General features: G+C 39.2%; 5 protein-coding genes and 2 pseudogenes across 6 annotated transcripts; 6 read left to right on the top strand and 1 right to left on the bottom strand.

The window, feature by feature from the left end:
* Window positions 1–1,684: 1,684 nt before the first annotated feature.
* On the bottom strand, window positions 1,685–14,206 carry LOC139958912 (uronyl 2-sulfotransferase-like). Its single transcript, XM_071956353.1, has 8 exons — window positions 13,826–14,206; window positions 8,987–9,090; window positions 7,886–7,996; window positions 6,491–6,591; window positions 5,779–5,905; window positions 5,444–5,550; window positions 4,139–4,302; window positions 1,685–3,450 (listed from the first exon to the last, which is right to left on the bottom strand). Exons 1-8 carry the CDS (start codon window positions 13,962–13,964, stop codon window positions 3,293–3,295), a joined length of 1,011 nt encoding a protein of 336 aa, XP_071812454.1. The 5' UTR covers window positions 13,965–14,206; the 3' UTR covers window positions 1,685–3,292.
* Window positions 14,207–22,911: 8,705 nt separating this feature from the next.
* Window positions 22,912–33,807, top strand: LOC139958904 (protein SPMIP7-like). The gene is made up of 8 exons (XM_071956339.1): window positions 22,912–24,011; window positions 24,265–24,359; window positions 25,184–25,254; window positions 27,742–27,883; window positions 28,403–28,470; window positions 29,283–29,426; window positions 31,556–31,663; window positions 32,309–33,807. The coding sequence occupies exons 1-8, from the start codon at window positions 23,432–23,434 to the stop codon at window positions 32,442–32,444; spliced, it is 1,344 nt and encodes a 447-aa protein (XP_071812440.1). The 5' UTR covers window positions 22,912–23,431; the 3' UTR covers window positions 32,445–33,807.
* An 8,975-nt stretch (window positions 33,808–42,782) lies between these two features.
* LOC139958841 (microfibril-associated glycoprotein 4-like) lies at window positions 42,783–50,660 on the top strand. Its single transcript, XM_071956220.1, has 4 exons — window positions 42,783–42,997; window positions 46,776–47,090; window positions 49,560–49,824; window positions 50,207–50,660. The coding sequence occupies exons 1-4, from the start codon at window positions 42,929–42,931 to the stop codon at window positions 50,479–50,481; spliced, it is 924 nt and encodes a 307-aa protein (XP_071812321.1). The 5' UTR covers window positions 42,783–42,928; the 3' UTR covers window positions 50,482–50,660.
* A 12,111-nt stretch (window positions 50,661–62,771) lies between these two features.
* LOC139958909 (uncharacterized) lies at window positions 62,772–112,068 on the top strand. 2 transcript variants are annotated; one of them, XM_071956344.1, is made up of 7 exons: window positions 62,791–62,938; window positions 73,519–73,713; window positions 75,150–75,397; window positions 76,436–76,682; window positions 78,064–78,298; window positions 111,222–111,315; window positions 111,773–112,068. In XM_071956344.1, the coding sequence occupies exons 1-6, from the start codon at window positions 62,867–62,869 to the stop codon at window positions 111,275–111,277; spliced, it is 1,053 nt and encodes a 350-aa protein (XP_071812445.1). In that variant the 5' UTR covers window positions 62,791–62,866; the 3' UTR covers window positions 111,278–111,315; window positions 111,773–112,068. The 2 variants fall into 2 exon arrangements, with proteins under 2 accessions (XP_071812446.1, XP_071812445.1); XM_071956345.1 differs by lacking the exons at window positions 111,222–111,315; window positions 111,773–112,068 and adding an exon at window positions 80,048–81,194 and having other exon boundaries at window positions 62,772–62,938.
* On the top strand, window positions 65,804–67,633 carry LOC139959130 (uncharacterized; annotated as a pseudogene).
* LOC139958908 (uncharacterized) lies at window positions 67,540–72,368 on the top strand (annotated as a pseudogene).
* Window positions 97,559–109,450, top strand: LOC139958913 (uncharacterized). The gene is made up of 5 exons (XM_071956354.1): window positions 97,559–97,673; window positions 104,398–104,577; window positions 104,801–105,048; window positions 105,949–106,195; window positions 109,226–109,450. Exons 2-5 carry the CDS (start codon window positions 104,404–104,406, stop codon window positions 109,433–109,435), a joined length of 879 nt encoding a protein of 292 aa, XP_071812455.1. The 5' UTR covers window positions 97,559–97,673; window positions 104,398–104,403; the 3' UTR covers window positions 109,436–109,450.
* Window positions 112,069–122,556: the final 10,488 nt, after the last annotated feature.

The following is a 122,556-nucleotide window of genomic DNA, read 5'->3' as shown; positions in this document are numbered from 1 at the left end:
TACGGTTATAATTAGGCCCAGATAGGCCCCTCCAATGGATAAGTGATGATGGTATTTGACAGTGGCGGATGTGGAGAAATTAAATATGTTAGGGGAATTCTATGTAGGCATATATATTGCCTGCCTAACCATACAACAAGTTTGCCATAAGTTGGGACTTTGATTTGAAGAAAAAAACTTTTTACGGGAGGGGTGTGGGGGGATCGAAGGGACACTGATATGCACCTCAAAGTATGTGGCATGATGTATGGAACATATACAAAATTTCGTGTAAACTGTTGCAGCCTGTAAGGCATACTTTCAAGTGTACTTTCTTAATAACAGAGGAGATCGAGGGGCCATTCACCTCGATGCCTCCATTCCCAGCACAAATGCTCTCCGACGAGAATGCATACTACAACGTCTACAATTAACTAAATGTCTTTGTTATGTACCATAAGGTAATATTATCTACGGGGCATTATACAGATCAAGTTATAATGGGACGTGCAATCAGTATACCGGCGGTACGTGCGTTTCAGCTGCAGTTCGATTGTTTGAAAGCAAATACTCAAAATGGCAATTTTGGAATTGAAAGTGATTGCGGTAAACATTGGGGAAATGTACCATTTAGCTAGATTCCATTATTCACATATCTTCACAAGGAATATGGTAGCTATGAGATCAGTACATAGGCCTAATTGTTGTAGAATACACATTCAAGGTTGTTGAGTGCTGCAAGGGGGCACATCAGTTGACCTTCCACAATTGGTAGGCCTAGTTTTTTTTGCGCGTCTCTTATTTGACATTGTCGGTCCAGATTTATGCATACGCCGATCCAGTATACCTGTGAAGGTTGCATGTCAATTCAGTATCTCCCCTTAAAGTGATAGCCCCCCCCCCCCTCAAAAAAAAATCACCCGTGACCCTGAATTTGTCGTTCTGCCGAGTTCTCATGATGCGGTACCTTTCTACGAATCATTTGAGGAAACTTGACATTGTTGTTTAGGATTTATTGACACAAATTGCACTAAAATAAACATTTGACCTTTGAACCCGTTACCTCAGTTACCATGGTAACCACATATTTTTTTTTATAGACGTTAACATTCTCATTATACCTGTGAAGGTTCCATGTCAATTCAATATTACCCTTGGAGTTATAGCGGAAAACCCACATGTTACAAGGGTCTGCGAGACGCAACATCCCTAGGGCACCTTCCTATACCAATTAAGTTTAAGGGAAATCGTCCCAGTCATTATTTTGAAGGAGTATTTGACACGAAATTACCGATGTAACAGACACACACGCACGCGCACACGGACGGACAGCTTTGAATCCCTCCCAAGGAAATGTTACTCTACAATGGATGACCCCCAGCCCCCTCCCCGAGACCTGCTACTACGGAACAATATTATACCATAACAACCGTTGCGATGGCAACTGAGCCACAATATGCATGCTCAACTGTCCAACGAAATACAATTAATATCTTCTCCTCCTTGTGGGAGCGATGACAACATAATAATCCATAATCTTAATGCGTTGTCCATTAGAGTTTGTCATCCCGTGCTTTCATATTAATCACAGTGCGACAAGAAATTAACGCTAAACTTGCTGTGCAGCACTCGATTTTACTCGAAATTACCATGCTTAAATTTTAAACTTCTGCATACAGAGATAGAGAGATTGAATCTGACCCACTTTCTGTCTGGAAAATGTGTTATATTTGTAATGCTATGTTGGCAAAAACATGTAGTATTAATGTTAGCAACTTGAGAACATGTATTATAAATTGACAATGACGGTATTCACCACAAACTATTTTGAAGCTGGCGGATTTTCGTTGGTCGACAAACTTAACCAGCCTGCACCAAACATTGCCCAAAACTTAGATATGAATTGATTAGTTTGGAAAACCCCGTAACTATGGAAGTTAGGGAATGAGAAAAGAGACAACTCAAAACAAGAAAGAAGAAAGAGCAAATATATAAAATAGAAAAGAAACATAAAATTGTCTTTTAATTCATTGCTTAAAATCAAAATTGACTAATCAAGCTAACTATACACCGTCATGTGACTAAACTGACGGGCAGTATCAACATAAACTCAGTAGAGAGTAAACCAGCTTTTTGTGAATTAATCCCCGTATAGCTGGAACCACGTCCCATCGTCCGCGTACAATTATACCTTCGTGTCATTAAAGCAGCTGGTTGGAAACTACAATCTTTCTATTAAATACACTTAACTTCAGCTATATATGTGCAGCTGGAACGGGTTTTATTATCCCATTATACCTATGTAAGATGTTGTCAAAAGTTGACCTTAAAGTATAGTAACCAGCTATACAATGGTATCTTGTGTGCAGGCAAGAAGAAAAGCTGAAAGGTTGTTCAATAGAATAATTTAGTGACTTAGTAATCTAGTGTCATAGCTACGAAATGTCATAGCAATCTAGTGCTATAGAAATCTAGTGTCATAGTAATCTACTGCCATATTAATCTAGTGCCATAGCAATATAGTGTCATAATAATCTAGTGTCATAGCTTCGAAATGCCACAGTAATCTAGTGTTATAGCAATTTAGTGCTATAACAATCTAGTGCTAAAACAATCTGGTGCTATAACAATGTCATAGCATTCTATAGTGTCATAGTCATCTAGTGTCATAGTAATCTACTGCCATATTAATCTAGTGCCATAGCAATATAGTGTCATAATAATCTAGTGTCATAGCTTCGAAATGCCACAGCAATCTAGTGTTATAGCAATTTAGTGCTATAACAATCTAGTGCTAAAACAATCTGGTGCTATAACAATGTCATAGCATTCTATAGTGTCATAGTCATCTAGTGTCATAGTAATCTACTGCCATATTAATCTAGTGTCATAGTAATCTACCCTCATATTAACTTATAGTGTAATGGTGGTAATCTATAGTGTCATAGCAAGCTAGTGTAATAGCAATCTATAGTGTCAAGCAATTTATAGTGTCGTAGTAATGTAGTGTCATAGTTATCAACTGAGGTAACAATCTAGTGCTATAGCAATCTATAGTGTCATAGTTATCTAGTGTCGTAGTCATCTACTGCCATATTAATCTAGTGTAATGGTAATCTATAGTGTCATATGATACTATATAGTAAGCTAGTGTGATAGTAATGTAGTGCCATCATAACAGTAAAGTATATGTAGTGTCATATTAGTCTAGTATATCATAGCAATCTAGTGTCATGGTAATCCATGTCATAGCAATGTAGTGGGGACTGAACATGATTATGATATTGTACTCGTTACATGCGCACGTTCCTTCTCATGTTTTTGGTAAGCCAAACATCTTTTTTAAGTCTAGAAACTTTGATTTCACGTGATAGTAAAACTTGTATTCCCAGTACATCATACGTAGCAATTTATCTCGTATCCTAGGACTGGGCTGTTCTTTTGTATGCGTGACGTAAGCCTGTCTGTTAACTGGGGAGAAAGGAGAGAAAAAACGAGAAATCAATGGTTGATCATAACACAACTTACACTGAGTGATGGTCATGTTAGAAGATTAAATATTAAGAGTACTTGTAAAACAAAATGTGCAGAAAACTAACTGAGAGGAAATGATACATCGAGTGCTTACCCCCCCTCCTCCATCCCCACCCCATGAAGCTAATGAGGCATTGTCCTCATGCAACTAGTTGAATATCGATAATATGGATGGTGTGGTTATAATGTACTAATAAAGCTGTGGATTTCAGTGCATGATAACAGCGGTCGACTGTGAAGGCAATTCCTGAACATCCTAGAGATAAACTCATTGTCCGAAACTTACCAAACTGCCCCCACCCCACCCTTCCCCATTCTCCACAACTCGTTTCCTTCTGAAATATCTTTCATGTTTGGCTGAACCATATGAGTTTTGGTTTGTAACACATGCCAAATATTCTACTGGGCAGATGCATCGTTGTAAATCGACTCGTACTATTCGATGGTCACCGACCGACAACTGGAAAACTCTTTGCCAGTCGTAGTGGAAACAAGACGTAGCCTAAGCACCAGCTAACCCCACACAATTATCCCCTTAACACAAACAGGTCTATATGATTCTGGGTCACATTCAATCGTGGCCCGCTTAAGAAACGATTTTAAATGCTGTCTAAACTGCTGATACCTGTTTGTTTCTGGTTGTAGATCTTCTCAACTCCGTTAGCCATATTTGGTAAGAGTCTCTCCAATAGTTTTATTGTATTATCTAACTCTTCAGTCACTCCCACCATAAGAAACTTTTCCTCGACATTCCTCGTTGCTTGTCGATAAGTCCATTCGTTGGCTACTCTGCCAAAAACAATAATGATAGCAGTTGACTTTACATCTCAACAAAGAACAAGAAAGAATGAAATAGGACAGCAGATGAAAGTAAGCTTATACCTAAACTTCTGGAAGGGCGTAATTGGTAGAATCCCTGCATTATTGAGAGCAAATGTCATCCCGATACAGTAGCAAAACTAAAAGGTACCACTTGTTCTTATCGAAATTTTAGCAAGGAGATTAACTGGTACAAGAGATCACAACATCCCAGAAATGCTAAATTGGCACACAATGCTTACATACTCCCTACCAAAATGGTTTTTCTTCTAGAAATTAGTTTCTGCCTGCCCCCCCCCCTGCTACCGCCCCCTGATACCGCCCACCCCAGAAAAGTATTAGACTTCCAGGAAGTCCAATTAGTGAACTGTTTGAGCGTTTTTAGTGGCTTTCGGAACACGTGTTTCAATTATTTAAACTTATATACTTCTACTTATCAACTTCAAGCAACTTTGTTTACCCTTGGTTCGGCATCTTTATGAAACCCGTACAAAGCATTGTATTAAATAAGATGGCAATTGTTAACAAAGACAACCGCGTCAATTCGCTCATCAAAATAATTGTTCATGAGTTAAAATTATTAATGTCTTTGCCTTCTACTCAGCTTTCCATTCACAAGATAATTATTGCCATTTACTCATGTAAAAAAACAATGGCTTGCGCAATGAGAGGGGGATTGGTGGGCGGTCATTCCCCCTATGGTAAGTCGGGGGGGGGGACCTTCAGAGAAGGGGGATTTTTTCCAAAATTCAAAGAATTTATTAGCACAACATTGCGTTTAAATCTATGTTTAAACCCAGTTTAGTCTAAATATGCTTCATAATGTTCCATTTACTGTCTAGAATTTCCCCAACACCACCCCCCCCCCCTTCTCCCACTCCTCCACATTTGAAATTCTATTCACGGCACGCAACGTGGAGTTTCAAGATTGTCGAATTTTACTTCAAAGTTTGCAATGAAACTTTACTGTCTGCTAATCAAGCTAAGTACCTAGATTATTATGTGATGTCAATGTCGCATAGCATCCACAAAAATTCTACGCCGCAAAGCTGCCAAGGTTAGAAGGTCCGAATTGAGTAACAGGGAGATATGAATTGCTTTCTCTTCTTACCTGCATCTTTTATCGAAACCACAAAAGAAGGATAGCGTGAAGCTGGATACAACCTCCCTGCTACAAAATGGACTCTTCTGTTGAACACATTCATCAAGAGTTAACAACTGCAAGCAAAAATGTAAAAGTATTTACAATGAACTTGTCCTTTTATATTGCAGTATAAGATAGAGGTTACTTTGAAGGGGATATCACAATGTTGACATTATAGATGTATAAAACCGAGACTAAATCAGTTAGATAAGATGTTTTTTTTTTTAATAATCAGTTATGCAAATTATTAACTTTAAGTAGGAATACATAACAGAGATAATACAAATATTTAAATCACTTACGAAGTCGGGTGCTGTGTGAGCAATAATTTGAGACGCATTAATTTGACCATCTCCATACTTGACAAAATTGAACTCAGAAATGAACCTCTCTAATGGGTCCCTCAACACGCTGATACCAACATAATTCCTGCAACAGAACCAAATAGAACATATCATAATGTCAAGGTAAAAATGAATGTTACACAAATTCAAATATGTACGAGACGTAATGTGGAAACCATGACTTCGGAACAAATCAAGACAGACAGCTGATATGTGGAATATAAAACTGACGGCTATATAACGACTGGTTCATAATTAAGCAGTGCGTGTATAGGGGATAGTTATAAAGTGTATATAGCCAAGTATGAGGTCTTGGTCCAGGTTTCGAGCAACTTACTTCCTCTATCCACCCTCTGCACCCCCACACCCCTCCATAGGTTCAACAGAGTGGAAACAAATGTTCTGCAACTGCATGTGGCACACTACACTGAATATTTCCCTTTCGCAGTTAAAATAGAATGGATTCACCGAATCCAGCCACCAAAGAAAATTATCACCCATGACGCATTCCACATTAACACATCATCCTCCCATTCACCTCACCCTCCACCGATCCACTCATCTCCACCCCCACCTCCACATCCACCCACCCCACTCCACCCCACCACACCCTCCCCCACCGACATCATAATCAACTGATATATCTCCATGTTTTAGATTTACAGAATACCTGGGTAATTGTACGACCGGAAAGTGACCTCGGATGAAAGCTGGCTCATGCATATTCAGGAGATATGACGTCAGTATATCATTGGTTTTTCGTTGATCCTTCTGTAACAAAAGAAGACACGCCGGATGATGCTTCGTAAAACCACAAATTTGCGTATACACTATCTATTCATTATCGCTATCTAGATACCAGGCGTACCTGCACAACGATTTAAAAGATAGATAAAACAACATAACCTTTCCGTTCGGAATGACAGGTTCCCCCTTTAATTTCATGTCTGACATGCATGTTTGTTTGGTCTTATTCCTAGAATGCTATGTTTTGTTCGACTTGGTTCTTGTCTCTATAGGTGTTTCTCGTCAATTGTTTTTAATCCGTTACTTTTCTACTTGTCCTATGCTATGTTTGGTTTCGTCTCAGTAGGGTCTTGTCTCTCTATAGGTGTTTCTCGTCACTTGTGTTTGAGTCCAATGCAATGTTTTGTTCATTATGTTTTGTTTTGTCTTCCAGACTATTTGTTGTTTCGTTTTTATTTGTTATTTACTTAATTGATTTGTTTCATCTTTGTCTTGCCCCCCCCCCCTCCAACCGAAGCCCGCTGAATTTTGATGGATACACATTGCCCGATTATCTACTGGCAGTGTAACATTTAGTAGAAAGAGGAAGATGTGGCTAGATAAATGTTTAAAGTGTAAATGTCATTCCATGTTTGTAATGCGAATTAGCTTTAAAGTTCCAAAGTGTTGATCAACGAGGTCCCATTCCGGTTAACCCCCCCCCCCATTTCCCCACCCATATGTCCCTGCAGTCTCTCCATCTCTCTCTTTCTCTATCTCTTTTTGATTATTTCTGGCCTCTGTCTTTCCCCATTTATCAAGACGAGGCAGAAGAGGATTACATATGAGGGAGGGGGGGGGGGGATACAAAAACTTTGAGCGCAGGTCATGAATAGTAAGGGACAATGGCACGGATCACTTTTATTGAGTGGTAAACCAAATACGTTGCCTCAAAACTTGCCCACAAAATGAACCCTGGCGAAAGTGTAAATTTACTCACCTGCACGAATAAATAAGAGGTTATTTTTCTAGTTTTGAAGATGATATTTTGGTGGGTGCATGTGTGGGGTGTGGGGTGTTAAATCTGCAGTTTGCCACCACCCACACCCACACCCCCACCCCACCCCCACCAAAAAAAAACATTAAAAAAAAGAGTGGTAGAAAAGAGCGAGACAGGGAGAGAGAGAAAGAACTTTTAATATTGCAAAAGTGTAGGAAGGAGAAATGTTTTCCATGTCTCTCCCCACCACGTCACTTCCGATGGCTCCGTCATCGCTCCTGATCAATAAACACCAATTTACATTTTTCGTAGAAATGCATATTTGAGTACTATACTTACTGGAACAATTGTGAAACTATAATTTAAGGTATGTGTGAATAACACATTAAATGGATTTGAGAGCGATCTACTTCCAGTCTTCGGAACAGCGAAGAAGACTATCAAAAGGTCCTGCAAAGAGAAAGTGAAATTTTATTACAAGACAGTATTATCGTAAATTGTTTCTATCAAACAGTACAATTTGCATGTCTGGCAAGGAAAGAGCTGATTGGACATGTATGTATGTATATTAGATCCTCCTGCAAGCAGGAACTTGCGAACAAGCCATCATTGGCTTATCAAATCCGCAAGCTGACCGAAGTCAGTCTCTTACATTCATATTTTAACGTCCATGATTATGAATTGTCAATTGTCGACAACTTTGTAAGATCAAACAGATGTCAAGCAAGGAAAGAGCTGATTGGACATGAAACACCAAACACACGATATCACACACACAAACAGTAAAATGTTTCTATCATACATTTGCATGTCAAGCAAGGAAAGAGCTGACTGGACATGAAACACCAAACACAAGATATCACACACAAACAGTTTAAATGTTTCAAACACAACTAATAACAAAAGACATGACTTTGTGATATCAGAGAATTTGCCCCGCTGGAGAGCGGCTCCTGTGTGGAATTTGCAGAAGGACACAATATAAAGATGGATGTCGGTTTCTTCGTGATCGCAAAAGTTTCGTCTGAGGCGCAAACTACGCCATTTGTGTCATTGGCCCAGTACCGCCGGTTGATGCTCATACTACGCCATGTGTGTAACTGGCCCAGTACCGAGGGCGGTTGAGGCTCAAACTACGCCATTTGTGTCATTGGCCCAGTACCGCCGGCCGGTTGAGGCGCAAACTACGCCATTTGTGTAACTACCATGGCCCATGCAGTACCGAGGGCGGTTGAGGCTCAAACTACGCCATTTGTGTCATTGGCCCAATACCGCCGGTTGTATCATAGAGCCTGGGTAAAAACTATGATGCCCCAATATGCCTCTGCATGCCCCGTTTCCATGTTCCCCTTAACCAAACTGATATTCAGTTAAAAAATAACGACAAATATCCTTCCGCATAAATAAAAAAAAATAAATAAAAAAAAGAGTTGCACCTACCGTTTCATTTCGGATTTTACCAAATACGGATGAATGATTGGAGTTATGGTTAGTGAAAGTAGGTAAATAATCGTTATCTTTCTTTCGATATCTTGCCCAGTTTTCTGTAATTTAAAACAGAACCAGAAAACGAAAACGTTAAGTGCTTCCGATGCCCAAATATATGCATAGTGTGGTAAGCCATACATGGTAATAATCATGCCCTTGAGCGCACCACAATGAAGAGGGATTATGTATTGACTAATGCAGCAACAAATAAAGGAAGGTACCATCAGGTATCATGTTGACAAAGTCTACTTAGTGACCTCGTACAAAATCAGATACATGCATGAATATTAATGAGGTCAAATGTTATGACCGTACAAGCATGTACTGTATCTGTATACATTATGGGTATTGTATTATCCATAACACATTGTATTATCCAAGTACATATGTATACAGCTAATTACTACTTCAGAGATATCTGATGAAGAGTTTTATGTTCACTGATTAATATTCATGATATGCACACAACAAACAACACGGTTGGTTCTATGAATGTAATGTTACAAACTTAATATGTCAAGGATGAAAATCATGGAACAGTTGGGTCTTGTCTTGTGTTTCAAAGCCATTTCTTGCAATTTGATGATACTAATGACATATAGAAGAAAATGTTTATTTTGTCCCAACATCACCATACCAGCATGAGACAAATGTTACGTTAAGCCCTACCCATTCATCAATATTCATGTCATAGGAATCAAAAACAGCCAGATGGGACAATTTCCTAATGCTAATACCGTACCTCTCTAAACTGTACTCCAATGCTCTCAAAGCACTGGGATTGTCAGCACAAACAGTTCCTAACCTTGATCTGATAGAAACATGGTATTCATACTGCTCGTACTGACAATACGAGTGCTCTGAAGCGGGACATGACACTACAGTATAGAAAAAAATTGTCCCAATTGGGTGCCAAAACCCATCTACTCATCACAGGGTAAGCCCTTGACCACTCATTAATATTGATGAGATGGAACCAGAAACAATAGGCACATCTACCCATCGTTGGTCATCTACCTACCAAGTATGACATTGATTCAACTTGTGTTTGTGGAGATAACGTGTTTACAAGCTGTTTTGAAGATTTCCCATTAATCCCCACCCACTCCTGGATATTAATCAAGTAAACTTATTGTTGTAAAGAGCATATACTTAGTATGTAGTTACATCACCATGCCAAGGGCGGCGGAAGCACTTTTAATCTGGGGGGCACCGACATCAAAGGGCACTTTGCAGAAATTCGATTTGACTGATGTAGCCTTATATCTAGTACTCTTTATTACTCTTATTGTATTATCTTTTTTTTTGCGTATACACATCACTCCATCAACGCCCCCCCCCCCACCCCTTTCATAGAAAATATGCATACTAGCTCTGCAATATCCAAAGTTGTATGCACGACTATCTGAGCGGAGCGCCACCATCGGTTGGCGCGGAGCGTACAAGAAAATTTTTGGTTTTACAAAGCCCTCAGATGGCCAGAAACGGCCCTTCCCGAGTGTTCATTCCGGTTCCCTGGCCTCTTGCTAACTTGAGACACCTCAATTTTTATGTAGAAAAAGGGCACATTTTTAACCCTGAGGAAAAGTGGGGGGCACGTGCCCCCTGTGCCCCCCGGTTCCGCCGCCCTTGCACCATGCCAAGTATGAAGTAAATCGGACATATACGGTTGATGAGACATTGAAACTTTCGTAATATTACGTTAAGCCCCGCCTATTCATTAATATATGCAAGATATATAGGTTTTTCGTATATTTCACTCTTTTAGATTTTCCACCCTCATTTCCGTTTCATGTACTAGATCAAACTTTTTTTTTTTTTGAAAATTATTTATTTGCAAAGCGGAGGAATGTGTTGATCGATCAATCTATATATGCAGCATTGAACTATATTCACGGATAATAAAGGAAGACATAATGAACATTTATCCTCTACACAGGAAGTTATTCACATAAGATTAAGGAGTTATGTGTCCTAAAATTACCTTTATGGCAGATAAAAGCTGTCCGAAAACAGATCCGTTCCAACCAAACCAGACAACTTTAGCCCACTAACATACGTGTTTCCCTCGGTGGCTTTTGGTATCATCTCCGGAGTACACTATTCCATATCTATGGTTTCATAACGGTGTAAAAGTTAGAGGGCCTGACGTCACGCCCTCTAACTTTTACATATTAATCTACACAGTCTTTTTTTTTTGCAGCAGACAAGCAGTTTGCTAACAGTTTTTGGTTGCGGCCTTTTGGCTAGGATCATGTGTAGTATCTGTTCCCTTTCGAGGGGAATGGTGATGCACACCCGACGATGAGCACACAGTCACAGTCCCGATGTAAGGGGACTGGGGCTGAGAGCGGATCAGTCGTTTGGTAGTTTGGTTTCGTGCCCAGGTTCTTTCCTGGCGGACTTTTCCTTAAAAAAAAACAGTTTTTGGTTTCCCGAGAGGGAAAACTATGGCGAGAAAAACAACATAATTGTGCATACTACTAATAACTAACGTGGAGATCATTATACTAAGATCATGTGTAGTATCTGTTCCCTTTCGAGGGGAATGTTGATGCACATCTGACGATGATCACACAGTCACAGTCCCGATGCAAGGGGACTGGGGTTGGAAGCAGATCAGTCGTTAAGTAGTTTGGTTTTCGTGCCCAGGTTCTTTCCTGGGCGACTTTTTCTTAAAAAGTATTATACCAACATTTGAATATGATACGTTATGAACTAACAATGGACTTGAATAAAACAGAGAAGTGACGCCATGGAAGTCACTATGACAAATAAAGCAATGTCTGGAGTCTGTGGCATTACATCTGACTATTATGGGGCAAAGTAACTTCAGTTATGAATATCGCAAAAGTGGAACGTCGCAAATTTGTATTTTCTTAACTATAGATCCTGTACATAATTCCACATCATATATAAATCTAGCTATATATGAACTATTCCATTCACCGCGTTTTCCAACAGGACCCTAACTGTATCATCGAACTATACTGAAACCGGAATATTGTTGTTGTAAATGCCTTCATTTGGTAAACTGGTCGCATTCCACCGTAAAATAATACATTAAATAGTTTCAACAATATGCCATAATTTTGTCATAATTTTTTAAAATTTCATTAGTTTTTTCTTTTCGCCAGACCTTGTAAACATTTTTTTTTTGAATGAGATAGTTCTCACCCATAAAGTGTATGAATGTGCGGTATTTAACAGTTCATAAAAACCAGCAGGATATGACTTATAATAAAAATGTATCGCTTTCTGCTTAGTATATCCTTTTCATGTTTCAAAGCTTGTTGATGAACTGGTAAATCCAGACCACGTCTAGCTACCACCAATTTCCGACAAAATAACTTTCACCAAACATACATATTTTTTAAGGATTTAATCTGCATTATTGTGGCATGTGAATATAGCCTGACTCAAAGATTCAAGTAGTCATACAAATAAGCTATTTAAAATATATTTTAAAGTGAAGCAAGGAGAGGCATCGGTCTATAGTACTTAAAATTGTTTAATTTTGCAATAATGAATGCTTGTAACTAAAAAGATTGTCACATAACTCTGAAAACCATGGAAACCGATCACCCCCCCCCCAAAAAAAATGGGGTCGTGCAAAGTACTTTTTAAAAGTCGACCCCAGCCACCTTACATCGAGACTGTAACCGTGTGATCATGACCTTGTCACGCCAGAAATTATGAATAGGAGGCTATATGAGCAATTTAGCGGATCTAGGAATCACTATAAGCACTATTTAAAATGGTGGTAGTGTTTGTTATATTCATAGCCGCTTAGATATATTGTCTGATTGTACTTTTCAAACAATTTGCACAAGAATTGTTACAAATTCTTAAGAATTTCACTTTCCTGCAGCATTTAAACGTTCAAAATTATAGCCGAATATTTCAAGCTGTTTAATGAGTCGATTTCTCAAGTTATCGACACAATCTAAAATTGCTCAAAATAATATTTCAATAGACCGGATATTCGCCACTTTCCCAGAGTTTTTCTCGTCATGAATATTTATCAGTGAATTAATAATGAATCTGCTCGATTGTGAAACTTGTGTCGCCCAGACACTTTATTCTCTCACTATTAATAACATAGACCCCTTTCTATCTGTTATTTTCATTATTGCATCTGATTGGCAGATATGACATCATGTGACCATTCCTGACCATCTTCCATGTAAACTTGGGCTCGTCAGTTAGTCCCAAATTTTGGAGCCTCAACTGTTTATTTACCAATAACGGGCAGCCTAAATCCGAAAAGTTCTTCCTATATATAGTAATACTGGATTCACTCCACGCGCTATACAATACTGCGTATACTGCGTATTTGCCGGCAAAAGCAGTTCTAGTTCAAATCTTGGATTTATTACCGCTTGTCCAAACCAGGGATGTGTTATTAATAACACATCCCTGTAGCAGGGAGTGTGTTATGAATAACACAGGAAGTGTGTTATGAATAACACATCCCTGCTCAAACTAAACGATAATCAGTGTGGGCGGTAGGCCCGCTGGCGTAATTTTTTTTCCTAGGAGGGTTAGGGGTAATTATCATTATGATAATTGCCCCTAACCCTCCTAGGAAAAAAAATTACGCGGCCCGCTGCATGGTGATGCGAGAGTATATAGGCCTACATCACAGCTAAAGACAATAACGTGAGAAATGTTTTTTTTTTAAATTCGAACAACTGGGTGACAGAGAACCAAATTGCTGCTAATTGACTATATGTTCAGCTTCGATATATGCGTAGGCTACATTCAATCAAATAATGTGTCTGAACTTACCCCCTTGTCGTCTGCACTGTTGGTTTGAACATATCAAAGGTTTAGTCATCAGCCGGTTGTTCCAAGCGATCATGACTGTAAATACCAAACCGACTGCAAGGAGTAAAATCGGCGTATATCGATATTTTGGTTTGGACATTATTTGAATACATACACTGGTGAACGACTGAACATCAAATCCCGCTAGTCTAACCTAACAGATTCTTAGCTTGAGGAAGAAGTTCCTAAGGCCGCCGAGAGTGATCTCATTTATGCATGTAGTTCAGTGCTATGATTCGTCGTACAGAAAACTTCCGCTCAACGGGCATGCATAGCTGATGCATCTCATGGAACGACCCATGCCATGCTATACACCAAAGAAATTTGCGTACTGTAAGGTTAAGGTAAAGATGAATAGGCTATAGGTCAAAGAAACAGGAAGACTAATTCGTGGGTAAGTTATCCGGCAATAGCTATTGTTATTGCCCAGGCGATACCAGTTTGTCGCTGTGTATTTGCTTTTGGTTGTTGTATTAAAGCAACCTACTGTTTATATATATATATATATATATATATATATATATATATATATATAGTTATATATATATATATATATATAGTTATATATATATATATATATATTAATATATATATATATATATATATATATATATATATATATATATATATATATACATACATATATACATATATATATATACATATATATATATATATATATACAGTAGGTTGCTTTAATACAACAACCAAAAGCAAATACACAGCGACAAACTGGTATCGCCTGTGCAATAACAATATAATTTGTGAAACCTACAGCAGAATGTATATTTATAAATGCATTCAAATAGGCTTCGGAAAGTTGTTATACAATAGGCTCAGAGAATTCAAATTAACTATTATTATAATAAATATCACTACTTAATCAGTTTGTAGTAGTTGACGTGTCCCTTTAATTACACAATTATTGTTTTAAAATTCGGAAATTTATGTATCCCGTCCGCAATTGTACGAAACAGTTAGTCAGTGTTTGTGAGATAAGGATCTCTCAGACAAGAAGATTCCCTTCTGACCTACATCATTGCCTTCAACTATGACTGTATATATACGTCTGTAATTGACACCAAGATATCTTCTGACATCATTAACATAAACTCTTATATATACATATATACTTTCTTACGAGCCGACATTGAAACATGGAAAACTGCTGGTATAAGCGTTAACATCATAAGCTATTGTAAAACTATAAGCCTACAGTTCTATTAGAAAGAAAATCCTCGTGGAGATATGAGGTACTGCCAGACAATAGCAAGGCCTTTGCACTGAGCGTCTATTGCTAGGTGAAAGATAATAAGGAAGTACTTTAAAATCAAATGGTTGGGAATGACGCGGGTCAGGAGAAGATTCTCTGATATTCTACAAAAGTGTAATTGCGATACATCATGATTTGTTTGCTATAACAGTTATATAATTTTACGCATATTAGAACGTAGATGCACAGTATTCAAAACCAACAGTCTATGTTTTTGAATTGGTGACTAGTGTCGACCAATCAGGTACCACGAAGTTTGATATACGGACAAAATAATGTAGATGAATTAATTAACATGCATGAAATTTCGTTAACTCTTAGTTTACAAGCGACAACTGTACACCCCAAACCAACAACAAGGATAATTGTATGCAGCTATATATATATATTACTAGAGAGTAATTTTTCAAGACAGATTTGTAAATAATGCAGTGTCATCGCCGAGGGGAGGGGGGGGGGGGGAGATCATGCCCCAAAAAGTGTTCTGCTCGTTCCTGGTGTCCACCCAATGACATTTGCAATTGAAACTGAATATATATATATATATATATATATATATATATATATATATATATATATATAATAATAATAATAATAATAATAATAATAATAATAAATGAACTTATAAAGCGCTAAAATCTACGAAGTATTCAATAGCGCTGTACAACCTAATAGAAAGCCAACTTAAAAAAATGAGTCTTCAAGCAAGACTTGAACTGAATGAGAGTGGGAGAACTCCGCACAGATATGGGCAGACCATTCCAGAGCTTGGGCCCGGCTGATGTAAAGGCACGGTCGCCATAGGTTTTCAGTTTAGTTCTGGGAACAGTGAGAGTGAGTGTGTTGCTAGAACGCAAGGTATAACGAGTATTGACCTGGAAGGACAGATCGTCCTACAAATAGGCGGGTGCCATTCCATGAATGCACTTATACACCAGGAGCAGACACCAGGATATATATATATATATACATATATATATATATATATATATATATATATATATATATATATATATACATTTTAGGTGGGATGTACGGTAGTATCTAATATCCCCCCCCCCCCAACATTTGGTGGCATAATTTTTTGTGTGGCTATGAATAGAAAATAATGCGTGAGATTATTTATCCAAATCATATTTGGCGGTGGCTAAAACTTCATCCAACACATGCTGCATGAGGTAAATGACTCTTCGTGGTCGTTTCTGTGACCTGTGACCGTATAGCATGTTGTCACTCATGATTATTATCATATAATGTATGTACATCTCTTGTGTACGTACAATCACATATATGATCCACATTAATATGGGTTCACTGGGTTTCCATTTGGCCTTTTTCCTACAAGATTTCTAACCGCATGCGCGTAGCCAAGGTGGGGGCGGGCGAAGGGTGGAGACCGCCCCCTCCCCCTCGAGCATATTTTTTTGGTATTTTTTATGATATCGAAGTTTTATACTAGCCGTTAAAAGAGGATTTAATAGTTGTACACCAATAAATTAACTGTGTCTGAATTTTCGAAATTTCCTTGACCAACATTCTTCATCATACTTCCCTCTACTCGTGCAATTTTGACCGGTCTGTTAGGGGTTGAAGGGGTTTTTTCTATATTGGTTGTCCATAGATGAAATTTTGTGCAACATTATGGGTATGTTTTGAAGTGAATTTATTATTCAAATTCTGAACAAATAATGGGCTTAAAACCTTGACAAGTGGTGCTGACGGGTATTGTGGGGCGTTACGTAGAATTACCTACAAAAGCAATGATCCACAGGAGATGCGATGAGGTCGAACATGATGTGTGACTGGTGACAATCTTGAAAAAGGTTATGAATGAAAAAAAAAAAACAATTGGGAAAAACTTGGTTCTCAGGCAAAAGTGTACATTTGGTTGGTCATTTTCAAGCCCGAGAAGTGCCATTTCCGGTGATCTGGGGGGCTATCAAAACCAGAAATTTTCAACTAATGGTGGCGCTCCGCTTTGATAGTAATTCGCCTGCATCCAAGCAAATGTCCCTCCCCCCCCCCAATATTTGAAACAAATCGCCGCCCCTGGCCTCCAATATTATGTTGATTTGAAGCTGATATAAGTACTGGAAACGATGAAAATTACAAAGCCAAACCAGCTTGCATTACCTGCATTGTGTGCTCTCCCCCCACCCCCACCCCACCTCCACCCCCATGTTGAGCTCATTTTGCTGTCCTCTCCTGCTCGCCTCTTCCACTTCATTTCCAAATGTCTGGCCACGCCACTGATTATTTGTAGTGATTTGTCTTACAATAATACTAGAGGAAGGTTTTATACATGACATCGTTCTCTCATGAAGCAGGGAGCTACCACACGTCACAACTACGCGAGTATAGAACACTCAAGAAAACCAAACTACACGGGCAGCCTACTGTAAATTTACTTATACTTCCTTAATCGAATAGCTTGTAGTCCTTATTTTGCACTAACAAGCGAATATTCGAAGGTTTAATGCTAACAGGGTGCACTAACAATACCCTATACAACATAGTACTATTTCGACATAATTAATGGGGGGGGGGGGGGGCAAACCGAATATTCACGTCCTTGTGGCGAACATCGAAATACGAGGGCGTGCTAACATAGTAGTATTTCAACATGTGGTGGGCATAACAAATATACACGTTTTGTGGCAAATGGCTATATAGATGCACCCGATGTTCATGGGGCGCACCATAGGTTTGACCCCGAAAACTTTGATTACGTCACAGTCACAACATTCTTAAACTATAGTCTTTTATTTTCAACGCCCCCCCCCCCCAAATAAAAACATATACTTGTTTTGGATAATTGTTATGACGTCAGTCACGGACAGGCCAGTAACCAGGACTGCTAAATTTTAGGGGCACCAACATTTATAGAAGGGCCACATTACTCCCAAACGTTACGAGAGTTAGAGGGGAAGTTCAGATGCGGCACAGCCCAAACCCTGGTTCAATTTGGGGCCCGAGATGATTTGGAAGTGGTTGGAAAATATAGGATATATTAAGAGGGCTAAAAGGGGGACCGATGGCTAAGGGCCTGATAACGAAGTTGCTATAGAGCAATCTTGTGTAGGCTTCGTTAGTAACCCACACATAAAGTGGTTCATCATATTTAAATTTGTACAGTACTTCGTGATATGATGTAGTAGACCAACTACGAGAGGTATCTATAGAGTCGGATACGGGTTCCTGGGGAAAGAAGTCACGGAAATAAGATCATGGTGGACCGAGGGGAAAACATGGCAGTGGACCCTCTTCTTAATTGGAAATCTTCATTCCTCCTCGGGGTACGGTACCTAATGAAAATGAGAATAACTTATCATTTATCTCATGTCTTCCAGGCTTTCTTATTGACCCGGGTCACGGGTTTGCCTGGTCCCCTTGACCCCCTAATTGATCCCCTGCCCCCTCTTTTGTCAAGCCTGTCAACTATAGTACTGCTGGTTCATGAGATTCAAAGTTTTGGCATGCACGTAATTCAAAGGAATTAATCGAGGGATGAAATGAACAATGTCCGCAGTTTATAAAGATCGAGAAAACATCAGTAAATGGGCCAATGCGCTGATATTTAACTAGTCTTGTTAAGACCCTAGTATACTATAGGCAACTGCTTCAGTATAAGCCAGCCGAAAGCTTCTCTGTGTTAGCTCTGTGGTGTATGCTTATAGTGCGCCCGCAATTTCCTCATTTTCTAAAATACAGTGGGCAAGCACATTCGTGGTAGGCAGAAACGGACTCTGAGGCATGTACAGTTTGCAGGCGAGAAAAAGAGTATTACAAACGACTTGGCCAAGACTAATATTTAACAAACTGAGCCTGCTTAGATGTAGAATGCCATCTACTATTTCTTTTTTGGATGGAGGTGGAGTGGGCAGTAGTGGTGGTAGCGTGAAATAGCATGGAGGTAGGGTTGGGTGGACTTTTAAATAAACCAAAGTCATCCATGCAATCCACGGCACCAGTTAATTGGGGTTTGTACCTTCTCACGACCTCGAATTACTCTAAGGTTATTTAGATCTAACCTTTAATATGGTGACAAAAGTTTCGGCCAATCAGATATCGATGACTATAACGGAAATAGGTAGGGGGATGTCATTACCATGCATGAATTTATTTTGTAATTGGTGACAAATCATTTTGAAGAGCAATCTATTTCTTTCTTCTTTCAATGTCGTTTCTGGGCCACCGTATATACGCATGCCAGAGCTGCCGCTCTTGAACTCTTAAGTTTTGAGCTTTAAGATGATAATTATATAGAACCAAATAACGAGAGGAGAAAGTTAATCTCAGGAGTAAACATAGCTATTCGAAAAGGTAATATGAGTTACGACGAGAACGGCAATTTGTTGAGGCGGAACAGAAACTTAAACTATAATGCAAAGGTTTGGGCTGTATAATTAACTATACGAACTTATGTCAATTCTCGTAGGCCTTCAGTTTGAATACCGTTTCCAGCTATTGACCTGTAATTCAAACATATCTGAAAATTTCTGTGAATGAAATATGCGCTAAATTAGTGAAACACTTGCTTCCATGCACACAAAAGAATATATATAATATAACAACAAAAAAAAAGAAAGAAAAGAGGGAGAGATGCAGAAAGTCCACTGGAAATGCGCACGAAATTTATTCCCGAGCTCAATGTGATTTTGTATTTTTATCGTTTTCATATATTTGCATGTAGGAGTTTTTATCAAGTGCAATTTAGATGAAGTAAGGGTGAAAGGCCCTAGCCCTCAGTCTTGAACCGGGCCACTAAAAACCTAGCTATACACTACTGGGTCGCACTTATTGTTCTGAACGGTTAAGTCCATGACATAACTTGATTGAGTTTCCCAGCTCTTTTACTGAAACCGTTCCGTGCAGCTCCCTGTATTGTGTTACGTACCCAGCAGCCAAGGGTGACCTGTTGTTATTGAGAAGATAATAAAACGGTTAAGTTTCATTATAAGGATTGATAAAACAATTTTTAATATTTAGGTAAGGCCCGGTTAGGCTTAAATACTGGGGTATCCCAATAATTCATGTGGGTATACTTTTTAACCAGAATATATTGAACCCCGAAATCAGGTTAAAAAATATAACTAGCAATAAACTTTCCCCTGGACTTTGACGTATCAGAACATTGTGCACTAAAGGTAAACTTTACTTAGAAATTCTGAGTTTGAAGGACACAAGTAATTTAATGGCGGTGAGCCGTGATGTTTTTCGTGTAATTCGTTATTTTGTATACACATGATGGTGGCTCAGCAAAAGGGAGGGGTGGGGGTGGGGCTGCGCCACGGTCTGGCTAATAAAGTCATCCGTTATTAGTAAGTGGACCCCAGACAGATTTGTCTGCCCTAAATTCTACCCGGGTCCAATCCTTGTCTAAGGTCTAATTCTGAGTTTAAATAGAAAAAGGTAAACAGGTAGGCCTATAATTATAGGATCACGTACACTTGGATTCAGTGTGGATCCTAATTGCGCAATTAACTGAGAAGGCTAAGCCCGATTTGTATTAAATGAACCGGTATTTTAATTGTATATAAAAAGTATAGACTGACTGATTTATTTTCAGTCAGAATAAATCGTTCTTTGAAACTTATTAGCCTATAGCTACTCAAGCTCCCGATCACCGACAACTTAGTGAAGTCAAGATAAATCATCTCGCGGAACGCCTGCCTAGCCTTAATGTGCCACAGTGACGAGCTCTGATGGAACTACGATCTGGTTGGGGGCGTCGTGCGAATTTTTTTTTTGGGGGGGGGGGGGGGGGCGTGAGCAGGTGATGACAATCTAAGCGGAGCGCCACCACAGGTTGGCGCGCAGCGTACAAGGAAATTTTTCGTCTGGCAGACCCCTCAGATTGCAGGAAACGGCACTTCCCGTGCCTTATGGCAGTAAGCAACACCCCTAAAATTGATAAAAATGTCCGGCAATTTTTTATTTTGGGAAATATTTTCGAAGGAAGTGATCGCCATTTATTCCTCAGTTTACCAATTCCTCGTCTCCCAGAAGCGCCCAAAATTTAAGAAATCGAAACATTTTTGTGTTGGCTGATCCATGATCGCCGCCCATGCCCGTGCGATGTGGTGACTGGGTGAAGAAAAAGCTATGCCGTTTGAAAACATGGGCAGAAAAAGCGAAAGTAGCGAAACCTAAGGTAAAACGTGCGATAACGAAGTGATTATTTTCCAGGTTAATTGTGACTGTATTTGAAATGATTATTATTATTCATTTTTTTCGAAACTACCTATCAGATCATGAGGAAAATTTATCCTGGTGGACCTTTTAGCGAACTGATTGCATTACTTAAGAAGAAGTTCACATGGAGTCCCATAATCTCTGTTCATTACATTTATCTTAGCTTTCCGAACTGTGTTACAGGATTAGAAAACAATTAAAAAAAATTGCCATTTTTTTCATGGAAAATTGACTGACTTTGGCAAAGGTGACGGGTTGCACTTACTCTGGGACTACGTATATAATATTGTTCAACGATGGCAGCGTTGATGGCACATTTGGTTCATTTGGTTCAACCAGTAATTATTTAACTGTTTCGATTGACTGAATATCAACAATTAACCACCATTGACCAAGCAGTCAACAGAAGCCCCATTTCTCGTAGGCCCTACAAGAAATTCAGTTGCTGACACTGTTTTCATTCAACGTCGCTGAGTTAGATTCCAAAATGAGTCAATGGCAGTCTGCTTGCACGCTTCCGCGCGGTCGGGGTGCGTGGCCAGCACCATCAGGTCACTCAGGCGTGCTTGGGACATGCTCGTCCGCAACGAATTCTTCACAAACTTTAACGCCGAAAAGCTGCGCTCGCATGAGCAGGAAGTGACTGGCAGGGTGAGAATTAGCTGGTAGGCATGAGCGACGTTTGGAAAATCCGCAACGACCATCAAAGAGCAATTGACTATTTAGTCTACTTTTCGATTTTAAAAACTCTTTTTTTTTAAAAATTATGACAAAATTTTATGACACCTTTGACAAAATTGGGGGGGGGGCCTGTGCCCCCCGGGCCCCAATGGGCACGACGCCACTGGTTGAAGACCAAAACACAATCCATATAGCATCCGCTCTTGCATCTTCTGCTTTCATTGAATTTCCTCAGATAAAGAAAAATATCATTTAAATTATCTAGTCTAAAACTGAATAACGCCCTCACAAAATAAAAAGACGACAGAAAATCATGTATCAGTGTCACATTTATCAAGCCTCAGGAGAATTTGGTGGCGCCAAGTACTAAAACACCGATTTGGAAAAGAATGTGTAAAAAGAAAAGAGGGACTGACGTTTCGATCCTAGCAGGATCTTTTTTAATTTCCTTTATCAGTTTTTTTTCTCAGTTTTCCTTAAATTTTATGGAATTGAATTCTTCACTTAGTTTGCAACATAAGCTGAATTCAGAGTTTCACCAAACTTTCGAGAAAACACCCCGTATCAGAGTGTTGTTTTACCTGCTGAGTGTAGACATTTTAATGATTCATCTGAAGCGGGCCACTTAGCATATCAACAACTTAGTTAGGTCTACCAGAGTATTTCTTTTGTTTTCAATAAGCAAACTCTTCTCGTGAAGCAACTGTATGTTACTGTATGTTACAGTACTGTATGGTGTAATTATGCATAATCCATCGTGAATTTAGATCAGGTAGTTCTAAAATCAGATTAAAGTCTCCATGCTCTTATGCATTACCCCTTATATAACCAATAATGGCTTAGTTCGAATAGTATAGGTATCTTGTGGAAGTTCCGGGTTCGAGAATGAATGGTTGAGTTTATACCCGTTCGGCGTTCATTGAGATGTTTTGGTAACAGTTCCTAAGCAACAGACATCACCGGCACCAGCTGTTTGGATGTTTTGGTATGGTCGTCCTGCATGCATGAACAACTGTAGTCGGTCACTCCGCCTTCGTTACGACGATCAACCGCCTTCCTGAATAACTTTACCCTTAGTTCTAAAGTGACGTTAAGCTACGGACCGACCAAACTCAGTGGATATATCATCTGCAAGTTAATGCTAACTCTAGTCTTAGCCGAGTGCCATACCTGTTTCGTCAAACTTTCTGCACTTAGCTTCCGTAGCCATCAATGATCAAGCCTTACTTTATGTTTAACTTAGCCTAACGTTGGGCTTGTGTCGACGGAAGTTAAGCATTGGCCAGTAACCTAGCGAGTTGGTAACATATCATCGCCGTATCCACCTTGGCCATCTAACACAGCTAAATATTTTGTAGATATAGCCAATGTCCTGTTGTGCAACTGTTAGTGTTAGGCGAAATTGAATACCTTTCAAAATGACAGAAACTTCGCAGATGCGACCAAGACCCACTGGGGATCTTAGGCTTCACTTCTTACCAGATACCAACGCAGGACCAAATAAAGTTCAAGAGTTACTTACAAATTACAGGCAAAGGCAAATGAAACTACCAAAGAGCAGAGGAAGATTTGATGTCGATAGCTTTCAGGATCCTCAAAATAGAGGCTTTGTTAAGTACAATGGTGATACTTTAGCTCCAGGTAGAGACAACGTGCCCATCATTGATCCGACTTCTGGTTTGGTGTCAGTTGGTGGAGATGTAGATAGGAACACAGGGGTGAAAATGATTCCAAATCTACAGCAGGCTGATAGTACTCCAAATATTGTAACACCATACAACCCACGACCAATCACAACATTGGAACACAGAGAAAGAGGATATATAGGTCGCTTAAATGGGTCACCTCTGACACAGAATGCTAGGCCTAGACTTCTTTCTTCATCACTACCAGCTTCACTTCCAGATCCACAACTTGAAAAAACGACCATGTCCAATGAGCTAGGTACCTGGAACAGCCGTCTAATAAGTGATGCTCTACTACGAGCAAAACTTGGAGGTAGGTTAGGATTATAATTTGTAATGTGGTAGTCTTGCAAAAGAATGTTCAAGTAAAAAAACCTTAAGCAAATTATAATTGAACATGAAATTTAGCTATCAGATGTACCAAGATACATCCATCATACATTGTTTACACATTTCACTGTTTTCCCAAGTTGCTAATTCTAGGTCTCTTTTCGTAAGATAATATCTTAATCTTGAATAATGTGCATAGGCTCGCAGTGATGAATTTTTTTTTCTCTCTTTGGTAGGCTGGACAAGCCAACAAGATCCTCGAGTTGTGAAACATGAAAGAGGGAAGTTAAATCAAAGACTAGAGTCTCGACAAGTGAAAGGTACAGCTGATGTAAGTATTGTACATAGTATGATCACACCCTTTTTATACGTTTCATTCAATAAATTCACATAAGATTTAATAAATTGGAGCAAATGCTGAAATTCTTGAGGCAATATTATCTTTTCTGCATTTTTATTTCATCAAGAAAGAGTACTGTACATGTCAATGATAAATAAAGATGATAATTAAACGATAAGTACTGTAGGTTATTAAACCATCATGATGAAGTCTATGGTTCTTCTTTTCTCTGACAATCTTTACTCTAGACTACTTAAAATACTTCTACACGCCCTTTATACTTCTACTAACCCACCTTTCCTACCTATGATAATGGGCCAGTCATTTTCATTCACTTTGTTAAAAAGTTGGTCAAGTGTTTTGAAAGAATTAGAAGATTGTTGCTAATGTAGGATAAATTCTCTTGTAAAATATATCTAAATTTATTACTTTTTATTTGGAATTATATGAAGGTATAAAACTAGTAATTCAATTCCATTATAACACAATGATCACTTCTTTGAACAGAGCATTTTGAAGGGTTTAAAAATCATGTAACTTCTGACTTTATTCTATATATATACTCCACAGTACATATATGAGTTGGGGTTGGGCTTGACCTTAGAATTAAAACCTATTCAATGACAACTGATATGCTCTGCAAATTTATGCAATATTGTATTTTTTTAGACAGAGGATGTTGTTTATCATAAAAGGTATGGCTTTTCAGCAATCTTCCTTCATTATTGAAAGTGGTTAGTAATACTGTAATACAGTACTAGTTACCACTGTACATTTTCTATCTGTGATTCCAATTCTTCTGATCTATTGTACAGGCAATCGACAAGGTTCCAGACTGGAAAGAGAAAGCAGCTCTACGTTATGTTTACACGTCATCTACGCAAAGGTAGGGATCAACACTACATCACTAGGATAGCAGTTAAGGCCCGGTCACACTATACCGATTTTTAGCTCATACCAGCATGCTGGTGTGAGCTATTGTTACAGTGCGGCGTCTATCACTCTATCATTCTATCACTCTATCCGTCAACAATTGGTAAAACCGCTCCCACTCGTACAGTGTGTAATGGAATTTCATGAAACTTGGACACAAGGACCATTGGGTATAGGGCCATCAGAGATGGTCCGAAATTTGGGGTCAAAAGTCACTTGTGGGCCGTAATGGGCCATTTTGTGGAAATACGCAAAATGCTTCTTCTCCTACAGATTCCATGGTACAATGTTGAGGGTTTGTCACGATAGTACTATGGAAGTTTTACCTTCAGGGTGTTCATGAATTTGAGATCAAAGATCAGCTAGGGGTCTTTTGTGGCCCGGGCCGCGGCCCTATATTTTCAAATTGCTTCCGTTCGTACAGTGTATGGCCAGTTATAATGAAACTTGGTCACAACGTTCCTGGGGATAAGGGTTACGAGGGGTGTTCGGAAAATTGAGGTCAAATGTCATTTAGGGGGTCATCGGGGGTCATTCTTTGTAATATTTTCAAATATCTAAATCTCCTCAAGATTTTGATGGATCATATTCAAAGTTGAACTGATGATAGTTAGATTGTGTATGAATAAGGTGATGCCTAATAATTTTTGGTCAAAAGTTAATTAATTACAATTAATCCCCATTGTTTAAAAAAATCTGAGCCTTCACCTTTTTGCCAAAGCTCCTTTAATTTGTCTCCCAGTCTCTGCAGTGCTTGTTTACATTTGTGGTTAAGCTCTGCAGAGGCTGTTAGTGGAATTAAAGCAGGATTGGGAGTTGTTATTAACTGTTGAACTGTAAGCATGAGAGCCCTATAGCCAATCAGCACTTGCCGATTCTTAGAAGTCTTTGAGCCTGAGGTATGTAGGCAGCCAGCCAAAATTTTGGGAAGGTGTGCTTGTGAACAAGTTATGTCTGCTCAGGTAGAGGGGAGAAAGTTTAATAGGGTAGGTCAGTGGTATTGTTTGAGAGAGTGGGTAAAATAGGATTTGAAGGGGGAAAATAGGAATTATAGCCAGTGGTGTGGCCAGGATTCTGCTAACAGAGTAGGGGGGGGGGGGGGGTTATTGCAGTTTTGAGCTAGGGGTATAAATTTGTCTTAGAACCTAATATGTTTGGCCTCATGGGCCCAAAATTGGTGGAATCTGAAAAATGGCCTGAAATATGGTAGGGCAATAAAGTTTTGTGGACCCTACATTTTTGAGCTCAAAAAGGTATGAGCTTCTGCACCATTGGTGCTCTAGTTTATCGGAATACTATCCGATTTTCCCGGAGGAATCGAAACAGCCAGTTTTTCGTTCGGGTCTTCTAGCCACAGTGATAAAGGACCTGATTTGCTATCTGTTGAGCCATTCCGATGTGGAATAGCCCTCTCCTAACTTTTGATATTGACTCCGTTCCCTTTAATCAGATAGCTATCCGATTTCTCTTCCGATTTTTATCGTTTTTCGATGTGACGTCACTTCATAATGTAGTCCGTTCCAGAACCCCTCAGATTTGGAGTAGGTATTCGAATATTCCACTACATTCATTACATTCACTACCACAAACCTCACTCTTCAGCCTAAAATCGGAAAAATCGGACCATATTCCGATAAAATATCGCTGTAGTGTGACCGGGCCTTTACACTTCAATATGGAACATTGCTCTTTTACATAGATCTCTTGGTCTTCTAAGGGCAGCTGGTTCAAAACTATTGTTTTAAAATTAAATTGAGAACAACATGATTTGAATTTTGCATATAACTTTTAGTTTCATGCCATGTAAGTCCTTTTAGTATAAGGGTGAATGTAGGCAAACAATTAAGTTTAAAATATTGATACAAATCTTACACCATTAAGAACCATTCGTATCTTTTATTGCTATAAGCAACATCAGAGGCTCATGAATGAAAGTGGCTGAATCAAACTAGCAAACACACAATACAAAAATCAAAAGGAAGACAAAAGACCTCTTGTGAATTCATTTAAAAAAAAAAAACATGATTATTAGTGAGCTATATATCAAGGACAGATTGTGATGTATGTCCACAATGGGTGTATTGTTAGTTACTTTAATACCTAAAAAGAACATTTTTCACTGAGTTGGGAGAATTCATAAAACAATAGAAATTAACATTAACTAATTTGTCTTTAATATATTATAACGGTGTAAGAACCTTGTAAACGAAAGTAACTATAGATAGTTTACCTGCATAATTTCCCTTATGTTTTGTTTGCAAAATTCTGCCTAAATTTATGCATGTACTTTAACTGCTCCAGATTTGAATTGAAATATCTAGAGTTTTGCTTTACTATGTGTTATATTATTATATTTAATTGTATTATATCTGATCACATGCAGCTTACTATAGTTGTGTTCACCTCTTAGTTGCTATGGCTTGTTTTCCTTCTTGTTAAGGTCTTATGAAGACATTGACTGGGACATGAAATTACCGCCAAAAGTGTTACCTCCAGCAACGACACTAGAGAGGCAAGCAGATCCAGTCTCTCATCGATATACAGACAACAAACGTTACGATCCAAGAGCCCATTATTGGCAGGTGAGTGTTTGTTTACACAAGTATTGTTTATTCTTTTGACATGTAATTTGAGAAGCAGACTCTTATATGCATCCTGGTGAAGGTTTCATTCAATTCATACAAGACATCACTGAGCATGTTACTTATCAAGTGAGAACTTGAAGCAAGCAAACATGTTGTCACACACTGTAGACCGTGTTTAACCAGCCATTAGAGATAATAATAATAATAAATAAAATTTATATGTAAAGCGCAACAACTATAAAACTATTCTGTTGTGCTGATGGATGTTCTTCAAGCAGTATGAATCGAAGCAGTATACAGATCTGTGCAGGGAACCTGTCTCTTAATGTGACATGATATACTGTACATGCCTGGTGATTATCAAACAGTCTGACAACAAGAGCAATTTAGTACTTGCCAGATCTTTAATATTAAATATCCCATAACTAGTACAAGGAATCAGTCTAGATCATAGAGTAAGCCAATTAACCTATATCCATAAACTGATTTATATTGTTTGTTATTGTTTTTTTCCAGAGCCTTGGAAGGTCCTGGGATTCTTTTCAACCAAGAGATGGTTTCCATATTACAGGTCCAATAGCTTTGTAAGTTTATACAAATCAAAGTCTTTGTCAAATGATGTCAGATACATGGCTAATTTATATGTATATTTTGTTGTTTGAGCCATGACAGCAAAATAATGAAAAGTTTTTGTCTAGAAGGGGACTCATACCATGGACTTGAAGAGGTCCTGTGCACTACCAGTGGAGCTAACCAACTCTCAGTTTATATTAAATTTTCTTTACATCCTGATTTAATATACTCCTAATGTGGTAATGAGTAGATTATGTAAGTTTTCATGAAATGAATAAACTCCTCAGGATCACCTCTCCCATTCCTGAAGTACATACTTATTTGCAAAGAAATGGTTATATATGGCTCGTCACCAACCAAGATCTGGATGGCTCAGTTGGTTAAAAACAAACTTTGTAATTGTGTGGTTAATTCTCTGAATTCTGGATTATCATATATGTATTTTAGATCCTCCTGCAAGCAGGAACTCACGAAGAAGCTTCATTGGCTTATCAAAGCCGCAAGCTGACCGAAGTCAGTGTGTTACATTCATATTTAACGTCCATGATTATGAATTGTCAACAACTCTGTAACTGGACGACATACATTAATCTTGGAGTGACTCGAACTGGGGACTTTATGATTGGAAGGCACCGGCGTTAGCCACTGAGCTAACACTCCATTATATTCAAATATTTCTTGTAATCTTTTCAAATTGTTTATAAATTCACAGTTTGCGATTGTTCATTTTCTGACAGTTATGTTTGTAAGTCAAGCAAAATCGTAAAACCTTGTTTCCATCTGTGATTTCTATTATCTTTGAATATCTTTCCTTACTTTGTAGTTGTAGTGTTAACAGAAGAAATGATCAGATTCCCTGCTACGATGGATTTGTCGGTGGAATTGGCGAGCGAGATCATCCACAGAGAATATTTCTACCCTCTACTGTTCTGCGTACCAGCATCCCAAAATATACGGACACTGCACAGTGAGTGTATAAAAGAAGCTTTTACAGCAGATTGTGAAAATGTTTTTCTAAGCTGTCCGATACTAAAGACCCCATTAGGGGGGCATTTACTAGATATACTAGTCTTGTTTCATTAAAAGTAACATAATAAAATTACAAGAGTTTCTAGGGATGAAATTTGCATATTGCACACTATTAGTAATCATATATGAGACTTTGTCTGGGCAACAACGTGTTGAGAACCAAATGGATCAATTTCTTGCTCCTTCATCTTCATTGGGCGATAAATATTCAAATGGTGAAAATATATTGTTAAAAATTGCGGAATAAATTCTGAAAGATAATTTAAGTTTGCTTTATGAATTGAAGCTGAAACTATGCCTTGCATTAATGGCAACTGCATTGAATATTGAAGAGAATTTTGCATGCCACAAAAGTGTCCATTAGCTATAGGTTGCATCCCCCCCTCCCCCCAAAAAAATTCCGTTTGTGCCGAACGTCAGGTTTCTTCCAGTTGGTTAGCTGAGTGATGAGTCCCATCTTTTGGCACCTTAGTTGACCTCCCTATCCATCTATAACGCAACTCATCACACAGCTAGTAGCCAAATCACTATAAATTTTAGTGCAGTGCACATATTCGTCTGCATGCTATACGGTCACAATAATAATGTAACAAAAATATTGATAATGCGAAAGTTTTATAGACTTGTATGGTGCAAATCTATCAAACTTCCGCAATAGTTAAAAAATATGTTTGGGAAGGAGAAAAGAATTCATATCAAAAATCTTTATAAGAAATCCTAAACTTAGTCCTAAAAGAGTAAAACTTAGTCCTAAAATCCTAAAAGAGTATCTAGAACCTCCACAATCTCATCTCTTCAAAATATGTGTAACTAAAATCTGCAGCAGATTAATAGCTATAATTGAGATGATTCTATGCCCTATACATGTGTGTATGTGTAATTATACGGTAGTATCAAACAATAGCAATCTCTTACTCTTAAGTATTTCTGGCAAACTGATGGGCAGACATGGCAAGGGTGTGAACAAATCAACTCTTCCAAAGTCACTGATCCCAGTCAGTTTGCAGGAGAGATAAAGTTACAGTAAGTTGAGGTCAAGAGAGCTGAAAAATGCGATCTATGGTTTATGGGGATTGGGCTAATTCTCGTCATGGGTTCGCTTGAGGTTATTGTATTTGATTGAATACTAGTGAAACCTAAGTATACTGACTGCAAAACTGTTATGGATTTTAAGTATTAATTAAGTGGCATTCAATTAAAATGTTGTCATACTTTGATTAATACTGTAGCAATCACATTTTGAAAGATACTTAGCAAGCATTGTAATCATGGCACTGACTAGGTTTGATGGTAATTGAACCTCATTAATGACTATTGACAGTGATGATGATGGTTTCTGATCAAAATATACCTGCATATTATGCAGGTTTAGCAAGCATCAAGTGATGGGACGGATGAGGTCTGATTCAAATGGCAATTACTGATGTTATCTGCAGTTTCTGCAAGAATAGCAAGTACCAAATTATGGAACTGACTAGGTTTGATGGCAACTACAGTACTGGTCTTCATAAAACTAATACTGACCTTGATGATAATGATGGTTTCTGGTTGAAATATACCTGCATATTCTGCAGGTATAAATCAGCTTTAAATAATGCTCATGAGTGTTTGTTTGATTGCAAGTGCACTACTGATCTTCATAAATGACTGTTGACCTTGCTGGTGATGGTTTCTGGTCAAATCATCAATTTGACCAAATATTTGCAAATGTCAAGTGATGTCGCTAACCATGGACGGCAATCATGGGGGGACGGGGAGGGGGGACATGTACGTCCCCCCAATATTTGAAACAAATCGCCGCCCCTGGTGCTAACTATAGGTTCGATTGCAAGTACACTGGTCTGAGTATGTTTGCACACCTGCTTTTACATGGAACCAAAATTTTGTCATCAAATTGAAAGAGCCTGATGTTAAAGTATCATAATTTGACAGACTATTTTGTCACCTTTTTTAAGTTTGATTGGCTGACAAAAGAAGAGCTTGTGTCAAGTTGTGAGATCACATAACTTTCTTGAAAACTTGTGATGAAATATTTCTACAAGGAACCATTCCTCTTTTTTCTTTCAGTCGTCCAAACATACCTGGTTACACTGGATGCACCCAAGTCGAGAGCAACCTTCCTGCCAATGTTAATGTACCAGTACCAGCACCACAGACAACAGCCAGGACCCATAGGTGAGTGCTAACTGTGTTAGTTTGACTATGTTTGACATTATTGTTTTATGCTCTCTCACATATTAGTCATGTTTGTATGACTAATGTAGGTGATAAAGGTGATTTCAACTTTGGCTGCTTTGCATAATCAAGTAATAGTTGCAAGGTATCATCAGCTCAGTGACGATGAAATGATGAAATGAATGTGAGCAGTAGCATGAATGGTCCCAAATTTCATTCTCTTTTACGGTCATTTCAATGTCAGACAGAAAATTGCTCTGATTAGGGATGCACTGGATATCTGGTCCGACCTTCTGGCAAGGTAATGAAAATTATCCAGCTCCAGTTCCGGCCTGATCTAAAAATTATTCCAGCTGGTTGTTTTTCAATATCTGCCCAGAATTATCTCCTGAGAAGAGGTTGGTAACTTAAATTTGTGGTTATTGAGTATCTTGTAACAAGTATGAACTTGTTATAAAAAGTGTAAACATTGAATGTAAATTATCTGCATTTCATTCTTTCTACATTCTGAACATAGTTTTTACAAGTTGTGATAAAAGAGAAGTTTCTGGTAACAACAGAGAAAACAATGTCATCAGGGCATTCCAACTGAAAATGACTATGTGCATTTCTTATATATTACTTATGCCATTTCTTGTTTTTCAGGTATTTCCCACTTCTTCCAGAGGGGTCACCACATAAGAGAACCTCACAGATGTCCAAGATGATAACTCTGGTGCCTCCATGTAATCCATTCAACAAGGTGGATCCCTCCTTGAGACCGTTGGAACAGTACAGTTAAGTTTACAGTGCATGCTGAATGCTGCTGAGAGTCACACTGTGAGGAATTTTACCTGCCCCCCCAGTTTGGAAAAAATTCACATTTACCCCCTCTCCATCCGACCCCTTCCTAGCACCACTACACCTCAATCATGACATAATGAATGGTTTGTTCTTTGTCTTGTTTGAAAACACTGCTGTGCAAGTTGTGGAGGAGTGATATGATAGCAGGCTGCATGATATAATAGGTAAAATGTTGCTGTTCCCAGTTGATGAAACATTACTGTTACATTTGAAGGGATAAAGGAAGGGTTAGCAAGCTCTTTATCAGCAAAAATTTGATGAAAATTAGGACAGGGTAGCTACGGAATCCAATATGTTATCTCCCAATGATTTGTGAATTGGCATCAGCCTGTAATAATAATAATATACAGTGCTTATAAAGCGCAAAAAACATTAAAAACATCTCGATGCACTATAATGGTAGCATTCATTAGATAACCGTATCCTTACGGTTTAATGATAGTCCTCTGGTTCTGGAGATTTTTTAAACATAAGAAAAGAGGGAGGGGTGAGGGGGGGGTGGGAGTGAGGTGCATGAGTAATGTAGGAACATTCCTGGTTGTGCTAAGAGTGACTATACAACAGTGAACTTGATAATACACCTAGTAATTATGAATATTTTCGAATTAATAAATATAGATTGTCCAATAGGAGAAATAAATAGATTTCTACAAAGTTTCTGCATCGTTAAGAGGAACGCCACATCCTCGTAATATGTTTTTATAGTGGTTGCACAAGTTTTTTTCCCCCTCTCTCTAAATCTCTACAACGCACTCAGTTTTAAGTAAATATCTGACATGATGCATACAGCAAGAAGAAATGAGAAAGCAATTCTTATTTCTCAACATTACTGCTCAGTTTTGATGTTGGGTAGACTTCATACCTACTGTAGGTATATAGGATATCTGTAGGAACAATTATCTTTTATATATCTACAGCCATCACAATTACTGCTATCAGCAAAGGTTGTAATTTAATATCACTTTCATTGGTATGTATGTATGTATGTAATTTAGATCCTCCTGCAAGCAGGAACTCGCGAAGAGGCCTCATTGGCTAATCAAAGCCACAAGCTGACCGAATTCAGTCTCTTAGATTCATGTTTAACGTCCATGATTATGAATTGTCAATTGTCAACAACTCTCTAACTGGGGGACATACATTAATCTTGGAGTGACTCGAAGTGGGGACCTTATGATTAGAAGGCACCGGCATTAACCACTGAGCTAACACTCCATCACTTTCACTGGTGTTTCTTTTCGTTTTGAAATAGACCAACTAAACATTAAATGAATTGGCTGGACTACTAAGACTAATTCACAGAGCTCCTTAGAGGCTATGGAAGGGGGGGGGGGTGGGGGGAAACTTCAGTAAACTACATAAGACTTTTATATTTTGGCCTCAAAAAGAACCTGTCCTTAAAATGCATTAAAAGGAAGAATAGAGCTGATCATCTTCATTTGGTAGCCTGCTGTTTGTGTAAAGTTAAAAAAACCCAGTTTTTTGGGGGATATTTATCACTTGTAAAACAACAAGTGGACATGAGCTTTTATGTTTGGATTGAGCAGCTGATGTCATCATCAATTATAGCATATATTTTAAAGTTAAATAATGTAAAGACCTTAATGGTCAAATTTTACTATTTCGCTGAACTAGTGCATATCAAGACAAACATTCTGTGTGAAGTTATCCTTGTGATACGGTACTTCATTAACATCTGAAAAAAAAATCATGTTTTAACGACTTATATCAAACAATAGATCATAAAACGATAAAAACCCTCCTTATTTTTACTGTATTTCAAGCCAAAACTTTGCAAATCCTCCATGGATACAAGTTCTAGAGTACGCAAGCGGATATATTGCTAACTGTTGTTTAATATGTGCCTTATCTTCAGCTTGGAGCAAAAAATTTGTAATTAATATAGTTTGTTACATGGCATGATGTATCGAAACTTGGCTTTGTCCTTCAACAAAGTGTTAAATTTTCTTGTTTCTACCCAATCAGATGAACGGTTATTATTTTATTACACAATACATAGACAGATCTGACATCTGGATCTTATATTTTAATTCTCAAAGATTGCACTGATCAAAATTATTTTGGGGTAAGACCATTATAAATTCTACGCAGGCTTATTTTTGTTTGTACTATTAAATAAATGAATGACTTACAATTTTGCAAAAGGCAGTGGAAGATTTGCTGTGTGTTAATATTTATGTGAAAGTTCTCATTTATGGTTACTCTACTTTTGCTTTGATGAACTGATGGAAATAATTGATATTAATTAAACAAAAGTGCCTTAATTGCTTCCTATTGAATTAATTAAGCCTATATCTGCAATCACCAGTCTTCCATATTCATTTGATACAAATTAAATTATGCTTCAGTTTTTTTTTTCTACATGCTTGATCAAATATAGAAATTCTACAAATTTTACTAAATACCTGCCTTTTACAAATATTTAATGAAGATGTTTTTCATGTCCTCCAATTTTCATTATTACCCTTGTCTTTGTTTATTCTATGCCATTCCTTCTTTTAAGCTTTTCTGATATAAGCTGTATATTTTGTACTTCCATTATAATTACTGTATATGAATATAATTATGCTTCACTGCTTTTCATTGTAAACAAAAAGACACAATCTGCATGAATGAATTGAAATAACAATAAAATTAAGGAAATTGGATATGTTGTATTGAACATGTCTCAGTATTTATTGAATGTTTCTAATCAGTCGCGTGTTCCGAGAAGGGGGTTGGGGGTGGTTCGTTGGGTGGGTTAGGAGATTGCCAATTGGGGAAAACATTCAAACAAGTTTTTCTTACTTTCATTCATGGAAGAATTAAATGGGCCCAGAATGCTCATAGGTAAACCTCTTCCCCTTGCCCCATTTTCATCTTCACACAAAAATTGAAGTATAATTAAAACATGCCTTAGAATGTACCATTTGACATTACAGGTTTGATTTATTCTGGGGAAATATCGCCACACCCCTCTTCATGGCAGACGATCTCAATCAACCAAAATCCCTCCTTTATAAAATCCTTGATATGCCTTCTGTCCTTGTATTAATACCTATGCACTTAGAACCCCCCTCCCCCACCCACATCTAGTTTTTTTCCGATTGCATTTAAAAGATTCTCCGATTGAACGATTCTCCCGATTGGCGATGGAGATAGGGGCGTGGCCTCCACCCCTCCTCCCCTCACCCCCCTATTGCGCATCTCACTGGAATTCCAGCGCTTTGGTTAAACTGCAGAAAGGGTGCTCTAGAAAAGTTTGAGAAACTTTCAGCGGCTTTGTGTATATGTTTGTCTGCAATATATATATATGACACTTACCGTACAGAAATGTCTAATCATACTAGGGTAAGGTTACCAGACAACCCTTATTTCCGGGGACAGACCCGGGTTTCATGATCTACCTTCCCCGGGCTGACAGTGTCCCGGATTTAAGTTATTGTCCCTCTCGAGACAATCCACGAGTCCTAAAATAACAGGGCTGAAAATATAAATATTGCCTCTTTGGCCTCCCGTTCGTAAAGACATCTTTATAAACTCGATAAAGGTAACATAAAACTAAGGATAATGCATATTTCATAGCCAGCAATTCTCATGATGAATAATAAGATAAAATAATAGGACAAAATATACTTGTTTCTGGCTGCACTGTTCTCAACTTGAGATCTAGGACCACCAAAGCAACGAGAGACCCTCTTAATGTCGCCCTCCCTTCAAACGTGTAGTCAGTGTAAATAATAATCCTTGGTGTCAACAGGAGGGGGTGGGTTGGGTACAACATCAATATACATTTACCCACAGAAAGGAAGAAGAAAGAAGGAAACTTAAGTACAAAATACCCAAGTTAAGGTAATCGAGTCAATTTATATCATGTTATGATGTACTTACATACTAGGAATGTTAAAAACTGGTTAGGCTTGCAACGATATATGATTTAAAAAATATATAAAGGTGAGCAAATAAAAAGAAACACATGAATCGATCCGCCTGTCATCTGGATGTATACCTTAAATATTCCTTTTCTAGGACAGAAACTTATTCTTTTCTTTGGATAAGTCTTGGTTGCATAATCACTTCAATTTTAAAAGAAAACAGTACTCTATGCATGAAATCCATGATAGCTAGACTTCTGTTTTTTTTTGGGGGGGGGGGGGGTGGGGATTGATGGGGTACTTCAGCTGCAGCGTTTGCAGACATTTCTTGTTCCTTTGAAGCGATGTTCAGTGAATTGTATATCAATATTGGGGTCATAGAAGCGAAGCCCCGGAACCAGCATTTTGTCAGCCCAACATAACTTTAGTCACTTGAACGTCGGTCTATGTTATTCTTCAGGTGCATGTTATTACAATGGAGAGCCCCGTTTTCCATTCTCGTAATTAAAAAATGCCCATTGTAGTCTTTTGGTATACTTGTGGCCGAACACCCCCCCCCCCCCTCCTACGATTTATTTCTCTCCCACCACCCCTGCTTCTCGGTCTTACCTATATATAGACATAGCTTACAGGTTGCAACGTTTTGACCATCCACAACTAACTATAGCGGATATATTCACATTCTAGCATATAGTTCCATAAAACCACATGTATAACATCATATAATGTAATAATTTATTGCGAAACCCCTTCGAACTTTTTGAATTTCCTCCGATTCCTTAATATGACGAAAACTCTACGAAAAGTAGCTGCTGTGATTGATTAATTTTATACGTAATGAGTGAAAGATTAGCATCGGAACAGATTATTTACCTATCCATTATGGACTGTTTTTCTCAAACTTTGCAAACATTTGAGTAGTTTTTGTGAGTAGTATAAAAAAATTGAACAATAACTGATCAAGCTATCATGACGCACTACTGTCACATTATATGTTTCTACCAAATGAAGGTAATGATCGACAGTGGCGTCGCCAGACATTTCAATCCGGGGGGCACAGGGAAGACACAGCATTTAATTAGGGGGGGCACAATGTTTATTTGTGAATGCCGACTTGGGGAGGGGTATAAGGGGAGGGGGCCCCTCCTCTTTGAGCAATTTTTGATTATATAAGGGTCCTTTGCAACTTGAAGTAACTTTATGTTCAAGAATTTTCGTGCTTAGTCTGTCCGATATTTATGTTTTTAATTGAAGCGGATAATAAAGTTATACAAAACAAGGAAATTAACCCTTTTGCGTTGATAATGTTTTTAAATAAGAGTGTTGAAAATTGAAATTGAAATTAATGCAGGGTTGTAGTAACAATTCACGCCGGGGCCTCTGTGACCTTGTTAGTGAGATAACAACTGGTCATTGTGATGGTCGGTGCAAAGAAGTTTTACTGATGAACATATAATACGTTTCGTCCTTTGCAAAAAGTATTTTTGTTAACACTACAAATCGCATCTGGGGGGGGGGTCACCTGGAGGGACACGATTTTTTTGTGAGGGCACGTGGCCCCAGGCCACCCCTTGGCGACGCCAGCAAGTATTGTTTATGACTCCATCCGGTTCTCAATATTTCGTCGCCCTGAGACATCTTCTAAATTATTATTACAATCGTTATTAATAATAAATGTTAAATATACAACATGTCAATTTCAAGAGCTTTTTCTGTTCATTACAGCTGTTATAAGGAAAAAACTTAACTGTTAAGCTGGATCTTAACAATGGATCTTAGCATTGCATAGCATCGAGATTTAAAAAAAAAAAATAAAAAGCTTTTTTACTCCTGTTTGTGTCTTTCTAGTTATTTAGAAACTTTCTGAAAATTTCATTTTTCTATCCTTTTTGTTGTTATAAAAGTATTCTAATGCATAATGCGATTTCCTTGAGGTCATACATGAGACCCTGACGGCTTTACTTTCTAGCCTAGACAATCCAAGCGAAGTAAAGTTTCAATGAAGGACGAATCACCCTGTGACCTCGGCCAGAAGTTGACGTTTTCAGGCCGAAAGATAAAATATATCATGTTTGTCTCCGAATCGGGAACAAAGCTTTCAGAAACATGAGCAATTCGTTAATGTCTCCCACCTGCTACCGATATCTGACCAGGGAACCGCAGAACATAAAAAATACGAAGGCTGAGATTGTACCCTTGGTAATTTAGGGAAACCATGGAGCTATAAACAGAGGGAACAAAGGCTATAATCGTTAATGAAACCATCGAACTAGCTCATGTTTATGAACCCCAGGTGCCCGATGGCGATCTTCAAGGATGTCTGACGGATCATAGACCCATGTTGATCACATGGCTGAGGATTTGACCTTGTTTGTGTATCGAGCAAGAGTAGACCCTGCCCCCAAATTGACCTTCCCTGATACCCCTTACATTTCAACCCTCAGCGGCTCAGTCCGGAGCTACCCTCCCTTTCTTTTATGTCTCTGCCTATCCACCGTTAGCACCAAGAAGAAGAAAAAAACCCAAGAAGACGAAGGAAAAAGTAGTTAATTAAAGGATACACAAACTTAACCATCAACATTGGTTAACGTGTTAAAGATTACTGTGATTGAACTTCCCAAACAGTGTAGCAAATCTCATTCCATTTGGGAGATTGCAAACATTAAATGTTCCTGCAAACAAGCGTACAAAAAATGTGGTTGCGCTCCCCCCAACTTATAGGGCCATATAGCGCTTAATTGGTGGACCTTCCGGTCTTCTCTCCCGTTCCCTCCCCCGCCCACCCCAGTTCAAATGATGGGTATAATAAAGCACCACACTGCATCTGATCCGAAACAACATGTTATCGAAGGGGGAGAGGACACTCAAGAGCGTGAGTAGGATTTAAGAAACAATAGGATGGGTGTGGTCCAAAATCAGGGGCGGATCCAGGATTTTGAGAAATGGGGGGCCGACATCCCGATGGTAGCACTTTAGTGATCTGCGTCCTGGGGGAGGGGTCTAGGGGGAGGGGTTGTTCCCCTCCCCCTTGGAAATTTTTGGTTAATTGTGAGTGCTTAGATGCAAAATGGTGAAACATTTCGCCAAAAACTAGAAAAACCAGAAACGTTGCAGATACGCTTTTTTGTGCACATATTTTTGGGTGTGTCTAAAACGAAGACCTCTAAAACGAAGATCGAAGACAGAAGACTGGTGAAATCTCTAAAACAAAGACATCTAAAACGAAGACCGAAGATAGAAGACTGGAAAAATCGAAAACAAATAAAGATGTCTTCGTTTTTCGATCTTCGTTTTCGAGAATCGCAATATAGGCAAATCTCGAAAAGGAAGACCGAATAACGAAAACCTGCAATAATAATCATTTAAAACAGATACAATGGTCATGAAACTCTCCGAGTAGATCATACAAGGTTTAATGGCCGTGTCAGCCCTAGGGACGGGAAGTGGGGATTATGAAACTAGTAGTTCGTGGTAAGGATCATTGCATGAAAGCTTATGGGCATCCGTACAACTGTGATCTATTACGGCTTTTTCAAAATTAAGGCCACCATTGACTTTATTTGTCAGGGTTCGACGATTGTATCTGTTTTAAATGATTATTATTGCAGGTCTTCGTTATTCGGTCTTCCTTTTCGAGATTTGCCTATACTGCAAATCTCGAAAACGAAGATCGAAAAACGAAGACTTCGATATTTCAAGCTAAATTCGTTTTGTATCTGCAACTATTGGTAGAATGCTTATTGGATGTTCATTTTCCAATGAAGATGAGACAGACAATATGAAAAAAAAAGATCAGGAAACCTACCAAACCTAAACAAAAGGAACCACCAATGGTGTTCAAGCTTACCTATACACCCCATATCAAAACCACGCATTTGAAAAATGTACTTTTGAAACATTGGCACTTAATCTCGCAACACGCGGACAGGGGCGTAGCAAAGGTTTTTTTGTTGGGGGTGTGGAGGATTTGATTTGCCGACGGATCTGGAAGTGGTGACTGAAATGGGGGAGGGGTCTAAGGGGAGGGGGTGTCCCCCTCCCCTTTGGAAAATTTTTAGTTTTGAAACGTCCTTAGATGCAATCTGGTGCATATTTTAAGTCAAATTTGGCACCGTAGAATTTCCATTTCGATATTATTTTTATGGCAGTCGGCAGAAGAAGAATTAATTGGGACCAATTATCGAACTATGTTTTCTCTTTCACCGATCGTTGAAATAGTGAAACTTCGTGATGAAAATGTTCAGAAAACTTTCCGGTAATGAGAAATAACAACATTCATTGATATACAAGCGAGAAACGTTAAAAATTGTGTACAATTCGTGAGCCGTGTCCTTACACGGAGAACGAATGACATCTGCGATGACGTCATTCTGAACAGAGGATAATAACAACACGTTGTCACACGATAGCACGACTCATGGGCTGCGGCCTATACGGAAGCCTTTAATTCCATTTCTTTCACTGAGTTGCCGGCGATTCTGGCACTCGTCTAGCTGAGCCTGGCTACAGTAGCTATACTGACGGCCGTGACATTATCAGTTATTTGCCGAGAGGTTTTTAACTTGCAGGCGTCGGGTGATTGGATTGGTGAATGAGTTTATCAGATGAAGAACTGGAAAATCGAAATAACCGATAAAGAAGCTCCCGTTCTCCTTTTCTCTATTCAGCTTTCCTTCTTTCTTCCCCTTCCGCTCTCTTCACCTTTCTCCTTTTGCCGACAGACCCAAAATTTGCCGACAGCGACCAAATTATTGGGGGATGTGACACCCCCCACACCCCCCCCCCCCCCGCTCGCTACGCCCCTGCACGCGGAATTATCCAAACTGTTTCCAAAAGAACCGATTCTAGCATACAAAAGGGCCCAAAATCTCAAAGGTTTACTAGTAAACTCAAGGTTTCATACTAACGAATCAGCTGACTCTCAAGGTTCACACGAAGCTCTTTTAGATGCTCTTATAGCTGCACTATGAGTCCATAAAAACTCGTGCACAGAAAATAGATGCATTTTGAGAACTAGACGCCCAGGCCGAATATAAAATATTCAAAGGCTACTACTGATGAAGCTCCTCCTATAAAGTTTGAGAGCAGAAACCGGTCTAGTTGGTCATAAGAACCTACACTAGTCTCTCCTACTATTAACAGTACACTCAATTCACCTAATAGGTGCAATTATGTTTCACCACGAGGAGCATGCTATAAGTTCATGTTCCTCGGGCCCTCCCTTAAAAATACTTCAGGTTCTTGGCGACTACGTTGCGTTAGATAGTGTAAAACCGCCTACACCCCTTTCATTCAGATAATTATGATATACTTGCTAACTGTGCATTGATTTTCCCTGACAGTAATAGTCAGTACTATAGTAATGAGCCGTATCTAATTAATACGTGATGTCGCGTAGGCCTGATAATTGCCTTAGTTTCAAATTTGGAATAAAAACGATCGCGTTTCAGGTAAGAGCAGCTGGATATATATTAGGCTTTTCTTTCACCAAGTTATGCCTATTAGGAATTTGAAGTACTACCACATAAAAAAAAACGCAACTGATTTCCAAAAAGGGGGGGGGGGCCGGGGCCGGGTCGGCCCCCCTGGATCCGCCCCTGAAAATCACATGTACAGACATGAAATGGTGAATTCGGAGGCAAATTTAGGTTATTAATTACGTCTATAATAAGGTCTACCTGCAGTGTTATGTGCTAATAACTACTTGTAAATTTTTATATTGTGTAGTGTTGATGATCTTGCTTGAAACATTGCTATTTCACGCACGGTTTGTAGACTATTTCACTTCAAATTAAACGAACGACCAAACAAAGGGATGAACATGTGGTCTAGAACACCGCCTTACCTTTTTTCACTTCTCGTACCTTTAGCAATGAGAAGAAAAAGTCTTTTGCACCCTATTACCAGCTGACGATGAACGCTTTGCGCTAGTTTGTTGCATATAGCTTCGCACTCATCGACCCCAGGCTCTCACCCCCAGAAGTGCATGCACCCCAGCATTTCTATGATAATCGATGCCAAAAAAAATTGCATGACTGTAAGTCACGAACTTCAGGTGAGAGGGGCCGCCGAGAAGGGGGCCGGAGCGTCTGAAATATATAGCTTAGAAATGCTTTCATATTATTTGAGAGAGCCTATTACTAGACTAAGTTGTGGTGTCTGGAACATCTACTAAGGACCTAGTTCCCGAATCATTTCAATCAGAGATTTTCAGGGTCAACCAGTCTGTCTGGTGATGTTCCCCGGTCCATTCAACGCTACATACAGTACTTTGGAGAAAAGACTTGAAAACTACACCCCTGTAAGTTAAAATAGGCGATTCCAACAGGTGCATCATCACCACCACAGCCGTCCCAGTGTTGTTTCCATGAGTTTGATTCATGACACGAAAAGAAAAACAAACGCGTACCTGGGGAAACAGTATCTGTGACATGCCATATATATAGTGTGACAACGCCTTAGTGAGAACATTCCCAACGACATTTTTCTTCATTGTGATCAGCTTCTCCACACGACAGAATTTTCGATAGGATCAGCAGTGGTCATCATGGCACGATTCTTTATTTTACTAGTTGTCGCCTTCTTTGGCTGTGTTTACGCTCAACCAACCCCTCCGGTAAGTTACTTGAATTTTTTCCTCGATATTATTGTACATATATTACGATTTGTTTCAACACATCGTGAAAGTGGGAAATTATATTTCTCGTCGTATGAAATATTGGTTTTGATCTTTCATCAGCGTCACATGACCTACGTATTTGATTCCATCGGTTCATGAGATTAACTCCCTTTGACCCAAACCATGATTGTCTCTGCATTATAATTATTATTGTTACCGATAGGTATTGGCTATATGTTTATCGTTGATCTTCGAATGATTGATGAGGGTAAAGTTTAAGTTATGGTAGATTAAAACAACGATCACTTGGACGAACGTGAACAACAATACTTGTAAGATCATTCGGGTATATATCGTCATGAGATTTCTTCTATAGCGTTCTTATCCTTCTTTCGTTTATGGTCTTCTAAATTTCTCGAAATTTGGTATAGAAGTATACTACTCGAGCACGAGAGGAGAATGAAGCCCGGGTGGGGGGGGGGGGGCGTTGTGCCTATTAGTTACAATAGGAACTGGGTCGGATAGCCACATGGGAGGATTGGGGGGGGGGGGGAGTGACTTAGATACAGAAGTTCACAGAGTACCGGGTGTTTGTTGGATGATACAAAAAGACTTGGCTGTGGTATTGGCCCCAACGTTAAGTTAACCAAAGCTTGCGTTGTGTTGAATGTTAATAATTTAATTCTAAATTACCTTAGAATACTAGCATTGTTTGAAGTTTAAGCACCAACTCTCATGCGGTATGCGTGAATGTTGGCACAACGAGGTTTTCAATTTCATGTTTTATTTTCGTATGCATGGTTACTGATTCATGAGTTGGGTAGATTTCTCCAATAGGTGAAAGGGTTAATTCAGTTTTTCAACTCCGGAGGGGTCTATGTTATTTCAATTCACTGTGACCCTTCAGGGTCAACTTTTGTCAAATGTATGACGAGATTTGGTAACAATGCTGCCAATATCTCAGAAACTCTCATTTGTATTTGCAAAGTTAGATCTTAGCCTGTTTGTTTGAGCGAGAAGGAAATGATTTTTTACATGTGACTGAATGTCATCGTAGCTATGTTTCTTAAAATAAGGAAGGCCCCACTCATCCCAGAACTGTAATTCGTGTAAGGCTGACAGTACTCCGCAAGAAACTTTACTAGACATTTGAAGTCACACCATTATCATAGTTCTATCATCAACAATCAGCTATAATTTTAACCTTTAAGTATACATACAGGCAGGAAGTTTTCATTGTGGTCGAAGGTTTGGGTGGGAGGGCACCAGCAGTTAAACGGATAAGTACCATTCTAAGGAGGGATACAATCATTCTAGCCCGGCAACTTGTGAAGATTTTGCACATACATGTCAATTGCACACATGAAGGGGCAGAGAGGGGGGGGGGCATATTATTCTGAACGGAGGAGGATCGGCACCGCGAGACTAACGTCAAGGCATTTTCTTACTGAGATATTATACCCACATTTAGACACTCCTGATATTGGGGCCTCAGATCCGCTTGCAGGAATGCACTAACAAATGGTGAATCCAAAACCGTCAGCAATTTTGAAGAATAAACTAATGGTACTTTACAGTCCTCAACATTACATTCAAGTGCACTAGAAAGTTCATTAATGGTCACTCTTGCGTTATCACTCATACTGAATATTGTACTGCCAAACTCCCAAAGCAAAAAGAGTTTCAAATTTAATGTCGTCATTCATGCTTGTAATTTAAAGTTTGCATTCATGAAGTCTTCGAAACATCATTGAAGGCTAAGAGCTTTACGCGAAAGTTAATCTACTGTAGTTGTAGGATTTAAAAAAAAGAAGATAACTTGGGGTAGCCCTATGTCTGATGCGCCCATTGCGTACCTTTGTTTTCGATGGCACGAAAGCAACGTTATATTGCACCACTCTATACGATTGTAAATACGCGACAGGACTATTTTACATGCACTCACATTCAATTGTCTTTATTTGATTGTCGAGCATGCACAGTACCAGATCGGATCCATCATTTCAGAAACCGGCGGTTATAACGAATTATTAGTTCATTTTGCAAATAAGAATTATCAGTTTTGGCGCCCATATTTGAGCACGCTTAAACTGGTTAGATGGTTAGCAGTTTTCATATGTGGTTTCTTGGTGGTCAGTTATAGATGCTGCGAAGTGTTATAGGCAAATAAACATTTTCAGAGTGGAAAGATATTTTGAGGGTGCTAGGTATAGTACAATGTTAGTTTGAACATGAATGTTATTTTTAAATTTTCAATATATTTGAGAGAAATACCGATGACCTTGATATCTACTGGCAGGTCTCCAGGATATAATAAAAACAACACATTGTCTTTTTCATCATGAACACTTTGCCTTGGTTATATTTTTGTCAGACTCGTTTAGTTAAGGTTACCGTTTACGGATATGAGGGCTGACAAATCTGTTACCGATAACTATCTTCTCCCATCTTCCATCCCCTCTCCCATCCCCTCACCCATCCCCTCTCCCATCCCCTCTCCCATCCCCTCACCATCCCCTCACCCATCCCCTCTCCCATCCCCTCACCCATCCCCTCACCCATCCCCTCACCCATCCCCTCACCCATCCCCTCACCCATACCTCACCCATCCCCTCACCCATCCCCTCACCCATCCCCTCACCCATCCCCTCACCCATCCCCTCTCCCATCCCCTCACCATCCCCTCACCCATCCCCTCTCCCATCCCCTCACCCATCCCCTCACCCATACCTCACCCATCCCCTCACCCATCCCCTCACCCATCCCCTCACCCACCCCATATCGCATCCCATCTCCCATTCTGGTCAATACTGTTTTGATAACTGGCTTCAATATTTATCTTCATTGGAAATATAGATTTTTCTAGTACATTGACATAGCCCTGTACCATGATGTAGGTGACTGACTTTACTTTTTATGGGTGGCGAAGGCTGGGGTGACGGTTGACGTGGAGTTTGAGCCTCTGCAATTTTTTTTTTTTTTTAAATTATTTCAAAAGTTACCATTGAATTACTTTTTATCTTCGTTCTTAATACCAAAAGGCCATTGATTAACACGACTTGACCATTGCTCTAAGGCAGGTAGTAAATACGTGGTGGGTTTAATTGAATTGTTGCCTTTATCTGAAGTCGATGTGAGTTTTGTAACGTGTTGTATGTATCATACTGCTTAACGTTATCCATAATGATATCATTGGTTTCAGTGACAATACGGGTAACAGAATTCCTTGAAAATATGAAAGTAAAAACAGGAAGTAACCTGTTCAAATATATTCTAGTGGCTCTATGACATAGAGCTAAACCATATTAGTCCTCAGACGTGAAGATCCCAGTGGCTCTATATGACATAGAGCTAATCCAGTCATAGAGCTAAACCACGATAGACCTCAGATTTGACATTAAGATAAGATAGCTCCTCAACAGGACAACGTCTTTTCTTAGCTGCAGTTTTGAGAGTTACATACCTTTAACATTATAATTTGAAGATGAATCATGTTAGTGAACTGGGTTTGCTTCTCCCTTCAATTTCTGACACACGAATATGCCTTAAACCGATGACTTGCACTGATAGGCTATCTCTTAATGTAGTAAATGTGGTCAGAGCATGGACTGATAGGGGGCAGGAAGTAGTGAGAAATTATTATCGTGGGCAGTAATGTGTGGAAACGATATTCGAAGGATTTAAATCCAAAAGTGAGAAGTAAACATCAACTCTTCACCACCTACCAGGATCGGTAGTATTTCATCTCCTAATTGTTCTTTATTTACGCATTTAGGTTGAATGTGAGCTTCCCAACAATGTTCTTGCGGATATCAGAGAGACGAAAGCGAAAATAGCTACCCTGATCACCAAACTGAGGACATACGCCATCACAAATGGTCTGCCCCTCCCAACCGAGGCTGCTGCCGTCCCCGAAGTCACCACGATAAAAACGCCTACCCTTGCTCCAGAGCCAGTTGTGTTCAAAACCTGTAAGGACATACTGGATGCTGGATACACCACTAGTGGTACTTACGGTATCATTGTTGAACCGCTTGAAGCACCCGTACCAGTCTTCTGTGACATGACTACCGACCAGGGCGGCTGGATTGTAAGTTGTTTATTTCCCGTTGTTAGCTTAAGTCAACTACACAATATTAGATAGTGAAAATGTTGAAGGGCTTCATAATTCTATAAGGAAACCAATCACGACTTTTGCCTTTCTATGAAATGTTAGCTTTGATGTATTATGGATCAAGGGCGTAGGAACCGGGGGGGGGGGGGCTGGGGGCGCCACCCCCAGTAAAAAATATGGAGGGGCGGAAGTATCATTCCGCCCCCCCCCCCCCCCGCTTCGCAAGTCAGAAAACCCCTTTTTCATTTCCAAATGAGAAATAAATCTCATTTGGAGCACCAAATTGCATCTAAGGCAAGGTGAAAATGCAAAATTATATACAAAATGTAGTGGGTGGGTTGAAGTGTGCTATATTACACCAAATTGCATCTGAGGCCACCTGGAAATGCCAAAAAATTCCAGAGTGGGATACCCCCTCCCCTTAGACCCCTCCCCCAGGCCGGCCATCAGTCTTCAGCCCCCCACTCAAAAGTACCTTCCTACGCCACTGTTATGGATCAAATAATTTATGGTTCAAAGTAATTTTTGGTTCCTTGATGAAAGCAAAGGAACCTATGCAGTCGGGTTGACGTGCATGTGTTTGTGTGCGTCTGTGACACTGGCTTGCCATGGGTCCCCAAAACTCAACAACGGAGTGATGGATATTTGGAATACTTGCTATGTAGATGCATTATAGTGATGTGTGCCCTAATGTTTCTGGCGCAGACCTTATGACTTAAAAGAGGTTATGGGGTCAAACATAAAAATCTTTATATTTGCAATAACTCCGCAACCTGAAGTCCGATTGTAGCCAAACTTGGTATATACAGTTGTCGGTTAATAGTTGGTACATGTAGGCCTAACTTTTTTGGGACCATCTGGGGCCCAATAAATTCCGGGCGCATATTTCGGTTGGGTGGGCCCAAATTTCACGTTTCATGTTTGGACATTCTTTGGGCCCGAATTTGAGGGGCCGAATAGTTTTGGGACCATTTAGGCCCTAGTTCAAACACAGTTACACAACCTTACAATGGATTGTATCCAAACTTAGAATACAGTTGTTCGTTAATAGCTAGCACATAATGTGGCTGAATATGTTAAGGCCCATTTAGGCCTTAAATTGTGGGGGCCCATTTGGGGAAATCAACTTCTTTTGGGCCCAAATCTTTTTAGCCAACTTTTTCTGGACCCAATTTGGGATAGTGCAATATGGTTTCTTGTGTTAGCATTTACTTTACTGTTGGAATGAATGGGATGGTACCTGACCATGTGTGAAGTTGATACTATGCAAATTCATAAGAGACAGTGTCATATTGTATCAACCTAAGTTGGTAAGTTGATAATATTGGGTGATTAAATACGGTATAACACATTTATTTTTCTTAAAGCAAGGAAACCAAAGAAAAGTGCCCATTGGGCTCTTGTTCTTTATACCTATCGCGTTTTCAATAAAATTACCTTCAACACGCTAAAAATCTCTTGAAATTCTCCTTTCAAGCTAACCTGATTATGACGTCGGCCTCTCGGGGCAGTCATTAATATTAATGTAAATCAGGTTCCTATAATTAAAGAAGACTCGAAGCAAACAATATGTATTGATATGTTGTAGAGCGGCCAAAACAACCTTCCATCAGCCTATGCATGTTGTATATCTACATACCACTTCAAGAAAGTTATGAGATATGACCTTTGAAACAGCCGAGGTTCATTATGGGGTTTTCTGCTATTTGTTGTGTTAACATGGTACCATTATGAAACAAAGTGAGGGATTCATTTATTCTTCACTTATCTTTACAATTATGCCAAACTTCATATTTGTTTACTGGAACGCTCGTTACTTTTGGCAGTGGCGTAGGAAGGTACTTTTGAGTGGGGGGCTGAAGACTGATGGCCAGCCTGGGGGAGGGGTCTAAGGGGAGGGGGTGTCCCCCTCCCCTTTGGAATTTTTTGCATTTCCAGGTGGCCTCAGATGCAATTTGGTGCAATATAGCACACTTCAACACCCACTCCAGTTTGTAAACTTAATTTTGTAATTTCACCTGGCCTTAGATGCAATTTGGTGCTCCAAATGAGATTTTTTTTCTCATTTGGAAATGAAAAAGGGGTTTTCTGACTTGCGAACCGGGGGGGGCGGAATGATACTTCCGCCCCTCCACATTTTTCACTGGGGGGGCTGGCGCCCCCAGCCCCCCCGGTTCCTACGCCCTTGACTTTTGGAGTATTATTTGGAATAGTAATCAATATTTGAAGTAATTTGGTTTTCATAGTATTTTTACACCAACCGAAGTTTACACGTAAAAACCAGGGTTTGGAATCGCTTTCGATGTCTATATTTCTAAATCCTTTGCTGGTAAAATTTTGTTTTCCTGGAATATATTATCTTAAAGCTAACTATTTGTATTCGGTCGCCGTGGCAACGAGCTAACATGTAACTGCTTCATTAACCGTTGTAAATGTTCCCTGCAGGTCATTCAGCGCCGTGTAGACGGAAGTGTCGACTTCAACCGTACTTATGCCGAATATGCTGATGGCTTCGGTACGCTCAGCGGAGAGTTTTGGCTTGGCAACGACCTGATTAGCGCCCTCACTAAAGACACCACCATGGAAATGAGGATTGACATGACAGATTTTGATGACGTCACTGTATTCGCCAAGTACGGGAAATTCCTGGTCGATGGCGCCAACAAGTACTACCGTCTCAATGTTGGAGGAGAATTTCAGGGCGATGCAGGTAAGTTATTTACCCCCCACCCACCCCCGTGACGGAGAGGGATCGTTTGACCAACGACATTGCATAATGGGGCTTGAAAAATTTAATATGTTGATTCAATTGTTTCTGAATAACCTTCAACTGGCTCAATTCGATTAATCTAAAGGTGACCCTAGAAAATGGAGGATAATGAACTGTCTTTCTTATGATGACACCTGCTTGTGTAAACTTAAGGGGAGGGGGGGGGGGGCATAGTTAGCCCAAGAGCGTCACCTGGCTCATCTACCCCTCTACGCAATGAAGGAATTAACCTGGTGTGAATTGGTATTTCATTTCCCGTCCCCTTTCTACCTTATACAAATGAATCACATATTTTTTTTCCAATTTATTTCCATTTATACAGGTAACTCCCTCTCCTATCATCAGAGGAGTCCCTTTTCCACCTTCGATTCCGACAACGATGCTTCTCCAAGCCGTAACTGCGCCCTTCGTCACACTGGTGGGTGGTGGTTCAAGAACTGTATGAGGTCCAACCTCAACGGATTCTATTTTCCTGACGGACCTCATGAGTCATACGCTGACGGTATCGAGTGGTCTAGATTCAGAGGCCTCAAGTACTCATTGAAGTCCACAGAGATGAAAATTCGTCCAGTTGCCGTTACCGATAATGATATTTAGTGGTCTCCTCCAACTTTTTTTTAAGGTTAACATACGCCATGGGACCCCATCAACATTTGCCTCATTTCCCACTTTTTTGTTGCACTTCATCAAAATTCAATTCAGTTGTCTCCAGAGAGAGGAGAAAAAGTACTGGTTTCTGATTGCTAAGTAGCACGAAATAAAAATTCATAACTGCAGGTTTTCCCGTGTTTTGTATATATTTATTCGTTATGTGTCGTGTCTTCACTAAACATGAGTAACCCGCATTGCAAGATAGGATTGAGACATTCCTGTGGCGAACCAAGTAAAACTTCCACGAACTTGGGAAACATATTGTGCGTGACTTTAAAAGCGCACCTGGGTTTCTACGTCACTTATTTAATATCGCCACTGACGACAAAATATCATACACAAATTGCCTTCATTTTAGCATTTCATCACTATGTCATTTGTACAAGTTTGTAGCCTCCAGTAGATATTTCATCTGTAAAATTAATTGCACACGAAAACCTGCTCTTGCCAGCTGCTGTAACAAAATTTAATTTACCAAATCGTTAAAAGAAATTGTTTTCTCCACGTAAGGTTTTAATTTTCTTTCAGCAATGAACTTCGGCCACCGAACTATCCCGTTTAAGTTAAAGATAGTATATATAGACATTGGAAAGGGTTTACGCAATCAGATGAAAGTTGGTTTGTTACATCGCTTTAACGACAGCTTAACATACAGGAATGGCGTTAGCGTGCATAGCCTGCAATTTAGCGTCATATCCGCTACATAAACAATGAGGTTTGAGGAAAACTGGAAGTGCACAACATATCACCTGTCAATTAATTTTGTTTTGAGGAAGAATTCTAGACAGAGCATCCGTAAGAGGGCTATCTTAAGACTGAAAGATCTTCAATGCATTATCCTTGCGTAACAGTTAATTTGACTCACCTTTGACTGGACTATACAGTAGAACTTGGACCATTATTCCAGTTCACCAATCACCATATGTAACATGATGAGTTGGCCTTGGACAAGTTGTGTTGAAATGGCATCCAAATGTGTATTGTTGTTAACATGTATGTATGTATGTATATTAGATCCTCCTGCAAGCATGCAGAACTCGCGAAGAAGCCTCATTGGCTTATCAAAGCATGAATTCAATAGAACATTAAGGTTGAGCAGGGAGTTGTTATGGAAAAAAAACTCCCTGGGTTGAGCTATTAAATTTTTCAAAACACTGGATTAACATTAAGGACTTCACTGAGGATGATCAAATAAAGCCTCAAAGAATCTTTCAAGAGATTAAGCATAGTTTAGAATGGATTTTTTGTTGAAAATAGTTAATGTAGGATGGAAACAATCCTAGCACCATATTTTGCCCCCTTTTTTACTTGAACCAAAAAAATATCAAAACTAAAGCTTGCTCCAGACATCCTTCAATGGCTGTTAATATTAAATTAAAAGTCGACCGATCGCTCGCTATGATGATTTATGTTATCTGGGAGAATGGTATCATTTTAGGTCGTGAGATATTTCCCGCAATTACAGAGCCATTTATCTACATATGTCTTTGAGGCGCCTGATTTGAGTCTTGTTATGTCGTAGCTAGTTGTATGATAGGTTTAGTTGATTGCAGTGTTTTACTGGTCTCTATCTTTTTTTTCTTTAAAAGGGGTCAAAATTTAAAAAAACACAAATTTTTGAATTTAAACAAATCTTTCAAGACAAAAAAAAGAAAGAAAAAACAGTACACATGACCCTCTGAGAAAAAGGTGGTTTATTGACGCAGACTGTTTTCTGTACAGAATAAAGCTATGGGATGCTTTCTTGTGTATTCCTATCTCAAGTTATGATTTTCTTTATGATATGCTAGCTTTTCAAATATGGTCACCTTCGGTCAAAATTTTATTACAATCTTAATTGGAGGAAATTTTCCTCACTGGATCTTTCAGTCACCTTTTGTGTTCCTTAAAAATGTCTGAGAACTATTTGGAGAGTAGAAACCTCGAGGAAAGTAGTTTTTGAAAACTTACAGCAATACTGGCGTGCTATCATTTGGGGTCTATACTGACTACCTTTAAATATGTCATTGGCCGATCTTTTATCCCAAAGCAACGAAGATCCGGTCTAGTGAATCTGGTTATAGAATCCCTAATTCCCTTTACGTACAGCCTGCAGGGACTGAGTTATTACTGTTCTACTCCAACGATCCGCAAGCAGTTAGGCCCCGGGGACTTCCATGCGGACTGAGCGACGATTCATCACATTCCCATCCCTCAGAATCTATGACCAGTATATACAAGCTAGCTTGGACCAGGGATTAGCAACTCCCTGTTTGGATTAGCCACCTTATATGGAAAGCAACTTCTGTTTAGGGTAGCAACGCCACCTGTGGTCCCTTTGTCGTTGCATTCATTAAAGCATGATTTGTACATGATGCTGATAAAAACTAAGCTATTCCTATGTACAAGGCGTATTCCAGTTGCAAACAACATGAAACATATATTTAAGAGAAAAAACATCCCACACTATTCTCTAAACACTCCGTCTCAGAAGATGAAAGATCTTGATCGTGAAAACTACATGCTAATTATTTCAAGTGGATTATCATTCCGCGAAATGTGAATAAATCAGCCGCGGTGTTATAGTTTGTTTTATGAAAGAAGGAGAGTCGCTATTTTCATATTGATTAATAAACCATTTACGAAACGGAAGATCTTTGACCGTAACATGTACCTAATTATTCCATAAAAATGTCCTTTTCTTGTTTTGATAAAGTGGATTATCCAGCAATATCTTAGGCCATGGCTTAATATATTTTGTTTTGTTGATCAAGGAAATTAAACGTACATCATACATGTCATTAAATTCTTTAGGAATATTTGCACGGATTTGGTAATATGAAGTTAAGGTAAATTTCATTTATTTAGTTAATGAAGGCCCGGGAACATATCTCCGACTTACTTTTGATTGTGTAGTGAAAAGAGTAACCGCAAAAGTTTCTTTTAATATATACCTTAGGTCATACCGCTAAAAAACTAATAAGCGCACAGTGTGGTCTTGCCCGGTTTGGTTAGGCGGACGGCTCCCCATGACCGCACAGTTTCCGCCCTCTATGGTCCATCAGGGCAAGCTTCACATATTTGATTCCAAGGTTTGTTGGTTGGAAGAATTAAGAGGGGTGTCCTGGGAACATTTTTCGCGCTGTTTGATGATTGGAGAGGTGTTATTTATGAGTAAACGATAAACAAATGACGTCACTCTTATACGGTGTACTATACGACAATTAAAGCAGAGCAGTTCCTTATCACACTAAGATGATAACATAATTAAACACAGTATTTAGAACCAGGATGTGTTGGCTGAAGTAATATTTTAAGAGTTGGATTCTTAAAGCAGTGTTATTTTTCGAAGAAAACAAATGATGTTGCGATTAACATAATTTGAATAATTTTGTTTTAACACACTGTCCTCCAAACAGGGACGTAGCCAGGGGGAGCATCAGGAGCGACTATTCCCCCCCCCCCTTTCAGTGTCGAATAAATGTTAAAACCTGTTGTTTTTTGTATGGTATTTTGTCAGTGCTCTTTTCATACTCGTCAGCTCCGTTAACTCGATTATAATCGTAGTAACATTCAGGCCTATACTGATTCAGCTACTTAGTTAATTGGCAGATGCAATTAGCTAAATTTAGCCTATAGCCTAGTACAAGCCTACAGTTGGCCACTGCGTAATTATATACATATAGCCTACCTAACCGCACTCGATGGAGTGTAACGAACCGTATGCACAACGACGACGACGTGCGTTCTCATCTTTATATGATTCGTCATAAGTTGTTCATTCACACTTAGTAAAGATTCCTAAATCCTATTGGTCCATTCAGGTCAGCTGACCGTGGATAATCCTGTGAGTAACGCACAGTAAAATTAATTTAATAAATCTTTGGTTATATGTAACCAAAAATGTTTTGTTTTATGATTTTCCCCCCACACAAATGGTAGTGTGTGAATGAACGGGGTTAATCAACGGTCTAGTGTGCGTTACTCACATGATTAATGCACTCCGCGGGTGTTAATGCTATCGCTGGATGCACTCGGGCTCCACTACGCTCCGCCCTCGTGCGTCGCTTGCATTATCCCCCGATCGTGCATTAATCCTGTGAGTAACGCACGCTAGACCGTTGATTAACCCCTTATTACACCATGCAGGTCTGTTTTTACCTCCATGGTTACACGAACAGCATGTTATGAAGCTAAGCTAGCAATCGTACGTGATACGTGCTTCCTATAAATAACTATTACACTGCTAAATATGAAAGTGTATATTGTCCATCAGTTAAGTTCGTCAAATAAATTTAAGTCCAAGCCATTGGACAATAAACAAGAATCATCCTCCTGGAAAAATTGTGAAAGCGCATTATGTTTGTCTTTCTGATATATTATATGTAAAAGATCGAACATGTAAAAGAATAGTTCAAACCGGAAACAAAATCTGCTGATAATATGACATCATATGATCATGATGAAACTGAGAAATCATTGCACTAGATCGCATCTAAGGAACTTCAATTGTTCAAAAACCCCTTAAACCCCTTCCCCACATCGGCGGAGTGTATAGCCTAGTGGTTAACGCCGGCGTCTCCCAGTCATGAGATCCCCGGTTCGATTCCCCGCCGACAGCAATGTGTGTCGTCTGGCAAGGGTGTTGTTCAATAACAACTTCCTGACATGGACGTTAAATGAATGTGTGCCGAGAGATTGGCTTCGGTCAGCTTGCGAGTCTATAAGCCTCCATGGCTTCTTTCGCGAGTTCCTGCTTGCGGGAAGATCACATATACATACATACATACATCAATCACAAAATGTGCTCCCCCTTGCAAATTCCTGGCTACGTCGCTGCCCCTAAGCCACTTGATTAGGAAGAAGTAGTCTTCCTCTATGATGTGTTAACAGAATGTCTTGAGCAATAGCATTTACAGAAACATTTAACCCCTTTGGTACATTCACTTTAGAATAACCATCGATGTTTGGATCAATAGGTGTAGGCGAAATTACCCATGCTAGGAAATTATAAAGCACTGGAGAAATGAGAGTGCTCAAACATTCATCACATAGCTTGCTGAGCAGCATAATAAGGCTCGCGTGGTACATTAACATGTGGTCAGGGGGTAGGAAGCAAAACATCAGAGGGGCACTTTCTCATTCCACAACCACCACTAGTATAAACCGATACACACCGGCCATTTATCACTTAAATATATATGATGTTCAGTGTTAGCATGCTATCAATACTATTATGGTGTGCTGCAACATTGATTTTTTTATTTATTGAGATTGTTTATTGTTAACCGTGTTGCGAAAAGGTATGGGATGCCCATTTAAGAATAGCATGTACAGACTAAAATATATAATTCAAGTTAAATAAAATATTAAAATGAACAAAGGCTCAAGATATCCAAAAGACAGTTCTTCATCAAAGGGGCATATTTTATTTGCCAGTATGGCACATTTGCTATTTTGGAAAAAAAGTGCGGGGGGGGGGCGTGACTCAGCGCCCCCGGCTCCTCCCCCCTGCATGTGGTATATTTCCGACAACAGGTTCTCTCTCATCCATTTCACTCTCAGCTGATGTCTCATCTTGGGAAGTGTTTGACTCAACAGATGTTTCAAGAGAGGAACATTTTGGGGTGTAATCACGGAAGCAGGACACTTCGCCCAACAACCATTTCGCCCAACTGCCATTTCGCCCATCCTTACCATTTCGCCCAACCAGCCTGGTCATTTCGCCCAACCAGCCTGGTCATTTCGCCCAACCAGTCTGGTCATTTTGCCCAACCTTGATTAAATATGATATTTCAAAAGGAAACGTTCGGGAATTGTTAACGTTACAGGATACGAACCGAATATTAAGGAAACTTGAGGATTGATCAGTGTGTTAGGGGTTAGGTTTGATAGTAAACGTTCCAATATTAAGGAATATTAAGGAAACTTGAAGTCCTTTACTTTGTATAACGGTAAGGAAACGTTCGGGAATTTTTAACGTTACAGGATACGAACCGAATATTAAGGAATCTTGAGGATGGATCAGTGTTTTAGGGGTTAGGTTTGATAGGTTTGATATAGTAAACGTTCGGGAATTGTTAACGTTACGGGATACGAACCGAGTATTAAGGAAACTTGAAGTCGTGGTTAAATTGATTACATATGTGATTACATATGTGGTTACATTGATAAAGTGGTTACATTGATTAAATATAGTAATTCAATATTACGGACGGGTTTTATATATTTTTTTTTTCAATTTAATAAGGAAACGTTCGGGAATTGTTAGTCAGTAGGATCAAGGGCGGCGGAAGCACTTTCATTCTGGGGGGGGGGGGGGGGCACCAACGTCGAAGGGCACTTTGCAGAAATTCGATTGAACACATGCAGCCTGATATTTAGTACCCTTTATAACTCTTATTGTATTATCTTATTTGCGTATACACATCACTCCATCAACGCCCCCCCCCCCTCCCCTTCAAGGAAACAATGCATAGTAGCAATGCAATATCCAATGTGCAAATTGGGAAACAAGGAACAAGTTTTCTTTCGAAACAAAATGAGGTGGAATCATTATAAATCCAAGTCCCTGCACACGTACGCGATCGATACACGCATGAAAGCAAATGAAATATGTCAAAATACGAAAGGATGGGGTAGGTTATGGGATATTAAAACTATACTCATTATTCATAGTAGGCTATAAAGGGCTTCAGCTTATTACAAAGTCACAATGTAATATAGCAATGCATTCGGGCACCTACTGAAAGAAAAAATAATTTGCTGTGTGTTTTTCAATGGTTAAACTGATATTATTATGATCATTATTATTGTAACGACTTTCCCAATAATTCTAACCAATATGGAAGGGTAATAACACGGCAAATGATTGTATGTTATTGGCATGCGATGTATTAACCGACGCATGCCCATATGATATGCACCTTAACATGTAGAAAGCTCGCGGAGCGCGCGAAAAATTTTTGTAATATTTTTCGGGCAAGTCGTTACAGCCCCCCAAATCAAATTGGGCTCCTACGCCTATGGTAGTAAACATTTAAAACTTCCCGCAATATTTCATTCGACATGGGTTTCGCTGTGTAAACTCTTTTTTATTTAGAAATTTTTATGTAGAAAAAGGGCACATTTTTAACCTGAGGAAAAGTGGGGGGCACGTGCCCCCTGTGCCCCCCGGTTCCGCCGCCCTTGAGTAGGATGGATCAGTGTTTTAGGGGTTAGGTTTGATAGGTTTTTATGAAGACCGATTCCCCTGTGTTTCTATAATAGTATAACTTCCATTGTATGCGTAACTTGACGCCTAAAGTAGTGTAATCCTCCCATTATACCCGAAATAACTGCTCAGACTCCGATCGATATCGAGCGGACCTCACTTTTTTTATTTACCTATTACGAAGTAACCTAACCCAAAATAAATCAAATTGAACTAGTGGAATAGAAAAAGTAATATTATTCTGACTGAATATTAATAAATATAAGGTTGCGCGAAATTACCAACACGGTTGGGCGAAATGACCATGCTGGTTGGTCGAAATGCCTATGATGGTTGGGCGAAATGACCATGCTGGCTGGGCGAAATGACCAGGCTGGTTGGGCGAAATGACCAGGCTGGTTGGGCTAAATGGCAGTTGGGCGAAATGGTTGTTGGGCGAAAGCGTAATCACTGTACACACGTTTCGTGGGGCACGAAAATGATAATTTTTCTCCTAAGTGAGACATTTTCTTCTTCAGCATCTCTGTTCTAAAAAGTCATTGTGTGATGCCTTTGCCTGCTACCAGATTCATGAACATCTGCTTTAATTTTGACATTTCCAAACTTCACCCTGCATAATCACTGAAGACTCACCCTTCTTGATAATTTCATGAAAGGAACTGTGGGATGGCCCTGCTATCAATATAAGAGGCAAGTATTGCTTAGCTATAATTTCTGTATCGATTTCTATAGCGATAAGATCCTTACCGCAAATTAAGCTGATCTGCAGTAAAAGCCTTCAAGTTCATCACATTCCTGTTCAGCAGCTTTCTTTGAGCCGTTTGTCAGTGAAACAGCTGTTCTGTCGGACGGCTTATATTTATGCAGGGTAGTGGTGAAGTTTGTTCTTGTGGTCCACGCCGGGGCCTCTGTGACCTTGTTAGTGAGAAACAACTGGTTATTGTGATGATCGGTGGAAGAAGTTTTACTGATGAACATAATACACTTCGTCCTTAGTAAAAAAAAACTGTTTGTTTGAGTTTTTTTTTTTAATATTACAAATCGCAACTAGGGGGCAGTTTTTTTTTGGGGAGGACATGTGCCCCACCACACCCCCCCCAGGCCACCCCTTGGCGACGCCACTGATAACAATTCCCTGGTATATAGTCAAGTAGGTACCTACAAAGTAAGTGCGCTTGTGGGCGCCGTGACTGACTCAGAATAAGTTGCCTACGCAGCTATAGTCTCTCAGGGGCGTATCCAGGATTTTCCACTAGGGGGGCGTCAGGCATGAATGATCGCCGTCCTGGTGGATGGGTCTAAGGGGAGGGGTGGACAATTTTTGCTTTCGAAGAAGGGCTGAAATGCAAAATGGTGCCATATGTGATCCATTTTTCGACCTTAATAATAAGCAACATTTCCAGTAAATATGGACACAAAATGCACAATTTAGTATGGCTGGCATGTCACTTAGTGTTTATAGTGATAATACAAACACAATTACCATCTATGTTTCTAAAACTATTATGCCGCCGAACTTCGCCAGAACCTTTATTTGGCAAACAAAAAATAAAGCATACGGGAGGGGGGGGGGGTTGAGCGATCACCGACATCTCACATAAAGGTCGTCATCAATTTTCTTTTTTTTTTTGCTAAACTTTTTTGTTGTTGGTGACGGCCAATAGGGGGGGGGGGCGCGCGCCTGTAGCGCCCCCCTGGATACGCCCCTGGTCTCTTCTGCAACTGCAAATGTACAACTATATGAAACGTCCAGTCAAGTAGGTTAAGTTTACTTGACCACTAATATACCATATGGAACGCCAAAACCGACCAAATGCAGAAACAAATTATGTAAACCTAAGTCATTGTGAATACAAAGTTATCGACACATAATGACCAAGAACAATTGACCAACGAACTGCGTTAGTCTTATGTGGCGATATGAGAGAATCCACACACAGACTAACGAATATTGTCGGTTTTGGCGCGTAAAAATAAATTAGTTGATCATTTCTCATGCGGTGGGGCTATTCAAGAAAACGTGTTGGTTTGGGCGCGTAGCTATACAAAAGTTGTATACGCTACATTGGCGCGGCGCTGTATATTTCGGCCTAGCGCAACACATGCAAAACGAACTCATCAACAGGCTAGTAGTAGTAAGTTGAGTCTCGTCTATCCGACATGCTCAGTGATTAAACTCCGCCATGTATCACGATCTTGCGCAAGGTTTATTGCTTCCCCGAAATTGTTAATGTTAACGTCCTTAAATTGCGACTTTATTTTTCCAAGCAAGGTAGTCACGGGCCTTCCTACTGGTTTAGCAGTATGTCTCAATGCTTCTCTTAAAGCAACCTTTGCTGGAGCGTCCTCCTGGAGTCTTGCTACATGACCGAAAATCTCAATTTTCTATGTGCGACTATGGATGACCAAGGTGTTTGGTTGGTTTCATTGTAGAGCTCATCGTTTGATAACCAATTGTTATTGGTCCATCTAATGTTGAGAATATTACGAAGTACGGTTGTTTCCTTTGAAAAGTGTCAATTTTGCGATCAAGATCCTTCGTTGTGCCCCACAGTTCGCAATTGTACAAAAAAATACTCTTTAATAAAGCCTCGAAAATCCTAAGCTTAATGATTTGGCTTATGTTTTTGCTTTTGAATATACTTGACAGTGTGTTGAAAGCACCATTGGTTATACCAATTCTTCGGTTAATATCTTCTTCGGTCCCCAGCAAGCTTCCAACATGTTTCTTCAACATGTACATATTTACACTTCTTCCATTTTCATTTCCTTTTCTTGTGATTGAAAATTTCTCAGTTTTTGTGCAATTGATTTTCAGATTCCTTCCTGTCAGTTTCTCAAAAACTTGTTTTTCGATAACTTGCAGTATATGCTGACCAGTTGATGCCCAAGAGATATCATCAGCGTATTGTTGGTCCAGTGTGAAAAAGTTGTTGGTGCTTGTGGTGTAATCATGATCAGAAGAAACAATATAATTGAGACTAAGGGTCACATCACTTGCACAACCTCTAATGTCATCTATCTGATCTGTTGTAGTAGAGTTTGCGGCATCCAGTATATGTTGCTGAAACCAAAACCACCTTTAAGAAGCGGTGCTATGGTCACAGATCCACAATCAACACCATGAAGCCTGAGACCCCGGTTGGAGAACACTTTAACCTTCCCAACCCTACTATTAATAACATGTCTCTAACATGTCTCTCATTGAATCCTTAGGTAGCCGTCCTGACCTAGTACGAATCAGCAGAGAAAGACTGTGGATGCAACGCCTTCGCAACATTCAACCTCACGGCCTTTTTTGCACACTACTAATTCTCTTACATCTCTTTTGTGTTCACCCTGCTCAATAACATGCCTGTATACTATGCTTGTACCAGGCCCACTAACTTTTATACATATTATAATTAGGTAAAGAAAATAAGTCGAACAACTTGAAGGAGCAGGAACAAAAAATATGTCGAATGAATTATGCTTAATTTATAACTACTGTGACACTAACAGGGCGCATAGGCTGTAAATCAACATTACCTGTATAAACACTTGAAACGCCGTTTGCTGGAGCTGTATAGCTTATGATAATTTCTTAACATTCTCCGTAATTACATTTAACATATGCATTGCTAGCCTGGTATTTAGTAAAATTGACCCAAAAAATGAAATCAAGGGCAAAAACTTTGAAATATTAAAACACCATAATGAGTATACTAAGTACTAACTATTGCCAAGGCCTAAGTTCAAGGGCGGCGGAAGCATTTTTAATCTGGGGGGGGGGGGCACCGACATCAAAGGGCACTTTGCAGAAATTCGATTGGACTGATGCAGCCTTATATTTAGTACCCTTTATAACTCTCATTGTATCTTATTTGCGTATACACATCACTCCATCAACGCCCCCCCCCCCCCCTTCAAGGAAAATATGCATACTAACACTGCAATATCCAATGTGCAAATTGGGAAACAAGCAACAAGTTTTCTTTTGAGACAAAATGAGGTGAAATCATGCTAGTTGCTAATGTAGGAATCTTCCGAATTAGAGTTTATTTCTTGTTAATATCTTAACAAATTTTTTCCATTCGAAATAGCTTTGAGTTTGACCCACAGAAGTTCATTAAAAGTCAGGGGCGTAGCAAAGATCTGCAAAGTTGTATGCACGACTATCTGAGCGGAGCGCCACCATCAGTTGGCGCGGAGCGTACAAGAAAATTTTTGGTTTTACAAACCCCTCAGATGGCCGGAAACGGCCCTTCCCGAGTGTTCATTCTGGTTCCCTGGCTTCTTGCTAACTTGAGACACCTCAATTTTTATGTAAAAAAAGGGCACATTTTTAACCTGAGGAAAAGTGGGGGGGGGGGGGGGGCACGTGCCCCCCGGTTCCGCCGCCCTTGCCTAAGTTGCTTCTTGAGTTCGATTAGTTGATCTGTTCGTACGCTGTGTGCTAGGCGTAGCTACAGCGTCGCGCTAGTAGCTGTACACTAATTACTGTATTACATTCCCTATATTAGAGCGTATACAACGTTTGTAAAGCTACACGCCCAAACCAACACGTTTTCTTGAAAAGCCCCACCGTATGAGAAATGATCAACTAATTTATTTCTACGCGCCAAAACCGACAATATTTGTTAGTCCGTATGTGGATACTCTCATATCGCCATATAAGGACTAACGCAGTTCGTTGGTCATTATTGGATACTCGAATCGTCACATAAGGACTAACGAACTGCTGAGTCCTTATGTGGATACTCGAATCGCCACTTAAGGACTAACGATCTGCGTTAGTCCTTATGTGGCGACATGCGAGATCCCCACATAAGGACTTGTGAATATTGTCGGTATTGGCGATCATTTTGTGGCAGTGTTAGGATTGCATGATATGTTAAATGTTCTTGGTCATGATGTGGAGGTGCTATTAGTGCCACTTTAGGACTTAAACTGTTCTTGGTCATTATGTGGCGATAACTTTGTGTTCACATAATGACTTAGGTTTACATAATTTGTTTCTGCATTTTAGTCGGTTTTGGCGTTCCATAGTAGAACTGCATGTTCAATCTTTGTCTAATAAGATCCGGCCTGCAGCTCTAGCTCATACGTAATAAAAACCAAAATAATTTTTGATAATTCCAAAGATATTTTGATAATACTATGAACCATATAACTGCGCAATTGTGCCGCCGAAGCCCATTCCTGATTCATAATAAAGACAACCTTACTGAGGTATGTAGCTCGTAATATTCTCCTAAAATTTGGATTAAGAAACATCATTATACTCTCTTATTGATCAAATTGCCAAGGCTAGCCTACAACTTGTACAAGTACAACTATTAGTTGTACAACTACTAACTAGTAGTACAGGTACAACAGTATATTTCCTTGTAGTTGTACTTGTACTGTAGCTCATCAGATTTCACACATACAGGAACTAACGTTAGGCTAAAGTTAGGCTAACTTAAACTAGCCTAGGCCTATATTAAGAACTGTTAACAAACTGCTAAATACTTGCCTAGGCGTTTCTACTGCAGAAAGCCTGTTACGGGCAATATATACAAGTTTATTATTTTCTGTCCTTGCAGGTTTACTCCAAGGCAAACTTTAAATTACAAAGAATGGTGCAATGTAATTGCACTTTGGAAATTTGTAGAATGTAAAATGAAATTTAAACTTTTTCCACCAAAAGTAAGTGATGAACAAAGTGAAATATGTTGCAGAATCATTAATAAGCAGCTAGGCCTACTGTAGTGTCTCAGACAATTCCAAAGAACATCTTCTGTAACATTTTGTGGGAATCTAATATCTCTGAACCTGAAAAGGATATTTCATCTTAGTACAGTATGTTTCTTCACTCTGCATTGAGAGTTGCTAATGTAAAATGTGCATTCATACCACAGTAGTTTCTGTTGCAAATTTTTGCGGTTCAATTGACTACATGCTTCAGTAAATTTAATTTTGATGCAACGTTTGTGTATAAAGTACTGTACATCGTGAAAAGTTTAGAACATTGGATATGGAGTTTGAAGCAGTTCGTTGGTCCTTATGTGGCTACTCTCATATCTAGGGCTGTGAGTTTTTGTTTAAAGACCTAAACGTTTAAACGGCCGATTTTTCGTTCGTTTAAACGCCGAGCACGCTTAGTGGCCAGCATAAAGGCGTGGGGTCCAGGGGACCGCCCTAGGGCCCTGGTGGGGCGAAGACCCCGGAAAAGGAAAAGGATTTTATTGCGTGTCTGGCGATTAAAAAGTTCGCAGTTGAGGATGCAAAATACTGACAACTTTTTGAATTTAAATTGTCACGAAGCTGATGAAAAATTTTATATGACAAGTTAGAGTACAGTAGCTATATTATGTTTAAAGATTTAATCTGTCTACCAATCTTTATAAAGTTTAACTTACAGAACCTCCGATATTATGAAACAAAAAACATTCGGCAAAGCCCCGTTTCTAGACTGCCTAACAATGAATAGCGCGCACTAAACATGTACATCAGTTTACAACTGCAGTACGGTTTAACCCAACTTAAATACTACGGTAGGATCCTGTACATGTGCTCAGAATTTTCCCAGGTACCTTGCCAAACAACTGCGCGCTCATCCCCTGTCTAACACCTGTTTGTTAACATTTTTGGCACGTTTCCAAGAAACGTTTCATGGAGTATTCCCCATGATACACGAGGCACAGTTCATACACGCAGCACAAGATATCAAGCTATGGTCATCTTTATGAAAGTAAACCTTGTAATAAAATATGTTTTAGGCCACACGGCATGATTAACTAATGCTTAACATTATTTCCATGTTCTTGTAGAAAACGTCAAGTTCGCAAATACAATTAGGCCTAGTTGTGTTTTTGTAGTTACGTGAGATCCGTGACAGTCGAGGTGGTTAGGCTATTTGCTATACACTTAACTATGGTAGGACATTATTTTTGCGTATTTTTGGAAATTCTAGAAATTTCTAGAAATACACAATTGGTAATTTCTCTACTGATTTTCAGAGTTTTTTTACGATCTCCAATCGATACATTTCCTTTGATCATGTATTTGAACAACTATTACCAAGTCGAGTATTCGACCCGGTATTGTCTGGTCAGAGAGTTCAACGTGATGGACAGGGATTGTAATCATTTCGATCGAACATGCATTGACTGGATTATCTGCGCCGCCGCTGTCGGCTCGATATAAAGTACACTTGTGCCGCGAATCACGAAGTTTTCACAAAAGGATAACAGCGTTCAAGTTTAAGCCATTCATATCGCCGGATACATCGGGGGGGGGGGGACAAAAGTAGGATTAAGTTCGCTGTTTATGATTCGACTGATCGTAAGTTGTGTTGTTATTTCGTGTAGTAGACAAAATAAACACAGGAATTGATACGCGATTTTTGCCAATAATTTAATTTTCAGTTGATATCATAGTTTCGTTTAAACGTTCATAAGGTTTTATTAAACGTTTAAACGATGTTTCGTTCGTTTACACGTTTAACCGTGTAAACGGCACAGCACTACTCATATCGCCACATAAAGACTAACGCAGTTTGTTGGTCCTTATCTGGATACTCAAATCGTCACATAAGGACTAACGAAATGCTGAGTCCTTATGTGGAAACTTAAATCGCGACATAAGGACTAACGATCTGCGTTAGTCCTTATGTGGCGACATGCGAGATCCCCACATAAGGACTTGTGAATATTGTCGGTATTGGCGATCATTATGTGGCAGTGTTAGGATTGCATGATAAGTAAATGTTCTTGGTCATTATGTGGAGGTGCTAGTAGTATTATATTTTAATTATATTATAATTCCCAAAGATATCCTATCTATCCTTGTACAGTCTTTGTTATTATCAAGAACAACAAAAAACCCCAGACAGCAAACATTTTCAGCATGCACATGTATGCTTTACAATACAAATCATAGTCACATCACACTGTGCAATGTGACAGTGTAGACCTACTGTAGCATGGACAGTACATCATACCAATACATTAGTGTTGGTGATTTTGGTGTTGATATCGATGTTTTGTCAAGCTGCCTCATCGTCAAGAAGTAACTAGTCTAGGCTAGGGCGTCGCAGGTCTAGATATAAAAATGTCTTCAAGAGGGAAGGCAATGATTAAGAAAGGTGACAGTGTAACCAAAATTGACTTTGGATTAAAAAATCCATGGAAGTGGCAGTGGTTGGAGAAAAAAATCGGAGATACTACCATAGGAGATTGTATTGAGAAAGTTGACTTGCCTGGAAAGGCACACTGCAATGTGTGCGGAAAGGAGATTGCCTACAGTAGCAAGGGGTGTACAGCGATTATATATACAGCATATGCGTGGGACACATCACATCGAGGCAATGAGAACCAGGAAAGAAAACTATTCACTCCCAGGTAAATATACATTTTATTTCCTAAACGATAGGCCTACTGTAGCCTTTGTAGGGCCTTATGTTAGGCCTATTATTATTAACGTTAATGACAATAGCCTAGGCTAGCCTAACATTATGTTAATGATATAGGCTAGCCTAGGACTAGATTATGCTAGGCTTAGGCTAGCCCAAGTTGATACTGCCATAGGGCCTAAGCTAACCTAATGTTAATGATATAGTAACTAGTGATAGGCTAGCCTAACAAACATTAATGTTTTAGGCTAGGCCTAGCCTAACAAACGTTAATCAGTTAATCTAGGCCTAGCCTATATCCTACTCTTACTACTAGGCTAGGCCATTATGCTAGGCCTATACCGAGTTCAGATACTATAAAACCTGCCCCATTTTATTAAAATATGGTACATAGAGGCCTGAGGCTCTCACAATTTTTTTTTTGGCCCTCTGGCCTAGGCTGAAATAATAAAAAGTACTGATTTTATGTTTAATGCTAATTTTGAGGTTGTAAAGTACTGAAAAGTGTTTTTCAAAGTTGGCATCTCTGGCCTACAGCTTCACATTCAACCAAATACTATTTATAACTTGATTCTAGTGTGTGCTACAGCACTGAATACCTTTTTTTCCCTTTACCTTTCAGGAATGCAGAAATTTTACAGCGTATTAAACAAGCCACCAGCAGATCGCTCGTCAAGTTCGTCACAGAATATTAATCCACCTCCAGCAACATTTACACCTGTATCTGACAGAGTATGCAATGCTGAAGCCAGGTTACTCTCATTTATGGCAGAACACTCCCTCCCATTCTCGATATGGCACCACATTTAATAACTCTAACACGAGGTTTAAGTCATGACAAAAAAGCGTTTGACAAACTTTCCATGGACCGTACCACTGCCTCCTATAAACTCACTCATGGGTTTTCAAAGACATTCAAAGATCAGCTATTGCAAAACCTTAGGGAATGCTTCTTTTCTATGAACATTGATGAGGCAACAAGCAAAACCAAATCGTAGGTGCTTTCTGTAATTGTTTGTTATTTTTCATCAGAATTGCAGAAAGTTGTGGTACATCACTTAGAATCAGTTACTGTAATAAAAGTAAATAGTATGAGCTTGTTTAATGTATTGGACAAACTTTTCACTGATAATAACATCCCTTGGCAAAACTTAGTGTCAATTTTGATGGATTCATGTAATGTAACGAGAGGGTCAAAAGCCGGACTTGAACAACTGATCAAGACTAAGAGAGCTACACATTTGGTTGGTAGATATAGATTGTGATAGTTGTCATCATGCTCATGATGCAGCAAAAGCATTTTGCAAGAGTTTTGATTTGCATGAGGAGTCGCTTCTATCAGATTTTGTATGGTCTCCAGACTACAGAGAAGTGTTGCAAACTATTTGTTCTGTTCTTGGCATCAAATACACCAATCCGGAGCGTTATGTCTCTCACAGGTAGCTCTCGGTTTACGATGTTACTATTGACACTTAACGTTTGTTAGACGCACACATCATCTTTTATGAAGGCTTTCTGACAGAATCTGACAGTTCCTTGTATAAGAATGTTTGTGATGAAATTCTTAATGAAACACAAGATTTCTAAAGAAAATCAAGCAGCTCTAAGGAAACTCAAGACGGAAGCAAATAAGAAGAAGTTGACAGATGCAGGCAAAAACAGAAAGCAAACAATTGCGGCAAAGCTATTTCATCAAAAGAAGAAAACAGATTTCATTATGGGGGTATACTCTTCAGTTCTGCCTATGTTGAAGAAATATGTTATTGTTTTCCAAGCTAAAGAACCACGATTGGACAGTCTACACGATGAACAGCTAAAGCTGTTACTTGATTTCCTTCGCTGTTTTGTAAGACCAGAAAAGCTAAGCGGATGCACCAGTAAGAGTATTACCAATATTGATCTGTCCTGTGCAGATAATCACTTGCCCCAAAAGGATATCTTTCTAGGCAGAAAGGCACAACAAATGTTGGAAAAGCATCCCCGTATTAAAAACCTAGCCGAAACAGTTCTCATTGTGAAGAAGGCCTACATCATGTGTGCACAATCACTGCAAAGAAAAATACCACTGAATGATACCTTTCTGCAGTGTGTGTCTGCCCTTAATCCTGTGGTAAGGCAACATACTCCAACCCTACAGTGCCTTTAATAAGCTACCAGGATTGATGACTAATGTCATACAAGAGGATGAAGTTGAAGCCTTTGACCTATAGTCTCGATTGTATTGCACTGATAGCACCCTCCCACCTCCAGGTACATCAGAGATGGCATTAGATAAGTGGTGGAGCTTTATTCAACAGACCTGCAAGTTTGACACGCTACTGAATTGTTTGACCGCTGCATTGAGTTGTTTTCATAGACCATCAGTTGAAAGTACATTCAGTGTAATGAGTACAATCTTGGATAGTCACTCACCTACCACTCTTATATCTTCATACATTGCTATTATACAGACAGTAAAACATCAGCTGATGGTAGATGCCAAGACCTCAATACAAACATATTTTCATGAAGACTCGCTTAAAGCTAAAGTCAGTGGTGTACTCTGCAAGAATATGTCGTTAGTGTATCAAGAATATACAGTACTAAATTCAAAGCACAGGGAAAAGATGAGGAAGCCAAAACATTGGTTGCTCAGGGTATAACTCCCACACAAAAGACAGTGATGGGTAAGAGGAAGTCACTTCATCTTTTGTTCCAAAAGGCAGAGGGAGCACGTGGCAGCCATCATTCTAAAATTAAAAAGAAATCCCTATAATTGAAAACCAGTGAGTACAGTATTGATCAAGTTTTAGGCATATCTTGCCTTTTTTATCAGCAAATATAGCCTTTGATAATCTCAATATTTTACATACTAAATGCCACCAAATGGCTTCTAAGCACCTCTTAAATGGAGGGACACCCCCTCCCCTTATACCCCCTCAACCAGGACTGCGATCGATAACATTTTCCTACTTTTATTAAAACACCCACTCACACCCCTGGTATATGCTGTAGTACAGTGAACTGTGTGGAATTTAGAAAGCGATCTATGCACCCTTAAAGAGTATGAAGACTCGCGCAAAAAGAAACGTCTAATGCCGGTAATTTGACCTAGTTTCGAATGAGTTGTAACAGAAGTGTTAAACACCACAATCGATCCCAGAAGATACACACACAGCTTGCTATCGTCGGTAATTAGACACTAGTGTATACAGTCAGTACATACAGCTGCCGTCAATACCCACAGCACAGTATACAAACGATACAGCGATGGACATCTCAGGTCCAGCTTAACATAACAATTAAGGTATCACAAACAAAATGTCACTTGCAAGCAACAGAAAGTTAACTTTTTCAGATGGCCGCACGCTGTTTGGGGCGAGTCTTCAATGCCTTGAAGGTAAAGGGATTTTTGAAGTGTTGGTTGTTGGAATCACCGCAAGGTCAAAGCATGGAGCTACTACGGAGATGGCGAATAGGGGAGTATAAGGGCAGATGAAACATCAGGGTGGGCGAAATGAGGGGCGGGCCGGGCCGCACCTTTCAAACAGCAAAGGCACTGAGCCATCCGCCCTATATATTGTGTATAACATTCACGAAGTATAGGCAGTAATACGATCGCATCTTTACAACTACACTAGTAAAAGTAATACAATAAAAGCAATTGGTGTTCGATCGGGACGCAGCTTTTTGTTAACTGGACACAAACTTTTTGGGGGAGCTTTTGGGGGGCTTTTCTCTAGTTACATTTCTGGTTCAAATCTGGGAGAAAGTAGACCCCTAAATGATGCCCCTCAGTTGTTTAACTAGAAATATAGCTCACACTGAAAATTTGCCAAAAGTTTCAATGTCTTTGCCAATATGGAACTATATGCATGTAACAACCTGATCAGATGACAACTGCAGTATAGGCTGTGAAGCGTAACTATCTTTAGCCAGTGTAATTATGTAGAAATGATGCCACAACATCATGAATCATAAAAACAAAACATAAGAAAAGAATAATTGTGAATTTGTCAACACAAACTGCTTCAGAAAGGTAGGTAACACATGCTATAAGATTGGTACATGTCTTTGTCTCAGAGATAAGGATCATTAAAAAATACTATTGGAATCATTTTAAACTGAGAAGTTTGAACATTTTTTGGGTCCCTCGCATTTACAGACCTCCTGTGGCTGTATTAGCCGCATATTTACAATATATATGTTATGTTCTAAATCAAGTGATATCAGTCCTAGTAGACTGCAGATACCAGACAGAACTATAGCCCTAGTTGGAGCATCGAATGGCTACAGCATACATAAAACAAAAAAATTACCAGTCTCCATTGGGGTGCAGCTCCTGGAGTGCATTGCTGCGATCAGCCTTTTGTTGAAGAACTGGTGTTTTCATTTCTGGTAGATCACTTTGCATACCAACCTCTCGACTTTCATAATTGGGCCCACACCTTCAACCGAAAAAGACAAATAATACCGGGATGTGCAAAGTTGATAATATATCAGAATGCAAACTGTATACATCGATAGTGAATTGTATAATTTCCTAGTCAAATTACTGAATATTACATTATGCACTTTACTTTAGTCAACAATTTACATCAAGTTTGCACTGTATACAGTTATTACACTACTAGCAGCATAAATACATCACAGCTGCTTTTTGATACATGTATGTATAGTGTCAACTCTTCAAGGATTCAAGAAAAGTTCGGTTATTAATCTAGTGCAAATCTAAACTAGTGATGTGCAGCAATTTCTATTGTGTGTTAGAAGTATACCTCTACAGTATTATAACTTATCTACTAATACCTTACAGACACTAAATGTCATAATGTTTGATGTTATCATTAGTGTCTGAACGACTATGCTACAAAAGAAAATACCCATAACCAATGATTCTTTTTCATAATTGGGCTGTTTCCGATTATTTGATAGTGAGAAAATATCCTGTTCATACGAAAAAGGCAATAAAGTATGTAATCTTAACAATTGATGTTCTTTTCTTCAGTTTCCTATGTATATAATCTCTTGCATATATCATTCAGTGTTCAATTAAGGATTAAATTATTAACATGAAATGTCGCAATTTGCAAAACGTGAGTGAGTTGCTTTGACAATTACCATGTATGGTAACAAAAAATCATGGTGTATCCTTTAAGTAAAATGTGATAAAATGTTGTTGAACATTTAACAGTGGCATGCACAATTATTGAGACATTGATTTGTTTATGTTGTCCTTGATTTTCTGATTAAACAACCATGATAACAAACTATCATGTGATAAATGCCTCAATTTGTGAACAGAAGTCTTCACTTATTCAACGATGGAGCCTGTAGAGCTAGTGTAGCTTCTTTCTGAGAAGGCTTTTGAGTTTTGACTTCCACTTGGAAAACTTCCTCAGTCAGTTCAAGTCTTGTTTGAAGACTCATTTTTTCAAGTTGGCGTTCTATTAGGGTTGTACAGCGCTATTGAATACTCTGTAGGTTTTAGCGCTTTTATAAGTTTATTTATTATTATTAAATGTGAACCTAAGGTAAGGGAAACGGGAAGGTATTGGTAAAATGCTCTCTGTTATACTTGTATGCATTGCATTTCAGGATATTTGCACACTATTTCCCCATGTAGAGCACACATTTCAAGTATGTTACATGTCATTTCAAGTAGTGTTTGACTGTTTGGCCTAACTTTACAAAGTTAAGAAGTCCTTTATCAGACACATCACCTTTATTTTCCCAGTAGCTTTCAGATTTACATTCAAATACAAGGAAAGCGATTGAACCAGAATATGGAGAGGAAGTAGTATTAATTATCAAGCAGTGGAGGGTTTGTTTGAAAATGTTTGCATAATTATGTGTATTGGCTAATAACCTAAAAGTTTGTTGAGCAATTGTTCTAACTGGTCTTCAAGAGAGAGTCTTTAGGTAACATGGTGCAGTTTTTGATTCCTTGCCAAAGGCCAAAGGAATCTATGCGATGGTGATGGCGTGTGTGTGTGCGTGCATGCGTGCGTGTGTGTAATAGTATGTGACACTTTGGCTCGTAAACACGATATCTCAAGAAGTTTCAAAGTTGGATGAACTTTAAACTTGGTGTGTAGGTAGCCCTTAGTGAGTAGATGATCCCTATTGTTTTTTCATGGAGTTCAAAGGTCATTTGAGGTCAACAGAGCCTACAGAGGTCAAAGCCTGAAAACCTTTTAAGCACAATATCTCAAGAAGTAAGCGATACTTGCACTTTAAACTTAGACTGTTGATTAACCTAGGATAGCTGATGATCTGTATTGTTTTTCATGGAGGTGAAAGGTCATTTGGGGTCAACAGAGGTCAAAGTCTGAAAACCATGTAAACACGATATCTCAAGAAGTAAAAGTTGCGTGAACTTTGAACTTGGTGTGTTGATAGCCCTTGGTGAGCAGCTGACACCTACTGTTTTTCATGGAGGTCAAAGATCATTTGAGGTCACCAGAGGTCAGAGACTGAAAACATTGTAAACACGATATCTCAAGAAGTAAAGATGCTTGAACTGTAAACGTGGTGTGCTGATAGCCCTTGGTAAGCAGGTGATACCTACTGTTTTTCATGGAAGTCAACAGGCATTTGAGGTCACCAGAGGTCAAAGGCTGAAAACATTGTAAACACGGTATCTCAAGAAGTAAAATGTGCTTGAACTTTAAACTTGGGCTGTGGATTACCCTAGAATAGCAGATGACCCCTATTGTTTTTCATGGAGGTCAAAGGTCATTTGGGGTCACCAGAGGTCAAAGTCTGAAAACCATGTAAAGGCTGAAAACCTTGTAAACATGATATCTCAAAAACTGAAGTTGCTAGAAATTTAAGCTTTGTATGTTGGTAGCACTTGGTAAGCAGATGATCCTTATTGTTTTTCTTAGAGGTCATCGGTCATTTGAGGTCGACAGAGATCAAAGTCTGAAAACCTTGTAAGCACGATATCTCAAGAAGTGAAAGTTGCTAGAACTTTAAACTTTATTTGTTGGTAGTACTTGGTAAGCAGATGATCCCATTCATTTTTCATGGAGGTCAAAGGTCATTGAATGTCAATTGTTGGTTACAGTCAGAATAAGTCTAATTATGCAGAAGTGAAGTTTGTTTGACCTTGGACCTGTTTGTTTGACCTTTGACCTTCGACCCTCTTTGCATACTCAATTTCTGCAAGACTTGCCATTTTCTGCTCAGCAATTCAGCTCGTTAGAAAATCTTGTATCTAATGTTTCTTCTCATTTTGGCAAGTAATCACTAAGTCAGGTGACATTCAGGTTGATATATCTATTGAATAAATTATTCAAAGGTTTCTAACCCCCCCCCCCAGTCACGCAGGGCAGACTGAAGTGGTCCCCAACCTCTTTTTGAACTGCCACAATGTCTCTAAAAACTTCACAACATTTTATTCTGTTACTTTTGTGTTTTGTTGTTATAGGACATCATGGAATTGAAGAGCGTTACATTTACATCAACTCATGATGAGAATTCTGTTGTGTATGCACTCAACGCTGACCCTCACAACCCATGTGTGTATGACTTTTACATGTTGGATATGGTGACAGTTATGGATCATTTGGCTCCCTACTTAACACTGTTAAATGACCTGATGACAAATGTGATTCCTGGCACAGTAAGTATCATACAGTATACTGTACATATTGTTTCTGTTTTGTAGCCGTCTAAGAATTGCACAAGTCAATTTGAGGTTTCATTGTAAGTTAAATAGGAAGTATGTGCATTTACAGAAAGGCAAACTGTCACCTCATCCTCACATTTTTAGCTCATACCAGCATGCTGGTGTGAGCTATTGTTACAGTGCGGCGTCTATCACTCTATCACTCTATCATTCTATCACTCTATCACTCTATCCGTCAACAATTGGTAAAACCGCTCCCACTCGCACAATGTTTGATGGAATTTCATGAAACTTGGACACAAGGACTATTGGGTATAGGGCCATCAGAGATGGTCCGAAATATGGGGTCAAAGGTCACCTGTGGGCCGTAATGGGCCATTTTGTGGAAATACGCAAAATGCTTCTTCTCCTACAGATTCCATGGTACAATGTTGAGGGTTTGTCACGATAGTACTATGGAAGTTTTACCTTCAGGGTGTTCATGAATTTCAGATCAAAGATCAACTAGGGGTCTTTTGTGGCCCGGGCTGCAGCCCAATATTTTCAAATTGCTCCTGTTCGTACAGTGTATGGCCAGTGATAATGAAACTTGGTCACAACGTTCCTCGGAATAGGAGTTACGAGGGGTGTTCGGAAAATTGAGGTCAAATGTCATTTAGGGGGTCATCGGGGGTCATTCTTTGTAATATTTTCAAATATCTCAATCTCCTCAAGATTTTGATGGATCATATTCAAAGTTGAACTGATGATTGTTGGATTGTGTATGAATAAGGTGATGCCTAATAATTTTTGGTCAAAAGTTAATTAATTACAATTAATCCCCATTGTTTAAAAAAATCTGAGCCTTCACCTTTTGCCAAAGCTCCTTTAATTTGTCTCCCAGTCTCTGCAGTGTTTGTTTACATTTGTGGTTAAGCTCTGCAGAGGCTGTTAGTGGAATTAAAGCAGGACTGGGAGTTTTTATTAACTGTTGAACTGTAAGCTATAGCCAATCAGCACTTGCCGATTCTTAGAAGTCTTTGAGCCTGACGTATGTAGGCAGCCAGCCAAAATTTTGGCAAGGAGTGCTTCAGGTCTGCTCAGGTAGAGGGGAGAAAGTTTAATAGGGTAGGTCAGTGGTATTGTTTGAGAGAGTGGGTAAAATAGGATTTAAAGGGGGAAAATAGGAATTATAGCCAGTGGTGTGGCCAGGATTCTGCTAACGGAGGGAGGGGAGGTGGGGGGTTATCCCTCATGGGCCCAAAATTGGTGGAATCTGAAAAATGGCCTGAAATTTGGTGGGCCATAAAGTTTTGTGGGCCCTACATTTTTAAGCTCGAAAAGGTATGAGCTTCTGCACCATTGGTGCTCTAGTTTTATCTTTTCTCTAGAGTATTAGCTTATGTGCAACCTAATGATCTTTAGCCATTTCTATCTTGATTTACTTTAAGGTGCCAATTTTTGACGTAAGGTACCAGTTTATATCCGGTCCCAACTGGAGGGTGTTTTCCTTGTTGGATGAGGATTGTTATCCCGCAGCCATTGAGGATGACAGTAGTGGTGGGTCTGACCTACATGAACCCCTACATGAATATTTTGAGAAAATTGATCCTGTTCCAAGGAAACAAGAAGAGGCAGAAGAAGGATACTTTGGCAGGGCTACTCCTGTGCCCCTGGAGATGAGATCTCAGCCCAAAAGGTATGTAAATGAAGATTGATGCAGTGTTACGTCCTTCTTACTGTACCATTTGACATATTTGATGCTAGTCCACACCCAAATTGTGTCCACCTTGTCCCACAATGGTCCGAACCTACAAAAGGTACTCATTCATCACACATCCATTATACTCATGGATGACAACAACCCAAATTATGGGGCAATCCTTATACATGAAATCTTTACATTCCTTATATCAACTGTGATCACCTGTTCTTAATTCCTTGCCAAGGGCAAAGGAAATTTATAGATGAGATGATGGTGGCGTGGGCGTGTGCATGTGCATGTGTGATGCCTTGGCTTGTAAGCGCTGCAACTCAAGATGAGGTGGATTAACTTCATACTTAGTGTGTGGATACACTTTATTGAGTACAACTGTACAAGTACCCTATTTATTTTCTGGGAAGGTCAAAGACATGATAACTCATAAAGTAAAAGCTTGGATGAAATTTGTTCATAAATCCCTCTTGTTTAGTACTAACACAAAATCAAAATTGGTGGAGGTCAAATTTCATTTGAGGTCAATTGAGGACATTTTAAACACAATAACTCAAACGGTACATCCAGGCTGAACTTGGTTCATAGTTGGTATATAGATCATCGATAGTGCGTACAAGCCAAATGAAGTTGGTTGATGTCAAAGGTTATTTGAGGCCACCAGAATTCTGCCAAAGTAAACCTTGAATGAACTTAGTACTTGATAGGTAGGTCCGCATTTGTGCAAGAACACTTTAAAAACTTGTCTTAACTTTGACTATTTAATGTTCTTTTGCAAATGTGGCAAGGAATCACAAAACCAACAGGCTTTCTGGGGTATAAATTTGCTAGCTGATCAAATGGAAGGCAAAAGGTCCACAGTGAAGAATATTTGTATGATTTAATGTTTCTTTTTTGTGTGAACTTATTCAATATCTTTGTTTTTGGTGTTATTAGCACTCAGTAGTAAACTTAATGATAAATTCAGGGTCTTTCGGTTAAATGTATGTTAAGTACTAAAATATCTTTCAATTTTTTCTATAGTGCTCCAGACCTCTTGTACATTGCATTCAATATACAAATTGGCCTAGATAAAAGAGTCATGTACCAGTACGTAGATCGGCACCAAGGTATGGACACGACTCCTGCATACATCATGGACATGGAGGGGAAGACGTGGGACTATCGCAACTTGGCGTCTTGCTTGGAAGAAAATCCCTCATTGCTAAGCCTTCTGGTGGAACGAGGCATACCATTTTTGAGCGGATTTGTGAAGTCTGTCAAAGAAAAGGTGACATTTTGTTTTGCCGTTTAGTTTGTCATTTAATTTTAAATTGAATGGGAAGCTGGCTTTCTCTGCTTCCGATGGGTTTATGGAGTTTATAGTTTATTGATTATTTATAGCAACACTCCTATACTGTTCTTGCTGCAGTAAAAACATCAAATGCAACTGTACTAATTCCACAACATTGAACAAACTATTCAAAAATTGAAAAAAAAACCTCAGGATTACAAACACAACAGCCTTGAAAGTTTTAGTTGTCCATAGTGCTCCTTTGACCAAAGTTATGTCAGACATTAAGACATGGTTGATGTACAGAACCCTATTACAGTATATGCTGTCTGCTAGAGGCCTACAATGTTGTTAAGTACCACAAGGTCTTCCTTATATGGTTGATGCTGTTTGCTCACTTGACAATATATCATATCGCAATGTGGGTTTGAGTTGTCAGGTACCGCCAGTGAGGCAGTGGAGGGCTGTTTTTACTCATAGCAAATTGTGGTACCATATTATGATCTGAGGAGAACTACTCATTTATTAGACAACATTGTGCTGAAGCTTCACTCCATGTTGATTCCTTGTTGTGGTGATTGTGTGTATGTGTGGATGATGCCTTGGGTTGTAAACAGGATAACCTGAAACTATATGGTAGGTGAACTTAAAGATTGGCATGTAGAGCTATGCAACTTATTGGGTAGAGTGGAGGAATCCTATCCTATTGTTTTGGAGGTCAAAGGTCATTTTTAGGTCACCAGAAATGTTTGAAAACACTGTAAACATGATAACTCAAAACGATATTATGGGTGAACTTAATATTTTATATGTAACTGCACCATATAGAGTAGAAGAATCCTGTTATTTTCTGTGGAGGTGAGAGTCGATTGAGATCAGCAAAGGTCAAAGTGTGAAAACGTTGTAAAAATGATAACTCAAAACTGTATGGTGGGTGAACTCATATTTGATGTGTTGGATGCACCTTATATTGAGTAGAAGAATCCTATTAGTTTCTGTGGAGGTTAGAGTTCACTTAAGATTAAGAACCCTATTGAGTTTATAGGTCATTTTCAGGTCAACATAGGTCAAAGTCTGAAATTCTTGTAAACATAATAACTCAAAGAGTAAAGCTTGGATGAACTCCATACTTGGTATGTGGATCCACCTTATTGATTACAAGAGCCTTGTTTTCTGTGGAGATAAAAAGTTATTTGAGGTAGACAGAGGTCATAGTATGAAATGTTGCTATCAGAATAACTCCAAGTTTTTTTTTTAATACTTTGTATGTGGATCCAACTTGTTAAGTATTAGAAGCTTGTTTGCAGTTTTCATTAAATGATGTCATGTGAAATCTGGGAAGGAATCACTAATTTGGTTTTGCTTTCTGTTGTCATAGTTATGTCCCAGAAGTGAAACTTCCTCGGTGGAGAGTATGGAATGGTTGAATCATCCAGAGGGTGACCGTGTGGAAGATGAAGAAGAACCAGTGGCATTGTCTCTCCCTACTCAACCGAAAACAGCAGCTGGAAAGGGTGGCAGCGTCCATGGGGGGGACAGTGGATTCACTTCCGCGGGTAACTCCCACAGCCTTGATCAAAGGGTCGCTCGGGAAGAGGAACGACTCGAAAATGGTAAGAATCGGGAGCTGCTTCGCAAGCTGAATTTTTTCTAAGTTAAGGGAGATGATAGCAACCACGAATATGCAGTTTGTTGTCTTAAATTGCCTTGGGTGTGTTGGCACAAAGGAGTTTTGTACATCATAAAATAAGTAGTAATTAGCAAAGAAATCAAAGTTTGTTATGTCATCAGCATCTCTTCAGTTAATATTGTCAGTCTGCATAACTAATGACCCATTATAGCCAGTATACCCAAACTACAGTAAAAAGAGGGTGGAAGTTGGGGAGGGATAGGGTTGGGGTTGGGGGGGTGGGCAGCGTCTTAGCTAGCGATGTGTCTCGTCTTTGAGATGGCTAGATATAAATGAAAGAAGTCCGAATTTGAGTGGGACGGCTTTTGAGACGCCAATAACTGGCTCTGTCCAGCCTCCCAATTTTAGGTACCTAAAGCCTAACTCGGAGAACAAACATAGTCTAAACATTCATATGTCAAGCCGAATTGGTCCTCATTGAAATAAATTTTAACATTTGCTTATTGCTGCGGACAGAAAAATTTCCAAATCGAAATGACCTAGGGTTTGCAGTAGCAGCGCGAATCGCGCAAACAGTTCTCACAATCCTGCATAAAATTTGAAGCAGTGCGGGAGGGTCGCGCACAATCACCGGGAACTTCCCGCACAATCACCGGGAACCCGCACAGTCACTGGCAAATTACGGCCTCTGTTAAGCAATTTCAGTAACAGCGACAATAACCTAAAATCCCCACAAATCTCCAACCACAAGGTAGCTTAACTTCACACTAAGTCAACATGGAAATCTAAGCTAGCCATCTGTTTATTCGCTCAAGTTGTGTCGCAAATAAAAATACCCATGAAAAACTGCAATCTTCGACCACCATTTAGCCTAACAACCACACTAAGTCAACAGCAAATGTAGCCTAACCATCGGTTTGCAAAAGAAAACATACTATCCTTGTCGCACGTATGGTAGCCGAACACCACACGTAGTCAACGGGAAAATCTATTCTAAGCATCTGTTTACTTGTTGAAATTGTGATGCAGTTAGCGACAACTAAAATATCCATGAAATACTGCAACCTTCCACCAAATGTTTGCCTAACAACCACACTAAGTCAAGGGGAAATGTAGCCTAACCATCAGTTTGCCAAAAAAAACCTTTCAATTTGCTGGAAATCGGCAGTTGTTTGGAACGTTTGTGCTATGTCTTCAAGAGTGATTGTATTTTACGTATACACCGTTGCTGTGGTGATGGATTGAAGGTTTAACTTTGATTACTTTACAGTGGTATAATGGTTTTGTATTTGGTGGTGAGTGATTTTATCCACACACTTCAGCGGAAGTAAAACTGTGTTTTCTATATCAGTTGATGGGTTATTAATTTTTCGTCATATATTCGGTGGCTTGACGTTATTTGCTAAACGATTGCAACTTTTTGCGATTAAAACTGTTAATGAATTTTCTAAAGGCCTATGGTCGCAGCAGTAGGAAGAGGGTAATTGTGCTTTCTTTATTCTGTTGAATGTGAACATAAAGTGAAATATGTGTTAATATAACTATTGTCCAAACTCACAAGTGAGGGGAGGTTGGAGGGGGGGCACAGTTTTATTGGAGGGGGGCACAGTTTTAACAGAGACTTTGATAAAGTACTTCCAGAGTTTTAACATGATTCATGCAGATTACTGATCCTATTATGAAAGCATGTATTTCATCATATTTTGCTTTTTTGTTTTAATTTCCTTCACAGAGGCTGAAATAGCTCATTTCACCTCAGAGACAGAGAACATGGAATTGGGGTCCTAGTATTTTGAGGTGGAGTTGATGAGGCGGGAGAAAAAGTTTCTTCTTCTTTCTTTGTTATTTCTTTGTTAATTAAGTAAGTGTTAATTAAATGTTTATATCTCCTTCAGTCAGTTTACATGAAGCGTGAGTACTAGACCATCAGTATGAGTCCAAAGAGTACATCGTGAAAGATAAGTGTAAATAATTTTATGCTCTTTGTACAAGGATAAGAACATGAGTACCAGGACCAGTTTCATTTATCAGTTATGAATAGTAATTAGAGATAGTAGTATAAACATCATTAACGAATGGGGACCAATGCATCATGTGTCAAGTAACAGTTATGAATAGCAGTACCTGCTAATAATCTGTTGTAATTAGAGTAAATAGTAGTATAAACGTCATTAACGAATGGTGACCAATGCATCATGTGTCTTATCATTTTTGACCAACATGAATTTGATATTTAAATGAGAATGGGGATTGTTGGTGACTTTGTGACCTAACCTTGGGTGACAGCAGTAATATAATTGTATGTCATCAAAATGTTGATGAAAAGATAGGGAGAGGGATCAGCATTAGGAAATGTCACTTTTAATGATGAGAACAAGAACTAAGAACAATTCTTTATTTATTAGTTTGAACAAAGACAGCTGATCATTGTTATTTGCAGTTAAATTTAAGACCATTTAGACCATATAATGGCACTATTGTGGTTGTATCGCATTATCAAAGATTCCAAAGCTTGCAAAGCATATAATTAAAAAGTTTAAAAAAGTGTTTTCGAGATATCATTTGAGGTATCATTTTATTAGAGAAGTACTAATTCCATGGGAATTTCTGAAATTCCTTAACTGAAATAGTTGCAAATATTTGCCAAGAATTTTTATTCTGAAATTAAGAGTGGAATGATCATGATTTTCATATTTCTTTAAAAGAAACAAAGAAAATCATGGCATATACATTTTGTACGGACGTAACATATATCAATAAAGTAGAGTAATCCTCAGTAGGTTTTTAATACAGCATCTAATGTTTCCTTTTTTTTGTCGTTCCTTGACCGTAACAATTGAGGAATCACCCCAGAGACGTTCTCTCTTTACAGTTAACCAGCAGGTACCTCTGTCATATTGCTATATCTGCATACAGATATTTGTCCCTTTTGTAGGTCCCCAAAGGGAAGGGGAGGGGGATGTCAGTGTGTGGACATATTTACACAGGGTTTTCTCAAAGAAGTTATAATTCCATCTCATCATCGTAGACTTCATACTCAAATGCTAGATCCCGTCGAAGAATTTCAAGTGTCGCTGGAGAAGGCGCAAGTTTATCCAATGTCTTAAATTTCTTCAAGGAAGCTGCAAAATGGGTTAATGAGACACAGTTAATTACAAAAATGTGAGCTAAAGGCAGTGAATTTGGTATTTCATGAGTGATGGAATCACAATGAGCAATGTTTTCATGTCATTATTTAGTTCAATATTGTCATTGTCTTGCCAGGTAGGTGTGTTAGTAATAGATACACAAATTGTTTGGGGATGACATCATTTCAATTGTCATTCATTCGTCCATGTATAATCAATTGACTCGGAGAACTTTGTTACGGATAATTTCCACACCGCTTCCGACCCCTTGTTCACACTATGTCTTTTAACAACCATCTAGCATCAAACTTAACAGCAGTACCAATGGTATCTTATTAACTGAAGCCAATTTTCTATCTTCATAATGCATGTATACTAGAGTGGTAATATAAACCCCCAATGCTGTTCAAAGTACACCAACTTGAGATTTGAGAAAAAAGGAATTGAAATGATTTAAAACATGAGTGCTCAGTTGTCCATATGAGTAAACCCACTAAGCAACGCTTGTAGATGGTTATGGTAGGCCATACGGGAAATAATTGCTGATTTAATGTCCATACGAATTAAATTTATTACCGGTATTAATTCTATTTAATACCGGAATTAATTCTCAGCCAATCACTATGGAGCTTATATATATAGAATTAATATGGGTATTTAATGGAAAATACGGGCATTAAATAGAATAAATACGGACATTAAATAGAATTAATAGTGTAATGCTCTTCGAAGACTAACAAGACGGTCAAAGCATTGCGAACTGGTAAAACATCGGACTGGGATTGAGGGTAAACATTTGTCAATAACCTACAAGTATCGTTCGCTTCTCGACGAAAATCATGCAAAAATTGTTCTTTGTCTGTCATGCGTGCCGTTGGCCCATTGCGTTGTATGTTGTACCTTGCTTCCTAGCTACAACCCAAGGGCGGCGGAAGCACTTTTAATCTGGGGGGGGGGGCACCGACATCAAAGGGCACTTTGCAGAAATTCGATTGGACTGATGCAGCCTTATATTTAGTACCCTTTATAAATCTTATTGTATTATCTTATTTGCGTATGCACATCACTCCATCAACGCCCCCCCCCCACAAAGAAAATATGCATACTAGCACTGCAATATCCAATGTGCAAATTGGGAAACAATGAACAAGTTTTCTTTTGAGACAAAATGAGGTGAAATCATGCTAGTTGCTAATGTAGGAATCTTCCGAATTAGAGTTTATTCCTTGTTAATATCTTAACAATTTTTTTTCCCATTCGAAATAGCTTTGAGATTGACCCACAGAAATTCATTAAAAGTCAGGGGCGTAGCCAGGATTTGCAAAGTTATATGCACGACTATCTGAGCGGAGCGCCACCATAGGTTGGCGCGGAGCGTACAGGAAATTTTTGGTTTTACAAACCCCTCAGGTGGCCGGAAACGGCCCTTCCCGAGTGTTCATTCTGGTTCCTTGGCCTCTTGCTAACTTGAGACACCTCAATTTTTATGTAGAAAAAGGGCACATTTTTAACCTGAGGAAAAGTGGGGGGGGGGCACGTGCCCCCTGTGCCCCCCGGTTCCGCCGCCCTTGCTACAACCAAATATATTTCACCTTCGGATATCTTTGCTACAACTACGCTGCTTAATTCACGCTTATGGCAAGCCATGTGGGACAAACACCGCATTATATATCCGCGTATTAATTCGAATATATACGCGTATTAATTGTACATGTGTAAAGTTTCGCTTTTTGAAGCGATCTCGCGAGCCCGCCAAAACATTTATCGTTGGTATATGTACACAGCAAGAGCGGAATTGTTTTTTCGTGTATATTCTAATTAATCCGTGCATATATTCGATTTAATCTCCATATGTATTTTATTTAATACATGTATATTTTCGAATTAATACGTGTATATATTCGAATTAATACGTGGATATATTCGAATTAATACGCGGATATATTTAAGCCATATGATTGGCTCATAATATATACGCGTAGGCCCCTATATATTCCAATTAATACGCGGTTATATTATGCAGTGTTTGTCCCATATGGCTTGCCATACACGCTGGGGATTAACACTAGCTCAGAGCATGGTAACAAAATTCGCTGATGTGATTGGTCTATTTAATGCCCGTATTAATTCTATTTAATGCGCGTATTAATTCTATTTAATGCCCGTATTAATTCATTTTCATGTTTGTGATAACGGCATAAAATTTATTTATTGTGGGAACGAAATGTATTTATGAAGGACATAAATGCTTTTTATGTCCGCATATATTAGAATTAATACCGTTCTTTTATTTGTTTCATACTGGCATATGAAGCTACATGGTGATTGGCTGATAATTAATGTCGGTATTAAATAGAATTAATACCGGTAATAATTTTAATTCGTACAGACATTAAATCAGCAATTATTTCCTGTATGGCCTACCATAGACGGTGACCTGCCCGTTACAGCCTGCTTTCCCCTATCCATGTTTGTTATCAATATATAATGAAACAGTAAATTTAAACGATCACACACATATGCTAACTACTAAGCTATTACACATAGAAATATGATGTGATGCTGACCCGAAATATTAACTAATTAAGCATGATTTTACCGTCATGAAATCTTGCTGCCGTTGAACGTGAGGCTGAGGTGCTTGGTCTATTCATATGATGTCGACAACTGCGCATTAATATCGCCTGTCGTCCAATTCCGTGCAAGTGAATCTAAATCAGACCCGTTCAATCCTGAAACAGCTTCGATGATTACCTATAATATTAATGAGGAAATAACGTGCTATGATGCAAGGTAAATATTAAAAAATAAGATTTAAGACCTATAAGACCCGGTGCACATTAAGAGTCAACGAACTACAAAACTAAGCCTCAACTGCAACACTAAGACCCCCCCCCCCCCCAACCAACTGAAAACCAAGACCCGCCAAAACTAAGATCCGCACATGCATAAGGTGGATCACTGCCAGAAGGATCGTGCACTGGGGTGCACTGGGGATGTGGGAATATAAATTGTTCGATGACACAAATGCAAATATTGATCAGTATCAATATTTAAAACAGCACCAGTTTTGAGAAGAAATCTGGGCGTACTAAATGATTGTGCTAAGAGAGGTAGAGCGCATTTTCATCTGAAAGTACATCACAAAATGCTATAAAATGTTACTAAATATTTTGCATTAACATCAGCCAATCATCCTTAATATAAACTATATGATTTAACAAGAAGACTAGTGTCGCAACCAGAGCGGCTCGGTCGGAAATGTGCCCCCCCCCCTTCCCCCACTACCATCATCGACGGTGTAAGTTTGACTGCGTCTCGTTCATGTAGTATGTATAGTTTATCATAGTGCATGCGGTGGGTTGAAATTCTAACACGTAAAGTCAAGTAAACCTATACAATAATTAAGGTGACCAGACATCCCCGAAGGTTTTCTAAAACCTCCATAGTATACCTTAATATCCTCAAAACGACTGAATATGCATAAAGCTCTTATTTAAGCTTACTCTGGCTGTTAGACCTAAACATTTAGCCTAAAGCTTTGAGACCTATTGCTAGCCTATGAGCCTGAGGATGTTGTATATTTCTCCCTACAATAACAAAATATATATTATAGAAGTTCAGATTACAACAAAACTCACTCCTTCTCTTTCAAAATTAAGAATTACATCTTCCCCATATCCTAATTATCGAAGAGTTGCTTCCATTTTCGGCAGTTATGTATTTTATTTCAATTCCGTGTTGACTATTCAAACGATGATTCGGTGGGCTTGAAACAATAACTCCGGCTAGCTCAAATCAAAGCCGTATACTGAGACGGCTCTGGCCGAAAAAGTAGAAGCGCGCCATCACTTCGTTGTATGATATTACGTTGTTACATGAATTTATGCCGTTGGATTCAAAGTTGTTGTTTGAAAAGCTGTGGTCGTAGCGATCTACTTCGTCGATGTATATCTTTCTACGTTAACAGGTGGGAAGACTCACGCACAAAGAAACGTCTCATGCCGGTAATCTGACCTAGTTTCGAATGAGGTGTAACAGAAGTGTTAGACACCACCATCGATCCCAGAAAATACACACAGCCTGCTACCGTCGGTAATTAGACACTAGTGTACAGTCAGTACATACAGCTACGGTCAATACCCACAACACATAGCAGCGTGGACATCTCAGGTCTTGATAAAAGATAACAAGGTATCACGTTTCATTATTGTCTGCATTTTGTAGCGACAAGAGGAAAACGTCATTTGCAAGCAACGGAAAGTTAACTTTTCCAGAGCGCGGCACGCAGTTTAGGGCGAGTCTTCAATGCCTTTAAAGGGTGTGAAGACTCGCGCAAAAAGAAACGTCTAATGCCGGTAATTTAACCTAGTTTCGAATGAGGTGTAACAGAAGTGTTAAACACCACCATCGATCCCAGAAAATACACACACATCTTGCTACCGTCGGTAATTAGACACTAGTGTACAGTAAGTACATACAGCTGAGGTCAATACCCACAGCACAGTATACAAACGATACAGCGATGGACATCTCAGGTCCAGCTAAAGCTAACAATTAAGGTATCACGTTTCATTACTGTCTGCATTTTGTAGCGACACGAACAAAACGTCACTTGCAAGCAACAGAAAGTTAACTTTTTCAGATGGCCGCACGCGGTTTGGGGCGAGTCTTCAATGCCTTTAAGTGAAATAGGCCGTCATCTTCTGTTCTCAGCTTGTTATCAGTGCAGTTTACGTAGGCTTAGTAGTAGTAGTAATAGTAAGTTGAGTCTCGTCTATCCGACATGCTCAGTGATTAACCTCCGCCACGTATCACGATCTTGCGCAAGGTTTATTGCTTCCTCGAAATTGTTAATGTTAACGTCCTTAAATTGCGACTTTATTTTTCCAAGCAAGGTAGTCACGGGCCTTCCTACTGGTTTAGCAGTAGATCTCAATGCTTCTCTTAATGCAACCTTAGCTGGAGCGTCCTCCTGGAGTCTTGCTACATGACCGAAAAATCTCAATCTTCTATGTGCGACTATGGATGACCAAGGTGTTGGTTGGTTTCATTGTAGAGCTCATCGTTTGATAACCAATTGTTATTGGTCCATCTAATGTTGAAAATATTACGAAGTAGTCTCCTTTGAAAAGTGTCAATTTTGCGATCAAGATCCTTCGTTGTGCCCCACAGTTCGCAATTGTACAAAAAAAATACTCTTTAATAAAGCCTCGAAAATCCTAAGCTTAATGTTTCGGCTTATGTTTTTGCTTTTGAAAATACTTGACAGTGTGTTGAAAGCACCGTTGGTTATACCAATTCTTCGGTTAATATCTTCATCGGTCCCAAGCAAGCTTCCAACATATTTACACTTCTTCCAACTTTCATTTCCTTTTCTTGTGATTGAAAATTTCTCAGTTTTTGTGCAATTGATTTTCAGATTCCTTCCTGTCAGTTTCTCAGAAACTCGTTTTTCGATATCTTGCAGTATATACGCTGACCAGTTGATGCCCAAGAGATATCATCGGCGTATTGTTGGTCTACTGTGAAAAAAGAATTAGTGGTGGTTGTGCTGTAATCATGATCAGCTAACTGAGATGGCAGGATAACTGCATCGATATCATTATCATCTGATTTCAAAGAGTTGGCTAGATAAGTTATAAAAAATAGTGCGCTTGCACTATTTCCTTGTGGTGAACCAATGACAGTGTTAAAAGGAAGTCCGAGTTTGCCCTCTAGTTGACGGTGTAGGAGACGTTATCGATTAGTAGTGATATCAGGTGAAGTTCGTCGTTGTCAAGAACCTTTTCTAGGTCATTAAGCAAGGATCCTCTTTGAATTGTGCCGAACGCCTTGCTCATATCTAGCATCAATAGATTTATAGTGCAACCTACGGATGTTATAGCTTTTTCTGCTACCACTTTCACGGGAAATACTACACGCGTTTAAATCGCCGTTTTCGGCCTGTAATTGCGACATAAATTCCGCGTTCCATGCTTGTTTCCGTTATGTTTCCATTCCTGAAACTAGTGATTATGGTTAGGTTACGACCCTCCTTAAACGCGTGAGTTTTCCGCTTTCGCATCGACTTATTTTCCGCGTTCGCGGTGACCGTATATGGTAGGCCATCATGACGGGAAATAATTGCTAATATAATGTCCATACGAATTAAAAAATTATTACCGGTATTAATTCTCAGCCAATCACCATGTAGCTTCATATGCCGGTATTAAATAGAATTAATACGGACATTACATAGAATTAATACGGGCATTATATAGAATTAATACGGGCATTAAATAGAATTAATACCGGCATTAAATAGACCAATCACATTAGCGAATTTTGAAGCTGTTATCATGCTCTGAGCTAGTGTTAATCCCTCTTGCTGTAGCGTGAAAGCAGCGCAGTTATTTCTGCTGTAGGAACAGGGGGTGGGAGCCGGAGGCCTCTGGGACACGTGCCCCCCCCCATTTTTTCCAAAATAGCAAATGTGACCTACTGGCAAGCATACTAACACATCATATATATTTAAGTGATATGGCCGGTGTGTATCGGTTTATAGCATAACGAGTGGTTGTGGAATGAGATAGTGCCCCTCTGATGTTGTGCCCCCCACTTTTTGGAAGCTTCCTCCCCCTGTGTAGAAAGCAAAGTACAACGCAATGGCACGCATTGCAGACAAAGTACAATATCTGCGTGATTTTCGTCGAGAAGCGAACGATACTTGTAAGTTATTGACAAATGTTGACTCCCAATCCCACACAATCCGATGTATTACGACTCCCAATCCCACACAATCCGATGTGGAGTGTTAGCTCAGTGGTTAACACCGGTGCCTTTCAATCATAAGGTCCCCGGTTCGAGTCACTCCCAGATTAATGTATGTCGTCCAGTTACAGAATTGTTGACAATTAACAATTCATAATCATGGACGTTAAATATGAATGTGAGAGACTGACTTCGGTCAGCTTGCGGCTTTGATAAGCCAATTAAGCTTCTTCGCGAGTTCCTGCTTGCAGGAGGATCTAATATACATACATTACCAGTTCGCAATGCTTTGAACCGGTTTGTTAATCTTCGAAGAGCATTACGCTATGCAAAGCTTGGAAGACTCCTGAATGAAGACGGGTACAATGTCGCATCAGTGTCTCTGGATGAGCTAACGGGGGAGTTTCACGCCCGGCACAATAGCTGGAAACTTGTTAATAACATTGCATATTACAGGTAGCGCAACTTAAGTTGCAGTTCCAACTAAACAAATATGGTCTATGTAGTGCCCGTATTAATCTATTTAATGCCCGTATTAATTCTATTTAATGCCCGTATTAATTATATTTAATGTCCGTATTAATTATATTTAATACTGGCATATGAAGCTACATGGTGATTGGCTGAGAATTAATGCCGGTATTTAATAGAATTAATACCGGTAATAATTTTAATTCGTATTGACATTAAATCAGCAATTATTTCCCGTATGTGGTAGGCCATACATCAAAGAAGTCGAATGAAATGGACTTCGATATGCGGTCCTTACAGTTGATCAATGACTGTTTTTATGTGATGTTTTAATCGACGTATCATAACCACCGTGGGCAAATAGATGTCTTTTGTGAGCTATACATCTGGCGTTATCCGGTACCAATGTCTCTATGGGGGCCCCAATAAAATGTTTGCCACGGGCCTCCCATGCTTAATCCGGCACATCAAACAATGACCATTTTCACCATTTGGAGGGGCGGGGGGGGGGGGTCATATCTTCTTAATTATTGTTCAGCCTAATTAACAGCCCAAGTTGGGGCGTCAGTCGATACGCATCTTAAAGATACGTCTCCTTTCCTAACGGTAGCTCCAACTGTCAATATCTCAAAAATGGCAACTTTTGTCAGAAGTTTTAACTTGCAGTAGCCCTATATGTTTCGCGTAAATATATCAAACCGGAGTTCATCGGTTTACAAAACTACAAAAGCAGATTTTTGTTATGGGTTGGTGGGGGGGGGGGGGGTAGGGTCGGGTGACGTTCACAATCACAAGGCTAGAACGTGAATGTATCAATAACGTATACCCTGGCACAGGGGCGGATCCAGGATTTTGAGAAAGGGGGGCCGACATCCCGATGGTAGCACTTTAGTGATCTGCGTCCTAGGGGAGGGGAGGGGAGGGGAGGGGGCCACAAATTTCCAAGGGGGAGGGGTTGTCCCCCTCCCCCTTGGAAATTTTTGGTTAATTGTGAGTGCTTAGATGCAAAATGGTGAAACATTTCGCCAAAAACTAGAAAAACCAGAAACGTTGCAGACACGCTTTTTTGTGCACATATTTTTTCTCGATAGACACATATTTAACAACGCTCAACAGTGCATGTACAATGGATACACTATTATTGCGTCGATTCGTTTTTTCTTCTGGGCGAAAATTATGACACCAGATTCACCCCAAGAAAAAACATAAAACAAGATATATTCAATGAGATAATTATGATATACTCATTAATGAAAGGGGGTGTAGGCGGTTTTACACTATCTAACGCACCGTTGTCGCCAAGAACCTGAAGTATTTTTAAGGGAGGGCCCGATAATAAGCGGAAACGGATCACCCACCGAAAAAATATCGGAATTTGTGGACTGTTTCTTGCTTCCTATTGTATTAAAACAAAGCACCTATGTGAAAGACACAAATCACATTCTGAAAATTGTGGAAGCCACCCCGTTACCAAAAGCAGTGGTACTTGCTACACTCGATGTCGTCGCCATGTAACCAATACTCCCCAAGAGGAGGCATTAGATGTATGTCAAGAAGTCTAATGAAAAGGCGGAAAAAAGCGAATATGGAATAAATAAAATATCTTCCATATCCATGCGCAAACTAATTCCCAATAATTCCCAATAACCAATTCTATCTACAAAAGATCGGTTGCGCCATGGGTAGCCAAGCCTCTCCGGAAATCTGTGATATCGTCATGCATAGACTGGAAAACCAGATTTTACCGCCAGATAATAAAATCTTAAAATGGCTCCGCTCTAGAGATGAAATTCTATTGCTTTACGACGGTTCACCTCAGGAACTTGAACAACTAGTAAACAGGTTGAATGAAATTCACCGCTTCTTAAAGTTTACGGTAGAAATATTACACACCGAGGTAACATACCTAGATTTGAAAATCTTCAAAGGTCCAAGGTTTGAAACCAATGGGCTATTAGACACCAAAGTCTACACCAAACCCACGGAAACCTTCCAATACCTCGACAGCAACTCTGCACACCCACTTGCCACTTTTAAAGGCTTCATTAAAGGGGAAGCCTTACGATACGCACGTCTATGTAACAATGAGACTGATTTCTTACAGAAATAGAATGCGTTCACAGAGAAACTGTTACTCCGTAACTATAAGAAAGAGGATATTGCCTCAGCCACGAAAGGTATAAAATTTGAAAACCGTGGGCAATACCTCACTACCAAACCTAAACGAAAGGAACCACCAATGGTGTTCAAGCTTACCTATACACCCCATATCAAAACCACGCATTTGAAAAATGTACTTTTGAAACATTGGCACTTAATCTCGCAACACGCGGACAGGGGCGTAGCGAATTTTTTTTTTTGGGGGGTGGGGGGTGTGGAGGATATGATTTGCCGACGGATCTGGAAGTGGTGACTAAAATAGGAGAGGGGTCTAAGGGGAGGGGGTGTCCCCCTCCCCTTTGGAAAATTTTTAGTTTTGAAACGTCCTTAGATGCAATCTGGTGCACATTTTAAGTCAAATTTGGCACCGTAGAATTTCCATTTCGATATCATTTTTATGGCAGTCGGCAGAAGAAGAATTAATTGGGACCAATTATCGAACTGTGTTTTCTCTTTTACCGATCGTTGAAATAGTGAAACTTCGTGATGAAAAATGTTCAGAAAACTTTCCGGTAATGAGAAATAACAACATTCATTGATATACAAGCGAGAAACGTTAAATATTGTGTACAATTCGTGAGCCGTGTCCTTAAGTTTTCCACGGAGAACGAATGACATCTGCGATGACGTCATTCTGAACAGAGGATATTAACCACACGTTGTCACACGATAGCACGACTCATGGGCTGCGGCCTATACGGAAGCTTTTAATCCCATTTCTTTCACTGAGTTGCTGGCGATTCTGGCACTCGTCTAGCTGAGCCTGGCTACAGTAGCTGTACTGACGGCCGTGACATTATCAGTTATTTGCCGAGAGGTTTTTAACTTGCAGGCGTCGGGTGATTGGATTGGTGAATGAATTTATCAGATGAAGAACTGGAAAATCGAAATAACCGATAAAGAAGCTCCCGTTCTCCTTTTCTCTATTCAGCTTTCCTTCTTTCTTCCCCTTCCGCTCTCTTCACCTTTTCTCCTTTTGCCGACAGCGACCAAATTATTGGGGGGGGGGGGGTGTGACACCCCCACACCGCCCGCCCCCCACCCGCTCGCTACGCCCCTGCACGCGGATTTATCCAAACCGTTTCCAAAAGAACCGATTCTAGCCTTCAAAAGGGCCCAAAATCTCAAAGGTTTACTTGTTAACTCAAGGTTTCATTCTAACGAAGAATCAGCTGACTCTCAAGGTTCACACGAAGCTCTTTTACATGCTCTTATAGCTGCACTTTGAGTCCATAAAAACTTGTGCACAGAAAATAGATGCATTTTGAGAATGAGACGCCCAGGCCGAATATAAAATATTCAAAGGCTACTACTGATGAAGCTCCTCCTATAAAGTTTGAAAGCAGAAACCGGTCTAGTTGGTCATAAGAACCTACACTAGTCTCTCCTACACTCAATTAACCTAATAGGTGCAATTACGTTTCACCACGAGGAGCATGCTATAAGTTCATGTTCCTCGGGCCCTCCCTTAAAAATACTTCAGGTTCTTGGCGACTACGTTGCGTTAGATAGTGTAAAACCGCCTACACCCCCTTTCATTCAGATAATTATGATATACTTGCTAACTGTGCATTGATTTTCCCTGACAGTAATAGTCAGCACTATTGTACTGAGCCGTATCTAATTAATACGTGATGTCGCGTTGGCCTGATAATTGCCTTAGTTTCAAATTTGGAATGAAAACGATCGCGTTTCAGGGAAGAGCAGCTGGATATATATTAGGCTTTTCTTTCACCAAGTTATGCCTATTAGGAATTTGAAGTACTCCCACATAAAACAAACGCAACTGATTTCCAAAAAGGGGGGGCCGGGGCCGGGTCGGCCCCCCCCCCCTGGATCCGCCCCTGCCCTGGCAAATTGTGGATGAAACAGTTAACATTTATCTAAAAGGAGATTATTGTATTATTTCTCACACTGTCATATTTTTATCGTTATCAAAGGAACGAATGCCTGTACAGGTCTAGGGTTTATATAACGGCGACTTTTAGTGATTGAAATATTACATTAATAAATCTTGGCCTAGTGTTACGTACCGAACAATCCAGTGGCACAGAGAACAGAAGAAGTAGGAGGTTGGAAAATGTTTCGCACAAAATTTAAGCAGAAATTACTTAAATCTCAAATATGGATTTGCGCCGCTGTGACCGACAAAGTTTAGCCGAGGTTTTTTAAGCCTGATACTGAGTACCGATTGTTAGATATCCCAGCCCCGAGGCTTGTGCCACCACCCCACCCCACCCAGGGACGTAGCTAAGGCCTGATGTTTGGGGGGGGGGTGAAGTGGCTGAAATTCCAACTGGATGGGTTTTGGAGCCAGAAAATTCCGACTGCTGCCTTGTACCCCTCCCCCTGCACTACTCGTCAACGATACGGTCAGTGTCAGTCAGACACACCATCTTTCGCGACTGCACTTTTGTTCCGAACTTTTTTCGATATATTTGTACCACTGGCCCCCACTTCACAAACTTATTGATCACTCTGGTTAAGCAAGTAAGCACTGAGTATAGTCATAGGCGTAGGAGGCGGGGCTGGGGGCTGCAGCCCCCCAACCAAATTTTGTTGTGAAAATTCGGGCAATATTATGAGAATTTTTCGGGCACCTACTGAAAGAAAAAATAATTTGCAATGTGTTTTTCAATGGTTAAACTGATATTATTATTACCATTATTATTGTAACGACTTCCCCAATAATTGTAACCAAAATGGAAGGGTAATAACACGGCAAATGGTTGTGTGTTATTGGCAAGCGATGTAAAAACCGATGCATGCCTATATGATATGCACACTAACATGTTGAACAAGTTGGAATGAAGTGAACAATTGAACATTTTGCCAAAAAAAAGTCCAATGGACGAGATAAGATAAGTTGCCAATTAAACATTTTGTAGAAAATTGTTCAATTGCCCAGTTATAGCAACTGAGCATTCCAACATATTTCTGATTTTTGATAAGATTTTATCTTGTTATCTAAACAATTTACTGAAAAATGTCACTTTATGGGGCAAAGGTTTTCTTATGTTGATGGCACTATTAAGCTTTCGTAGATTAGCGTTGAGTGTTAAATTGTATACCATAGAGAAAATGTAGATATCCTGAACTTAGCTGAAGCTAGCGAACAGGGTCAACCCACCCAATAGCAAAATTAATACATAAGTTATCCGAATTGAAGCTGGCGAACGTTGTACAGTAGACCTATTAGGCGTTTTTTTTAGAGTTTTCAAAATCATACGAAGTTTTGAAAGGTGGAGTATAAGGATCGCGAGATACAATTTCTCAATGTGACAAGGAAAACGTGGTAAATATGACTGATTAAAGGTCACTCACAAATTACAAGAATATATGAAAATTAGAGTGCGACAGTCGGAAAAATTAGAGTGCGACAGTCGGAAATTCCGACAGTCGCACTCAAATTTTCCAACTATCGTCAGTTTTACCAAGATTGGGGGGGGGGGGGATGAGACACCCCACACCCCCCTCTAGCGACGTCCCTGACCCCACCCCGTCCCCCTTTTTAATTAAATGTCCTAAATAGCTATTCTGGACCCGACCATTTCTAAAGCTGCAAAAGCGGCATCACCAAGAAACCGGCTAATGATATATTTTAATTTCTATCTTAACTCTCAGGACTAAACTCGGAGGGGTACATATAGTTGGATAGAAGGAGAGATCCAAAAATATCCAAAACATGAATCATCTGTAATATGAGATGAATTCTACGACCATTCTGGACCAGTGAGATGTCAATTGTGTTACTCGATCACCTAACTTTCCCATTAAAATTTACGGATAACATTCTATAACAAAGGCATATGCAATTAAACAGGTTCATAATAAAATAAAGAACGATTCTTTGCATTAACAGTTTAAGTTTACCACACATTAGGGATTCTGCCGAGGAGGGGGGGGGGGTGAGTGGGCGGGTGCACCACATGGTTGCATCGGATGCCCAATGTAGTGTCCAAAGGTGGTCTAATTAAAGTACCCTTATTATGGTAAATGTCCAGTTAAACGTCGCAGGTTCTCGGAAGCTCACTCGGCGCAATTTAACAGAAAAGGGAAAACTCGATTGGATTTCAAGTCAGACAAAAATTGTGCGATGCTGTGTACTCAGTGTTAATCCTCCAAAGCCATTGCTTTTTTTGTTTGTTTTTGTCTTGTCTTTGAAAAGTCTTCAACGCAAAGCGATCCTTTTTCACATATCAGTTCATGGAAAGTACAAATTTATCTTATCATTTCGTTTTAACTAGTCTATAAATGTGTCAGCACAATGTCCTTTCTACGCTTCTGTAGCTTCGTAGTTAGTATCCAACATTGATTTCCGAATTCTACGGTCCAGCAACAATAGGCAGTTAAAAATTAAATATGTATGGAAGCCGTGAACTGCCGCTTCTAAAACTTGTTGACGATCTCATGAACATATATACCTTATGCCTAAGCGCCAACTATCACTTATCCGCTTTCACCTCGTAGCCCGTAGCACCTTTCCAAGATAATACTTGAACATACACGTAAAATTAATTTATAAGAATGCACTGTGGAACTTAAGCCTATCCGTAAATAAGTTAGCGCCATCTATCACTTATCCCCTTTCACCTTGTAGTCCGTAACTATGGAACGCGAAAAGGACCACAACATATGATGATGTTAATGATGATCTAATTTTATACGATCATGTACTGAAAACTTACGATCATGTACTAAAAATTTACGATCATGTACCAAGCATATACGATCATGTACTAAAAGTATACGATCATGTTCTAAACATATACGATCATGTACTACAAACGTACAATGTACATCAAAACATATACGATCATGTACTAATAATGTTATGTTAAAAAAAAGTGGCGTCTGCATACGCGTATGTATATTCATATGTGGCATATGCACACGAGTATGAATATTCAGTGTAAACACATTAAGAACCATTAGGGGCGGGGCTTCGGTGTCAAATTTGATAGTGCTGTATTCCCTATATATGGATATTCATACGCGTATTCAAACGACAATAACGGATATTCATTCGCCACTTTATTGTAACTTGCGCTTTTTCATCATCATCTCAAGTTTTCATTACATGATCGTATATGTTTTGATGTACATCTTACGTTTTTAGTACATCATCGCATGTTTTGATGTACATCTTAGTTCTTTAGTACATCATCCTATATGTTTTGATGGGAAGCAGGACACTTCGCCCAACAACCATTTCGCCCAACTGCCATTTCGCCCAACCTTACCATTTCGCCCAACCAGCCTGGTCATTTCGCCCAACCAGCCTGGTCATTTCGCCCAACCAGCCTGGTCATTTCGCCCAACCAGCCTGGTCATTTCGCCCAACCAGCCTGGTCATTTCGCCCAACCAGTCTGGTCATTTCGCCCAACCTTGATTAAATATGATACTTGAAAAGTAAACGTTCGAGAATTGTTAAAGTTACAGGATACGAACCGAATATTAAGGAAACTTGAGGACCGATCAGTGTGTTGGGGGTTAGGTTTGATAGTAAACGTTCGAATATTAAGGAATATTAAGGAAACTTGAAGTCCTTTTCTTTGTATAACTTTAGTAAGGAAACGTTACAGAATACGAACCGAATATTAAGGAATCTTGAGGATGGATCAGTGTTTTAGGGGTTAGGTTTGATAGGTTTGATAGTAAACGGTCGGGAATTGTTAACGTTACGGGATACGAACCGAGTATTAAGGAAACTTGAAGTCGTGGTTAAATTGATTAGGCCTACATATGTGATTACATATGTGGTTACATTGATAAATATTACGGACGGGTTTTATATATATATTGTTTTTCACTTAACGTTCCGGAATTGTTAGTCAGTAGGATGGACCAGTATTTTAGGGGTTAGATTTGATATATTTTATAGTAAACGGTCGGGAATTGTTAACGTTACGGGATACGAACCGAGTATTAAGGAAACTTGAAGTCGTGGTTAAATTGATTAGGCCTACATATGTAACTTCCAATAATTTAACCCAAAATAAATAAAATTGAATTAGTGAAATAGAAACGGTTATATTATTCCACACCGATTCCCCTTTGTTTATATAATAATATAACTTCCATATAATAATAATAATAATATAACTACCAATAATATAACCCAAAATAAATCAAATTGAACTAGTGAAATAGAAACGGTTATATTATTCCACACCGATTCCCCTTTGTTTGTATAATAATATAACTTCCATTGTATGCGTAAACGCCTAAAGTAGTGTAATCCTCCCATTATACCCGAAATAACTGCTCAGACTCCGATCGATATCGAGCGGACCTCACTTTATTTACCTATTACGAAGTAACCTTACCCAAAATAAATCAAATTGAACTGGTGGAATAGAAAAAGTAATATTATTCTGACTGAATATTAGTAAAAATAAGGTTGGGCGAAATGACCAACACGGTTGGGCGAAATGACCAACACGGTTGGGCGAACTGACCAACGCGGTTGGGCGAAATGACCAGGCTGGTTGGGCGAAATGGCAGTTGGGCGAAATGGTTGTTGGGCGAAGTGACTCGCAAGCTTTTGATGTACATCTTAGTTTTTTAGGACATCATCGTATATGTTTAGTACATGATCGTAAGTTTTTTAGTACATGAACGTATAAAATTAGATCATCATTCACATCATCATATGTTGTGGTCCTTTTCGCGTTCCATACTATTGTCCTTTTCGCGTTCCATACGTAGCACCTATTCAAAACGCGGGGTATTCGACAGCTATTCCTTCTATATTACTACGAAAGTACGAACCATATAACTGCGCAATTGTGCCGCCGACGACCAGTCCTGATTCTCATATTAATTACGACAGCCTTACTGGGGTATGTACCTCGTATTCGTAATATTCTCCTTAAATTTGGATTATACTTTCATAATCATATTGATCAAAATTCCTAGGCTAACAAGCAATATAGCCTACAATAGTACATGTACGACAGTATGTTGCTTGTATAGTAGCTCATCAAATTTCATACATACAGTGGCTGGATTAAATTAACGTTAGGCTAAAGTTAGGCTAACTTAACTTAGCCTAGGCCTATATTAAGAACTGTTAACAAACTGCCAATTACTAACCTAGGCATTTATACTGGCTACTGCAGAAATTTTAGAATGAAATTTTAACTTTTTCCACCAAAAGTAAGTGATGAACTAAGTGAAATATGTTGCAGGTTCATTAATAAGCAGCTAGGCCTACTGTAGTGTCTCAGAAAATTCCAAAGAACATTGAGCAAAAATACCTTCTGTAACATTTTGTGGGAATCTAACAGGTAACATCTCTGATCCTAAAAGGATATTTCATCTCATAGTATGTTTCTTCTCTCTGCATTGAGAGTTGCTGTTATGGGTACAATTATAGAATACAGGGCCATTCATTAACTCTTCCCAGCATCCGGATGCGCGGATGCGCGGTGTGTCTGTACATGTCCGTACATGTATGACGCCCTCTAAAATTCCATCACGTATTTCATTTTGACTCCGCATCCGCGCATCCACCCCGGGAGTACTAGGAATGGACTTAAATAATTTTCGAAAGTTTCCCCATATACCATCATGTATTTCATTTTGACTCCCTCTAATTTCCATCACGTATTTCATTTTGACTCCGCATCCGCGCATCGGCGCATCCACCCCGGGAGTACTAGGAATGGACTTATATAATTTTCGAAAAAGTTTCGACATATACCATCACGTATTTCCAATACTGAAAGTCCCGTATGTACGAAGATATTCCACATCAATAGTGTGTCGTTCTTAAAAGGCATCCGTACATGTGTGACGCTCTCTAAAATTCCACCACAGAAGTACTAGCAAAGGACTTAGGAAATTTTTGACTCCGCATCCGCGCATCCACTCAAAAAGAAAGAACTGGGACTTTGACATTTTTTTACTCACATACGTACTGGGGTGAGACTGAGCATCCGCGCATCCGGATGCTCAGATAGTATCATCGAGTGGCCCTGTATTCTATAATTACTCCCTGTTATGTTTTGCATCAAATAAATAAGACGATAAGAGTATGATGTTAATTGTTATATAAATGTTTTGGCCAGGGACGCAAACTCTTCAAATTTTTTTTGGAGAAACAAACCCCAAGTATACACTCACAACTACTGTTGGTCAAAGGAAAACATAAAAAAACACATTTTTGAATGAACATCTTTCATAATCTCTTTTCAAAAAACCACAACTTCTTTTTACAAGAACCAAAAGTTTTTCTACTCCTACAGATCATTGAATTTGTTTGAAAATAAATATCATAACGATCAACCGCAAGGTACAGGGTTAACGGCACTCTATTACGGAGATTTTCATGCTAAAAATAGACAATGATGCTTTTCCAAAATTCCTGTGATTTACAGTAATTAGTTAATAGTCCCCATCCATTGTCTGTGAAAATTCTTGCATCTGTACTAGTGCTCAACGAACATGGAGTATGTTGTTAAACCAGGGAGCTGCTACTCTAACAGCTCCCTGGTTTAACAACAATAACTTGCAACGTTAACTTTCACCTGTGCAGGTTATCATGTGTGTGCACTCCAATATCATAACGTTAGGCCTTGTCACATACAGTACGTATACCTTTTGACAACGAAGATGCACTTGCATTGTTTCTTAAACTACTGTATCACGTACAGTAATATTTGAATCATTGGTTTGATCAGAAAATGTCAATGTGGAGACAATCTATGAATTTGGGGGAAGCTAACATCTCTGATCCTGAACAGGATATTTCAGCTCACAGTATGTTTCTTCTCTCTGCAAGTCTGCATTCAGAGTTGCTAATTATGTAAAATGTGCATTCTTACTATCAGTAGTTTCTCTTGCAAAAATTTTCGCAGTCCAATTCAGTAAATGCTTCAGTAAATGTAATTTTGGCGCAACTTTCGTGTGTAAACTACTGTACTTTAGAACATTGAACTGATTTTTTTAAAATCTACATTGAGTAAAAAAGCTATTCACATAGACCTACTGTAATTTTTGTATAGATGATTGCTTGCAAAGAGCCCATGATATATATGGTGGATCAGATTTTAAGGATTTGCGCATGTGTAGTTGAAAATGAAGCTCGAGCAGGCATGTACATGCAGTCCAGTTGTACAGTGAACTGGAATTTAGCAAGAGATATGCTTACTGTAGGTACTGGGATTTTTGATGAGTTGGTTGTTGGAATCGCTGCAAGGTCAAAGCACAGAGCTACTACGGAGTTGGCGAGTAGGGAAGTAGAAGGGCGGATGAAGGAGGGAGGACTGGGGGTAAAAATGGATTGAAACGGCAGGGTGGTCGACTGGAGGGGCGGGCCGGGCAGCCCCTGAAAAACAGCAAAGCTAAGGCACTGAGCATTTCTGCCCTATAAATTGTGTGTAACATTCACAAAGTGTAGGCAGTGATACTACACTACTAGTATTAGTACAGTAGGGCATAGGATAAACGTTATTGGTTTTCGATCGGGACGCAAGCTTTTTTTACGGGACGCAAACTTTTTATGGGGGCTTGCGTTCCTGGGACGCAAACTTTTTTTCACTAATAACATTACTGATAGAATTCAACTGATATACAGTATATTGATGGATCAACTGTAACGGTTAAGTATCAACTAAGCCATGACAAAACTCCAACCCGAGCAATTTCTCTCTCGTTCAGGCTCGTCCAAACATGTAATAATAATAACATCAGGCTTGTACGTAAACACTAACATAACACCCCCCTCCTCAAGAAACCCCTGGAAATAGATTATAAAATACTGAGTGCATGCTATTAGTATAAAATCACTTTACCAAATGCACTACTGTTTGTATTTTAAAAAAAAAACGTTGTAATATTAAAACAACCCGTCTTCTGTCTTTTCTTCCCTTTGTTACTTAGAAAGTATGCTATGTACAACTGTTAACATAGTAAGTAAACTTAATAATAAAACAACTTAAAACACAGATATCATTTCATGACAAAATCCTTGTATCTGGTGGGGGGATTGCGGTCTCTGACCAGGCGTGTATATGGGTCGTCAGTGGCACGTGGTGAGGTGGTTTCCCCTTCAGGGCTTTTTGTTGTGGGTGGGAAGCTTGAATGGGGTTTGGAGAGTTCCCCTGTTGAAGGACCCTTGGAATCCAGTTTCGGGGAAGGTCTGACGTGAATACGGTCACGTTGGTATCGTCCACCGTCATGGCTTTGCAGGGTATAATTCCTATCCGATTGCATCTCTATGACTTTTGCCTGCTGCCAGTTGGAGTTGGGTTCTTTTTTGAACCAAAATTCTGTTTCTGGGTCAATGGGAGGTGGCTCTTGCTGGTAAGTAGCATAGCCTGCAGTGTGGCATTTTTTTGTTTCCACATATTCTCTTCCCCTTCAGTGGAGAAGTGAACGACTGGTAACTGGGCTCTAACCCTCCTCTTAAACATGAGGGTGTATGGGGACGGGATCTCTGAAGATATGGGTGTGTCCTTTAACAATGTAAGAATGTTTCTAAGTGAAGCACTAGTTTCGATGCTGTCAGTCTTTTTAAGCATGTTCTTAACAGTTTGAATGTTAAATTCTGCACGTCCATTAGCTTGTTGGTGGTGTGGAGTACTTGTTTCATGGTTTATCTCGTGTCTCTCACAAAACTGTACCATCATCTCGCTGGTGAACTGGGGGCTGTTGTCTGAGATCAGCTTGGTAGGTCGGTTAACAGAAACTGTTTGCGTTCGTATTCAAACAGTTAAGACTCCAACGATTTCCAGCGGTCTTTTTGAATGTATGGGTTTAACCAGTAGTTTTGATTGGTTTCTTTGCAGTGCCAGGCATGGGACACACATTTGGATCATGTGTTCAATGTCAGCAGTGATACAATCGCATCTTTACAACTACACTAGTAAAAGTAATACAGTAAATGCAATTGGTGTCCGATCGGGACTACTGTAGGGTGCGTCGGTATACCAGGTATACCTGGTATTTCATTCAAACCCATGCCAACGGTATTGAAATCTGTCATAAACGAATATACAGAAAAACTCAGTATATTTGAAACAAACAATGAATACCCGGTTGTCATAATGTTCCCACCTGGAACATTGGGTTGAATATGTACAATTCAAACACAAAAAAAAGGTGATAGACATCAATTATAGCGAAAAGCTACATCTCTAATTTATGGTAAGTCTCTACTTCAAAGGTATTAAAAATAATAGGACAAGAGTATAAGAAAAGACTACATCTCTGTATCATTAGCTGTAGTCCACCATCTACCAGAGTAATTCACAAACTAACTCTCCCCTTCTTTCGTCTTCCCAACCTCTCCTCCCCAACAGGTCTTGACTTGTTCTTCCCCAAATAAACCAAATTAAAACAATATATACCTGTACATAGTGTCTTTTGTGAGCATGTGATGCACCATGCATCTAACCAAGGGCAAGTAATAGATCCAGGTCGAAGGTCACAGGATTGTTACTATGGGCAGTTGTACATCCTCTGCCCACCAAGGAGAAAACTACAGATGCCTATAGGTGATACATCTTTACACCGGTAAAAATAATACCGGATAAAATTACCGACCCAGATAATACATTGGATCTCGTGGAAATTCCTGCTGCTACTGTTTATCGTAACTAGTAACTTACCGCTCGCGTAACCCCAACTGTAAACATTCATGTATGCATTTTGGTCTAGCATGCCAAGGAATCTGCAGTTTCTGTTAGCAATGCAATGTGGTGTGTTAAGAGAAATCTGTGCTGGTAAAACTGGCTTGATGTAGGTCTAAGACACGCGAGTAAAAGACAGACATTTGTGCATGCCCAGCTTTCTGTACCTACTGTCAGAGAGATGGGCAAAGTTTCATCTAGGTTTTAATACAATCCATACAAAACTAATTGATGGGATAACCTGGTGTCTATCTCACTACTTTGACAATGCCACAGAGCTTTTGCGGTTCTAATATGTTACTCTCTTTACATTTGAGAATATCCCCATTTCAAAGAAATGAAACCCCCAAAGTTCTCTTTTACAGACCGCTACTTGACAAATCAAAGTCGTTCCCAAGTCACTTATTATAATAATTACCCACACTTTGCTACGGCTAATTGCTTTAAAACATTGGCCAGCAAACTGTAGTTCTACCGTACTCGCAAGTACAGTTTCCCACCAAATGGTTCTCACAAGTTCCTTTTCGCGCACGTAGTTTGCCAAATGCTCTAACAAGTTATTTTAGGAAAAAACCCATTCTGCGAAATACATTTATTCATACCTGTTTTGTTAGTACAGGGTACAGTAGTAGTAGAATTGTCTTCTAAACTATGAATACCAATTTGGCGCTCAACCCTCGTAGTACATTATAATGTTATCTGGTGTGTCGTTCCTATACCGATTCTGCACTTTACGTATACCATACCTGTCATTATTTGCATTACATATGTTCACACCTATTCTTATACTGATTTTGCACATTACGTATATATATATTCATACGGTATATACCTGTAATTTTACTAATTCTACCCATTACTACGTATCCATATACTTACCTGGTAATCCCATATCGATTCTATGCTACTTTACTATTTGTGGTAGGACTGGGCTTCAGGAGTGTACTGAACTGTAAGTTCGCGTTGATATGAAAGACACATAAACAACACTGATTTTTCATACTTTATGTTCTTATTCATTTTTGCACATAACGTATAATTATACCTGTTATTATACTGATTCTACCCATTACTATCCAAATACATACCTAGTAATCCCATATCGATTCTTTGCTACTGTACTATTTGTGGTAGGACTGGGCTTCATAGAGGAGTGTACTGAACTTTATGTTCTTATTCATCAAATCTTTAAAGTAGCCATGACATGAAAATTTCAAAGTCCTATCTATTGGGGATCCATCTAAGCATGTTCTCTAGAACAAATATCAACCATTCTGCTAGTTAAAAACTTGATTTTACCAGTCGAAAATTGACAATTAATTTACCCTCTTCGGGGCTTGAAAAGTTTGTTCGCCCGAAAATATTCCTAATCTCATGAAGTCATGTGACGTCAATTTAAGAACACGATTTGCTCTCGCTGTTTCCTCTGACATATATAAACTTTATCCTTTATTCTATTTGCTTCTTGTTTATTGTAATTAATTTGTCACAAGTTCACAACAACGATTGATGGCGATGGACATGCATCTGTTTTAAAGCCAAAAATTTCAAAATGTCAAAGTCTGAAAACCATGTAAACACGATATCTCAAGAAGTGAAAGGTGTTTGAACTTTAAACATGGTGGGCTGATAGCCCTTGGTTAGCAGATGACACCTAGTGTTTTTCATTGAAGTCATAGGTCATTTGAGGTCACCAGAGGTCAAAGGCTGAAAACATTATAAACACGATATCTCAAGAAGTAAAGATGCCTTTTTATCTATTGAATAAGTTATCCGAAGGATTCTAACCCCCCCCCCCCAGTCACGCAGTGGGAGTCAATGCCCCTCCCGGGCAGACTGAAGTGGTCCCCAACCTCTTTTTGAACTGCCACAATGTCTCTAAAATCTTCATAACAATTTATTCTGTTACTTTTGTGTTTTTATGTTACAGGTTATCATGAAGAGGGTTAGCTTTTCATCAACTCATGATGAGAATTCTGTTGTGTATGCACTCACTGCTGACCCTCACAGCCCATGTGTGTATGACTATTTCACTTTGGATAAGGTTACAGTTATGGATAGATTGGCTGCCTACTTAAATCACCTGATGACAGATGTGATTCCTTGCACAGTAAGTATCATACAGTATACTGTACATATTGTTTCTGTTTTGTAGCCGTCTAAGAATTGCACAAGTCAATTTGAGGTTTCATTGTAAGTTAAATAGGAAGTATGTGCATTTACAGAAAGGCAACTGTCTCCTCATCCTCACATTTCTTTATCTTTTCTCTAGAGTATTAGCTAAATGTGCAACCTAATGATCTTTAGCCATTTCTATCTTGATTTACTTTAAGGTGCCAATTTTTGACGTAAGGTACCAGTTTATATGCGGTCCCAACTGGAGGGTGTTTTCCTTGTTGGATGAGGATTGTTATCCCGCAGCCATTGAGGATGACAGTAGTGGTGGGTCTGACCTACATGAACCTCCACATGAATATTTCGGGATAATTGATCCTGTTCCAAGGATACAAGAAGAGGAAGAAGAAAGATACTTTGGCAGGGCGACTCCTGTGCCCCTGGAGATGAGATCTCAGCCCAAAAGGTATGTAAATGAAGATTGATGCAGTGTTACGTCCTTCTTACTGTACCACTTGACATATTTGATGCTAGTCCACACCCAAACTGTGTCCACTTTGTCCCACAATGGTCAGAACCTACAAAAGGTACTCATTCATCACGTACATGCAACCCAAATTATGGGCCAATCCTTATACATGAAATCTTTACAAATACATCAACTGTGATGGCCTGTTCTTAATTCCTTGCCAAGGGCAAAGGGAATCTATTGATGAGATGATGGGGGCATGGGTGTGTGCATGTGTGATGCCTTGGCTTGTACAGTAAGCACTGCAACTCAAGATGAGGTGGATTAACTTCATACTTAGTGTGTGGATACACTTTCTTGAGTACAACAGTACAAGTACCCTATTTATTTTCTGGGAAGGTCAAAAGAGAGACATGATAACTCATTAAGTAAAAGCTTAAAAGTAAAAGCATACAAGACTAATGAAGTTGGTTGAGGTCAAAGGTTATTTGAGGCCACCAGATGTCTGCCAAAGTAAACTTTGAATGAACTTAGTACTTGATAGGTAGGTCCGCATTTGCGCAAGAACTTTCCTGATCACATGAAGTCAGCAATGGTCAACACTTTAAAAACTTGTCTTAACTGTTACTACTTAATGTTCTTTTGCAAATGTGGCAAGGAGTCACAAAACCAACAGGCTTTCTGTTGCATAAATTTGCTAGCTGTTCAAATGGAAGGCAAAAGGTCCACAGTGAAGAATATTTGTATGATTTAATGTTCCTTTTTTTTGTGTGAACTTTTTCAATATCTTTATGTTTTTGGTGTTATTAGCACTCAGTAGTAAACTTAATGATAAATTCAGGGTCTTTCGGTTAAATGTATGTTAAGTACTAAAATTTCTTTCAATTCTTTCTATAGTGCTCCAGACCTATGTCACATTGCATTCCACATAAATGCTGGTCTAGATGACATAGTACTGTACCAGTACATATATCGACACCAAGGTATGGACACGACTCCTGCATACATCATGGACATGGAGGGGAAGACGTGGGACTATCCCAACTTGGCGTCTTGTCTTGAAGAACATCCCTCATTGCTAACCCTTCTGGTGGAACAAGGCATACCATTTTTGAGCGGATTTGTGAAGTCTGTCAAAGAAAAGGTGACATTTTGTTTTGCCGTTTAGTTTGTCATTTATTTTTAAATTGAATGGAAAGCTGGCTTTCTCTGCTTCCGATGGGTTTATGAAGGATATAGTTTATTGATTATTAATAGTAACACTGCTACTGTTCTTGCTGCAGTAAAAACATCGAATGCAACTGTACTAATTCCACAACATTGAACAAACTATTCAAAAATTGAAAAAAAACCCTCAGGATTACAAACACAACAGCCTTGAAAGTTTTAGTTGTCCATAGTGCTCCTTTGACCAAAGTTATGTCAGACATTAAGATATGGGTGATGTACAGAACTAGGGTTGGGCGATATATCGAAAATTATTATTATCGCGAAAATTTTTTTTCAAGACGATATTTTTTGAGGATTGAACAAATGACGATAATTTCTTGTGAAAGAAATTTGAAATAGATGTAGAAAAAAAAATTGTCCGTTTTATGTGTAAATGTTATTCTAGCATTCCATGGTTAAGACAGTTGAAAAGAAATATTTTCTCAACTTCATTTACTGACTTTTGAACTTCGTAAAAACCTGTTCTTTACAACATTGACTGCATAGAGAACAAAACTCTGAAAAACAGTAGAGAAATTACCAATTGTGTACGAAAAGTAAGTTGGTACACCTTTCTAATTTTACGAAAGATCGAGCAAAATACTTTCGAAAAATTCACGCGAAACTGGCATATCGTGCTAAATGCAACAAGTGTCATGTAAACAAGGCTCTAGTACACCCATTTATGAATAAACCAGAAGACCACATATGGTGTAAAGCGGGGGAAAGAAAGTATTTTCTAGAATTTCCCAAAAAATAATAATAATAATATCCTACCATAGTTAAGTGTATAGTAAATAGCCTAACCACTTCGTCGGTTACGGATCTCACGTAACAACAAAAACACAACTATTGTATTTTGCGAAGTTGACGATTTCTACAAGGCCATGGAAACAATATTTAGCATTAAATAAATCACGCCTGGTGGTCTAAAACATGGAATTACAAGGTTTACTTTCATAAAGATGGCCATACTGTAGCTATTGGGGCCTTGATATCGTGCTATGTCTGTATGGTATAGACTGTGCCTCGTGTATAAGGGGAAATAGATTGTTTTGTTCATGCGGAGGAGTCGGTTGGCTTGAGGTGTGTTTTACTTACCTTAATGTTACGGGGATATTTACCTACTTTCCTTGAACGTCTAAGATAATATTTCGCATAACTTTACGGATCCTTTACTGACTGACCTAATTAATTCTAGAGTGGAGCCAAAAGAGTTTACTCCATGAAAAGTTTTTTGGAACCGTGCCAAAAATGTTAACAAACAGGTGTTAGACAGGGGGGTTGTTTTGCAAGGTACTGTACCTGAGAAAATTTGAAGCACATTGTAGCCTACCGTGATATTTAAGTACGGTTAAACACTGCAGTTGTAAACTGATTGTTAGGCAGTCTAGAAACGGGGCTTTGCCGAACGTAGTTTGTTTCATAATATCGACAGTTTTGTAAGTTAAACTTTTTAAAGATTGTAAGACATATTAATTCTCTTTTCATTTTATCACATAATATAGCTACTCTAACTTGTCATTTTAAAACTTTCATCAGTTTCGTGACAATTTAAATTCATAAAGTTAGTCAGTATTTTGAATCCTCAATTGCGAATTTTTTATCGCCAGACACGCAAAAATACATAACTTTTCCGGGGGCCTTCGCCCCTGGACCCCCACAAGGGGTTCCACCCCTTGACTCCAACGGGGCTCTAAGGCGGGCCCTGAACCCCACGCCATTATGCTCGGTGTGTTTGCTGCGCGAAAACACCGGTGGGAAATCGGCAGTTGTTTTTAGTGTGTTCGCGAACACACTAAAAACAACAAGAAAAAATTTATCGTAATTATCGAAATATCGCGATAATTTTTGAACTATTTATCGTGACATTAAAAAGCAAATATCGCCCAACCCTATACAGAACCCTATTATATGCTGTCTGCTATAGGCCTACAATGTTGTAAAGTACCTCTAGGTCTGCCTCCTATGGTTGATGCTGTTTGCTCACTTGACAATATATCATATCGCAATGTCGTTTTGAGTTGTCAGATACTGCCAGTGAGGCAGTGGAGGGCTGGCTTTACACATAGCAAATTGTGGGACCATATTATGATCTGAGGAGAACTATTCATTTATTAGACAACATTGTGCTGAAGCTTCACCCCATTTTGATTCCTTGTTGTGGTGATTGTGTGTATGTGTGGATGATGCCTTGGGCTGTAAACACGATAACCTGAAACTATGGTGGGTGAACTTTAAAATTGGAATGTAGATGCACCTTATGGGTAGAGTGTAGGAATCCTAGACTATCGTTTTGGAGGTCAAAGGTCATTTAAGGTCAGCAGAAATGTTTGAAAACTCTGTAAACATAATAACTCAAAATGATATTATGGGTGAACTTAATATTTGATATGTAATGCACCATATTGAGTAGAAGAATCCTGTTATTTTCTGTGGAGGTGAGAGTCATTTGAGATCAGCAAAGGTCAAAGTATGAAAACGTTGTAAAAATGATAACTCAAAACTGTATGGTGGGTGAACTCATACTTGGTGTGTTGGATGCACCTTATATTGAGCAGAAGAATCCTATTAGTTTTTGTGGAGGTGACAGTTCATTTAAGATTAAGAACCCTATTGAGTTTATAGGTCATTTTCAGGTCAACATAGGTCAAAACCTGAAATTCTTATAAACATAATAACTCAAAGAGTAAAGCTTGGATAACCTTCATACTTAAGTTGTGGATCCACCTTATTGCTTACAAGAGCCTTGTTTTCTGTGGAGATAAAATGTTATTTGAGGAAGACAGAGGTCATAGTATGAAAATGTTGCTATCAGAATAAACTCCAACTTTAATGCATTTCATACTTTGTTTGTGGATCCACCTTGTTAAGTATTAGAAGCTTGTTTGCAGTTTACATAAAATGATCTTGTGTGTAATCTGGGAAGGAATCACTAATTTGGTTTTGCTTTCTGGTGTCATAGTTCTGTCCCAGAAGTGAAACTTCCTCGGTGGAGAGTATGGACTGGTCGAATCATCCAGACAGTGACGGTGTGGGTGTTGAAGAACCAGTGGACAGTGGATTCGCTTCCAGTGGTTACTCCCGAAGCCTTGATCAAAGGGTCCCTTGGGAAGAGGAACCACCCGAAAATGGTAAGAATCGGGAGCTGCTTCGTAAGCTGAATTTTTTCTAAGTTAAGGGAGATGATAGCAACCACGAATATGCAGTTTGTTGTCTTAAATTGCCTTGGGTGTGTTGGCAAAGGTGTTTTGTACATCATAAAGTAAGTAGTCATTAGCAAAGAAATCAAAGTTTGTTATGTCATCAGCATCTCTTCAGTTAATATTGTCAGTCTGGATAACTAATGACCCATTATAGGCAGTATACCCAAACTATAGTAAAAAGAGGGTGGAAGTTGGGGAGGGATAGGGTTGGGGTGGGGGGGGGGTTGGGCAGCGTCTCAGGTAGCGATGCGTCTCGTCGTCTTTGAGATGGCTAGATATAAATGAACAACATCCGAATTTGAGTGGGACGGCTTTTGAGACGCCAATAACTGGCTCTGTCCATCCTCCCAATTTAAGGTACCTAAAGCCTAACTTGGAGAACAAACATAGTTTAAACATTCATATGTCAAGCCGAATTGGTCCTCGTTGAAATAAATTTATAACATTTGCTTATTGCTGCGGACAGATAAATTTCCAAATCGAAATGACCTAGGGTTTGTAATAGCAGCGCAAAATGCGCAAACAGTTCTCACAATCCCGCATAAAATTTGAAGCAGTGCGGGAGGGTCGCGCACAATCACCGGGAACTTCCCGCACAATCACCAGGAACCCGCACAGTCACTGGCAAATTACGGCCTCTGCTAAGCAATTTCAGTAACAGCGACAATAACCTAAAATCCCCACAAATCTCCAACCACAAGGTAGCTTAACTTCACACTAAGTCAACATGGAAATCTAACCTAGCCATCTGTTTATTCGCTCAAGTTGTGTCGCAAATAAAAATAAAAATATCCATGAAAAACTGCAATCTTCAACCACCATTTAGCCTAACATCCACACTAAATCAAGGGGAAATGTAGCCTAACCAGCGGTTTGCAAAAGAAAACAATACTTTATGCGTAGCTTTGTTTACATACTATCCTTGCTGATATCGTCGCGCGCAAGGTAGCCGAACACCACACGTAGTCAACGGGAAAATCTATTCTAAGCATCTGTTTATTTGTTGAAATTGTGATGCAGTTAGCTGCAACTAAAATATCCATGAAATACTGCAATCTTCGACCAAATGTTTGCCTAACAACCACACTAAGTCAATGGGAATGTAGCCTAACCATCGGTTTGCGAAAAAAAACTTTCAATTTGCTGGAAATCGGCAGTTGTTTGGAAGGTTTGTGCTATGTCTTCAAGAGTGAATGTTGTATTTTACGTATGCACCGTTGCTGTGGCGATGGGTTGAAGGTTTAACTTGATTACTTTACAGTGGTATAATGGTTTCGTATTTGGTGGTGAGTGATTTTATCCAAACACGAAAAAATACATGATTTAAGGCAAGGGCACCTTCAGCGGAAGTAAAACTGTGTTTTCTATTTCAGTTGATGGGTTATTGATTTTTCGTCATATATTCAGTGGCTTGACGTTATTTGCTAAACGATCGCAACTTTTTGCGATTAAACTGTTAATGAATTTGCTATAGGTCGCAGCACTAGGAAGAGGGTAATTGTGCTTACTTTATCCTGTTGAATGCTAACAACTATTTCCGTAAACAGCATGTGAACATTAATATTACTATTGTCCAAACTCACAAGTGATGGGAGGTTGGGGTGGGGGGGGGGCACAGTTTTAACAGAGACTTTGATAAAGTACTTCCAAAGTTTTACCATAAAAGAAAATGTTGATTTATGCAGATTACTGATCCTATTATGAAAGCATTTTTTTCATCATATTTTGTTCTTTTTGTTTTAACTTACTTCACAGAGGCTGCAGTAGCCCATATCATCTCAGAGGCAGAGAACATGGAATGGGGGTCCTAGTGTTTTGAGATGGAGTTCATGAAGTGGCAAAAAAAAATTTTCTTCTTTCTTTGTTAATTAAGTAAGTGTTAATTAAATGTTAATATCTTCTTCAGTCAGTTTACATGTAGTGTGAGTACTAAACCATCAGTATGAGTCCAAAGAGTACAACGTGAAAGGTAAGAGTACTTGATTTTCATTGCTCTTAATACAAGGATAAAAACATGAGTACCAGAACCAGTTTCAAGTAACAGTTATGAATAGTAATTAGAGTAATTAGTAGTATAAATGTCATAAATGAATGGGGACCAATGCATCATGTGTCAAGTAACAGTTATGAATAGCAGTACCTGCTAATAATCTGTTGTAATTAGAGTAATTAGTAGTATAAACAACATTAACGAATGGTGACCAATGCATCATGTTTGAACAAAGACAGCTGATCATTGTTATTTGCAGTTAAATTTAAGACCATTTAGACCATATAATGGCACTATTGTGGTTGTATCGCATTATCAAAGATTCCAAAGCTTGCAAAGCTTATAATTAAAAAGTTAAAAAAAAAGGTTTTGAGATATCATTTTGAGGGTATCATTTTATTCGAGAAGTACTACTTCCATGGGAATTTCTGAAATTCCTTAACTGAAATAGTTGCGTATATTTGCCAAGAAATTTTATTCTGAAATTGTGAGTGAAATGATCATGATTTCCATATTTCTTTAAAAGAAACAAAGAAAATCATGGCATATACATTTTGTACGGACGTAACATATATCAATAAAGTAGAGTAACCCCAGTAGGTTTTTAATACAGCATCTAATGTTTACTTTTTTTGTCGTTCATGGACAGTAACAATTGAGGAATCACCCCAGAGACATTCTCTCTTTACAGTTTACCAGCAGGTACCTCTGTCATATTGTTATATCTGCATACAGATATTTGTCCCTTTTGTAGGTCCCCAAAGGGAAGGGGAGGGGGATGTCAGTGTGTGGACATATTTACACAGGGTTTTCTCAAAGAAGTTATAATCCCATCTCATCATCGTAGACTTCATACTCAAATGCTAGATCCCGTCGAAGAATTTCAAGTGTCGCTGGAGAAGGCGCAAGTTTATCCAATGTCTTAAATTTCTTCAAGGAAGCTGCAAAATGGGTTAATGAGACACAGTTAATTACAAAAATGTGAGCTAAAGGCAGTGAATTTGGTATTTCATGAGTGATGGAATCACAATGAGGAATGTTTTCATGTCATTATGAGTTCAATATTGTCATTGTTTTCCCAGGTGTGTTAGTAATAGATACACAAATTGTTTGGGGATGACATCATTTCAATTGTCATTCATTCGTCCATGTATAATCAATTGACTCGGAGAACTTTGTTACGGATAATTTCCACACCGCTTCCGACCCCTTCTTCACACTATGTCTTTTAACAACCATCTAGCATCAAACTTAACAGCAGTACCAATGGTATCTTATTAACTGAAGCCAATTTTCTATCTTCATAATGCATGTATACTAGAGTGGTAATATAAACCCCCAATGCTGTTCAAAGTACACCAACTTGAGATTTGAGAAAAAAGGTATTGAAATGATTTAAAACATGAGTGCTCTTTTGTCCATATGAGTAAACCCACTAAGCAACGCTTGTAGATGGTTATGGTAGGCCATACGGGAAATAATTGCTGATTTAATGTCCATACGAATTAAATTTATTACCGGTATTAATTCTATTTAATACCGGAATTAATTCTCAGCCAATCACTATGGAGCTTATATGCCGGTATTAAATAGAATAAATTCGGACATTAAATAGAATTAATAGTGTAATGCTCTTCGAAGACTAACAAGACGGTTCAAAGCATTGCGAGCTGGTAAAACATCGGACTGGGATTGAGGGTAAACATTTGTCAATAACCTACAAGTATCGTTCGCTTCTCGACGAAAATCATGCAAAAATTGTTCTTTGTCTGTCATGCGTGCCATTGGCCCATTGCGTTGTATGTTGTACCTTGCTTCCTAGCTACAACCCAAGGGCGGCGGAAGCACTTTTAATCGGGGAGGGGGGGCACCGACATCAAAGGGCACTTTGCAGAAATTCGATTGGACTGATGCAGCCTTATATTTAGTACCCTTTATAAATCTTATTGTATTATCTTATTTGCGTATGCACATCACTCCATCAACGCCCCCCCCCCCCACAAAGAAAATATGCATACTAGCACTGGGAAACAATGAACAAGTTTTCTTTTGAGACAAAATGAGGTGAAATCATGCTAGTTGCTAATGTAGGAATCTTCCGAATTAGATTTTATTCCTTGTTAATATCTTAACAATTTTTTTCCCATTCGAAATAGCTTTGAGATTGACCCACAGAAATTCATTAAAAGTCAGGGGCGTAGCCAGGATTTGCAAATTTATATGTACGACTATCTGAGCGGAGCGCCACCATAGGTTGGCGCGGAGCGTACAGGAAATTTTTGGTTTTACAAACCCCTCAGATGGCCGGAAACGGCCCTTCCCGAGTGTTCATTCTGGTTCCCTGGCCTCTTGCTAACTTGAGACACCTCAATTTTTATGTAGAAAAAGGGCACATTTTTAACCTGAGGAAAAGTGGGGGGGGGGGGCACGTGCCCCCTGTGCCCCCCCGGTTCCGCCGCCCTTGCTACAACCAAATATATTTCACCTTCGGATATCTTTGCTACAACTACGCTGCTTAATTCACGCTTATGGCAAGCCATGTGGGACAAACACCGCATTATATATCCGCGTATTAATTCGAATATATACGCGTATTAATTGTACATGTGTAAAGTTTCGCTTTTTGAAGCGATCTCGCGAGCCCGCCAAAACATTTATCGTTGGTATATGTACACAGCAAGAGCGGAATTGTTTTTTCGTGTATATTCTAATTAATCCGTGCATATATTCGATTTAATCTCCATATGTATTTTATTTAATACATGTATATTTTCGAATTAATACATGTATATATTCGAATTAATACGTGTATATATTCGAATTAATACGCGGATATATTTAAGCCATATGATTGGCTCATAATATATACGCGTAGGCCCCTATATATTCCAATTAATACGCGGATATATTATGCAGTGTTTGTCCCATATGGCTTGCCATACACGCTGGGGGATTAACACTAGCTCAGAGCATGGTAACAAAATTCGCTGATGTGATTGGTCTAATTAATGCCCGTATTAATTCTATTTAATGCGCGTATTAATTCTATTTAATGCCCGTATTAATTCATGTTTGTGATAACGGCATAAAATTTATTTATTGTGGGAACGAAATGTATTTATGAAGGACATAAATGCTTTTTATGTCCGCATATATTAGAATTAATACCGTTCTTTTATTTGTTTAATACTGGCATATGAAGCTACATGGTGATTGGCTGATAATTAATGTCGGTATTAAATAGAATTAATACCGGTAATAATTTTAATTCGTATGGACATTAAATCAGCAATTATTTCCCGTATGGCCTACCATAGACGGTGACAGGCCCGTTACAGCCTGCTTTCCCCTATCCATGTTTGTTATCAATATAAAGTGAAACTGTAAATTTAAACGATCACACACATATGCTAACTACTAAGATATTACACATAGAAATATGATGTGATGCTGACCCGGAATATTAACTAATTAAGCATGATTTTACCGTCATGAAATCTTGCTGTCGTTGAACGTGAGGCTGAGGTGCTTGGTCTATTCATATGCAGTTGACAACCGCGCCTTAATATCGCCTGTCGTCCAATTCCGTGGATACCAAGTGAATCTAAATCAGACCCGTTCAAGCCTGAAACAGCTTCGATGGTTACCTATAATATTAATGAGGAAATAACGTGTTATGATGCATATTTAAAAATAAGTAGTAAACAGATGCACTAAAATGGGTGTCTACAAACCTAAGATTTAAGACCTATAAGACCCGGTGTACATTAAGAGCCAACGAACTACAAAACTAAGCCTCAACTGCAACACTAAGACCCCCCCCCCCAACCAACTGAAAACCAAGACCCACCAAAACTAAGATCCGCACATGCATAAGGTGGATCACTGCCAGAAGGATCATGCACTGGGGATGTGGGAATATAAATTTTTCGATGACACAAATGCAAATATTTATCAGTATCAATATTTAAAACAGCACCAGTGTAAAGAAGAAAACTGCATGGCGTACTAAATGATTGTGCTAAAGGTAGAGCGCATTTCATCTGAAAGTACAACACAAAACGCTATAAAATGTTACTAAATATTTTGCATTAACATCAGCCAATCATCCTTAATATAAACTGTATGATTTAAAAAGAAGACCAGTGTTGCAACCAGAGCGGCTCGGTCGGAAATGTGCCCCCCCCCTTTCCCCCACTATACCATCATCGACGGTGTCAGTTTGACTGCGTCTCGTTCATGTAGTATGTATAGTTTATTCTAGTGCATGCGGTGGGTTGAAATTCTAACACGTAAAGTCAAGTAAACCTATATAATAATTAAGGTGACCAGACATCCCCGAAGGTTTTCTAAAACCTCCATAGTATACCTTAATATCCTCAAAACGACTGAATATGCATAAAGCTCTTATTTAAGCTTACTCTGGCTGTTAGACCTAAACATTTAGCCTAAAGCTTTGAGACATATTGCTAGCCTATGAGCCTGAGGATGTTGTATATTTCTCCCTACAATAACAAAATATATATTATAGAAGTTCAGATTACAGCAAAACTCACTCCTTCTCTTTCAAAATTAAGAATTACATCTTCCCCATATCCTAATTATCGAAGAGTTGCTTCCATTTTCGACAGTTATGTATTTTACTTCAATTCCGTGTTGACTACTCAAACGATGATTCGGTGGGCTTGAAACAATAACTCCCGCTAGCTCAAATCAAAGCCGTATACTGAGACGGCTCTGGCCGAAAAAGTATAAGCGCGCCATCACTTCGTTGCATGATAATACGTTGTTACATGAATTTATGCCGTTGGATTAAAAGTTGTTGTTTGAAAAGCTGTGGTCGTAGCGATCTACTTCGTCGATGTATATCTTCATACGTTAACAGGTGGGAAGACTCACGCACAAAGAAACGTCTCATGCCGGTAATCTGACCTAGTTTCGAATGAGGTGTAACAGAAGTGTTAGACACCACCATCGATCCCAGAAAATACACACACATATGGCAAGCCAATTGCTCAATAAATCGAAAAACATGGATTATCGGTCGAAAAACCATGTTTATCGACCGATAAACCATGTTTTTCAATCGATAAACCATGTTTGTCGACCGATAGACATGGATTTTCGGTTGATAAACACGGTTTATGTGCGAAAATCCATGTTTATCGCTTGAAAAACATGGATTATCACTGATAAACATGGTTTTTCAGCGATAAACATGTTTTTTCAGCCGAAAAACAAGGTTTATTGCGATAAACCATGTTTATCTGTCGAAAAACATGGTTTATCGCCAAAAAACATGGTTTATCGCCGATAAACATGGTTTATCGCCGATAAACATGGTTTATCGCCGATTAACATGGTTTATCGCCGATAAACATGGTTTATCGCCGATAAGCATGGTTTATCGCCGATAAACCATGTTTATCGCGTAAAAACATAGTTACCGTAGTCCCGCACAATCCGCACATGGATAAAGTCATAGGAAATAGCCATATCCATAATAGGAACTCCTTTTTACTCTATGGAATTGTCTAACTGCATAATATAAAGGCTTACAATAATCCAATGACAAAGCGAAGTTAAACCTACCGTTGAAAATTCCGCATGTTTATCGGCGATTTACCATGTCTATCGAACAATAAGCATAGTTTTTCGACGATATATCATGTTTTAATATTTGGCGACCGAATTTACCGGAAACTACTTCCAAAACTCTACATGTTATGTTAGTATTTATGATAAATCTTTGGTTCAGAAGCCGCATGTGGGCGAGCCGTACCCAGACTTCGTTAGGTCCCGGCCCATCCATAATTAGGAACAACGAAATATGGCCCCTGTTACCGGTGTGAGACTGTTCGTGGTGTGCTCAGGGTTGTATCTCCTGATACATTCTGCGTTGGCGCCTTTGCCGAATAGAGAGGAGAGAGTATCAAATTCCCAACCCTCTTAGACCAGGCTATGAATGAACTAGGTATCACCTGGAGGAGGATTTATCTCATGTGATGTTTCTAGACCAGAATTTCATAAGGAATAAGAATATCTTGGGTAAAAAGCCCAAATCCTGAACGCACTCCTCGAAAAGGGGGTTCTTTCTGGGGGGGCGGGTCCATTTTTAAGGTAAATACCAGAGGTTACATTTACACACAAATAGGATAAAATGTGGTTTTCTAAACCATAATTTTCATAAGGAATAAGAATATTTTGATTACAAAGCCCAAATCCTGAACGCACCTCCCGAACAGGTTTTTTCCGGGAGAAGGGGGGGGGGTCATTTTTAGGGAGAAAATACCATAAGTTACATTCATTTCACAAATAAGATAAAACAAACTCTTATTAACCTAAAAATTTAAACCCAGTTAGTTAATTAAGCCTTATATATTGGATGTGGTAACACTGTGGTGGTGGGGGAGTATTAGGGTCTCTAAAGGACCCTCTATTTAACCCTAACTGCACTGGGGGAGCATTATGACATTTTTTGCCACGGATTTTGAATCGTTTGAGATATGAACTAGATTCTGACTTTTTCCCCACGTCTTGCGCACATTTTGACACCTCTTTTGTCCATATAGGACCCCTGTAGGATGAGTTATGTACCAATTTATGATGACGTCACAGAAATGTTTTCAATTTTTACATTGACTTGTGTACAAAAACGTTAGTTTAAATAGGATACAAATACTCTAACTTTGGACAAATTTAAATCTGTTTGCTTTGAAGTACATAACAATTCTGATTTCTTAATCTTCTGAATCGCTATCATCACTGTCGCCCCCAGTGCAGTTAGGGTTAAATAGGGGTCATTGAGAGACCCCCTAATACTCCCCCACCACCACAGTGTTACCACATCCAATATATAAGGCTTAATTAACTAACTGGGTTTAAATTTTGAGGTTTATAAGAGTTTGTTTTATCTTATTTGTGTGTAAATGTAACTTATGGTATTTTTTCCTTAAAAAATGGACCCGCCCCCAGAAAGAACCCCCGGGCCCCTTTTCGGGGGGTGTGTTCAGGATTTGGGTTTTTACCCAAGATATTCTTATTCCTTATGAAATTCTGTTCTAGAAAAACCACATGATATAAATCCTCCTTCCAGGTGATACCTAGCTCATTCATAGCCTGGTCTATCTGTTGACAATTTCATACACAGTCTGTCCAGCTTAATGCGGAATTTTCAACGGTAGGTTTAACTTCGCTTTGCCATTGGATTATTGTAAGCCTTTATATTATGCAGTTAGACAATTCCATAGAGTAAAAAGGAGTTCCTATTATGGTCTATGGCTATTTCCTATGACTTTAAAGGTCTTCTGTATAGACCCCAACTATAGCGTATAGCCGATTATTATTCCGCACTTATCCATGTGCGGATTGTGCGGGACCGTAACTATGTTTTTACGCGATAAACATGGTTTATCGGCGACAAACCATGTTTATCGGCGATAAACCATGTTTATCGGCGATAAACCATGTTTTTCGACAGATAAACATGGTTTATCGCGATAAACCTTGTTTTTCGGCTGAAAAACCATGTTTATCGCTGAAAAACCATGTTTATCAGCGATAATCCATGTTTTTGAAGCGATAAACATGGATTTTCGCACATAAACCGTGTTTATCAACCGAAAATCCATGTCTGTCGGTCGACAAACATGGTTTTTCGATTGAAAAAACATGGTTTATCGGTCGATAAACATGGTTTTTCGACCGATAATCCATGTTTTTCGATTTATTGAGCAATTGGCTTGCCATAAACGTAAGCCCGTCACATATCACGCATGAGGCATCTTTTAGGTCTATTCTTCTGTTCAGTTTGCGGTATCTTGCGATCAAATTGTATTACGGAATCGGCAAGCTGCTTGCATGTTCTACAGTATATTGTACCGTACCTACCTATTGACGCTCCGCTATGTAAACGATGCCTCCATTTTAGTGGAAATTTTGCTAATAAACAAACCAATTTTACTAAATTTTCTGCTTAAAATTGTCTTAAAACTAGTTGTTTACCTTAATGTGTTCTTGTAACAGCTCGAAACGCTCGAAATTGGAAGTCAAATACAGTACAATTGTTCGCTATCTGTGTATCAACAGTGCCTATTTCAGCGTTTGATTTTCGGTATACCAATCATGACGTCACACGGTGACCAGAGGCTCCTTTGGGTCAATCTCTGTTTTCAGACATTACAGTGGTACATGTCACGTGACTACCCAAAATGTCCATTTTCGTGGTCGTTTTTTGATGGGTTATAGTAGGTTTTCGAAGATTATTTTTTACACATGTTGATTATGGGTATGTAAACTCCCAAATTAATGGAAAATCCCCCCCCCCCCCCAAAAAAAATTCTCCATATAGTTGGTCTTTAAATGACATTACAGAAAAAAATGACGTTGTCATACTGAAATATGATGTTTATGTATATTTTTGCGTCGTTTTTATACTATTTTACGTAGCTGCTGTATACATTTATGTTGCTATTGCACATACGTATAACATCATTACATCAAATCACGTCGTCGCTATTTGAATTTATATAATCATCAATGTAATAAACGTTGTTGTTGTTAGATTTTTCCCTTTTTGCGTTCCATAAAATAGCGCCGTCATTATCGGTTGTCAGCTGATATCAGTGCAGTTTACGTAGGCTTCACATAAGGGTTGACAGGTTGGCTTTTTTAAAGCCAAATTCCTCAATTCTGGCTTTTTTTAGAGGTGGCTGGCTTAAGAAAAAACAATTTGGCTTATTGGCTTTTTTCTTATGGAATTTGGCTTTTTTTTGTATTTTAATCCTGCTAATAACTTTCAACAATAAGATCTTATTTTCACCCAACGGAATGAATGAGTCACAACGGATCGTGCCTGACACAAGCCTGTCAGTGTTTTATGTAAGTTGTTGCTAAGGTGATGTGGGATTCTATTGTCTTATCTCCCATACACCTGTACGTCAGCATAGACCATGTGCGAACTGTGAACGCAAGGACAGTGGGCCTATAGTATTACACAGTGGCGTAGGAAGGTACTTTTGAGTGGGGGGGGGGGGGGCTGAAGACTGATGGCCGGCCTGGGGGGGGGTCTAAGGGGAGGTCTTTGTTGCATTTCCAGGTGGCCTCAGATGCAATTTGGTGCAATATAGCACACTTCAACACCCACTCCATGGTATTTGTAAATAATTTTGCATTTTCACCTGGCCTTAGATGCAATTTGGTGCTCCAAATGAGATTTTTTTCTCATTTTGAAATGAAAAAGTGAAAAAGGGGTTTTCTGACTTGCGGAGCGGGGGGGGGGGGGGCGGAATGATACTTCCGCCCCACCATATTTTTCACGGGGGGGGGGGGGGCTGGCGCCCCCAGCCCCCGGTTCCTACGCCCTTGGTATTACACGTTCAGGACGTTCCACGTAGACTGAATACTACATTGATTCTGTAGTGTACTTGCCGCGCACAGGCCACTTAGTTTGATTAATTGGACGGCTCTGTCATGATGGCATCGTCAAAAAAAAGGAAACCATCCTATGATAAGGGTAGGAGGCAGGGACGTAGCTAAGGCCTGATGATTGGGGGGGGGGGGTGTAGTGGCTGAAATTCCAACTGGATGGGTTTTGGAGTAAAAAAATTCCGACTGCTGTCTTGTACCCCACCCCCCCCCCCACCCGCACTCATCGTCAATGATACGGTCAGTGTCAGTTAGACACCCCATCTTTCGCGACTGCACTTTTATTCCGAACTTTTTGCAATACATTTGTACCTTATGGGGCAAAGTGTTTGCTTATGTTGATGGCACTTTTAAACTTCCGTAGATTAGCATTGAGTGTTTTAATTGTATACCATAGAGACAATGTATATCCCACCGTCGTAGCCAGGAATTTGAAAGGGGAAGCACTTTTTGCGATCGCCGATTGATATGGGGGAGGGGTCTAAGGGGAGGGGTGTCCCCTCCCCTTTGAGATTTTTTGAACAATTGAAGGTCCCTAGATGCGATCTGGTGCAATTTGTTGCCAGTCTCATCATTATCATATGATATCATACTATCAGCAGATTTTGTTTCCTGTTTGAATTCTTTTACATGTTCTTTTACATAATATATCAAAAAGACAAACATAGTGCTCTTTTACAATTTTTCCAGAAGGTTGATTCTTGTTTATTGTCCAATGTCTGGACTTAAATACATTTGACGAACTTAATTGATGGACAATATAAACTTTCATATTTTGTAAGACAGCCAGATTTGCAGTGGCCTAAAAAATATCGTTATCTCCGTGTATTAACAGTGTAATAATTATATATAGGAAGTGCGTATCACGTACGATTGCTAGCTTAGCTTCATAACATGCTGTTCGTGCAACAACTTAGGACGAATCATAGAACGGATGAGAACGAACTTGTCGTCGTCGTTGTGCATACGGTTCGTGACATTCCATCTAGTGAGGTTAGGTAGGCAATATGTATTTTATTACGCAGTGGCCAACTGTAGGTTTGAAATAGGCTATAGGCTAAATTTATCAAATTTCATCTGCCAAACTAAGTAAGTAGTTGAATCAGTAGGCCTGCATGTTATTACGATTATAACCGAGTTAACGGAGCTGACGAGTATTCAAATTCAAAAGAGCACTGACAATATACTATGCTAAAAAACAACAGTTTTTAAACATTTTTTTTCGTCACTCAAAGGGGGGAGCAGTCGCTCCCCTGCTCCCCTGGCTACGTCCCTGGTATATCCTGAACTTACTTTAAGCTAGCGAACAGGGTCGACCCACCCAATAGCAAAATTAATACAGAAATTTTCGGAATTGAAGCTGGCGAACGTTGTATTTTTTTAGAGTATTCAAAATCATACGAAGTTTTGTATGGGGGAGTATAAGGATCGCGAGATACAATTTCTCAATGTGACGAGGAAACCGTGGTAAATATGACTGATTAAAGGTCAATTTTGATCGAAAATTTTATGTCACTCACAAATTACAAGAACATATGAAAATAAGAGTGCGACAGTCAGAAAAATTAGAGCACGACAGTCGGAAATTCCGAATTGAAGCTGGCGACAGTCGGAAATTCCGACAGTCGGAAATTCCGACTGTCGCACTCAAATTTTCCAACTATCGTCATTTTT

The sequence above is a fragment of the Apostichopus japonicus genome, chromosome 18, assembly GCF_037975245.1.
Source record: "Apostichopus japonicus isolate 1M-3 chromosome 18, ASM3797524v1, whole genome shotgun sequence".
Classification (NCBI taxonomy): Eukaryota; Metazoa; Echinodermata; class Holothuroidea; order Aspidochirotida; family Stichopodidae; genus Apostichopus; species Apostichopus japonicus.
The sequence above is the reverse complement of the archived record's forward strand: the minus strand, read 5'-3'. Positions and strand labels throughout refer to the sequence as shown.

What these genes read in the sequence shown, in the direction of transcription:
- LOC139958912 (XM_071956353.1), bottom strand. Translation starts at nt 13,964, where the DNA reads ATGTCCAAACCAAAATATCGATATACGCCGATTTTACTCCTTGCAGTC. An exon ending in ATAGTTTCACAATTGTTCCA is followed by an intron (nt 6,592 to 7,885) that starts GTAAGTATAGTA and finishes CTTTTGTTACAG; the next exon opens with AAGGATCAACGAAAAACCAA. An exon ending in CTACAACCAGAAACAAACAG is followed by an intron (nt 3,451 to 4,138) that starts GTATCAGCAGTT and finishes CTTTCTCCCCAG; the next exon opens with TTAACAGACAGGCTTACGTC.
- LOC139958904 (XM_071956339.1), top strand. Translation starts at nt 23,432, where the DNA reads ATGACAGAAACTTCGCAGATGCGACCAAGACCCACTGGGGATCTTAGG. An exon ending in ACTACGAGCAAAACTTGGAG is followed by an intron (nt 24,012 to 24,264) that starts GTAGGTTAGGAT and finishes TCTCTTTGGTAG; the next exon opens with GCTGGACAAGCCAACAAGAT. An exon ending in CAAGAGCCCATTATTGGCAG is followed by an intron (nt 27,884 to 28,402) that starts GTGAGTGTTTGT and finishes GTTTTTTTCCAG; the next exon opens with AGCCTTGGAAGGTCCTGGGA.
- LOC139958841 (XM_071956220.1), top strand. Translation starts at nt 42,929, where the DNA reads ATGGCACGATTCTTTATTTTACTAGTTGTCGCCTTCTTTGGCTGTGTT. An exon ending in ACGCTCAACCAACCCCTCCG is followed by an intron (nt 42,998 to 46,775) that starts GTAAGTTACTTG and finishes TTACGCATTTAG; the next exon opens with GTTGAATGTGAGCTTCCCAA. An exon ending in AGAATTTCAGGGCGATGCAG is followed by an intron (nt 49,825 to 50,206) that starts GTAAGTTATTTA and finishes CCATTTATACAG; the next exon opens with GTAACTCCCTCTCCTATCAT.
- LOC139958909 (XM_071956344.1), top strand. Translation starts at nt 62,867, where the DNA reads ATGAACCATATAACTGCGCAATTGTGCCGCCGAAGCCCATTCCTGATT. An exon ending in CAAATGTGATTCCTGGCACA is followed by an intron (nt 73,714 to 75,149) that starts GTAAGTATCATA and finishes ATTTACTTTAAG; the next exon opens with GTGCCAATTTTTGACGTAAG. An exon ending in ATGAGATCTCAGCCCAAAAG is followed by an intron (nt 75,398 to 76,435) that starts GTATGTAAATGA and finishes TTTTTTCTATAG; the next exon opens with TGCTCCAGACCTCTTGTACA.
- LOC139958913 (XM_071956354.1), top strand. Translation starts at nt 104,404, where the DNA reads ATGAAGAGGGTTAGCTTTTCATCAACTCATGATGAGAATTCTGTTGTG. An exon ending in CAGATGTGATTCCTTGCACA is followed by an intron (nt 104,578 to 104,800) that starts GTAAGTATCATA and finishes ATTTACTTTAAG; the next exon opens with GTGCCAATTTTTGACGTAAG. An exon ending in TGAAGTCTGTCAAAGAAAAG is followed by an intron (nt 106,196 to 109,225) that starts GTGACATTTTGT and finishes CTGGTGTCATAG; the next exon opens with TTCTGTCCCAGAAGTGAAAC.